Source organism: Eubalaena glacialis, chromosome 4, assembly GCF_028564815.1.
Source record: "Eubalaena glacialis isolate mEubGla1 chromosome 4, mEubGla1.1.hap2.+ XY, whole genome shotgun sequence".
NCBI lineage: Eukaryota > Metazoa > Chordata > Mammalia > Artiodactyla > Balaenidae > Eubalaena > Eubalaena glacialis.
Window position 1 is genome coordinate 33,520,880 of NC_083719.1, and position 144,179 is coordinate 33,665,058.

General features: G+C 38.9%; 1 pseudogene; it reads left to right on the top strand.

The window, feature by feature from the left end:
- Positions 1-26,176: 26,176 nt before the first annotated feature.
- LOC133090499 (uncharacterized) lies at positions 26,177-79,421 on the top strand (annotated as a pseudogene).
- The last annotated feature ends 64,758 nt before the right edge of the window (positions 79,422-144,179 follow it).

A 144,179-nucleotide genomic window follows, 5' to 3' on the forward strand; every position in this document is an offset into this window, starting at 1 on the left:
GTGACCATATGTGCGTGGGTTTATCTCTGGGCTTTCTATCCTGTTCCATTGATCTATATTTCTGTTTTTGTGCCAGTACCACACTGTCTTGATTACTGTAGCTTTGTAATATAGTCTGAAGTCAGAGAGCCTGATTCCTCCAGCTCCGTTTTTCTTTCTCAAGACTGCTTTGGCTATTCGGGGTCTTTTGTGTTTCCATACAAATTGTGAAATTTTTTGTTCTAGTTCTGTGAAAAATGCCAGTGGTAGTTTGAGAAGGATTGCATTGAATCTGTAGATTGCTTTGGGTAGTGTAGTCATTTTCACAATGTTGATTCTTCCAAACCAAGAACATGGTATATCTCTCCAGCTGTCTGTATCATCTTTAATTTCTTTCATCAGTGTCATATAGTTTTCTGCATACAGGTCTTTTGTCTCCTAGGTAGGTTTATTCCTAGGTGTTTTATTCTTCTTGTTGCAATGGTAAATTGGAGAGTTTCCTCAATTTCTCTTTCACATTTTTCATCATTAGTGTATAGGAATGCAAGAGATTTCTGTGCATTAATTTTGTATCCTGTTACTTTACCAAATTCATTGATTAGCCCTAGTAGTTTTCTGGTAGCATCTTTAGGATTCTCCATGTATAGTATCATGTCATCTGCAAACAATGACAGCTTTACTTCTTTTCTGATTAGGATTCCTTTTATTTCTTTTTCTTCTCTGATTGCTGTGGCTAAAACTGCCAAAACTATGTTGTTGGCAATAATAGTGGTGAGAGTGGACAACCTTGTCTAGCCGAGTCATTCTTGAAGAATAGGGTGAGTGGCTTGCTCTACCAGATGTCAATCTAATTGTAAAGCTACAGTTATTAAGACTGTGTGCTCTTGGCCAAAGCTTGATAGTAGTCTTAGGGAACAGAATACAATATGCAGAAATAGCAGTCACACATTTGTTGATACTTGAATTAAAATAAAGATGTTTTGCAGAGTACTGGGGAAAAGGCCATCTTTCCAACACCTGCTAGGTAAACTGGATATCCACAGGAAACAAATTAAATTTTTACCCCTTTCTCACACCATACACAAAAATCAGCTTCAGGTGGAATAGGGAAAGTTGTAAATGTGAATAAAGCTTCTAAAAATCATTATAAGAAAACATCTTTGTGACTTTGGAATAGACAAATATTCCTGAAATAGGACACAGACAGTACTGTTCTTAAGGGAGAATAATATAACTACACTAAATTTTAGAACTTCTGTTCCTGGAAAGACAGCATAAGAGACTAAAAAGGCAAACTACAGAGTGGGAAGTGATGTTTCAATTCAATAACCAACAAAGGTCTTGTATCTAGAATATATAAATTACTACTTCAATAAGAAAAACATAGTCATTAAGAAAAATGAGGAAGATATTTCAATGGGTCCTTCAAAAAAAAAAACAAATCCAAATGGGTAATAAATACATGAAAAGATACTCAAAGAAATGCAAATAATAACCACTTTCAGATACCAGTAAAAATCTTCCTAAATGGCTAAAAACAAAAAGACTATCAACGTCAAATTTTGGCAATGACACGGAGCAACAGGAATGTGCTTTTCTAGCAGGTGGAAGTGTAAACTGGCACAATTATTTTGAAAAACTGTAACTTTCAGCTATTAATTTAAAAATAAATAGGGGCTTCCCTGGTGGCGCAGTGGTTGAGAATCTGCCTGCTAATGCAGGGGACACGGGTTCGAGCCCTGGTCTGGGAAGATCCCACATGCCGCAGAGCAACTAGGCCCATGAGCCACAACTACTGAGCCTGCGCGTCTGGAGCCTGTGCTCCGCAACAAGAGAGGCCACGATAGTGAGAGGCCCGCGCACCGCGATGAAGAGTGGCCCCCACTTGCCGCAGCTAGAGAAAGCCCTCGCACAGAAACGAAGACCCAACACAGCCAAAAATAATTAATTAATTAATTAATTAATTTTAAAAATAAAAATATAAATAAATAAATAAATAAATACAGAAAATAGTATTTTGAAATAGTCATTCCCCCTTATCCACAGGGGATAGATCCACTACATTCCCCCTTATCCACAGGCACCCCCAAAGGTGCCTGAAACCATAGATAGTACCAAACCCTATATATACTATGTTTTCCTATACTATCTGGCGGGTAGTGTATACAGCATGGACAGGATGAACAAAGGGATGATTCACACCCAGGCAGGACAGGGCGGGACTGTGCAAGATTCCATCATGCTGCTCAGGATGGCATGCAGCTTAAAACTTATTGTTTATTTTTGGAATTTTCCATTTAATATTTACGGGCCACAGTTGACTGGGTAACTGAAACTGCAGAAAACAAAACCAAGGATAAGGAGGGACTACTGTAGTATATCTTGTAGGGGGAGAGATGTGTCATTTGTTTGTTTTTTTTTTAACATCTTTATTGGAGTATAATTGCTTTACAATGTTGTGTTAGTTTCTGCCATATAGCAAAGTGAATCAGCTATATGTATACATATATCCCCAAACCCCCTCCCTCTTGCATCTCCCTCCCACCCTCCCTATCCCACCCCTCTAGGTGGTCACAAAGCACCAAGCTGATCTCCCTGTGCTATGTGGCTGCTTCCCACTAGCTATCTATTTTACATTTGGTAGTGTATATATGTCAATGCCACTCTCTCACTTGGTCCCAGCTTACCTTCCCCCTCCCCGTGTCCTCAAGTCCATTCTCTACCTCTGCGTCTTTATTCCTGTCCTGCCCTTAGGTTCTTCATAACCTTTTATTTTTTAATATTTTAATTTTTTTAGATTCCATATATATGTGTTAGTATATGGTATTTGTTTTTCTCTTTCTGACTTAATTCACTCTGTATGACAGACTCTAGGTCCATCCACCTCACTACAAATAACTCAATTTCATTTCTTTTTATGGCTGAGTAATATTCCATTGTATATATGTGCCACATCTTCTTTATCCATTCATCTGTCGATGGACACTTAGGTTGCTTCCATGTCCTGGCTATTGTAAATACTGCTGCAATGAACATGTGGTACATGACTCTTTTTGAATTATGGTTTTCTCAGGGTATATGCCCAGTAGTGGGATTGCTGGGTCATATGGTAGTTCTATTTTTAGTTTTCTAAGGAATCTCCATACTGTTTTCCATAGTGGCTGTACAAATTTACATTCCCATCAACAATGCAAGAGGGTTCCCTTTTCTCCACACCCTCTCCCACATTTATTGTTTGTACACTCTTTGATGATGGCCATTCTGACTGGTGTGAGGTGATACCTATTGCAGTTTTGATTTGCATTTCTCTAATGATTAGTGATGTTGAGCATCCTTTCATGTGTTTGTTGGCAATCTGTATATCTTCTTTGGAGAAATGTCTATTTAGGTCTTCTGCCCATTTTTGGATTGGGTTGTTTGTTTTTTTGATATTGAGCTGCATGAGCTGCTTGTATATTTTGGAGATTAATCCTTTGTCAGTGGCTTCATTTGCAAATATTTTCTCCCATTCTGAGGCTTGTCTTTTTGTCTTGTTTATGGTTTCCTTTGCTATGCAAAAGCTTTTAAGTTTCATTAGGTCCCATTTGTTTATTTTTGTTTTTATTTCCATTTTTCTAGGAGGTGGGTGTGTCATTTGGTTTTGGTATTCAATATAAAGCTATATATGAGTGTCATTATATTAACACAAGTTGTGTGGTTACATTTTAACGGTACATTCTGTATGTTAGACCAGAAAGCTGAGATCCTGCCTTTTTCACATATTTGTTCAATTTCTATTTCTTGAGAACACTCAGAGCAAGCCTAATGTCTCTTTTACGTGACAATCCCTCAGAAATTAGAAATCTCCCCCGAGTGTTCTTTTCCCTGAGTGGTTCCTTCACCTATATTTTCCTTCACCAATCTGATCACCATCCTATGAATGTATTCCAATTTGGTTCATGACTTGAAGTGCTGGGGTCCAGAATTAAACGCATCATTGTATGTATGTTTTGACAAAGCAGATTCGAGTGGTACAAACATTTCTCTTTTATTAGATACTATATTTCCCGTTAACTTTTTGATAGTCACTTCAGACTTTTATACTTTTGAATATACACTGGTTCCTAAGAACTAAAGCTTTTAAGTCTTTTCTACACATATTATTACAAAGCCCTCTCTCTAGTGCATTTTAACACATTTGCAGACATTTATATTTATGAACTCTTAAATGCACTTTGTTAAACAGCACAATACTACAATCTCCCTTTGGGATTCTATTTTTGCCATAGAAAATATTCATCGACTGACAAAACATGACATGATCTCTGTGTGTTTGGGGGTGGGATGGAGGGAGGAGAGTGTGTTGTGTGTGTGTATACAGATGGATATAAATAAATAGAGATAGGCATAGACAAAGACATAGATATATAGTACCACAAAGATATATGGCAAGTTTTGATTAGAGTCATTTTGAGGGGGTAGGATTATGTGTGATTCATATTTTCTCATATTTGATTTTGATATTCTTTTGTCATAAGTATCTAGTAAGGTAGAATTCTCAAAATTAATGACACCTTCTACGCTTAGAGGTAGAGAAGGCAAGTCACATTGGGACAGGTTAGCCCCAGCTAGTATTTGTGTTACAAATACTTGAGATGAATCTTAAAAATGAATAGGTTGCTCCAGGTAAATAAATTACCATCAGCAAAGAATATAGATTTGTGGAGCGATTAAATAGAAAGTGTGTTGTGGCTTCATCATCAATGACTTTGACACCACATGAAAGAGTATTACATAGGTATTTTATGCTGGAGACACTGGGGAAAATTTAATGGTTTTCAAAAGGAAAGTAACATAATCTTACCTATACATTGGAGAGAGACCAATAGTGAAAAAGGCCAACGTTAGAGATAAGAGATTGGAGAGGACAGCTGTTAAACCTCCATTACAGGACTCTTGAGCAAGGTGATTGGATCTGAATAGAAAAATGTCAAGGAAATCAAGAGAGTGGATTCAAGCAGTATTTCCCAAACTACAGCGCTAGTATTGACTAATGAACATCTTCGAATATTCATTAGTAACAATGTTATTATTAGTATTTATATAATTGGTGAACTGGAGGAATTGTTTTTTGTCAAATAAACTTTAGAAATGTCACATGTTGCATTCCACTTTTGAACATTTGAAATGCACACAAATATATTAAAGATCTGAGAAGTCTTGCCATAAAGAAACATGTTAACTTTTCTTAATACATCATTTCCTAAACTCATCTGATCCCATGGAAATCCTATAAATACCTAACAATGTGCAAGTATTCCGTGCACTCAATTTGGGAAATACAGCATTAGAGAAACACTGAAAGGCAGAAACAACAAAACATAGTATTTGGTTACCTAAGGAGGAAGAGAGATGAGGAGAATTAAAAGATGTTGTTTGGTTTTTAGTTCCCGGACTAGGAAAACAGTGCTATATGGTTAACAGGTTTATGAGAGCCGGTTTGGTTGGGAATTATCAGTGCAAGTTTGCATTATTTAGGTGTCAGGTGTCAGCATACCAACATTTGAAGATATTCATGTAATAAATCTACATATCTGCAAAAGACATGTCAAAAGCAGCATTAGAAATTCTGATGAGCTATTCACAGAACTTTGCTACTAATCAAAATGCATTGCCTCACAGCGTTCCAGCACGACTGCTAAAGAAGTCAACAGTAAATGGTTCTCATAAATGTGGAAGCTGAAATGCATATATATGGAATCTAAAAAAGCGGTACTGATGAACCTAGTGGCAGGGCAAGAATAAAGACGCAGATGTAGAGAATGGACTTGAGGACACAGCGGGGGAAGGGGAAGCTGGGATGAAGTGAGAAAGTAGCATTGACATATATACACTACCAAATGTAAAATGGATGGCTAATGGGAAGCTGCTGCATAACACAGGGAGATCAGCTCGGTGCTTTGTGCTGACCTAGAGGGATGGGATAGGGAGGGTGGGAGGGAGGCTCAAGAGGGAGGGGATACGGGGATATACGTATACATATAGATGATTCAGTTTGTTGTACAGCAGAAACTAACACAACATTGTAAAGCAATTATACTCCAATAAAGATGTGAAAAAAAAAAAAGAAAATGATGACAAAAAAAAATGTGGAAGCTGAAATTATTTCCATGGGATATTCTTTTCCTAGATACTGTAACTAAGGGATTTGGAGCCTCTTGCCCACTGGCATGTGAGATTCTGGGAAATACTTTTAATCTGTATTGCCGTTTCCTGTTATTTAAGAGCTTAATTGGTGTGACTGTGCTAAAATAAACCCAAGAAAGTAAAACAAGATGTGAACTGCTGGGGGCTAAAATCACAGAGCACGGAGCAAATTCTCAGAAAGAATATTAACACTTAGTAGCCGTCAATATATTTCACACCTGGGAGAGGCAGGGAGATTTACCATCTTCTGGCCTGCCCAGTCAGACTGAGCTCTGAAAATGTGTAAGAAATCTACTTCCCTTCTAAAAGGAGAAAGTGAGAAGGCAAGGACAGCTTGTTCCCATTCCAGGTGTTTTGCTGATCTGCTTTGTGAGCTGAAGCAATTCCAGGAATTCATCTTCCTCAATCCCACATCTGCAGAAGGAAAAGAACAGCAATAGCAATGTGCCTTGGCTGTCCACTCCGCAGGTTTGCCAAAAATTACCAGACCACCAATAATTATGGTGGCTGGAAAAGGCTTCAGGGTTAGGAGAAGGTTTAAATCCCACAACTCCTTTACCAAATTTTAAAAAAAAAATGAAAAAAAGAATGAAATTCTGCCATTTGCAGCAACATGGATGGACTTGGAGGGCATTATGCTAAGTGAAATGTCAGACAGAGAAAGACAAATATTGTATGATATCACTTACATGTGGAATCTTAAAACTATAACAAACTAATAAATATAACAAAAAAGAAGCACACTCACAGATTTAGAGAACAAACTAGTGATTACCAGTGGGGAGAGGGAAGTGGGGGCCATATAGGGGTAGGGGAAAAAGGGGTTATTATGGGATTATATGAAATCACGTGTATAAACTTCTGAAAATTGTAAAGCACTATAGAATTTAAAGAATCTTTCATTCAATAAAAAAAAGTGACTTTGGGTAAATGTTAGCTTTTTGGTCCTCTACTTTTCTCATGTGTAAAATAAGAATAATAATTCTAAAATATGGGAAGCTGTAGAACTAAATAATATTTATACATATATTTTTTAAATCATCAAATTATAAAAAGCAAAACATAAAATCATAAAAATCAAACTATGTGCTGAATAAATTATTGTGGTGATTTTTCCTATTTATATTTTCTATTCTATACAAGTAATTGTAATGAAAATACACCTGAGGTTTCTCTGTTCCATAGTTTCCAATACTAAATGCTAAACCATTTAGCTCCAAGGTTGAATGCCTTTCCTCATGCTTAACTCAATGGTTTTCAAAAGTCCATTTCATAAGTAAAGTACTTGTCTATGCTTCCTTATCCCACATTCTCTGCTTCTAAGCGATATTTTATTCAACCTGACTTTAAGTCATTCATCCAAAGAAGAAATACTTTTTCCCTTAAGAAGGGTATTTCTTCAGCACTTTCTGTTAGATACAAAGTTGTTCCTAAAGAAAGAGCTCTTTCAAAGATCCCTTTGCCCCTCTTATAGATCTGATTAATAATCTTTACCAAGAACCCTCAGTGTGCAGACTTTTCTTGTTAATCAGATTTTCTAGTTAATAAGAGAATAAATCAGAAAACATTTTCTCTCATCCATTTATGTTTACATTAAGTTTTTCTCCCTCTCTTGTAAACATAATTGATTCAATCTTACTGCCTGAAGCTTTTACCTGAGTCAGGCCTATCATTTTAAATGATATTTTAAAATATTTTAAATATAAAATCTATTTAAATATATTTTTATTTAAAATATAAAATCTATTGACAGAGATTTTACCTCCCAGGAGTCAGGGAGCAACTGTAAACTCAGTACATTTTACAGCATTAACCATGTGGATGCAAATTCTTCAAAGTCATTGCAGTGAATATAGACAAGCCCCAAGATAAAGTGAGAAATTTGTATTTTTTTAATTGAGCAAATTTCTTAGTAGTTTATTTTGCTACTTTTTCTTACTCCTTTCTAAAAGTGACGTACCCAAAAAACTATGTTGATTAGTTAAGGTTTTGTGTTAAATTCAAGTCCCTTCTCAGACCCAAAATAGTTCACAAAAGGACTTTTATTCATCAAATTTTTATTCCCTACCCATAGTGAACAATGCACTTATGGGGGTCTAATTTCAAGTAAAAAGACCTTCCAAAGTGTCTATATCCTGTGGAAACATATGCCTCCTCCTCACCTCTAACCTTTCCTAAACGTTTACCCGGCACTATATGCCAACGAAAGTCCCCACAATAAATATTCCCATTTACTAAAAACAAAAAATGGTCAAGAGAAATGGAAGCTTGGGAAGTGCAATTTTAACCCTCTATCTAGAACCACTAATCAAAGCATCCTGCCCACAGATCGATTTCCCACTTGTGCCAGCTGAAGCCACCTACTTCCCTAATAACAAGCTGGAACAAACTAGCAGAAATTACTTCCATTCATACATATTTACAGTCCCTTGCCCCTCAAGTGAGCTTGTAACCAGCTGCAGCCTGGCAAAGACACCCTCTCCCTACACTAGTGCAGGGGGGACACCTGCTTTAATAAAATACAGAGGCACCATCCTTCCTGCTTTGGCACTACTTTTCGTTCTCCTAAAAAACAGGTTGGACTTCCTTGGTGGTGCAGTGGTTAAAAATCTGCCTGCCAATGCAGGGGACATGGGTCTGAGCCCTGGTCCGCGAAGATCCCACATGCCATGGAGCAACTAAGCCCATGCGCCACAACTACTGAGCCTGCGCTCTAGAGCCCACAAGCCACAACTACTGAAGCCCGCGTGCCTACAATACGTGCTCCACAAGAGAAGCCACCGCAACGAGAGGCCTATGCACCACAACGAAGAGTAGCCCCCGCTCACCGCAACTAGAGAAAGCCCGCACGTAGTAACAAAGACCCATCACAGCCAAAAACAAATAAATAAATAAATTTATTTAACAAAAAAGCAGGTTGACTTTTTAAACATATTTTCCTATGTACAGCATTGCCCAACATGCAAATAGATGATGATATTGGACAATACATTTCAGCTAACAGGAAAAAGGCAAATATTTATGTTCCAGGTTCAGTTTCCTGGAAAGCAGACTAAGATAAAGTTTTGCATGCAAGATATTTATTTAGGAGTACCCTTGGGATCAATATTTGGGGGAGAGAGGGAGTGGAAGCAAAAATGGATGAAACAGAAAGTCAAACTATAGTGACAGCCCAAAAAGAGACTTGGCCAATGCCATGGGGAACACTGGAAATAGAATGGACCTTCAGAGTTGTCCTGAATTCAACCAAGATAATTAGACTTTTATGCTCCATTAGACATTGTACATGGGTCCTCTTGGAAAGGGTATGATCTTGGGCAAGACAGCTGTCTATAACTGAGGTAATCTCTGGAGGGGTTGACACTGAAGGATGTCTGCTGACAGCACTCCTAACAAGTCCTTCATTAAAGAGGATCAGGGCTGTGCATGACAACGTCCCCTCCAAACTTGACAGTGCTTAAATTTGATATGAGATAGCCCTTTTCAAGTTCATCAGGTCATATTATGGGATCACTGCCAGCTCTGGCTATAGTGTCCACATGATAGAATTGAATGTGCTAAAGTTTCTGAAGTACCTATTTTGCGGACTATTCCATGAGGTCTATTGAGCTGGAAACAGCTATCATGCATCTGAAAGCATGTTTTAATGCATCCTTCATGGGTCCTGGTGCTTCCTTGAAGAAGACTGCAGGAGTACATTGAATTAAGCTGGACATATCAGACAATTCTCCATAATCCCATTATTAATGGGCCACACATAGGACTGGGCACCACCATTTATAACAGTGGTTGTAAAAATAGCAGACTCAGCTCAGAAATCTAAACTATGAAATGTTACTAATCTTGATCAAAATATAAAATTAGTCAAGAATAATTCTAATAAACTAAATAAAGTTAATGTTATTTCAGCAGTTTGCTTTGCTTCATAAACTTTCAAGAGCCAGGATGATACGGTGCAGCTGTTCCACGCCGTTTATAAAGAACAGGGTCTCCTTAGCTGCTGTGAACTATGTTCACATCCCAATTACGAAGAGACAAAGCACATAGTCACAAGAAGTATTAATCACATTATTTATGCGAACCCCTACTTAACCTTATAGCTGGAAACGTTTAATAATAAAGCCATTCTAGTCATTTTAAATCAGAGTCTGGCTGTGCTCCCTTAGATGTTTAAGAAGGGATAATCCCAGACCAGTGTAGCAAGGAGAGAATATTTCTGGGCTGAGAATTGGTACAAGTTCCTGATATGCCTCCAACTGAGTGACCTTGGGCAATTCAGCCTTATTTTCTTCATCTGTAAAGGGAGAGAATTAAAATTTTAGGTAGTCTCTAAGGGTTCTTCTGATATAAAAGTCTATAATCCTCTTCATCTTTCAGATTAGTTAGTAGTTGAGTAGAAGCAGATTTAGATTCAATAACACAAGAAGAAATTGTTGTAACTATGTATAGTGACGGATAGTAATCATTACTGTGATGATCATTTCACAATATGTACATGATGTATCACATCACTATGCTGTACACCTGGAACTAATATAATGTTATATGTCAATTATACCTCAATTTTAAAAGATGCAGTAAGAGTAACTTCAAGATTTCCCCTTAGAGAGATGAATTATAAAAATCCCGCATGTGAAATATTCAGGATATGGGCTGATATCATCCTTCTGATCATCCATCAGGAGTAAAAACATTTTCTTTCATTATCAAAGATGTTTAACAAGATAGTCCTAAATTGAGAGACTGTTCTGTGAGTTGAATATCATAATTTTGCATGATGACCAGCTCTAGTTTTTCATTAGAACTGAAAAAGATGGTTAATGAACCATCTTTTCTTTTTCCTATTACAATAATCTCATTTCAAAGTTTTAATATTGCTGTAATATATCTCTTACAAATGTTGACCCAGACAACAGAATCACCCAAGTCAATATTATTCATGTACTTCATATTTAAGAATATCTTTAAAAATGGCTTTTTTTTTTTGTTTACTAACTCATCAGTTTCAAAGTTAGATCTCACCAGAAATGTAAGGCTAATTTCCAAATGATAGATTCTAGGATCTGGATCCTGTAACCCACTTATAGACTTATAGCTGGGTTATGTTCCCACAGGTGCCTTATATGGCTTTTTAAAAATAACAGTACCAACACAATTTGGGAAACTACTCTCACATGTATGAATTCAGGCTTTGTTTCCGTCACATTGCTACTAATTTGGACCAATCCTATGAAGAGGGAAATCCCACGCTATGATTCCTCAGATCTGAGCTTCATGTCTACCCTTGTGCCAACACGCAGGCAGAACACTGGGATTATTACCAACTTTGGAACTATATGGGCTATTTGGGGTGTGGTCCCCACAGAGAGAAAGCTTTGCTGAGCAGGCAATACAACGGATTATCATCCACATGGTAAACAGTCTATTTCTCTTGAAACTCTCCCCTTCTATGGCTTCTGTAAGGCTGCCCTCCCCTGGTTTTCTCTTACCTCTCTAGTAACTTTTCCTCAACATTCTTCCAAGGTTCTCTTCTTCCACTTTGCTTTCAAAAGCGGATGTTACCCTGAGCTCCATCTTCAGCCCTCTCCTCAATCTGTACACATCTCTTGGATAAACTCAGATAAACTCATGGCTTCAACAGCCACTTTCGTTGCTAAATCTTATCACTAACCTAGACTTTTCTACAAGCTACAAACCCATACTCTCAATTGTCTGCTATCTATTCTATAAACACTTAAGATTCAACATATTTGAAACCTGAGTTTATCAATTTCCTCAAAAATCTGATCATCCCACTTTTAGTCAGTAGCACCATCATTTCCATCATAGGCCAAGTATGAAGAGGTAATGCTACAATCCTCTCTTCCCCTTCTGGTCTATATTTGAATAATATAGATAGAAAACAAGTCAAAGCAAGAGCACTCCTCAAGAGAGCACTGGCCTGAGGTCATGCCACAGACAGCCAGGGGATCATATGGATATGCCGGTAGCAGGGACCCCTGGGCAGGGTTTGGGTTGAGAAATGGCTATTACGGGATTAAGAAGAAAGAGAGAACTACAAGAAGGATGGACAGCCTCAAAGACAAATGTCTTTGACAAATGTCAAAAACAAATGGAGATATGAGAGAAGATATTAAAGATGTTGTGGTGAAATCAACAGACAATAGATAAGAAAAGCAGGAAAAGAATGAAGTTGAGATAATACCACGATTTCTAATTTGAATGGTAAGGTAGATTTGGGTGTTTTTTTTTTGTCTCTGTCTCCAAGACTACCACCCTTTCTAAACAAGAGCAATGAAAAATAATACTATCATCTCTCACTTAGAGCACTGAAATCTCCTCCTCATTGGTTTCCCTGAATCTATTCTTTCCCCCTCCGATTCAGTCTTCAAAAAGCAGCCAGAGTAATATTTCCAAGCATAAATTTTATTCTTTCACTACAGTGACTAAGCCCCTGTAATGGCTTTTCATTGGTCACAGGAAGAGAGGAGAATACTTAGTACATACTAGAAGGCCCTACATGGTCCTGTCCTTGTTTGCCTAGTCTACACCTGCAACTTTTACTACTCCTCCAGATATACCAATCTTCTTTGGCAAACCCTCTAATATGCTATGCTTTCCCCATCACCCCACCTCAGGGCCTTTGCAGATGTTGGAATTTCTTCCTGGAAGTCATTCTCTGTCTAGTTAACTACTACTCACTCTTCTGATCTCAGCTGAACGAGCAATCTGTCAGGGAAGCCTTTCTTGCCCCCCTTCTGCTTCTCAAAGAAGGCACCTTTCCTGTTAGATGCTCTCACAGCATTTTGCACCTGCCCCTCTTAGCACTTCTCCCAGCTTATAATTAATTCTCCATCTGCATAATAATGTGATTAATGAGTCTCCCCTTTTAACTTTTTTAAATTTCTTTCTTCCTTCCTTCTTTTCTTTCTTTTTGGCTGTATTGGGTCTTCGTTGCTGCGCATGGGCTTTCTCTAGTTGCGGCGAGCGGGGGCTACTCTTCGTTGTGGTGCGCGGGCTTCTCATTGTGGTGGCTTCTCTTGTTGCAGAGCATGGGCTCTAGGCATGCAGGCTTCAGTAGTTATGGCATGCAGGCTCAGTAGTTGTGGCTCGCAGGCTCAGTAGTTGTGGCGCATGGGCTTAGTTGCTCCACGGCATGTGGGATCTTCCTGGACCAGGGCTCGAACCCATGTCCCCTGCATTGGCAGGTGGATTCTTAACCACTGCGCCACCAGGGAAGTCCTGAGTCTCCCCTCTTTAAATAATAAACTCTGTAAATACAGGGAACACTATTGTTCAGTTCAACATTTTATCCTTTATGCATAGGCAGTGGTCTGGCTCTCAGTGATGCGTGATAAATTCCTTATTGGTTGAATGAATGCATGAGTTAATTGCCAAAAGGGAAGCAGATTTGTATACTGGCTTTGAGAGGCCTGTAGAAGATTCAAAGGAAGATGCTTAGCATGTGGTTGACAGGCAGGTCTCTGTGGTTGAAAAAGCACTCACTGTAGAATCAAACTGTCAGGGTTTAAAACCCAGCTTAGTCATTTACTATCTGTGCAACCATAAGCAAATTTTGTTATATGGCTAAACTTTAGTTTCCTCCTCTGTAAAATGAAGATGATAATAGCATCTACCTCACTGGTGGTGGTTGTAAGAGTTAATGAAATCATGAACATACACTAGTTAACCCAGTACCTTGCACATAGTAGGGACACATGAATATTGTCATTGTTGTTGTTATCATTCTGGATGTCTGAACTACAAGGAAATGTTGGAACTAACTACAGTTTTCAAATCATTCAGGATGGTTGAAGTGATGAAAGTGGTTGAGATTGCCTAGAGAGAGAATACAGAGAGGAAAAAAGGCCAAAAGAGAGAATATCAAAAGATTCAGAGGGAAAGAAAACAATCTACAAGGGGTTAATCAGAGAATCAGAAAAAAGGCAAGGAAAGTTTGGCATGAAAGAAGACAAGAGATCTGATTCTTTCCTATTTGTTATTACTTTAAAATAAATCTATGCTTTGGCAGCTAGACCTTAAAATGACTGGGAAGCAACATCACCATAAACAGTCAAAGTACTTATTGAGTTCTCTAGAAATTATGTACTTTGGCTTAAGAACATCCTTACCATTAGAAACCAGGAAGTCAATGTTCTTCCTCATTATTATACTGGAGAATATCTTCCTTGGTCCTTAGTTGATCTAAAAGACTGGGATGAAACAACACATTGACGGAAGAGGGAAATGGCTTAAGGAGTTTTCCAGCAAGCAGTGCACAGACCTACATCAACACCAGGGTCCTTTGTGTACCAAAGAATTTGCTGCAGGAAACCAAATGACTGAGTATATGTCATTTTTTAATGATTGAAAAAACAGCAGCCTGCTGACATGTTTCATATCCAATTCAATGCATTGGATTTTCACTCCTAACTACTATTACCTCTGACATTTCCAGAGTCAATGGAAAATCAGAAATTGCACACTTTGTTTATGGTATTGTCTACTTTTTCTTCAGGAAAATAAATGACTGTTCAAAAAGATTTTATGAGAAATTCATCTGCAAGGGCTGCTACTCTACCAAGTGACTATGCCCTGTTGTAACCACAGCATACAGGGGATGATCTGGCAATCAGGAGCACACACACACACACACACACACACACACACAAAATGACTCCTCACGGTGTTTGCTTCCAGATGGTAAACAAAATAATCAAGTCTCAGAATCAGAATACACTTTTAGCTAGATTTTAAAATGGTACTTGGGTTATGTTATGGCCTTTTCTACAAATAAATAAAAGCTCTTATAATTTTACAAATGTGGATATGACAAGAGCAAAACCAGAGTGGTTCCAATTCTCTTACCAGATTGAAAGTGCTGAATCAGAGTTCCAAAGTGTGCCCAGCCATCTATTCCCCGTGAATAATTCAGAGAACTATGGCTATATATTATTCTGATCCAACTCTGGTTCAAAATTTACAGTTGCTATGCAGGACTTCTATGGACTGTAGACTGTTCTCTTGACTAGCTATTTCCGGAATTTGTATCTTTGTATATGCAAATTCCAGAAAGAATGTAAGCAAAGAGATAACAGATTTGCCTCCATTCATGAAAACTTCCAGTTTCATTAAAGAGACCACATCAACAAATATAGTCTGTATGGGATAGGACACAAAGATCATGCTCTGTCAATATTCGCTGTACTAATTTAGAGAATTTATCACTGAAAGGAATATCTACACAATGTCATCAGTCTAATGATATTATATCCAGTGGAAAAGAATCTCCTTTTTGAGCTGCCTTGTATTTTATAGAGTTATTGCAAGAGTCACAGTCGCTCTAGAATATATTTTGAAGTCATAGTGACCAGAAGTACTGGCTTTGATTTGGAAGTTGCAAATATTATTTCTCTGGGTTCTCACGTACCTCAGTCAGAGGTAGTCTTACTACTGGAATCAGTTTTACCCATTAGAGTCGCACATAGAACCCAGAACAGGAATGGTGGGTAGGGAAAGAAAAACAGAATAATTATGAGTGTCAAATACCGTACTTGAGCAGTCAGCAAGCTTGTCAATTGTATTATGACCAATGGCTTTAAAACCATCATCATCATCCTCTGAATGATAGATGGCAAAGTAGAAATTTATCTCCAGTGTTACAACAGCCCATTTGGGCTTATCCAGTGCATATCACTTTCCACACAGGAAACACATTCTGGGAAGCAGTAAGTGAATTCAGAGAAGACAGAAAATGGGCAGGGGGGAAGCAGTTCATATTGGAATTTGCTTATCTTTATATAGTCAACAAATGTGAGAACCTGCTACAGACAAGGTGCTGAAGGCAGTACTGAGACCATGGTCTCTGCCTTCCAGAAGCCTAGAATCTAGGCTAGTTAAATTCATGGAGCTACACTCTCCTCATAAATCTACGTTCTGCATGATCTCTTATTTCACTAGCAGCAAGCTTTTGTCCCTGTGCGGTTTCCTGGAACTATAATTTGAGGACCAATTTATTCCTTTTTAGTAGATTTCTGTTCTCTTCCTTTGAATTCTCAGCAATAATAATCTGATTAGCAAGAAGGCCAGGACCAAATATTAATGAGATAATTATGATGTTTTCTTACACCAGGCAACCAGGGACTTCTGGCAAGGACGAGTAGGATGGAAAGCAAGAGGACAAGGATAAAATGCTGGTTTCCAGAAATGACTTAGGCTCTCTGATATCCTCACTGAAGAAGCAAAATCTAATAATAAACATCAAAAAGACAACAGCATACACCAGTGAGGGGGAAAACAGGGAGTAGAAGGCTCTGAGAAGAAAAAGTACTTGTTGAAAGTTCACCTGTAGCATGGGGACCTAGCTTATGGAACTTCTCTGCACATACTCTTGTAAATATATCTCCTAAAACTAAAGTATGTTTTCTAAAATATTTTTTTTTCTTACGGGCATGTAACAAAGTCACAAAATTTAAGTCATGCTAGCATTTAGATATACATAGAAAATTTAATTTCTTAATTTCTCTTTAGACAATGCCTTTCTCTTGAGCCCCATATATTGCCTAGCATAAAAAGAGACAAAATATCTGAGCTAATTTAATACTTAATTAAATCCAATAATTTACACATCTTTCCCTAAAATAGTGAGTGGATGCTGGTGAAAGAAGTGTGTGGCTTACACTTCTTCTGGTGTGAGTCCTCAGGGAATGTTCTGGCACCCATTGGTACCCAACAAAATACCACTTATTCTCTTAGTCAGTAGGCAGTGCTAAGGTCAGCACCTGGCTATTCAAGGTCTACTTTTTGCCTAGAGAAACTGCTCCCAAGGAGCATCTGCAGTTTCCTCTCTTTCTGACTCAACTCTAAGCTTTATAGACCCAAATAGATCCCTTCCTCATTCCTCATGGTCCTAAGACCTTGCAGGTCACCTCCAACTTTGGCTATGGGATCACCTCATCCCACTATCATCACCCTGTGTGTTTTATTAGTCCATCCTTTGACAAAGCTTTTACTGACAACTCCCCATACAGTTAGTCAAAAAAACTTTTTAAAAATACATATAACACAACAGACAGTATCTGTACACTAGACATCAATATAACAGGAGTCCCTTCTCATGACTGTGAAAACAAAGCAAAACCTAAAAACTTAGTTTGGTGGTGGACAGGACCTCTGGTTCCCCAACAAATGAAAATATCCCAGCAGAGAATTAAAACCAAGGTGTAAGGCAGGGAAGGGATGAGATTTTAAAATAACTGCTTTTGTGACACCCAAAAAAAATGGAATTGGAAAAGACAGGTTTGGGCTAGGCAGTGTCTCTGACTGTAACTATTACTCTATGTTCTTCCTCTAGTTTGCCCAATGTCCTTAGTGCTGATTGGAAGTACTGCTGTGAAAGGTTGCAGGGCAGGAATATATATAAGGCAGCATGTTTGTGCTTCATTTCCCCCTCCCCCATGGACCCACTCACTGGCAGGCTGATCACCCCTACAGCCTGCTTCTGTTTCAAGTAGGAGACCAGATTCCTGAGGTAGGCCTTGCTCCATCATGGGCATCTCCTCACCGCCAGGCCCACTGGGGTCACCTGGTAACTAGGAGCACCACATGGCCGTTGGAGTTCCCCTGCTTGATGTATTGCATGCCTTCGTCGAGTCTGAGTTGATCCAGTTGAAGGGACTGGACAATCTTCAGCTGGGTCAGCTTACTCTCATGAGTATGGTCTCTGAGGAAATCACTAATAACCTCCAATCTTCCTCTAGGATGTGCACTGATTTGAGAAGCAGCTTTTTTTTTTAACACAAGAAGCCCATTTCTACCCTATCATGGCACCTAGCTCTCAACTCAGTGTCCATGACATGCAGCAACTAAAGAAGGTTTAGGGGAGTTTTCTAGACCCAATGGCACTCCATTCTCCTCACTCTGCTAGAATGGTCTCCACCATGCATACAGTGGTCTGCTCCCAAAGCCCCAAGCTGGGGAAACTAACTCAACATGGGGAGCATTAAGAGAAGATCACCTGAGCTTAGTTTTAAAAGATAAGGATGAGTTAGGCAAAATCGGATGGCAATGGAGAAAACTGTACCAGGTGAAGATGGAGATAAGTAAAAGAGCAAGGAAGCACACATAAGACATTTTCAAGGGAGCTACAGATGGCTCAGTAGGAATAGATAACAGAAGTTGATATGAGAATGTCAAACTATAGCTGGGCATGTACGCAAAGCCTGGGTCATTGAGAGTACTGTCTGCCATGCTTCACATTTAAGACCTGAAGGAGGTATTGAAGGATTGTAAGCAGAAGACAAAAAATTGGCATTTTAGAAAGATCACTCTAGAACCATATGAAAACACAATTGGAGGTGATTTAGAAGACTGTTATAATAAAGTCATAAACAAATACAGTGGCAAAAAGATAGAATGGGGAGACAGATTTGAAAATTGTTAATGTGGCAGAATGGAGGTCTTGGTACCTAAAGGGTTATGTGCAATTAGTGGGGAGAAAAAATGGCTTGAGGGAGAATATACAAGAAGATGAGCAGTTTGGGGAGGAGAAGAGGATTATTATTCCCAATGTGTTATTAATTTATTAAATATGATCAGCATCTGAGTAAAACCAGCCTCAATGAGACAGAACTTTGATAGGAAGGAAAGGAAGAAGAGAGAAAACACATTGAAAGGGATCCAAAACACGATAATGTGTTTCAAGAAACCCTTGAATCCTCAATTTTACACTCTCATTTATTATGCATACCCACCAAATCCTATTGATCTCCCAATCAGAAGCTTAGAATGCTTTTTACTCCTCTACATTTCAACTGAGCATTTTATTCATATCAATTAATATTAGAAGGGAATAAGTCTTATCCTGTACCCAAAGAAGCCACATAACAGCAAAACATCTTGAGCATATCACTCAATCTCTACCCCAAGCCTCCATAAATGTCTTTACACAATCGACCTTTAAAGAGTTTGACTTTCACCAAGAGCCAATTTTAAAATGGAATACGTGTGAATTTTTAGTTAAAAAGAATGGTATTTAGTGCATAATTTCGTCTTTTAATATATTTAAAGACTTTATGTCAGCATATAGGTTGAGACTCATAATTTTGTTCAAAGCTTTCTGTATAAAGACCACATGATACTTTCACCTCAGATCAAAGTGACAGGAAAAAATTTCTTTTAATAAGCTAAAATATGGTATGTCCTATTGTCAGACAATGAGAACTACATCATCATCTGATTTCCCTCTTGCCTGGGCTACTAAGAACCTGAGTATAAAATTTGAGTATAAATAATACTATTCTCAATCTGAGATTTGTTTTATTTTTGCTTCTCTTCATGCCCCTGCTCCCCAAATTTACTATTTAAAATTTGACTTTTGTTCCATGTTACAGGTCTCATCCATCTGCCATATTCTTATGATGAGCAAACTTACACCCTTTTAAGAACTCCCAATCCTGTTCTACTAGGGATCCTATAATCCTGCTTATTACTGAGGGCTTCCTAGAGTTTTCAAGCTATATAAATATTTTGGTGCGATCCTTTTGTCCCTTCAAAAGCAACAACAAATCTCCAGCTGCTGGGAAATGGTGCTTTTCCCTATCACTGGAATCAATGAGTCAAGGCATACGTCCTTAATGGAGGTTTTGGCAAGCATGATATTAGAGTTATTATTAGATAGAAGTAAACCGAATAGTTTGTTTTCTGTGCTGCACATACAAATCGATGGTCTAAATCAAACACTGCAGTTTATAATGTGGTAGAAATATTTACATGGGAAAAAAGCACTAATCAATGTACAGCATTAAGAAAATGTAAGTTTTACAAATTCCAGAAGCCAAAGTATTTTACAGACCGCAAGAAAAGGAAGAACAAAGAAAACCCAAAGAAAGTATATAAACCCATGCTAGGAAATGGACTCTATCCTCAAAGAGTTTGGTTCAGTTAGTATCTTCTGGTTGCGAGGAAAAGGAGATTCACTTTAGTTATCCAGGAAACAAAGTGATGTTGGCGATAGTGAGGCAGTGCTGTATGAACATAAGTGCACAGGAATCTAGGAAAAGTCAGACAACTAGAGTGGGATCCATAGTAGAGCCCAGGCTGCAGAATCTCCACCTACAGCCTGGACACCAAGTCTGTAAAAATAACCAAATACATAATAAATGGTTTATTGGTATTCCATTTCAATGCATGATGAAATAATATTATCAGTTTTCAGACTTTATGCCTACCCTGAAGTAATATGTCACTAATATCTCTGCTTGTCCTTCTCTATCCCATCACCAATTTCTCGATTCTTTTTTTTTCACCTTCATACATTTTCTTATGTTTCTCCTTTAATAATGTATTTTCTTCTAACTCCAGCTTGACCTTGACTTATGATTTCAACCACATAGCTTAATTCTCTATATATGTCCTTTGATATGCCTTCCACTTCTCTCTGCATTTCCTAATTTGGTCCAAACAAGACAAAGTCAGATTGGCCTATATATGTTTTTACACCAGGCCACAAAATAGGTCATTGGCCAGTCTCTGAATTTGGGTAAGGAAGACTATGTGGTTACCTGGTACTCCTAGACCTGCCTTATTAGCGATGAGCAAAAAAGTTTCAGTTAAGAAGGACCAAGGGCATGGCACAAAGACTGGTGGATTGAATATGCAGCCCTATAATTCACTCATGTGATGAGAAAGTAACAGAATTCTACCACCTTGCTCCTTCCAAAAAAATTATTCTTTTCATCTTGAGTTTTTGGCAGATTTCCCTGGTACTAAACATGGACTTCCAGAATGTATACATGTAGCCTAATCAAAATAATCAATGAAAAAAATAATAATAATCAATGAATTAAGGCATGTGTCGCTAATGGAAACAAGCTGCTACCTTTTATTTTTAAAAGTGTCATATGCATTCCAAAGATAAATGCAAGTGAATTTCTGATTATTGGGTGTTGTTCTTTATCCTCATCACCCTCCCTTTGGATGCCATAGTTTCCTGCTGCAAGCGATCACCTCTATGGGCATTACTGCTCAAAACCTAATGCAGTCACTGCAACTAACCCAATCTGCATGTCTTGCATCTTGAAGGTTTCAAGTACTTTTGAAACAAAACAGTCTTGTTTCAAAATACAAAAGAAATTAAAGCTATATGTACTTAATAAATGTGGATTAATAGAATATATATAATTATAACTGGACTTAAAGCTCATTGAAATAAAGGACTATCTCTCTTGTTCATTTCTCTGCCCCAGACACTGGTACAATTTCTGACATGTAGTATGTGCTCAATATATTTTTCAAAATAAATAATCATTCAATAAATAAATGAACACCACACCTACTTGCCCACAACTTCCAAACAATGGAAGAACAGAGATTAGAATCTAGTGAGAGCCATTTTTTGAATAGTATCAATAAGTGTCTCTAGGTCCCATAGAATCACTGAGTAGACAATTAAACTAGAAATGAAACAGGTTTAGAATCAGGTCTCCTAATTTAAAATGAGTTTTTAGAGAAAGGCAGAAGTACAACAAAAATACTGCAGAGACTCTATCTAATAGGGAAAAAAAAGGTGCTTAATTATTCTTAGCCTAGATGGATGGATGGATGGATGGATGGATGGATGGATAGATAGATAGATAGATAGATAGATAGATCTATGTATATCTTTATTCCTGAAAGTAGCTTCCACTAGACGAAGTCTGATGTTTACTGTTTGGTGCTCTCAGATAAAGAGTCTCAGATAAAGAGACAGGATTCCTTGCCTCTTTCTGAGAAGGTTAAATTCTTAAAAACACCCATGAAACCCTTCATAACCCAGGGCACCACCCATCCTCCAGCAGAGGAGCTAGATTCCCTTTGCCATCTTGGAGCTGAGTTTGTATAGTCCTTGCTCTCGTCTCACTTGGCAACAGTCATTAGATTTCCAAATTCATCTTAATTCTCTAAACAGGAAGAACAAAGGGCAGAAATCCCAAAGAATGTTATGTGTGACTCATTTTCAACTTTGTGTGAATAATTTGGCAGCACTTGATAAGGACAAAGGCATGATTTTGCTATTAAGGAGGAATATTTACATTTGTTTTTCTCCCTTACAGTTAAGCACCCAAATGAGAGACTTATTGCTGTGAGCAACGCTGCCACCTTCCTCCCAGTGCTGGTTGTCATTAATTAAAATCATAGAAAGGGGCTAATTCACTGAAGGGAAGCACTCACGTGATGGCCAAATTTCTAGAAGCTTGTGCCCTGGGGGCAAGGAACTGGATTCTTTCTGCTTCTGATTTGGACAGCTCTGAAGCCAGCTCAGTTGGTAAGGGTTGCAGAAACTCTTTACTGTCTTTAAATTAAAAAGCAATATACCTATTGAAATTACTTGAACCATGGTTCTGAAGCTAACTGAGAAACAATAATGTAATAATAGCTCAGTGTTATGGAATTAAAGTTTGTATTCCTCTCCTCCCCACCCCCCACCCCAAAATTCATATGTTGAAGTCCTAACCCCTTTGGGAGGTAATTAGGTTTGGTGAGGTCATGAAAATGGTGCTCTCATGATGGGACTAGTGCCCTTATAAGAACAGGAAGAGACACTAGAGCTCTCTTTCCCTCAGTGCTAGGACACAGACGAGGGCATGTGAGCACACAGAGAAACGGTGGCCATCTGCAAGCCAGGAGGAGGACTCTCACCGAGAACTGAATCTTCCAGCACCTTGATCTTGGACTTCCCAGCACCCGTAATTGTGAGAAATAAATATTTATTGTTAAAGCCACCCAGTCTATCGTATTTTCTTATAGCAGCCCAAGCAGACTAAGACATGCAGGTAAGACAATTACGATTTGACTAGTTACAAAACTGACAAAAACAGCGTTCTAAATTTCAATTTACTTGAAAACTCCAGTCAAGATGCTGCATTAACTTCATAGTTTGATATACCCTTGTCCTTCAAAAAAATAATTGAAAAATCTAAAAGGAGAAAATCCAAAATATATAACCGGGCTTCAAAACGAAATAAATATTGTTATGGACTAGAATAGGAACAGAAATGCAAAGCAAAGAATATGGCTAAAGCCCAGAATCTGCAGGGTTTGTAGTCTAGAAACAGGCAGGGCAGTTAAGATTCCAGTGAGCGAGAGGAAGAACTTAAAATCCTACAGCAGATGTGGGATAGGATTCAGGCTCACTGCCTGAAGCCAGGCGCTGCCATGGAAGTACTGCCCTCTGCCCACCCTCCCCTCTTCACTGCTCATAGAAGGAAGCTGAGAAAACTGCTTTCATCCAGGCCCCAAGACTTTATAAACCATAGGCTCCGCGAGGCTGCTTGACAAAGCATAAGCCGAAGCTCAGGAACCGGCTCCCAGCCTGGATCTACACTGTACCAAACATCACAGCAAAGCAGGAGCCCCAACCTATCAAAACACCTGATTCTAGACTGGAGGCTCAGAGGGCTAGATGGAGAGGGCAGAGAAAACCACTGTTCAAGGAGGAGGTGAGCACAAAAGAGAAAAGAGAGAAGATAAAATCATGCCACTCAAAAAACTATCTTGCATGCCACAGGAAGTAACTTACTGCTAAGAAAGGCAGTCAACAAAATCTACAATGGGAAAACATCATTTAGGTAATGAATAATCAAAGAATGTTCCACCTAAGAATTTTAAAAAGTATTTTGAATGTTCATAGCAATAAAGAAAGGGAGAACATTTGTTTAAAGAGAATTATAAATTATCATAGAAAAACAGGAAAATAAAATAATAATAGATATACATTAAAAATAGGATATTTTTTAAATAATGAAAAATAACAACAACAAAAACCTAAATGAACTCAGGATTTTATAAAGAAGGAATTAATAAGTAAAAATGTTGTTCTAACGAATTTCTCATACGCAGCACAGAGGGACAAGGATAAAAATTTTGAAAGAGCAGCTAGGACACAAAGAGGATAGACCAAGAGACCCCAGCATATGCCTAAAAGGGCAGTGAGAATAATAACCAAGAGATATGCCATCTAAAATCCAGATGACATGTAGGCAGTCATTAAGGTCTGATGGGATGAGGACACGTTGATTTAAGAGGGAGGTGCCAGGCTTGACTTCACTGTTGGTTCACAGCAGAGATTGCAATGCCATCAGGCAGGCAGCAGCCCCTGGGCAGCTCAAGGGATTGGGGGTAGTTTTTAACAAGCACCAGTTTCCTAAAGATTTCTAGAAACCAAGAACAGCCTAACCTCCTTAGGGAGCTGTCAAGGGTCCTCTCAGGCAGAAGCAGGCAAAGGTTACGGCCACACCCAGTTGGTAAATAAAAGGAGATTATTGATAGACTGCCAGCTCGCTTCTCAGTAGTTTCAGGGCAGACGAAGCATGTCTAGGAATCTGGAGCAAACAGCTGGTACAGGTGCAGGAATTATTAATACACAGCAATGATTGGAAAGCTAGAAACAAAGCAGGGACTGACAAAAAAAAACTTTTATTTTTAAAAACATAAAAAATAGAAGAAATATAAACAGAAGAAAATCAAAAGAACAGTGAAGGAAAAGTAATGAATGCCACTCCTCCACTCACCACTTCACAACTTCCCATGTCACTCAGAATGAAATATCAAAGTCCTTAAAATGATGTTCAAAGCTCTACAAACTCCCCACCCAATCTCACCTGCCACCTTCCCAACCTCACCTCCTCCTGATTTTCTTTTTTATTTTCTGATTTTCATTTTGCTGTTTTCTAGCCACATTATCTTCGCTGCTCTTCTTTGGACTTCCCAGCCATGTTTCCAGCATCAGAACTTTTGCACTTGCTGTCCCCTCCATTGGGAGATCTCCTCCTCCAGAACACCACTTGGCCTTCTCCCTCACCTCCTTCGATTCTTTGCTCACATGTCGCCTTCCTCAGCAGGATCTTCCCTGACCACCCTGTTTAAGCTTGCCTCCACCCCCGCCCTCCCTGTCCTCCTTCCCTGCCTTAGAGTTCCCCTTGGTACCCAGCACTATCTCATATCCTACATGCTTTATGCATTTACTGTGTCTGTCTTCCCCTGCTAGGCTGTAACTTTTTGAGGACAGTGGTGTTTATGTCTTGTAATTCAGTGCTGGCCTGACACACTGTAGGCACTCAGTAATGATTTGTTAATAGAATCAATAAATGATCCCGGGCATATGGGAAGCACTCAATAAAGGCCAAGTATTGTATTTAAGCACAGCCATTCAACTACCAATAACTCGCTACTTAGTCTGCTAATCACTCTGCTCCAGGAGGGTCAGTCAGATCATCAACATAATAATGATAACTGTCTATGATGTGCAAAGTTCCCTTTTGACATTTTATATTTCTTATATCACTTTAACATTAATTCAAAAGGGGGGAAATTATTATTCCCATCTTATTGTGAGTATGAGACTGAGGTACAACAAAGTTAACTGATTTCCCCACATTAAAATAACTGGAGGGTGATAGAGCTGATTTGGAAACTGAGTCTGTCTTCCTCTTAAAATCATTCTGTCCTCTCCACTGATGGATTGCTGCTCTGACCCAGGACTCTCCATGACCACCCTCCCTCCTGCATCCACGATGCTGCTCTTTATTACAGTCATCTCCCATAGTGACTCTAGTGAGCACTGCTGTCCATTCCTCCTTGCTAAGCTTGATTTATCTGGATTCTCTCTCTTCTAAAAATAACTTTATGCATCTCCAACTCCAATGGTAAATCTTAATCAATCTAAGCCAATCAGAAATCTAAGGTGACATCACCAAAACTGGCAGAGTAGGGAAATTCAGGACTCTGTCTCTTCAAAAGCAACTAATAAACGGGCAAAAACTGTCAGAATCTAAGCCAGTCATGGCAATCCATTCTCCTTGTCAGTGACTGGCTTATGGATAGATATTTAGTATAATTTAATACAATTCCAACCAATAAGACATGAGGAGAGTGAGCTGGGGCACTTCTGGGAATAAACTCCTTACCCCTACGTGGAGACAAGGCCGGAGGAAATGGATTCTTCTCCCTCCATACATGTTCATATTTAAGTGGGATGCCTGAACTACTGCCACTATCTGTCACTCAACCAGAAGATGAAGCTAACATGGGAAAGAGAATGGAGCCAATAGAATCTCAGAGAAGTAAAGTTAGAGAACTTGTGTACCTAACGCTTACCTTACCCATGGAAGGGTAAGTTATGTGAAACTTTTTAAAAGGGCTTGTACGGTAGAAGCCAGGTTGAGTTAGTGTTTCATTACTTTAAGTGAAAGCATCCTGATACCACAGCACCCTCTTTCCACTTAAGAAGTAGCTCAACATCCAAAAATAACTAAAATGGACTTGTCTTCAGTTCTACTACTTGAACATGGACAATCATTTGGGTCTCATTATTTCTAAGATTGAGTTGGTTGCAGGGCTGTCACTAAAAGTAACTCAGAACTCTTTGGTTTCTTACTGAACAGTTAAAAGGAGGAGTGGGAGAGCTGAGGTCAAAGACCAGGCTCGGGCTTCCCTGCTGGCACAGTGGTTGAGAGTCTGCCTGCCAATGCAGGGGACACGGGTTTGAGCCCTGGTCTGGCAAGATCCCACATGCCGCGGAGCAACTAGGCCCGTGAGCCACAACTACTGAGCCTGCGCGGCTGGAGCCTGTGCTCCGCAACAAGAGAGGCCGCGACAGTGAGAGGCCCGCGCACCGCGATGAAGAGTGGCCCCCGCTCGCCGTAACTAAAGAAAGCCCTCGCACAAAAACAAACACCCAACACAGCCAAAAATAAATAAATAAATAAATAAATAAAAGACCAGGCTCTAAGAAAATTGTCGCGGGGGGAGGGGCAAGATGGCGGAAGAGTAAGACGCGGAGATCACCTTCCTCCCCACAGATACATGAGAAATACATCTACACGTGGAACTGCTCCTACAGAACACCCACTGAACGCTGGCAGAAGACGTCAGACCTCCCAAAAGGCAAGAAAATCCCCACGTACTTGGGTAGGGCAAAAGAAAAAAGAAATAACAGAGACAAAAGAATAGGGACGGGACCTGCACCAGTGGGAGGGAGCTGTGAAGGAGGAAAGGTTTCCACACACTAGGAAGCCGCTTCGTGGGCAGAGACTGCGGGTAGCAGAGGGGGGAAGCTTCGGAGCCACGGAGGAGAGCGCAGCCACAGTGGTGCGGAGGGCAAAGCGGAGATTCCCGCACAGAGGAGCGGTGCCGACCAGCACTCACCAGCCCGAGAGGCTTGTCTGCTCAGCCGCCGGGGCGGGCGGGGCCTGGGAGCTGGGGCTCGGGCTTCGGTGCTAGCCGGGAGGGAGTCCGGGAAAAAGACTGCAGCTGCCAAAGAGGCAAGAGACTTTTTCTTGCCTCTTTGTTTCGCGGCGCGCAAGGAGAGGGGATTCAGAGCGCCGCCTAAACGAGCTCCAGAGACGGGCGCGAGCCGCGGCTATCAGCGCGGATCCCACAGCAACAGGGACGCAGAGGGAAAAACGGAGAGATTCCCGCACAGAGGCTCGGCGCCGAGCAGCACTCACCAGCCCGAGAGGCTTGTCTGCTCACCCGCCGGGGCGGGCGGGGGCTGGGAGCTGAGGCGCGGGCTTCGGTCGGATCCCAGGGAGAGGACTGGGGTTGGCTGCGTGAACACAGCCTGAAGGGTCTAGCGCACCACAACTAGCCGGGAGGGTGCACGAGAAAAAGTCTGCAGCTGCCGAAGAGGCAGGAGACTTTTTCTTGCCTCTTTGTTTCGCGGTGTGCAAGGAGAGGGGATTCAGAGCGCCACTTAAACGAACTCCAGAGACGGGCACGAGCCGCGGCTATCAGCGCGGACCCCAGAGACGGGCATGAGACGCTAAGGCTGCTGCTGCCGCCACCAAACAGCCTGTGGGCGAGCACAGGTCATTCTCCACACCGCCCCTCCCGGGAGCCTGTGCAGCCCGCCACGGCCAGGCTCCCGTAATCCGGGGACAACTTCCCCGGGAAAGCGCACGGCGCGCCTCAGGCTGCTGCAACGTCACGCCGGCTTCTGCCGCCGCAGGCTCGCCCCGCCTCCTCCGTACCGCTCCCTCCCCCCGGCCTGACTGAGCCAGAGCCCCCGAATCAGCTGCTCCTTTAACCCCGTTCTGTCTGGGCGGGGAACACACGCCCTCAGGGGACCTACATGCAGAGGCGGGTCCAAATCCAAAGCTGAACCCCGGGAGCTGTACGAACAAAGAAGAGAAAGGGAAATCTCTCCCAGCAGCCTCAGAAGCAGCGGATTAAAGCTCCACAAACAACTTGATGTGCCTGCATCTGTTGAATACCTGAATAGACAACGAATCATCCCAAATTTAGGAGATGGACTTTGGGAGCAGGATATATTAACTTTTCCCCTTTTCCTTTTTTTTGTGAGTGTAGATGTGTATGCTTCTGGGTGAGATTTTGTCTGTATAGCTTTGCTCTCACCGTTAGTCCTAGGGTTAGGTCCGTCCGTTTTTTTTTTTTTTTTTGGCTTAAAAATTTTTTTTTTCCCTAATAAATGTTTTCTTAATAATTTTTTCCTTATTTTCTATTTTTAAAAAAATTTTTTAATAAGTTTTTTAATATTTTTTATTTTAAAAAATTAAAAAATTTTTTTTCTTAATAAATTTTTTCTAAATAATTTTTTTCTTATTTTTAGTATAAAACATTAATAAATCTATTTTTAAAAATTAAAAAAAATTTTTTTTCTTAATAAATTTACTCTTAATAATTTTTTTTCTTATTTTTTATTATAATTGCTTTATTTTATTTTATTTTATCCTCTTTTTTTCTTTCTTTCCATTTTTTCTCCCTTTTATTCTGAGCCGTGTGGATGAAAGGCTCTTGGTGCTCCAGCCAGGCATCAGGGCTGTGCCTCTGAGGTGGGAGAGCCAACTTCAGGACACTGGTCCACAAGAGACCTCCCAGCTCCACGTAATACCAAACGGCGAAAATCTCTCACAGATCTCCATCTCAACATCAAGACCCAGCTTCACTCAACGACCAGCAAGCTACAGTGCTGGACACCCTATGCCAAACAACTAGCAAGAGAGGAACACAGCCCCATCCATTAACAGAGAGGCTGCCTAAAATCATAATAAGGCCACAGACACCCCAAAACACACCACCAGACGTGGACGAACCCACCAGAAAGACAACATCCAGCCTCATCCACCAGAACACAGGCACTAGTTCCCTCCACCAGGAAACCTACACAACCCACTGAACCAACCTTAGCCACTGGGGACAGATACCAAAAACAACGGGAACTACGAACCTGCAGCCTGTGAAAAGGAGACCCCAAACACAGTAAGATAAGCAAAATGAGAAGACAGAAAAACACACAGCAGATGAAGGAGCAGGGTCAAAACACACCAGACCTAACAAATGAAGAGGAAATAGGTAGTCTACCTGAAAAAGAATTCAGAATAATGATAGTAAGGATGATCCAAAGTCTTGGAAATAGAATAGATAAAATGCAAGAAACATTTAACAAGGACGTAGAAGAACTAAAGAGGAACCAAGAAACGATGACAAGCACAATAAATGAAATTAAAAATACTCTAGATGGGATCAATAGCAGAATAACTGAGGCAGAAGAACGGATAAGTGACCTGGAAGATAAAATGGTGGAAATAACTACTGCAGAGCAGAATAAAGAAAAAAGAATGAAAAGAACTGAGGACAGTCTCAGAGACCTCTGGGACAACATTAAACGCACCAACATTCGAATTATAGGGGTCCCAGAAGAAGAAGAGAAAAAGAAAGGGACTGAGAAAATATTTGAAGAGATTATAGTTGAAAACTTCCCTAATATGGGAAAGGAAATAGTTAATCAAGTCCTGGAAGCACAGAGAGTCCCATACAGGATAAATCCAAGGAGAAACACACCAAGACACATATTAATCAAACTATCAAAAATTAAATATAAAGAAAACATATTAAAAGCAGCAAGGGAAAAACAACAGATAACACACAAGGGCATCCCCATAAGGTTAACAGCTGATCTTTCAGCAGAAACGCTGCAAGCCAGAAGGGAGTGGCAGGATATACTTAAAGTGATGAAGGAGAAAAACCTACAACCAAGATTACTCTACCCAGCAAGGATCTCATTCAGATTTGATGGAGAAATTAAAACCTTTACAGACAAGCAAAAGCTGAGAGAGTTCAGCACCACCAAACCAGCTTTACAACAAATGCTAAAGGAATTTCTCTAGGCAAGAAACACAAGAGAAGGAAAACACCTACAATAACAAACCCAAAACATTTAAGAAAATGGGAATAGGAACATACATATCGATAATTACCTTAAATGTAAATGGATTAAATGCTCCCACCAAAAGACACAGACTGGCTGAATGGATACAAAAACAAGACCCATATATATGCTGTCTACAAGAGACCCACTTCAGACCTAGAGACACATACAGACTGAAAGTGAGGGGATGGAAAAAGATATTCCATGCAAATGGAAATCAAAAGAAAGCTGGAGTAGCAATTCTCATATCAGACAAAATAGACTTTAAAATAAAGACAATTACAAGAGACAAAAACGGACACTATATAATGATCAAGGGATCGATCCAAGAGGAAGGTATAACAATTGTAAATATTTATGCACCCAACATAGGAGCATCTCAATACATAAGGCAAATACTAACAGCCATAAAAGGGGAAATCGACAGTAACACAATCATAGTAGGGGACTTTAACACCCCACTTTCACCAATGGACAGATCATCCAAAATGAAAATAAATAAGGAAACACAAGCTTTAAATGATACATTAAACAAGATGGACTTAATTGATATTTATAGGACATTCCACCCAAAAACAACAGAATACACATTTTTCTCAAGTGCTCATGGAACATTCTCCAGGATAGATCATATCTTGGGTCACAAATCAAGCCTTGGTAAATTTAAAAAAATTGAAATCGTATCAAGTATCTTTTCCGACCACAACGCTATGAGACTAGATATCAATTACAGGAAAAGATCTGTAAAAAATACAAACACATGGAGGCTACACAATACACTACTTAATAACGAAGTGATCACTGAAGAAATCAAAGGGGAAATCAAAAAATACCTAGAAACAAATGACAATGGAGACACGACGATCCAAAACCTATGGGATGCAGCAAAAGCAGTTCTAAGAGGGAAGTTTATAGCAATACAAGCCTACATCAAGAAACAGGAAACATCTCGAATAAACAACCTAACCTTGCACCTAAAGCAATTAGAGAAAGAAGAACAAAAAAACCCCAAAGCTAGCAGAAGGAAAGAAATCATAAAGATCAGATCAGAAATAAATGAAAAAGAAATGAAGGAAACAATAGCAAAAATCAATGAAACTAAAAGCTGGTTCTTTGAGAAGATAAACAAAATTGATAAACCATTAGCCAGACTCATCAAGAGAAAAAAGGAGAAGACTCAAATTAATAGAATTAGAAATGAAAAAGGAGAAGTAACCACTGACACTGCAGAAATACAAACGATCATAAGAGATTACTACAAGCAACTCTATGCTAATAAAATGGACAACCTGGAAGAAATGGACAGATTCTTAGAAATGCACAACCTGCCGAGACTGAACCAGGAAGAAATAGAAAATATGAACAGACCAATCACAAGCACTGAAATTGAAACTGTGATTAAAAATCTTCCAACACACAAAAGCCCAGGACCAGATGGCTTCACAGGCGAATTCTATCAAACATTTAGAGAAGAGCTAACACCTATCCTTCTCAAACTCTTCCAAAATATTGCAGAGGGAGGAACACTCCCCAACTCATTCTACGAGGCCACCATCACCCTGATACCAAAACCAGGCAAAGATGTCACAAAGAAAGAAAACTACAGGCCAATATCACTGATGAACATAGATGCAAAAATCCTCAACAAAATACTAGCAAACAGAATCCAACAGCACATTAAAAGGATCATACACCATGATCAAGTGGGGTTTATTCCAGGAATGCAAGGATTCTTCAATATACGCAAATCAATCAACGTGATACATCATATTAACAAATTGAAGGAGAAAAACCATATGATCATCTCAATAGATGCAGAGAAAGCTTTCGACAAAATTCAACACCCATTTATGATAAAAGTCCTGCAGAAAGTAGGCATAGAGGGAACTTTCCTCAACATAATAAAGGCCGTATATGACAAACCCACAGCCAACATTGTCCTCAATGGTGAAAAACTGAAACCATTTCCACTAAGATCAGGAACAAGACAAGGTTGCCCACTCTCACCACTATTATTCAACATAGTTTTGGAAGTGTTAGCCACAGCAATCAGAGACGAAAAAGAAATAAAAGGAATCCAAATCAGAAAAGAAGAAGTAAAGCTGTCACTGTTTGCAGATGACATGATACTATACATAGAGAATCCAAAAGATGCTACCAGAAAACTACTAGAGCTAATCAATGAATTTGGTAAAGTAGCAGGATACAAAATTAATGCACAGAAATCTCTTGCATTCCTGTATACTAATGATGAAAAATCTGAAAGTGAAATTAAGAAAACACTTCCGTTTACCATTGCAACAAAAAGAATAAAATACCTAGGAATAAACCTACCTAAGGAGACAAAAGACCTGTATGCAGAAAATTATAGGACACTGATGAAAGAAATTAAAGATGATACAAATAGATGGAGAGATATACCATGTTCTTGGATTGGAAGAATCAACATTGTGAAAATGACTCTGCTACCCAAAGCAATCTACAGATTCAATGCAATCCCTATCAAACTACCACTGGCATTTTTCACAGAACTAGAACAAAAAATTTCACAATTTGTATGGAAACACAAAAGACCCCGAATAGCCAAAGCAATCTTGAGAACGAAAAATGGAGCTGGAGGAATCAGGCTCCCTGACTTCAGACTATATTACAAAGCTACAGTAATCAAGACAGTTTGGTACTGGCACAAAAACAGAAATATAGATCAATGGAACAGGATAGAAAGCCCAGAGATAAGCCCACGCACATATGGTCACCTTATCTTTGATAAAGGAGGCAAGCATATACAGTGGAGAAAAGACAGCCTCTTCAATAAGTGGTGCTGGGAAAACTGGACAGGTACATGTAAAAGTATGAAATTAGAACACTCCCTAACACCATACACAAAAATAAACTCAAAATGGATTAAAGACCTAAGTGTAAGGCCAGACACTATCAAACTCTTAGAGGAAAACATAGGCAGAACACTGTATGACATAAGTCACAGCAAGATCCTTTTTGACCCAGGTCCTAGAGAAATGGAAATAAAAACACAAATAAACAAATGGGACCTAATGAAACTTAAAAGCTTTTGCACAGCAAAGGAAACCATAAACAAGACCAAAAGACAACCCTCAGAATGGGAGAAAATATTTGCAAATGAAGCAACGGACAAAGGATTAATCTCCAAGATTTACAAGCAGCTCATGCAGCTCAATAACAAAAAAACAAACAACCCAATCCAAAAATGGGCAGAAGACCTAAATAGACATTTCTCCAAAGAAGAGATACAGATTGCCAACAGACACATGAAAGAATGCTCAACATCATTAATCATTAGAGAAATGCAAATCAAAACTACAATGAGGTATCATCTCACACCGGTCAGAATGGCCATCATCAAAAAATCTAGAAACAATAAATGCTGGAGAGGGTGTGGAGAAAAGGGAACCCTCTTGCACTGTTGGTGGGAATGTAAATTGATACAGCCACTATGGAGAACAGTATGGAGGTTCCTTAAAAAACTAAAAATAGAACTACCATATGACCCAGCAATCCCACTACTGGGCATATACCCTGAGAAAACCATAATTCAGAAAGAGTCATGTACCAAAATATTCATTGCAGCTCTGTTTACAATAGCCAGGACATGGAAGCAACCTAGGTGTCCATCATCGGATGAATGGATAAAGAAGATGTGGCACATATATACAATGGAATATTACTCAGCCATAGAAAGAAATGAAATGGAGGTGTTTGTAATGAGGTGGATGGAGTTAGAGTCTGTCATACAGAGTGAAGTAAGTCAGAAAGAGAAAAACAAATACAGTATGCTAACACATATATATGGAATCTAAGGGAAAAAAAAAAAAAAAAAGAGGTCATGAAGAACCTAGTGGCAAGATGGGAATAAAGACACAGACCTACTAGAGAATGGACTTGAGGATATGGGGAGGGGGAGGGGTGAGATGTGACAGGGTGAGAGAGTGTCATGGACATATATACACTACCAAATGTAAAATAGATAGCTAGTGGGAAGCAGCCGCATAGCACAGGGAGATCAGCTCGGTGCTTTGTGACCACCTAGAGGGGTGGGATAGGGAGGGTGGGAGGGAGGGAGATGCAAGAGGGAAGAGATATGGCAACATATGTATATGTGTAACTGATTCACTTTGTTGTAAAGCAGAAGCTAGCACACCATTGTAAAGCAATTATACTTCAATAAAGATGATTAAAAAAAAAAAAAAAAAAAAAAGACCAGGCTCTAGTCTGATAATGGAGGGCTACACAGTGAGGAGCACATTAAGGTGCAAAGAACTTAAGTAATTTGGTCAAGCTCACCAGGTTAGCTGACAGGCAAGCTGAGACTACAAGCCAAGTTTCTCAACTTCTGTTAGAGGACATTATCCACACCCAGGTTAACCTAGCTATATTCATACTTGCATGTACATTATGTAGCTGATCTAAGGCAAAAAAAAAGGGGGGGGGGCTAAGATTTAATGTATTTCAATTATACCTAGGAAACGCAAACTTGAAATTTTGCTCACCCTGATTATTCCTCATAGTGAGGAAAGAAGCTATCATTGGAAAATATGATTCCAACAGAACTGTTGAAAGTTAGCTAAGCAAACAATTGGGGATAAACGTGCTACAGGCATGGAAATAAGGCTTCCTGTTTCTCTAGCCCCATAATAACTAAAAACAGCTCCCCTGATGGCCCACCCTCATCACTGAACACATTCGAAGTGTCTTAGATGCCTGTCATCGACCAGGTGGAGATGTGGTCCATTCCCCTTCCTCTGCCATGTGAACACATACCCTAGTAAGTTTCAATCAACTCTACTTCAGGTTCACAGTGGCAGAATTCAACTGTACTGAATTTCGGAAAGGGTTGAAATCAAGGACTTTTCACCTCTAGTCTATTTAATTCCTCCCAAAGCACTGTACACAAGCATGGAGATCACTACTCAGCCCTTCTAGGGATTCCCACATGGATGCTCCCTAGGTTAGCAGAGTCTATACATCCCCATCTTTCATTCTGCTACCCCCTTCACACAATGCCTCACTCCTTTTAGCATCTTCTCCTAGCCCAAAGTCCACCACACTTCCCTCCCTTCAAACAGAGCTGTGTTCATCAACCTACTGGTTAGCAAGCTCCAAGTTTTCCTGTTTCTTAGAAATTTTCCTAGCTTCCTGCACTAATTATATGAAACTTCAGATAACTATTCTTCTACAGCTATTCTTTCTCTCATTCTGGTGTGGGATAGAGGATGGGGAAGCTTCCCATTCTAAGAGTAGACAGGAGAAGACAGAGCATTGGGAGTCATTTTGTTTCTGATATTCTTGTCTTTGGTTGCCTGAAAATAATAGTAATAACAGCAGCAACAACAACAGCAATCAAAGACATCTTACACTAAGAAAGTTAATTTCCTTCTGAGAGTGCTTTCCAGTACTATGCATCCTTCTCGCCCCACCCCAACTCTAAGAGCATAGGTTTTAGGTCTTATTTTGCTAAAGAGAATGCTGTCTCCTTTCAAATCAAATTACAATATCTCCTCCTATTAATTTAACCCTAAAGTGTTTTCCCCAGTTCCTGGATATCTGCCACACTCCTTTTCCTCCATCCCCACAGCTGAATAAGCAAGAGATAGAAAAGTCTTAATAAATGAAAAAGTGTGTATATGAACAGTAGCAGTAGCAATTTTTTAATAGTAGAATTGTGGGTGACTTAGTGTTTATTCATTGGATTTTTTCTTTACTTTTTACCTAACAACATTTCTATATAATTTTGGCAATATCAGGAGAAACACTATGCTTTTAAATGAGTGTTCTTCAACCTCAAATGACACATAAGAAAAATGTAAGAACTTCTACTTATAGATCGTGGACACACACAATGTCTCATCTCCCTCAGCTCTGATCATCTTGGGTTTCTGAAAATTATAGAAAATCATCTTTTCCTTTTCAATTCATAACTACATTCAAAATCAAGAAAAGAAACCTCAGCGGACCAGAAATCATGGGGAATCTCTGGGAGAGGGATAAGAAAAAAGAAGCCATCATCAAGGCTAAGAAGTAAAGTCAGGCTAGTAGAAAAAATAATAAATATCATGGGAAAATGGTGTTGAAATTAAAATTCAAACCTTTAAATAAAATGAATAGTAGAAAAGACAGAGCTAAAGTTGAACCAGTAAGACAGAAGACTGAGCTGTTGAATTTCCATAACATATCATAAAGGGATAAAAATTGGAAGCTATGAAAGAACAGTCAAGAAATATGAAAGATAAATTCAGAACTTTTAACATCTACCTTCTAGGAATACCAAGAAGGAGAAACTAAAGAGATATGTAGAGAGGGGACATTCAAAGGAAAAAAAATGTGGTTCTGGTTATTCTTAAACTTTTTTTTTTTACTAATGACGGGACCATTTTTAGAATTCTTATTTCATTTGTAACTCACTCACCTAATATTTATTCAGATTCAACAATGTGCCAGGCACTGTGCAAGGTAATGGGAATCTAATAATAGTAATAAATCCTCTCCCTAGAAAATGTATATATGCACAGATCACAATTTTCCACATTATTTTAGAGGTTAAGAGTTCGCTGACCCATAATCTTTCATATTTTTATTGCAGTTCACCTGTTTTGACTGGAATGACTTGGCAAAAACCACACTATTTTTTCCCCTACTGAATTGCTGAATTGTTTAACAAAGAGTATCTTAGCAACTGATTGTTTGAAGGCATGAAATCATACAGAGACTCAGTCTATAATAAAACTGAAATTGGTAAACTCACAGTCTGAGGGTTATTTCACAATGGTTATGGAATGGTCATCTTTCATGAGGTAAACTGGAGTAGTTTTCAAATTTCAGATGAAGTAAACTGAACTCTTTGAAGAATTATGAACTACAGTGAGTAATAAAAATCACTAGTTTCCTACTCAGGGTTATAGTAGATTGTCTCACAGATCATCTCAGCCACAGAGAAAATCAGCAACCAAAAAAAGAGGACAATCTCCTTACAGGATATTTAGTGAAGAGAAATTTGTTGTCCACTAGGGAAATCAAAAACAAGGAGTTTGTCTGAGATAATCAGATGTAAATAAAGAGTTGTCTTTTGTATTAATTTCTAGAAAATTAAATGTATTTAGAATATCACAAACTCATTTTGGGATATTTGGTGAATTTTAAGTCAGATACTGACTGACACAGAGAAGGGCTAAAGAAAAACAGGAAAGAACCATTGGAAAACAGAAGAAAACAGGACTTTGATAGTAACTGAAGATGGAAGACGAGCTTTATAAGTAAGTAAACAAACTTGAGGACAAAAAGGTCAGTCAAAAGACTGGATTTGCAACTGATAGAAGGAAATCACATGTTACACAATGGAACATAAGTGTATGATATAAAAAAGAAGAAAAGCTGACTCTACTTATGTAAGATATGAATGCATATGTGAAGAATTTAAATAGCTGAGATGAAGTTGATGTCTGGCTATGTGTCTATCTTGCCCTGACTTCTATACCCAGTAGTCATGAACATTTTACCAGAGGTATTATTTTCACAATGTCCACTGACTGAATATGACATACCAGGTGAAAGGCATGGTGTTTTATCATCAGTTCCATAGTACTCCATGAAAGCAAAGATTATAATCTCTTAATTTTAGATATCAGGACAGGTGCTCTGAAGCAACACAAAGACAGAAGTGCCAATAGAATGCCATCAGATCTATATTTTTAGTTAACAACTCATACCTCCGCAAACTCTAGCAATTATTTTCATTCATTTAGCTTTCTCTTTTCTCAGCCTTCCCTGAGTGTTTATGGTTCTTTCTGAGCTGTTGATAAATTTTCACAACTTGTCGTATGTGGTCTGACCAAAACACTGCAGAGAGGTGCTGAACTGAATTAAATCTGTGTGAAAAGAGCTTACAAAGTTGGCCACCAAAGGTATTTTATGTATTTAAAATAGCATGTTCAGGTCTTCAGAGTTTGTCAGAGTTTCAGTTGGGCTTTTGTTTTTTCTTTTTTTTTGCGGACAATGACTAACTATACCTTTGTGCTCATTCTTTGCTTGGTTTCTTTGTTATATGCAACATTTGATAGCCATCTACCCTCTCTTGCATTGCTACCAAATTATTCATTCAGCATAAGCAGCTGACTGAGTGATTTTCCTGAAACATAAGAAACTTCATCACCTAGAAATTAACCATCATGTTGTAGAAGTTGTCAATTTTTTTAATCTGATAATGTTCAACACTATATTTTGCTCTGAAATAAATGTTAATTGTTAAAAGTTGGATTTTTAAGGACAACAAAGTGAATCTGATTTATCAGGAACAAATTTATGATGAAAAAAGTCCTTATCAGGAAAAGGATAATGGATCATGAGACCCAGTAACAACCTGGCAAACTCTGAATGCTATTATAGACCTCTTGTTCTTATGATCTACTAGTTTTGCAACAAAAGAATGTTGGGGGCCTTTTCTAAGTAACAGTAATACTAATTACAACTAAACAATCAAGTCCCTTACAAACCATGGGAAGGCCAGAACAAGCTCAGAATAAGCAGGAAGAGGATAGGGGGGCCAAGACGGCAAGGAGGAATAGTAGGAGGGAAAACAAAATGACCCCCTGCAGCTGTCTGGGCACATCTCTTGTAGGAGTGTTGCACTGGGTTCTGAGTTAATGGTTTTGGATAGGCCTGCCACGGGTGAAGGCAGGTCTTCAGAAAGAAAACCTGCACTAATAAAGCCACACTATAGGTAGGAGACACAGTGTGGTCAGTGAGCCCTGCACTGGCTATCAGAAGACCTGGGTTCAAGTCTTAGGTTTATAGGTTCTTGTTTGCCTCATCTTGGATACAGTATAACCTGGGTCACAATTTCTCATCTGTGTAGAATGTATCCTCATATGATTATCATGCGAATTAGTTGATCTATGTATTTAAATTATCAAGTTTCTCTCATATGAAAATTTCTTATTTTTAATAATAAAACAGAAATTATTACTAACACTAGTAGTAATACCTACTAGAACGCAGCTACTGTAATAAGGGCAAAAGTTAAAAGCAAGAAACAAAGAGGTTGACATAAGGTGGAAGCAGTATAATATAGAAGAGGCATATAGTAAAACTGTTAAGAGTTTAGACTTTGAACCCAGCCTACCTGGATTCAAATCCTGACTCTGGGACTGTGTGACTATGGCAAAGTCACTTACACTCTTTGTGCTTCAGTTGCCACGTCTATAAAATGTAGACAATGGTACCAACATCATGGGTTTGTTGTGAGGCTTAAGTGAGTATCTAGGTATTAGTGTCTAGCACAGTGTCAGGCACATAGGAGATATTAAACAAGTGTTTGCTAGTATTATAATGCTGAGCAAAGGTACTACGCCACTTAAATCCTTCCTCATTGGGAACTGAGCTGATCAAAAACTCTAGAATTAGGCTGTGTGACCCCAGACATATAGAATTACAGGGACCTTGAGCAGGCCTCTTAAGCAGGTCACTACATAAGCTATCAAAAAGCCACCCTCATTGACCACAGTTCAGATTTTAATTCACAAGTGAGAAGAGGACAGGAAAAGTTCACTTTTCCATCATATCACAACTTTTTGGCTGTCCATTTGCATGTTAAGAAAGCCAGTTAACTTGTTCAGGACACTAGTTGGGCCTTGGTCGTTATCTGTATTGACCAAGTAAGAAAAAGTATGGAGCTTCATTTAATCACCTCCACTACTCTTACTTTACTTAACCTCATGATTGTTAAGGGGCAAGGTATGTATTTTCCTTTATACAATATATACCAGTAGCATAAGACCCTTGACTTTCTTTTTTTTAATAGATCTTTATTGGAGTATAATTGCTTCAAAATACCATGTTAGTTTCTGTTGCACAACAAAGTGAATCAGCCATATGCATACACATGTCCCCATGTCCCCTCCCTCTTCAGCCTCCCTCACATCCTCCCTATCCCTCCCCTGAGGTCATCGCAAAGCACCAAGCCGATCTCCTTGTGCTATGCTGTTGCTTCGCACCAGCCAGCTATTTTACATTCAGTAGTGTATATATGTCCATGCTACTCTCACTTCACCCCAGCTTCGCGCTCCCACCCCATGTCATCAAGTCTATTCTCTATGTCTAACTCTTTATTCCTGCCCTGCAACTAGGTTCATCAGTACCATTTTTTTTTTTTAGATTCCATGTATATGCATTAGCATACAATATTTCTTTCTTTTTTTTTTTTTAACATCTTTACTGGAGTATAATTGCTTTACAATGGTGTGTTAGTTTCTGCTTTATAACAAAGTGAATCAGCTATACATATACATATATCCCCATATCTCCTCCCTCTTGTGTCTCCCTCCCACCCTCCCTATCCCACCCCTCTAGGTGGTCACAAAGCACCGAGCTGATCTCCCTGTGCTATGCAGCCGCTTCCAACTAGCTATCTATCTTACATTTGATAGTATATGTAAGTCCATGCCACTCTCTCACTTCGTCCCAGCTTACCCTTCCCCCTCCCCGTGTCCTCAAGTCCATTCTCTACGACTGTGTCTTTATTCCTGTCCTGCCCCTAGGTTCTTCAGAACCATTTTTTTTTTTTTTTTGGATTCTATATATATGTGTTAGCATATGGTAGTTGTTTTTCTCTTTCTGACTTACTTCACTCTGTATGGCAGACTCTAGGTCCATCCACCTCACTACAAACAACTCAATTTCATTTCTTTTTATGGCTGACTAATATTCCATTGTATATATGTGCCACATCTTCTTTATCCATTCCTCTGTTGATGGACACTTAGGTTGTTTCCATGTCCTGGCTATTGTAAATAGTGCTGCAATGAACACTGTGGCACATGACCCTTTTTGAATTATGGTTTTCTCAGGGTATATGCCCAGTAGTGGGATTGCTGGGTCGTATGGTAGCTCTATTTTTAGTTTTCTAAGGAACCTCCATAGTGTTCTCCATAGTGGCTGTATCAATTTACATTCCCACCAACAGTGCAAGAGGGTTCCCTTTTCTCCACACCCCCTCCAGCATTTATTGTTTGTAGACGTTTTGATGATGGCCATTCTGACCGGTGTGAGATGCTATCTCATTGTAGTTTTGATTTGCATTTCTCTAATGATTAATGATGTTGAGCATTCTTTCATGTGTTTGTTGGCAATCTGTATCTCTTCTTTGGAGAAATGTCTATTTAGGTCCTCTGCCCATTTTTGGATTGGGTTGTTTTTTTGATATTGAGCTGCATGAGTTGCTTGTAAGTTTTAGAGATTAATCCTCTGTCAGCTGCTTCATTTGCAAATATTTTCTCCCGTTCTGAGGGTTGTCTTTTCGTCTTGTTTATGGCTTCCTTTGCTGTGCAAAAGCTGTTAAGTTTCACTAGGGCCCATTTGTTTATTCTTGTTTTTATTTCCATTTCTCTAGGAGGTGGGTCAAAAAGGATCTTGCTGTGATTTATGTCACAGAGTGTTCTGCCTATGTTTTCCTCTAAGAGTTTGATAGTGTATGGCCTTACATTTAGGTCTTTAATCCATTTTGAGTTTATTTTTGTGTATGGTGTTAGGGAGTGTTCTAATTTCATTCTTTTACATGTAGCTGTCCAGTTTTCCCAGCACCACTTATTGAAGATGCTGTCTTTTCTCAATTGTATATTCTTGCCTCTTTTATCAAAAATAAGGTGACCATATATGCATGGGTTTATCTCTGGGCTTTCTAACCTGTTCCATTGATCTATTTCTGTTTTTGTGCCAGTACCATACTATCTTGGTTACTGTAGCTTTGTAGTATAGTCTGAAGTCAGGGAGCCTGATTCCTCCAGCTCCGTTTTTCTTCCTCAAGATTGCTTTGGCTATTCAGGGTCTTTTGTGTTTCCATACAAATTGTGAAATTTTTTGTTCTAGTTCTGTGGAAAATGCCAGTGGTAGTTTGATAGGGATTGCATTGAATCTGTAGATTGCTTTGGGTAGTATAGTCATTTTCACAATGTTGATTCTTCCAATCCAAGAACATGGTATATCTCTCCATCTGTTTGTATCATCTTTAATTGCTTTCATCAGTGTCTTATACTTTTCTGCATACAGGTCTCTTGTCTCCTTAGGTAGGTTTATTCCTAGGCACTTTATTCTTTTTGTTGCAGTGGTAAAGGGGAGTGTTTCCTTAATTTCTCTTTCAGATTCTTCATTATTAGTGTATAGGAATGCAAGAGATTTCTGTGCATTAATTTTTTATCCTGAACCAAATTGAACCAAATTCATTGATTAGCTCTAGTAGTTTTCTGGTAGCATCTTTAGGATTCTCTATGTGTAGTATGATGTCATCTGCAAACAGTGACAGCTTTACTTCTTCTTTTCCAATTTGGATTCCTTTTATTTCTTTTTCATCTCTGATTGCTGTGGCTAAAACTTCCAAAACTATGTTGAATAACAGTGGTGAGAGTGGGCAACCTTGTCTTGTTCCTGATCTTAGTGGAAATGGTTTCAGTTTTTCACCATTGAGAACGATGTTGGCTGTGGGTTTGTCCTGTATGGCCTTTACTATGTTGAGGTAAGTTCCCTCTATGCCTACTTTCTGGAGGGTTTTTATCATAAATGGGTGTTGAATTTTGTCAAAAGCTTTTTCTGCATCTACTGAGATGATCATATGGTTTTTATTCCTAAATTTGTTAATGTGGTGCATCACATTGATTGATTTGCGTATATTGAAGAATCCTTGCATCCCTGGGATAAATCCCACTTGATCATGGTGTATGATCCTTTTAATGTGATGTTGCATTCTGTTTGCTAGTATTCTGTTCAGGATTTTTGCATGTATGTTCATCTGTGATATTGGTCTATAATTTTCTTTTTTTGTGATATCTTTTTCTGGTTTTGGTATCAGGGTGATGGTGGCTTCATAGAATGAATTTGGGAGTGTTTCTCCCTCTGCAATTCTTTGGAAGAGTTTGAGAAGGACTGGTGTTAGCTCTTCTCTAAATGTTTGACAGAATTCGCCTGTGAACCCATCTGGTCCTGGACTTTTGTTTGTTAGAAGATTTTTAATTAAGGTTTCAATTTCATTACTCGTGATAGGTCTGTTTATATTTTCTAATTCTTCCTGGTTCAGTCTTGGAAAATTGTACCTTTCCAAGAATTTGTCCATTTCTTCGTGGTTGTCCATTTTATTGGCATATAGTTGTTTATAGTAGTCTCTTATAATCCTTTGTACTTCTGCAGTGTCAGTTGTGATTTCTCCTTTTTCATTTCTAATTTTATTGATGTGTGTCCTTTCCCTTTTTTTCTTAATGAGTCTGGCTAAGGGTTTATCAATTTTCTTTATCTTCTCAAAGAACCAGCTTTTAGTTTTATTGATCTTTCCTATTGTTTTTTTCATTTCTATTTCATTTATTTCTGCTCTGAGCTTTATGATTTCTTTCCTTCTACTGACTTTGGGTTTTCTTTGTTCTTCTTTCTCTAGTTGTTTTAAGTGTAGGGTTAGATTGTTTATTTGAGATTTTTCTTGTTTCTTGAGGTGAGACTGAATTGCGATAAACTTCCCTCTTAGAACTGCTTTTGCTGCATCCCATAGGTTTTGGGTCATCGTGTTTTCATTGTCATTTGTTTCTATGCTTTTTTTTATTTCTTCTTTGATTTCTTCAGTGATCTCTTGGTTATTTAGTAGTGCACTCTTTAGCCTCCATATATTTGTGGTTTTTACAGTTTTTTTCCTATAATTGATTTCCAATCTCATAGCACTGTGGTCAGAAAAGACGCTTGATACGATTTACACTTTCTTAAAATTTTCCAAGGCTTGATTTGTGACCGAAGATGTGATCTATCCTGGAGAATGTTCCATATGCACTTGAGAAGAAAGTGTATTCTGCCACTTTGGGGTGGAATGTTCTATAAATATCAATTAGATTTATCTGGTCTATTGTGTCATTTAAAGCTTGTGTTTCCTTATTTATTTTCTGTTTGGATGATCTGTCCATTGGTGTAAGTGGGGTGTTAAGAGTCCCCTACTATTATTGTGTTACTGTCAATTTCTCCTTTCATGGTTGTTAGCATTTGCCTTATGTATTTGGGTACTCTTATGTTGGGTACATAAACTTTTATAAATGTTATATCTTCATTTTGGATTGATCCTTTGACCATTATGTAGTGTCCCTCTTTATCTATTGTGATGGTCTTTATTTTAAAGCCTATTTTATCTGATACGAGTATTGCTACTCCGGCTTCTTTTGATTTCCATTTGCATGGAATATCTTTTTCCATCCTTTCACTTTCAGTCTGTATGTGTCCCTAGGTCTGAAGTGGGTCTTTTGTAGACAGAACATATATGGATCTTGTTTTTGTATCCATTCAGCCAGTCTGTGTCTTTTGGTTGGGGCATTTAATCCATTTACACTCAAGGTTATTATGAATATGTATGCTCCTATTACCATTTTCTTAATTGTTTTGGGTTTGTTTTTGTGGGTCTTTTTCTTCTCTTGTGTTTTCCACTTAGAGAAGTTTCTTTAGCATTTGTTGTAAAGCTGGTTTGGTGGTGCTGAATTCTCTTAGCTTTTGCTTGTCTGAAAAGCTTTTGACTTCTCCATCAAATCTGAATGAGATCCTTGCTGGGTAGAGTAATCTTGGTTGTAGGTTTTTCTCTTTCATCACTTTAAGTTTATACTGCCACTCCCTTCAGCTTGCAGAGTTTCTGCTGAAAGATCAGCTGTTAACTTTATGGGGATTCCCTTGTATGTTATCTGTTGCTTTTCCCTTGCTGCTTTTAATATTTTTTCTTTGAATTTAATTTTTGTTAGTTTGTTATGTGTCTTGGTGTGTTTTTCCTAGGGTTTATCCTGTATGGGACTCTCTGTGCTTCCTGGACTTGGGTGACCATTTCCTTTCCCATGTTAGGGAAGTTTTCCACTATAATCTCTTCAAATATTTTCTCAGTCCCTTTCTTTTTCTCTTCTTCTTCTGGGACCCCTGTAATCCAAATGTTGGTGCATTTAGTGTTGTCCTAGTGGTCTCTGAGATTGTCTTCAATTCTTTTCATTCTTTTTTCTTTATTCTGCTCCTCAGCAGTTATTTCCACCATTTTGTCTTCCAGCTCATGCATTGGTTCTTCTGCCTCAGTTTTTCTGTTATTGATTCCTTCTAGTGTATTTTTCATTTCAGTTATTGTGTTGTTCACCTCTGTTTGTTTGTTCTTTAGCTCTTCTAGATCTTTGTTAAACATTTCTTGTATTTTCTCAATCCGTGCTTCCATTATATTTCTGAGATTCTGGATCATCTCTACTATCATTACTCTGAATTCTTTTTCAGGTAGATTGCCTATTTCCTCTTCATTTATTTGGTCTTGTAGGTTTTTACCTTGCTACTTTATCTGTGACATATTTTTTTGCCATCTCATTTTCTTTTTTTTTTATGAGTGGAATTGTGTTCCTGTTTTACTGGTTGTTTGGCCTGAGGCTTCCAACACTGGAGTTTGTAAGCTATTGGGTAGAGCTGGGTCATGGTGCTGAGACGAGGAGACCTCTGTGAGACCTCACTCTGATGAATATTCCCTGGGGTCTGAGGTTCTCTGTTAGTCTAGTGGTTCAGACTCAGAGCTCCCACCACGGGAGCTTCCGCCCGACCCCAGGCTCGCGAACCAAGATCCACAAGCTGCGTGGGGTGGCAAAAAAAAAAAAGAGAATAACAAAGTAAAAGATAAAATTAGACTAGGAAACTAACAGATATGCTTGAAAGAATGTAAAAATAAAAATACAGATGAATCAACAACCGGAAGGTACATCAGTACCACAATAGTAAAAAAGAGGAGGAGGAAAAGAAACAAAAAAAGGGGGGTGGGGGAAGGCCTTGGCTGCGGAGAGTGGGTCCTAAGCAAGGGTGAGGTTTGGGTGGTGGGCGGGGCCAATGCTCAGGACGCACAGGGCTTGAAAAGGACCTGGGGGCTGTGGGGGGTGGGGCTTAGGCTCAAGGAGCAGAAGGGGCCCAGGCATGCCCCCCACTCCTGGTCTCAGAGGGCAGGGGACCTCACCTGGGAGCCCAGCAGGCTTCCTGGGCTCGAGTGGGCGGGGCAAACACCCTCCTCTCCTCTCCCCCTCCTCCTGAATGGCCCCTCCCACCTGCCACTCCAGATCTCCTGGCCTCCCACCTATGCCCCTAGGACCCACGTGGCCTGGATGGGGCTTTGGAGGGGGGTAACCGACTTGGGAGCTCAGCAGGCTCCCCAGGCCCGAGTGGGCCAGGTGATCACCCTCCGCTCCTCTCCTGCTCTTCCTGGAGAGTCCCTCCCACCTGCCTCTCCTGATCTCCCCAGCCTCAGGGGCGTCAATCTTGTCTGGCCTCCACTTCTCCTCCCCCCTCAGTCCCCCTACGTCCTACCAGTTCATTCTGGGGTCCCTCCCGTCTCCTTGGGCATCAGAGTCCCCCACCAGAGGCCAGCAGATGCCCTAGTTGTGGGGAGATGTTAACTCCGCATGTTCCCACACCGCCATCTTGACTCCTCCCTCCAGCTTTCTTTTTTTTAAGATCTACTCTCTTAACAACTTTTGAGTATGCAGTACAGTATTATTAAAAATAGACCTTGGTTCTCTTGTTTTGTTTTTACTGATTTCCATTTAGATAATAGATTTCCATAGTCTATTTTATAGTCATTTGTCCTCTATAACATCTAGAATCATGCAAATCACCACAAAATAAACAAGAAAAATTGGATCAATGGATAAATAAGATGGATGGATGAATGGCTTGAAAGATAAAAACAGAGATTTCTGGGCTTCCCTGGTGGCACAGTGGTTGAGAATCTGCCTGCCAATGCAGGGGACACGGGTTCGAGCCCTGGTCTGGGAAGATCCCACGTGCCGCGGAGCAGCTGGGCCCGTGAGCCACAATTACTGAGCCTGCGCGTCTGGAGCCTGTGCTCTGCAACAAGAGAGGCTGCGATAGTGAGAGGCCCGTGCATCACGATGAGGAGTGGCCCCCGCTTGCCACAACTAGAGAAAGCCCTCACACAGAAACGAAGACCCAACACAGCCATAAATAAATACATAAATAAATAAATAAAATTTAAAAAAAAAGAACTGCCTGAGTTATAAACACACATCTCTGATGCTCACCCTCAAGTACACAAGCATTCATGGCAACGATTTCCTCTAAAAAAAAAAAAAAAACAGATTTTTTTCTTTCTTTCTTTCTTTCTTTGGTGCTTTTTAGCAAGAAAAGAAAGGCTCAGAAATTGCCTAACTAGAATTATATCAACCCCCTCAGTTTTTAAAAAAATTATTAATAGTGGAAAAATTAGAAAGAATCAGAAGTAGGATAGCTGGTATGCAGATTAATTCATTTGTTAAATATCTGCTTAGAAAAAGTTAGAATTTATCAAAATACAAAATAAACTCATCCTTATTTTGTCCCTTTTAGTAGAACAGGTAAATAATAATACATAGTGAGTAACAGTAGTAAAAAAATATATATATAGATGGAGTCAACAAAATATAAAACCTTTGTCACATATAACAATTGAAATTACATATGCAGCAGCAGCTTTGCCTTTAAATGTGAGTGTAACTCTAAAATAATAAAAATTTTTTTGTGTGGTTTGTAAAGTAGACTTATTGTTGAATGAGAGAAATATAATGTTCAATCCATTTTGAGGAAAATAAAATGTAAGGTATCTTATATAAAAATCTTTCCAAGGAAGCTGTTCAACATTTAATGATAACAGCCACTAGTGATAGAATATGACATTTTTCATATAATTCACAGGAAAGTAACAAGATCTTCAGTCAGAATTTTCTAATTTCTAACACAACCCAGAAACAATGTATGTCAAAAATCACAAGTGAAGACAAAATGGGTTCAGTTTTGGAATATGAATGGTACTGGTCATATGAAATTAATTTCACAAAATAAAATATCCAATGGAACTATTCATTTTGGTTGGCATTCTTAACAATAAATCTCTAGGTCTCAGTTTCTTTTTAAAAAATAAGCTGGTTATTCATACAAAGACAACATAAAGGAAGGCACACTATAAAAGAGCTATAAAGCAAAGCACAAATGGAAGTTCTAAATGTAAAACACTGCACAGCCATTGCACATATTAAATGTTCAATAAATACCTGAGTTAATGATTGAGGCATTGCAGGTAGTGAAGAGTGAGGCACTTGGCCTGAACACTTGGCCTGAACTGTCACACAAGGACTATTTTTTTCACTATGACAATGGTTTGGTTGACAATATATTTTTTGTGTGAATGTTTTCAATCTAAACAGTATTACCTATTATGACAATCTATCTTATTCACCATTATTTAGTATTATTTCCAGTATTCAAATTCATTTTCAATAGATACTCATCATAATCAAACCTATTCAATGAAAAAAAAAACACAAGCTCCAGTACAAATCCAAGATAAGAGTATACACCAGTATTGAGAAAGAGACATCATAAAAAATAGTACATAATATGTGAAAGTGATTACACTGAAGATATCAGTAGTCATAGAATGAAGAATTCTGGGCATCTACTTCATTCATCTTTCTACCACCTATAGCAGATACTGTGAGAGATAGGTATGGCAGAATAACTGTCTCAAAAACCTTTTAACCCTTTTAGATGTACCCTCCTATAATGCAAAAACGGGAAACTAAAATGACGCTTCTCAGACTCCCCTGCAGCTAAATTTCCAAATGTAATTTAGACCCAGATGTAATTTAGACTTGGATAGCAGAATGAGATAGAGACCACTCTTCCACTGCTTCAAGTGTTTTGGCTGGCAAGCCTGGTGGTAGAGGTATTTGGATTTCTACTACAACAGTAACAGAAGTTGTAGTGATTGATTGGTCCCTCATTTCCTGGCTATTAAGAGAGTGAATCCACTCTGTTGGCATGGATGACAGAGGGTGTGATTTTAGAACCAACAATTGTGGTGGTGGCTTTCTGATCCTTGGACTGCTGCTGAGGCTGTGTGTACTGGCGACAACTGTTAGGCTGATTCCCAAGCTGAAGGAGACGTCCCCCACGTGCCGGTCATGGCACAGGATGCAACCCCCTTGACAAGCCAGCTCTATGGTCTTTGTCAGAGACTCATTCCTGGAAGCTTGGCCCAAAGCCTGTATTCCAGCTCTTCTAATAAAATGGAAAGCATCCAGTTTCCTGTGTTAAATCTTGTTCTATTTAAACTAACTCAGATGGTTTCTGGTTTTTGCAACTGAAACTTGACCAATACAGCGGTCATGGTCCATGTATATGCAGACAGAATTGCTCTGACTTTATGAAGAATTACAGGCACATTGCCTGAACATACCAAACTTATATTTGTGGTTTGGTGGAAATGCATTCTCTGCCAAGCCTGATCTACCTTCCTCAAGCCGATTTTGCACTTTCTGGTCTTTCCTCCCCCAGCACACGTTCATACCTTCACTATAATAATTATTATACTGTATTCCGTTTCTGTCTGCATGTCTGCTTCCCAAATAGACTTTTAAAAGGCATGGCGTCTTTAAATCTCTGTATTCCCTATGGCTGGCTTATTTAGAGTAGGTACTCAATAGCATTGGTGGAAAAAAGAGAGGAAAAGAAGGATCGTAAATCAAAAAACTGGATTGAATTCATTATTTTAAAAATCCTCTCAGGATGAAAGCAACCTCAGTGATCATCAACTGATGAATGGATAAAGATGTGTGTGTGTGTGTGTATGTATATATATATACATACACACACACACACACACACATACACATATATATATATAATGGACTATTACTCAGCCATAAAAAGAATGAAATCTTGCCATTTGTGACAACATGGATGGACCTAGAGGGTATTAAGCTAAGTTAAATAAGTCAGACTGAGAAAGACAAATGCATATGATTTTACTTATATGTGAAATCTAAAAAGGAAAACAAACAAACAAGCAAAACAAAACAGAAACAGACTCATAGTTACAGAGAACAAACCAGTGGTCATCCATGGGGAGGGAAGTGGGGGGATAAGTGAAATAGGTGAGGGACATTAAGAGGTATAAAATTCCAGCTATAAAATAAATAAGTCACAAGGATGTAATGTACAGCATAGAGAATACAGTCAATAATATTGCAATAACTCTGTATGGTGACAGATGGTAACTAGAATTATGGTGATCATTTCATAATGTATAAAAATATAGAATCACTATGTTGCACACCTGAAACTAGTAGAATACTGTATGTCAATTATAATTCAATAAAAAAGTAAAAATAAAGAAAAAATTATCTCAGGGACAACCAGAAACTAACAAATCATAACCATCACATTTCAGTCTATCCACTGTCCAAAAAACTGTGGCAAAGTTTCACCTTTTATTTTTTCTTCAATTTGTTTTCATAGAGAAGGGATCCCAAAGAGACCTCTCTCTGGGCTACTGGAAAATAGAATTCCAGTATTTTTTTTTTAATTTATTTTATTTATTTACTTTTGGCTGCATTGGGTCTTCGTTGCTGTGCGTGGGCTTTCTCTAGTTGCGGCGAGCGGGGGCCACTCTTCGTTGTGGTGCTCAGGCTTCTCATTGCAGTGGCTTCTCTCGTTGCGGAGCATGGGATCTAGGCATGCAGGCTTCAGTAGCTGTGGCACGTGGGCTCAGTAGTTGTGGCTTGCAGGCTCCAGAGAGCAGGCTCAGTAGCTGTGGTGCACGGGCTTAGTTGCTCCGCAGCATGTGGAATCTTCCTGGACCAGGGCTCAAACCTGGGCCCCCTGCATTGGCAGGCGGATTCTTAACCACTGTGCCACCAGGGAAGCCCTAGAATTCCAGTATTTCTTCTAATCATTTCTCAAGGCTAACTTTTAGGAATCTTACTTATATTTCCAATATATCACACCACAAAAAAAGTCTTCTGTATTGGATGTAAAATTGACTTCTACATCTAATAATGACTTACTAAAGTTTACATTTTAAGTCCATAAATTTTATAGATACAAACAGAGCAGAATTTGAGTAAGTTTTGGTGGATAATTTATTACACAATAGGCTTGAAAAAATCTTAAGTATAAGCTATTTTTTTAAACCTCATGGAAATTTTAGAAGAAAAATATACAACCAGAATAAAAACTCACTGGATGAACTTAATAGAGAATGACAATGATAGAGGAACAAAATTAGTAAACTGAAAGATGGATCAACTAAAATTATCTTATCTGAAGAACAGAGAATTTAAAAGATTTTTCTTTTAGTGAACAGACTCTCAAGGACCTATGGCACAATATAAACAAAAAAGCTAACAGTCATGTCATCAGAGTCCCAGAAAGAAAAGGAGAGTTTGGTGCAGAAAAATATTTGAAGAGATAATGAATGAAACATTCCCAAATTGGGCAAAAGACATAAACATACAAATTCAAGGTAATCTGTAAGTTAAATAAATGGGAATAATTAATTAAATTATTGCACATTGATTTGATGAAATGGAATAAAACCATCATAAAATAGTGTGCAATTATGCATGTAAATATGGAATAGATTTTTTAATGTAAACATGAAATTTGTTTTATTAGAATAGTGAGATCATAGGTATTATTTGGGAGGCAATCTTTCTTCAATTTTGTGACATTATTTTTACAATAAAAAAAAAACGAAGGAATATGCCAGTACATTGGCATTTATTTATTGAGGTATCACATCAAAGTATTCTGTTTCCCACACTACAGAGAAAAAATAAAACATCAGTTAATTACTGAAGGGACATAGCTTCTACACTCAACTGTACATCCGTATGGATGATATCATTGGCCCAATGACACCCAGATTGCAGTGAAGACAGAAGCTTATAACACCCAGACATTATAGGGTTGGTTATGACAAAATACCACTTAGAGTTCCCAAAATAGTTTCAGGAGTATTGACAGCTTTACTGGAAAATATGTTTCCTAAAGATGGATAGTCATGAAGCTAACCAACTCCAGATTACTACCGTTTGTTATTAAACATCTGCTTTCTCTTTATCTATGGCTTTCTCTCTACTTTCATGGAAAAGGGAAAATAATATGCTTAGACTTTGCCTAAAAGTGTTGATTATTGTATTAATAACTAGAAACATTTCAATACATAAAATTATTCAAGTTTCATATCATATCCTTTTTCATTAACCATATTCCCAATATGCTTATGTAATTAAAAGTAGTGTGAAGCCAAGCCGTAATGTCTACAAACTCATGGAACAACTGTCCAAATTTCTTCCTCTTAAAGTTTTATTTTCTGAGTTGGAAAATAGGACTTACCGAGCCAACCTTTCATTAAATACTAAATTCTTCTCAGCCAACTCCCGGGGGGAGGTAATTTTATTGCAGTATATCAATAGCAATACACATGGAATTTGCAGAAATTTGTGGGCAAGCCGCACAACTATCTCATAGTTCACTGTACCAATTTTTTATCTCACCAGTCAAATTTACATATCCCTCCACATCCAGGCTAGAGTTTCCCTCCAGAGGCTGACAGGAAAAAAGGAAGAAATATTGTATAGCACACCTAAACCTAAAAACTCAAAGCATGTTAAAACATCTTATTTTTCACAGCGATTTACTTTGAGTAGATCAGAAACTAAATACCATGCCTCCAATTTTCAAAATTCAATCACAAGAATAATACACTCCTATCAGAGCAATTTGATAACTCATCTATATACCTAACATTCATACTTGTTTACTAATTCATCCATTCAACCACTGTTTTTTGAGTGCTATGAGTAAAGCACCTTCCTAGGCAATGGAGATATATTGCTGAATCAAAAGAAGATGGTCCCTATCCTTGTAGAGGTGAATAGGAACATTAAACACTCAATTACACAATTAGGTATATCAATACATGTTGCGAAGACTATGGAGAAGTCTACTTCTATGAAAAAGACTAACACTACGGAGTGTTAATAGCATACAACAGAGGGAGTTTTGAAGGACAAATAAACATTAGCAAAGCCAAATGGGAATGAGGAGATAGAGAAAGGAGAACAAAGGACATTACAGACAAGGGAACAGCATGTGCAAAGGATCTGAGACAGAGAGTGTAATCCGAAAGATGGTCAGGGTTGCCAGAGAGGACAGGACGTGAAAGGAGGCTTAAGAACGGGTTCAGCAGAAACTAGCACGGCATTGTAAAGCAATTATACTCCAATAAAAAATATATATATAAAAAAAAAAGAATGGATAGAGGCAGACTGAGTCATGCCTTACAAGTCACATCAGGATTTGGCTTTTATTCGAAGAACAATGCAACAACACTGACGTTCTGGGAGCAGAGGAATGACGTAAACAGATTTATGGGTTATCAGGTTTTTTAAATCACTGTAGCAATAGATGAAAAATGATTCAAAGGAATCACATACGGACACTAGGAAATCAGTTAGCCTATAACAGATCAAGGAAGAAATGATGGTGGCCTAGACAAAGCAGTGGTTCTCAAATGAGGACAATTTTACACCACAATCCCTCTCCCTCTCAAGAGTACATGCTGCAATGTCTGGAGACATTTTTGGTTGTCATAAGTAGGGATAGTGGTACCACTGGCATATAGTGGGTAGAGGCCAGGGATACGTTCAACACCCTACAGTGCACAGGACAGCCCCACACAACAAAGAATTACCCAGTTCCCTAACGTCAACAGTGCCAAATTTGAGAACCTTGGACTAGAGTGATGGCAACAGAAATGAAGAGAAATAAACACATATTTAGAAATTAGAAATGACAAGTCTACAGTGATTGAACACAGGGTGAGTGTGATAAAAGGAATAAAAAATGATAAGAATAAACCACAGGTTTCTGACTTGTGCAACTGAGTGAATTTGAGCCATTCACTGAAGACCCTTTAAGTTTGGAGGAAGATGATCAAGAATTTGGGTTTAGATGAACTGAGTTTGAGATGCACGCCTTAAAGGCATCAAGTAAGCAGTCATACATACTGATTAGAATTTCAAAGTAGCAAGCACAGAATGTGCTGACAAGTCAAATAAAATGGGAGTCATGTCATTTGACAAAGTGGTTTGTTGGAAGTGAGGTCAAAAGAAGACTGGTAAGTGTAGCTGTGACTAAGAATTAAGAAAAATGGAAACAGTGAATACAATGACTTCTGGAAATTTGACTATGAGGTGAGGCAATGGCTAAGAGAAATATGATGTGAAAGAGTTCTTTTTTTAGGGTGTTTGTGTTTGTAAACTGGGAAAGTCTTGGGAATGTTTAAAAAGCTGATAAGGAAAGATCCAAAAGAAAGTGAGTGGAGGACACAAGTAGAAGAAGGAATAACAAAAATGACAAGATTTTTTCCTCTCTAAAATCCAAATTCTTCTTGACATCTGCATTCAGATGTCTCAAAAACATTTCAAATGTAATATATTAAAAACTGAGTTTTTCTCTCTCCCCTGAAGTGGTTTCCTTCTCAAAAGACATCACCATCCAGCCATTCAGACAATCCAGTAACAGAGGAGTCAGGCTTGACACCTCTCTCTCAGCCGCCCCTACACTCAATCCATCATAAGAATCTCTCGAATTATTTCATTTCTCTCCACAACCCCACGAGACTCTAGTCAAGGCAATCACTCGTTCATCTAGACTACACAGCAGCTTCCTGTTATCTTGCCCTTTATGAGCTGTTCTCCCACTCTGTAGCCACAAAATCCAATTTCGTCACCTCACAGCTTAAAACCCTTCAGTGACTTTTCATTGTTTGCAGATTAAAAGCCAAATCATTAATATTGCCTACAAAGCCCTTTTTCTGTTTCAAGCCTCAGCTGACAGCAAGTTGTTCCTCACTCTTTCTGCTCTAGCCTCATATATCCGATTGGCCTTTGTACCTGCTGTTCCTTCTACTGGGACCTCTCTTCATTCCTTACTCCCTATTCATCCTTTAAACTGAAGCTCATAACCGTTTCTTCAATGAAGCCTTAGCAAACTTGACAAGTCAATCCAGCTCCAGAACCATATTTTTCTCCCTTGTGGAAACTCCTTTAGAAGTGATTCTACATGTATTCTTGTGTGTATCTGAGTGTGTGCCTATCTGTCTCTCAAGCTCTAGGAGAGCACAGATCCAGCCTGACTTTGTTCACTGCCATGTGGAAAATGTCCATCGACACTTAGGAAGCACTCAATAACCACCTGCTAAATAAATAAATGTATTTTTATAATAACCTATGGAATGTGTTCAGTTGGTATTTTGCTGTTACTACTGTGTTTTTGTTTCTTACTGATGATAAATCTAAGGCTTAAGGCTTAAGGCTTTAAGTTACTTGCACAAGGACAGCAGTCCTCACTGGTGGACCAGTATTTGGATCCATCTCTCCTTAGTTCCTGAACTAATGCCTTTTCCACTCTGCCACAATGCCTCGTAAATTCAGTAAATTTCCAATCGAATGTACAGCTCAGTGACTCTTTAGACTAATTCAAAGTTTGGGTGTACCTCCCTCATGGTTCCACCTGCATTTTGTTTTATATCACCAACTTCAACTCATGATCTACCCCTGAGAACTGTGGTTTTTCTGTCAGAGCTTTCCAATAGCACTTACAGTGAAACATTTCACTATAGCTTGATAATTTGTGTTCCCTTAAAATCCTAATTATCAAGAGTGCAGTATCAATTTGTAAAAGATTCAGAAATAACTTGTTTTGAGAATTAATGAGTCTAAATTAGAGATTATCTTTAATAAAACTGCTACTTCACATTAACTGTGTCACACTCAGTCCGTTAAATTCTACATGTACCAAAGATAAATCAGTCTTAGCCAGAAATTTCTGAGAAAGCAATTTAGAATATGCTTAAATTGAAATAAATAAACTATGTCATTTGTCCACTTTAACAACACAAAGCACTCAGAGCACACTGAAATGCCAAGTATTCTGGAACCATAAGATTTGGCATATTCATCATTACCATTTTTCAAAGATGTAAAGTGCTATAAAATACACTGAATATTGAAGCTATAATAAATACCCTTCCTCCCAACATCAGCTCCACCAAACTGCCAGATCATGTCTCATTATAAACTGACTATGGCATCCAAGGACCTCTACTTCATTAGGGTCTCCTCTGCTTTTATTTTCTGCACCAGACATTAGACACTTAAGCAATTTCTACCGTGTCTTATTCATGACTGTATGTCATTCTGTTGAAATTTCCAACATTGTCTTGGACTCAGAGTCAAGGGAAAATGGAAACCTCATTACTGAGTTCAGTTGTGAGCACTGTGTAGGAACTCTAAATATATCGTTTTATTTAATCCTCACAGAAGCCCATGAGATCAATATCTCCATATTATGGAAGAGAGAGGGTCAGGAATGATCCCTGATCAACAAGAGTCCAAATGTACTTATTTCTAGTAAATTGAGAGTTTGGGGACTTTTCCAGCAAGAGTGAAGAAGTGTTCAAACTCTGCATATATGACTAGTTTGGCTTCTTCCAGACCAAATAAGTCCAGTTCTTAATCAGTGCCATCTGATGAAAAGAGCAGTTTGACCTTCTTTATCAGTTTTATATTGCTTCTTACAAAGTCTCACTTGCTGGGGGATATAAGAAAGACAGACAAATATTAATACTATGATTTCTTTAGGAAAATGGTATCACAAGACAAATTTTAGTTCAGCAAAAAGTGTCTAGTGTCTATTTTTCATAGTAAAATCATCAACAAATGTCTATTTGCAAGGAAAAACATCCAGTGGCTATCTGACTTTCAAACATTCTTCAGGAAGATTATTTTAAAACATACGCTAGGAGACCTGCAAGATGGGGGAGGAGTAAGATGTAGAGATCACCTTCCTCCCCACAAATGCATCCGAAATACATCTACATGTGGAACAACTCCTACAGAACACCTACTGAATGCTGGCAGAAGACCTCAGACTTCCCAAAAGGCAAGAAACTCCCCACGTACCTGGGTAGGGCAAAAAAAAACAGAGACAAAAGAATAGGGACAGGACCTGCACCACTGGGAGGGAGCTGTCAAGGAGGAAAGGTTTAAACACACTAGGAAGCTCCTTCACTGGTGGAGACGGGGGCTGGGCGGGAGGGGGAAGCTTCAGAGCCACGGAGGAGAGCGCAGCAACAGGGGTGCAGAGGGCAAAGTGGAGAGATTCCCGCACAGAGGATCGGTGCCGACCAGCACTCACCAGCCCGAGAGGCTTGTCGGCTCACCCGCCGGGGCGGGCGGGGGCTGGGAGCCGAGGCTAGGGCTTCGGTCGGATCCCAGGGAGAGGACTGGGGTTGGCTGCGTGAACACAGCCTGAACGGGGCTAGTGCACCACAGCTAACCGGGAGGGAGTCCGGGAGAAAGTCTGGACCTGCCTAAGAGGCAAGAGACCATTGTTCCAGGGTGCATGAGGAGAGGGGATTCAGAGCACCGCCTAAACGAGCTCCAGAGATGGGCGCGAGCTGCGGCTATCAGCGTGGACACGAGAGACGGTCATGAGATGCTAAGGTTGCTGCTGCAGCCACCAAGAAGCCTGTGTGCAAGCACAGGTCACTATCCACACCTCCCCTCCCAGGAGCCTGTGCAGCCCGCCACTGCCAGGGTCCCGTGATCCACGGACAACTTCCCCACGAGAACACATGGCGCGCCTCAGGCTGTTGCAACATCACACTGGCCTCTGTCGCCGAGGCTCACCCCGCATTCTGCACCCCTCCTTCCCCCCGGCCTGAGTGAGCCAGAGCCCCCTAATCAGCTGATCCTTGAACCCCGTCCTGTCTGGGCAGGAATAGATGCCCTCAGGCGACCTACATGCAGAGGCAGGGCCAAATCCAAAGCTGAACCCCAGGAGCTGTGCGAAGAAAGAAGAGAAAGGGAAATTTCTCCCAGCAGCCTCAGAAGCAGCAGACTAAATCTCCGCAGTCAACTCAATGTACGCTGCATCTGTGGAATACCTGAATAGACAACGAATCACCCCAAAATTGAGGTGGTGGACTTTGGGAACAACTGAAGATTTGGGGTGTGCTTTCTGCATCTCATTTGTTCCTGGCTTTATGTTTACCTTAGTTTAGTATTTAAAGTTTATTATCATTGGTAGATTTTTTTACTGATTTGGTTGCTCTCTTCCTCCTTTTTTTGTTTTATATATAGATATATTTTTTTTTCCTTTTTCTTTTCTTATGAGTGTGTACGTGTATGCTTCTCTGTATGATTTTGTCTCTATAGCTTTGCTTGTACCATTTGTCCTGGGTTCTGTCTGTCTGTATTTGTTTTTGTTTTTTTGGTATAGTTTTTACCACTTATTATCATTGGTGGATTTGATTTTTGGTTTGGTTGCTCTCTTCTTTCTTTCCTTCTTTTTTATTCTACTTCTCATTACTTTTCAATTTTTTTTAATAATTATTTTTTATTTTATGACTTTAGTTTACCTTATTTTATTTTTCTTTCTTTCTTTCTTTTTTCTCCCTTTTCTTCTGAGCCGTGTGAATGACAGGGTCTTCGTGCTCTGACGGGGTGCCAGGCCTGTGCCTCTGAGGTGGGAGAGCTGAGTTCAGGACATTGGTCCACCAGAGAACTCACGGCTCCACATAATATTAAACAGCGAAAGCTCTCCCATAGATCTCCAACTCAACACTAAGACCCAGCTCCACTCAAAGACCAGCAAGCTACAGTGCTGGAGACCCTATCCCAAACAACTAGAAATACAGGAACACAACCCCACCCATTAGCAGACCAGCTGCCTAAAATCGTAAGGTCACAGACACACGAAAATACACCACCAGATGTGGTCCTGCCCACCAGAAAGACAAGATACAGCCTCATCCACCAGAACACAGGCACCAGTCCCCTCCACCACAAAGCCTACACAACCCAATGAACAAACCTTAGCCACTGGAGGCAGATACCAAAAACAACGGGAACTACGAACCTGCATCCTGCGAAAAGCAGACCCCAAATACAGTAAGTGAGGCAAAATGAGAAGACAGAGAAACACACAGCAGATGAAGGAGCAAGGTAAAAACCCACCAGACCAAACGAAGAGGAAATAGGCAGTCTACCCAAAAAAGAATTCAGAGTAATGTCAGTAAAGATAATCCAAAATCTTGGAAATAGAATGGAGAAAATACAAGAAATGTTTAACAATTACATAGAAGACCTAAAGAGTAAACAAACAATGTTGAACAGTACAATAAATCAAATTAAAATTCTCTAGAAGGAATCAATAGGAGAAAAACTGAGGCAGAAAAACAGACAAGTGACCTGGAAGATAAACTGGTGTAAATAACTACTGCAGAGCAGAATAAAGAAAAACAATGAAAAGAATTCAGGACAGTGTTAGAGACATCTGGGACAACATTAAACGAACCAACATTTGAATTATAGGGGCCCCAGAAAAAGAAGAGAAACAGAAAGGGACTGAGAAAATATCTGAAGAGACTATAGTTGAAAACTTCACTAATATGGGAAAGGAAATAGTCAATCAAGTCCAGGAAGCACAGAGAGTCCCATACAGGATAAATCCAAGGAGAAACACACCAAGACATATATTAATCAAACTATCAAAAATTAAATACAGAGAAAAAATATTAAAAGCAGCAAGGGAAAAGCAACAAATAACATACAAGGGAATCCCCATAAGGTTAACAGCTGATCTTTCAGTAGAAACCCTGCAAGCCAGAAAGGAGTGGCAAGACATATTTAAAGTGATGAAAGGGAAAAACCTACAACCAAGATTACTCTACGCAACAAGGATCCCGTTCAGATTTGCCGGAGAAATTAAAACATTTACAGATAAGCAAAAGCTAAGAGAATTCAGCACCACCAAACCAGCTATACAACAAATGCTAAAGAAACTTCTCTAGGCTGGAAACACAAGAGAAGGAAAAGACCTACAATAACAAACCCAAAACAATGAAGAAAATGGGAATAGGAACATAATATCGATAACTACCTTAAATGTAAATGGATTAAATGCTCCAACCAAAAGACACAGACTGGCTGAATGGATACAAAAACAAGACCCTTATATAGGCTGTCTACAAGAGACCCACTTCAGACCTATGGACACATATAGAATGAAAGTGAGGGGATGGAAAAAGATATTCCATGCAAATGGAAATCAACAGAAAGCTGGAGCAGCAATTTTTATATCAGACAAAATCGTCTTTAAAATAAACACTATTACAAGAGACAAAGAAGGACACTACATAATGATCAAGGGATCAATCCAAGAAGAAGATAAAACAATTGTAAATATTTATGCACCCAACATAGGAGCACCTCAATACATAAGGCAAATGCTAACAGCCATGAAAGGCGAAATCAACAGTAACACAATCGTAGTAGGGGACTTTAACACACCACTTTCACCAATGGACAGATCAACCAAAATGAAAATAAATAAGGAAACACAAGCTTTAAATGACACATTAAACAAGATGGACTTAATTGATATTTATAGGACATTCCATCCAAAAACAACAGAATACACTTTCTTCTCAAGTGCTCAAGGAACATTCTCCAGGATACATCACATCTTGGGTCACAAATCAAGCCTTGGTAAATTTAAGAAAACTGAAATCATATCAAGGATCTTTTCTGACCACAGTGCTTTGAGACTAGTTATCAATTACAGGAAAAAGTGTGTAAAAAATACAAACACATGGAGGCTAAACAATACACTACTTAATAACCAAGAGATCACTGAAGAAATCAAAGAGGAAATCAAAACATACCTAAAAACAAATGACAATGGAAACACAATGACCCAAAACCTATGGGATGCAGCAAAAGCAGTTCTAAGAGGGAAGTTTATAGCAATACAATCCTACCTCAAGAAACAAGAAATATCTCAAATAAACAACCTAACCTTACACCTAGAGCAATAAGAGAAAGAAGAACAAAAAACCCCCAAAGTTAGCTGAAGGAATGAAACCATAAAGATCAGATCAGAAATAAATGAAAAAGAAATGAAGGAAACAATAGCAAAGATCAATAAAACTAAAAGCTGGTTCTTTGAGAAGATAAACAAAATTGATAAACCATTAGCCAGACTCATCAAGAAAAAAAGGGAGAAGACTCAAATCATAGAATTCGAAATGAAAAAGGAGAAGTAACAACTGACACTGCAGAAATACAATGGATCATGAGAGATTACTACAAGCAACTGTATGACAATAAAATGGACAACCTGGAAGAAATGGACAAATTCTTAGAAAAGCAAAACCTTCTGAGACTGTACCAGGAAGAAATTGAAAATATAAGCAGACCAATCACAAACACTGAATTGAAAATGTGATTAAAAATCTTCCAGCAAACAAAAGCCCAGGACCAGATGGCGTCACAGGTGAATTCTATCAAACATTTAGAGAAGAGCTAACACCTATCCTTCTCAAACTCTTCCAAAATATAGCAGAGGGAGGAACACTCCCAAACTCATTCTACAAGGCCACCATCCCCCTTATAACAAAACCAGACAAAGATGTCACAAAAAAAGAAAACTACAGGCCAATATCACTGATGAACATAGATGCAAAAGTCCTCAACAAAATACTAGCAAACAGAATCCAACAGCACATTAAAAGGATCATACACCATGATCAAGTGCAGTTTATCCCAGGAATGCAAGGATTCTTCAATACATGCAAATCAATCAATGTGATAAATCATATTAACAAATTGAAGGAGTAAACCATATGATCATCTCAATAGATGCAGAAAAAGTTTTGACAAAATTCAACACCCATTTATGATAAAAACTATCCAGAAAGTAGGCATAGAGGAAACTTACCTCAACATAATAAAGGCCATATATGACAAACCCACAGCCAACATCGTTCTCAATGGTGATAAACTGAAACCATTTCCTCTAAGATCAGGAGCAAGACAAGTTTGCCTACTCTCACCACTATTATTCAACATAGTTTTGGAATTTTTAGCCACAGCAATCAGAGATGAAAAAGAAATAAAAGGAATCCAAATCGGAAAAGAAGTAAAGCTGCCACTGTTTGCAGATGACATGATACTATACATAGAGAATCCTAAAGATGCTACCAGAAAACTATGGGAGCTAATCAATGAATTTGGTAAAGTAGCAGGATACAAAATTAATGCACAGAAATCTCTTGTATTCCTATACACTAATGATGAAAAATCTGAAACAGAAATTAAGGAAACACTCCCCTTTACCACTGCAACAAAAAGAATAAAGTGCCTAGGAATAAACCTACTTAAGGAGAAAAAAGACCTGTATGCAAATAACTATGAGATACTGATGAAAGAAATTAAAGATGATACAAACAGATGGAGAGATATACCATATTCTTGGATTGGAAGAATCAACATTGTGAAAATGACTATACTACCCAAAGCAATCTACAGATTCAATGCAATCCCTATCAAAGTACCAATGGCATTTTCCACAGAACTACAACAAAAAATTTCACAATTTGTATGGAAACACAAAAGACCCCAAATAGCCAAAGCAATCTTGAGAAAGACAAACGGAGCCGGAGGAATCAGGCTCCCTGACTTCAGACTATACTACAAAGCTACAGTAACCAAGATAGTATGGTACTGGCACAAAAACAGAAATAGATCAATGGAACAGGTTAGAAAGCCCAGAGATAAACCCATGTACATATGGTCACCTTATTTTTGATAAAAGAGGCAAGAATATACAATTGAGAAAAGACAGCATCTTCAATAAGTGGTGCTGGGAAAACTGGACAGCTACATGTAAAAGAATGAAATTAGAACACTCCCTATCACCATACACAAAAATAAACTCAAAATGGATTAAAGACCTAAATGTAAGGCCATACACTATCAAACTCTTAGAGGAAAACATAGGCAGAACACTCTATGACATAAATCACAGCAAGATCCTTTTTGACTCACCTCCTAGAGAAACGGAAATAAAAACAAAAATAAACAAATGGGCCCTAGTGAAACTTAACAGCTTTTGCACAGCAAAGGAAACCATAAACAAGACGAAAAGACAACCCTCAGAATGGGAGAAAATATTTGCAAATGAAGCAACTGACTAAGGATTAATCTCTAAAACATACAAGCAGCTCATGCAGCTCAATATCCAAAAAACAAACAACCCAACTCAAAAATGGGCAGAAGACCTAAATACACATTTCTCCAAAGAAGAGATACAGATTGCCAACAAACACATGAAAGAATGCTCAACATCACTAATCATTAGAGAAATACAAATCAAAACTACAAGGTATCACCTCACACCAGTCAGAATGGCCATCATCAAAAAATCTACAAACAATAAATGCTGGAGAGGGTGTGGAGAAAAGGGAACCCTCTTGCACTGTTGGTGGGAATGTAAACTGATACAGCCACTGTGGAGAACAGTATGGAGGTTCCTTAAAAAACTAAAAATAGAACTACTATACGACCCAGCAATCCCACTACTGAGCATATAACCTGAGAAAACCATAATTCAAAAAGAGTCATGTACCACAGTGTTTATTGCAGCACTGTTTACAATAGCAAGGACATGGAAGCACCCTAAGTGTCCATCGACAGATGAATGGATAAAGATGTCGCACATATATACAATGGAATATTACTCAGCCATAAAAAGAAACGAAATTGAGTATTTGTAGCGAGGTGGATGGACCTAGAGTCTGCCATACAGAGTGAAGTAAGTCATAAAGAGAAAAAAAAATACCATATGCTAACACATATACATGGAATCTAAAAAAAAAAAAAAAATAGTTAGGAAGAACCTAGGGGCGGGACAGGAATAAAGACACAGACGTAGAGAATGGACTTGAGAACACGGGGAGGGGGAAGGGTAAGCTGGGACGAAGTGAGAGAGTGGCATGGACTTATAAATAATACCAAATATAAAATAGATAGCTAGTGGGAAGCAGCCACATAGCACAGGGAGACCAGCTCAGTGCTTTGTGACCACCTAGAGGGGTAGGATAGGGAGGGTGGGAGGGAGACACAAGAGGGAGGAGATATGGAGATAAATGTATATGTATAGCTGATTCACTTTGTTATAAAGCCGAAACTAACACACCATTGTAAAGCAATTATACTCCAATAAAGATGTTAAAAAAGAAAAATAAGCTAAGCTGACAGAACAGCACTTGCCTGTTATTGTTAACCTTTACGTATTAAAATCAACTAGTATTATTAACCCAACCCTTGCAGGATGTGTTCAAGATTTAAGATATGAACATGTCCTTAGACCAGTTTATCTTGCAAAATCATCAATTCTATTTGTAATGCAAATCCTCTGGCTATATTTGTTTGTGTGTTTGTTGGCTTGTTTGCTTTAAATCTATGATTCATTTTATAATGACAACCTAAGAATGTTCTTTAGCTTAGGTTTATAGTGAATTAATAGATTAAATTCACATAGTGCCATGGTGTCTGGAATTAGGAAATGATTTGCCTTTGCTATTCTTGAAAGGGAGGAAGTTTTGTTTTCACATGCAAGTGCCGTGTTTTCTCAAAAACAACAAGCTGAAACTGATGTTTAACCTGGAGAGGCTTCTGTGAATTTATATGAATTTTCATTGGGATTTAAGAAAGATTGTATTTCCTGATTTAATCATACATATGATTGAGATAGGAAGGGCAATATTTTAATATTACTCTGAATTGGAATCTAACACAAAATTCTGAAGAAGGAAGGAAGGAAGGTAGGCACACTACGTGACTCAAACTTATTATAATACTGTGTGGATTTAAAGTTACTGATTTTGAAGTAGGTAACAGAAAGATGCACACTACCTAGGCCCTTATTTTTAGTCTGACACCAATGATGCAGTAATAATCATAGTTACTATCATTTATTGAGCTCTAGCCAGGGGCTGGGCATTGTGGTAGGTACAATTCATCATTATGTCATCTGGTCCTCATCACACTCCAAGAAGTGGGTATGATTATCACACACATTTTATAGATGAGGCACCTGCAGCTTAACAAGAGTTATGGAACTTGACGAAGGTGGCAAAACTAGAACTATAAAGCAAGAAGCCCTGCCACATCTGACTCCAGAGTTCATGTCCATTACATGCTTGTCCATTCGTTTTACTTTTTTCATTCTTCATTTTGTTTTTCTATTTTAGACAGAGGTACACATAAAGTACTTCTAAGAAGAAAATCATCCTTTGTTTTAAGCCCTAAGCATCCAGAGACGACATAATCAGTGACTACAAGATCCATTCAGATCTGTTTAAAACACACACACACACACACACACACATACACAGAGCATTTCTTCCTGCACATCCTCACAAATCAGATCAAACACTGTAAGAGAAGAGTCATGCTACAATTATAAGACTCTGGATTTCATTTGTGCATTATTTGCCCATGTCTCTCAGAATGCTGTGACATCTTAGGAAGTAAAGGAATAGATCATAGATCATAGGAGGGAATGTAAATTGACTATCATCTAAGATATAGTCTTTTTACTCTTAAGTTTTACTATACTCTTTACATTAAATTATATTTGGTAAAACATCTTTTTATTGTCCTAAAAATGTTACTAATAAAATGAAATGTAAAGTTCAAGGAGATAATTTTTGCAAAAAAAAAAAAAAATCCCAGTTTGCAATTTCATAAGACTAGCACCTAATTTCAAATCAATCAGTCTTTACGCTGAACTGCAGAGAATGAACATATTACCTAAAAGCCAAATCACTATATTCCACAGTGCTTTCTAGGACTATCTAGCATGTAATTTCTGAAAGGATCCAAATTATTTCTTTTCTCCATCCATGTCATCGTTTTACACACAGTGAAATTGATCATGTTTTGCTTGTTTAGGTGATCCACACTAGACCTAGGTCTACACCATGACAGAATATACTGAAGGGGACACACTTCCCCTTAAAAGCGCATAAAAATGAGGAAACCACCACCCTGTTCTACTTTTTTTAAATAAAAAAGAAAGGAAATGCCCAAGTCCCAGCAAAGAGGGAAATAAAGCTCTCCCCCATGCCAGGGCAGCGTTGTGAGGGAGGAGTGCAGGGTAGATACGGGCTAAGGCTGCGGTTTTTCCTTGGGCAGGGGCTGAGAAAAGATGCAACAAGCACTGGCAATGCTCCCCACCCACATTTCTTTGGATTCTTTACTACGTTGTGCCCCAGCTGCCCTGTGCACTTTCACTCCAACAGTCAGCACTTGTAATTTTTGGCAGGGAGTTGCTTCACGCTGCTAGAAACCCTTTGAGAGCTCAAGTAAAGCAGAAACCTCCCAGGAATTTACATCCCTCTGGGGGAAGCCTTTAACAATGACTGGCATATAAATACTCTAGCTCCATCCCATCTGATGAGGAGGGCTCTAAGATGTAAACTTCAAATCTGCCCTTCAAACCTGAGAACATGTTTCCTGGGTGGGACTTTGCTTGATACCATGCCCTTGCTAGACAGAATTCCCTTTCCAGTCCTATTTCTCCAAACCCCTATCTTTTCTGGGAACACTTACTAATAAATTACTTCAACATGGATCCTCACCTTAGAGCCTGATTCTAGGAAAGTCAATCTAAGACACAAGATGTTGAGTCCTTACAAAGTAGGGACTGGAACTGGCTACCCCGCATAAAGCCAGGAGCCTGGAAGAACAGCCCTCTCGGCACAAGAAGCACCACCAGCCTCGTCAAACCGTAAGGAAGCTCTCTGGATGCAAATAAGCAAAAGAAAAATCTACCATGAGAAAGTAAGAGCCTCCAAAACACACACATGAGGAATCCGAATTTACATGATTTATGAAATGCAAGAAGCCTCAAGCTAAGAAATTAACAAACTAGTCTGGAGCAGGTGAGATGCAGATGGAAATGCAAAATTATTCTGCAGCAACATTTCTGCCATGAATAAGACAGGCAACTCCCACAGGAATGCGGGTGGGGAGGAGGTGTGTTGGATGATGAGAAAGGCTCACAGTCTAAAAAATTACAAACCGGGCTTCCCTGGTGGCGCGGTGGTTAAGAATCCACCTGCCAATGCAGGGTACATGGGTTCAAGCCCTGGTCCAGGAAGATCCCACATGCCGCGGACCAACTAGGCCCGTGAGCCACAATTACTGAGCCTGCGCTCTAGAGCCCGTGCTCTGCAACAAGAGAAGCCACCGCAATGAGAAGCCCGCGGCACGGCAACAAAGAGTAGCCCCCACTCACCACAACTAGAAAAAGCCCACGTGCAGCAACGAAGACCCAACGCAGCCAAAAATAAAATAAAAATTAATTAATTTTTTTTAAAAATTATAAACCACATTGGAAAATAGTTTCGCCTTGATAAAGTCTCACTTCAGCAATTGGAGGATTTCTACAATGTGAAAAAATTAGAAAATCAGCATGTTTGAAATGATTAAAGAAAATAATAAGGAATGGAAACCATGATGAAATCATTACAAAAATAGACTTGAAGAAGAACATAAAGCATCTATATAAAGGTTATGCTGGCAGATCGAACACATGCATATAATTTTACTCACTCCTGCCAAATATAGGGAAAAAATGTTTAATCCATAAAGATGAAGAGAGCAGCAGGGGAGACAACAGTGACAGAATTTTGAAAGCTGGAAAGCAGGACCAGTGTAAATGACTTAGGAGATCCGAGAAAGATGAATACAAAATTGGCAGTCAGAAAAGCTGATAATCAAGTCCATTCCATCACAGAATCCTAAGAGATTCTGGAACCAGCAATACTTAGTAACTCTGGAACTATGAGTGAAGGAGAAGTGATTCAATCAAGAAATTGCAAAAAGCTATTTCAGAAACAGCTCGATTTCTATTAAGACTAGATTCCCTCTCCTTTACCTTTCTAGTCCACTCTTTGGAACAATGATCTCTGCCCCAGAAGTTTGGAGGTTTCTTCTCTGACAGGGTAAAGAAAGACTGTGTAGACAAGTATATGCCAGTTAGAGTTGAGGGTCTGTATTCGATGTGTACCAAGAAGACCACAGTTAAGTGACCATGTGAATACTTCAAGCTGAATGGCTTGGCTCCCAAAACACAGTCAGACCTTTACCACCCAGTAGGATAACAGAACAGACTTCTCCTGAGTAGCTAACCCACTCTTGAGGTAAAACCTAGAGAGCCTGATCGCCCTTCAGTGATGTTCAAAGCCTCCCTCATGCACTCAGATCTTCCAATAAGCTTTTAAATCCCAGGCTCTTAACCATGAATTGTCAATCAACAGAGACTAAAAGAGCCACACACAAAACAATCATTTTGGAAGAAACCAACACTATAAAGGGAGAAGAAAACTTTAGAAATGAATGAATAAATAAAACCATCATTACATTAATATCCCCAGAGAGAGAATAATATTTGGGAATCCATGTAAAAGAATAGATGCTATAAAAATAAAATAGACATTTAAATAACAAAAAAGAGAGCTTTTGTCTTTTTCTCTATTTTTTTATTGAAGTACAGTTGATTTACAATATCAGTTTCAGGTATACAACATAGTGATTCAATATTTTTATAGATTATACTTCATTTAAAGTTATTACAAAATAATGGCTATATTTCTCTGTGCTCTGTAATACATCCTTGTAGCTTATTTAATTTATACATGGTAGTGTGTACCTCTTAATCTCTTATCCCTATCTTGCCCCTTCCCTCTTCCCTCTGCCCACTGGTAACCACTGGTTTATTCTCCATATCTGAGTCTGTTTTTGTTTTGTTATATACACTCATTTATTTTTTTAGATCCCATATATAAGTGATAACATACAGTATTTGTCTTTGTCTGTCTGACTTATTTCACTAAGCATAATATCCTCCAGGTCCATCCATGCTGTTGTAAATGGCAGAACATTCATTCTTTTTTATGACTTAGTAATATTCCTTTGTACATATACACCACATCTTTTTTATTGAAGTATAGTTGATTTACAATATCGTGTTAGCTTCAGGTATGCAGCACAGCGATTCAGTTATACATATATTCTTCTTCAGATTCTCTTCCTTATAGGCTATTACAAAATATTGAGTATAGTTCCCTGTGCTACACAGTAGGTCCTTGTTGGGTATCTATATAGGAGTGTGTATATCTTAATCCCAAACTCCCAATTTATCCCTCCCCTCCACCTCTCTTTCCCCTTTGATAACCATAAATTTTTTTTCTAGGTCTGTGAGTCTCTTTCTGTTTTAGAAATAAGTTCATTTGTATCTATTTTTTTTAGATTCCACATATAAGTGATATCATATGCTATTTGTCTTTCTCTTTCTGACTTACTTCACTTAGTATGATAATCTCTAGTTTCATCCATGTTGCTGCAAATGGCATTATTTCATTATTTTTTATGGCTGAGTAATATTCCATTGTATATATACACATTGTATATATACACATTGTATATATACCACATTTGCTTTAAACATTTGTCTATTGATGGACACTTAGATTACTTCCATATTTTGGCTATTGTAAATAATGATGAACTATGAACACTGGTATGCATGTATCTTTTCAAATTAGTGTTTTCATTTTCTTCAGATATATACCCAGTAGTGGAATTGCTGGATCATATGGTAGTTCCATTTTTAGTTTTTTGAGGGACCCCCATACTGTTTTCCATAATGGTTGCACCAATTTACATTTCCACCAACAGTGTACACAGGTTCCCTTTTCTCCACATCCTTGCCAACATTTGTTACTTGTAGTCTTTTTGATGATAGCCATTCTGACAGGTATGAAGTGATTATCTCATTGTGGTTTTGACTTGCATTTCTTTTATGATTATCATTGTTGAGCATCTTTTCATGTGCCAAGAAGAGAGCGTTTGGAAATTTTTTTTTAATTAGAGTGAAAATGAAACTCAATGATATAGTTGGAAGATAAAGTTAAGGAAATCTTCCAGAAGTAGAATGAAAAGAGATGAAAAAAGAGAAAAGATAAGAAAATTAGAAAATCATCCCATATGTCTAAGATCAAGGAATAGAAAATACAGAAAGAGAGAAAACATGAAAATTGAAGAAATGAAATCTTTAATGAACTATTGCAAAAAATATTCCTCCAAAATGAATGATATAAGTTTCCAGATTGAAAGGGGCCAAAGAGTCTCACCAACATACATCACTGCAACAATTTTGAACACAGGAGACAAACAAAGAAATAAAAAGGTTCTACAAACATCTAAATATAAAAAAATAGGTCACATATAATGTGAGTAAAGTGACCATATAATCAATCTATCATACTATCAAGGACACTTTAAAATTAGATAATTTTTATAAATTTCTTTACTGACAAGTTGGTTTTCATTGACAGTTCTATTCAAAAACTGGCTTCAAAAATAAAATTGCTTCTAAGAAAAGTAACGTGTTTATTAAATTTAAAGCAAATTAACTTCTTTACATCGATTTTCTGAAAATTAAATAATAAGCAGAATGATTATTTTTGGTACATATTCATTTACATTAGCCATTTTCTTAGCCATCTCTGTCTCTAATAGTGTATCATTTGTATTTCTATAAACAATGGGGTTTTTTTTGTTATGGTCATGTAGTTTTGTTTTCATAAAATTGACCTCATTACTCTACATTTAAGGGTTAATAAATTGGAAAATGGTGACACCTTTTGTTGATTTTTCTCTGTAGGCCATATTTTTAATTGAAAAACTACTTTCCCTACAGATGCTGAAGTACCTGCTAACTTCAGAGTAATATTAATTTTTCCCTATTGCATCATATGATTATTTCAGACCAAATATTTTCATTCAGAGCACCTTACTTGGCAAATATTTTTACAAAATAAAATTCATCATCTAAATTCTCTCCATAACTGATTGAAATTTAAATGCTAGAAAATTGAAATCCTTCTCAATATATCCCATTCTGGTAAAAAAATAAATAAATTATCAAATTAACTAGGAACTCCATCAAAAGAGCCTTCCTATAAATCAAGACGATCCAAATCAAAACTATAGATTTAAAAAATTAAAACAGCATTTGAGCTCTCATCATTTACTTTGTTCAATAGCTCACTTGGTTTTATAGAATAAAGGCCCCTGCCTTGCAATCGACTAAACAATTTCAAACCAAGTTTTTGTGCTTCATTCATTGAATACCTTGATTAAAAATTTCCAACAGGCTTTAAATGAATGCAAGCTCAAGTTAAAGGACTTGTTTCCCCAAACAAATCATACTATTGCAGGAAACTCAGGATGATTTATAAATTAATACCTTAAATGCTCAACCTCTTCTGAAATGGAATTGAAGAGTGATAAGAAAAGAGACTGCTGGCATACTAATGTATTTCCTGAGCTATGTTTTCTATTCTAACATTCTACATACAAAGGCACAATCAAGTATGAGGGTAGAATAAAAATTGTAGGGTCTCAAATAATTTTTCCCATGCATTCACTCTCTGAAGCTATTAGAAGATGTATCCAACAAAAAGAGAAACAGAAAGAGAGAGGGAGAGAGAGAGAGAATGAAGAAAAAAGAAGACATCGTGTGGTAGGATGAAAAAATGCCCCTCCTCACAAAAGAATATTCACTTCCTAACCCCTGGAACCTAAAAATATTACCTATTTGGGAAAAAACATTTTTGCAGATGTGATTAACAATCTTGATATGCTTTATCCTGGGTTACCCAGGTGAACCCCAAATACAATCATATGTATCCTTATAAGAGGGAGGGAGATGGTAATTTGACACAGAGGAAAAGGAAATGCAGAGACACACGGAGGAGAAGACCATTGAGTTGGGAGATTTGAAGATTTGAATATTGGACTGATGTGGCCACAAGCCAAGGAAGGCTGGCAGCCACCAGAAGCTGGAAAAGCAAGGAACAGATTCTCCCCTGGAGCCTCTACAGAGAACATGGTCCTGTCAACATCTTGACTTCAGTTCAGTGAAACTAACTCAGGGCTCTGGCCTCCAGAACTGTAAGAGAATACATTTCTTTTGTTTTAAGCTACCAAGGCTATGGTGATTGTTGCAGCTGCCACAGGAAACTAATACTAATGGCACACAAGGAGTAGGAACAGGAAATCCAAAAAAGGAGTGATGAGGAGCCAAAGAAGAACAGAACTTGATGACCTGACAATGAAAGCTGAACAAAAAATAGGTAAATGCACCAGTTTGTACTGGAACAGAAGGATTCAAGAGGCAGATACCTATTGCCATCATACTATCTTTTTAACCTGAAGGAGGATGCTTGGGTGAGCTTGGCTTCATTTCTTAATTCTATTTGACTTGTCTTAACGATATTCTAATAAAGTGCCTTCTCTCCTCTCCATGCCAGGTGTTGGGTCAGCTGGGGATAGCCATTTTATCTCTCAAAATTACTCTTTTTATTTACTGTTGAGCAGTCAAGGTAAGCAATGGTGGATTTAGAAGCAGAAATTCAAAACATCCTACTCCCTCTGATAATATCCCTATTAAAAGTTTAGTACCTGGGCCACAGTATAGCCCTGCCAGGTGCTCTATGCTTCCTAAGATCCAACCAGGACTTGAGCCAGTTTACAGACTCGGACCCCTTCAGTGAAGCAGGGGCTGGGTCCCTTTGAGGAAGGATCCTGGTACACTTCCAAAAATTTATACTGTTAATCTTTCTCCCAACTTTTCCTAAAGGGACCTATGGCCTTTTACCAGAGTGACTGTGCACTGGGGAAAAGCAAATAATAAGACCTTTTGGGGACTACTAGACACTGTCTCTGAACTACACTAATTCCAGGAGACCCAAAACATCACTGTGGTCTACTTGTCAGAGTACGGGCTTATGAAGAGCAGGTGATCAATGGAGTTTTAGCTTAAGTCCATCTCACAGTGGACCCAGTGGGTCCCCAAACCCATCCTCTGGTTATTTGCCCAGTTCTGGAATGCATAATTAGAATAAACATACTTGGCAACTGGAAAAATTCCTACATCCTGTAGAGTGAGAGCTATCCTGGTGGGAAAGGCCAAGTGCAAGCCACTAGAACTGCCTCTACCTGGAAAGGAAGTAAACCAAAAGCAATACCATGCTCCTGGAGGGATGTAACGATTAGCGTCACCATCAGAAAGTTGAAAGATCCAGGGGTGGTGATTCTCACCACATCTCCATTTCACTCACCTTTGTGGCCTGTGCAGATGAGATGGATCTTGGAGAATGACAGTAGATAACTGTAAGCCTAACAGGATGGTAACTCCAGTTTCAGTCATTGTACCAGGAGTGGTTTCATCGCTTGGGGAAATTAGCACATCCCTTGGTGCCTCTTAGGCAGCTAATAAAATGGCAAATGCTTCTTTCTCAATTTCTGTTAATAAAGACCACCAGGAGCAGTTTGCTTTCAGCTGGAAAGGCCAACGATTTACCTTCACTGCCCTACCTCAGGGGTATATCAACTTTTCAGCCCTATGTCATAACTTTGTTCAAAGAGATCCTGATTGTCTTTCCTTTCCACAAGTCTCACACTGATCATTACATTGATGACATTATGCTGATTGGACCTAGTGAGCAAGAAGCAGCAACTACTCTAGACTTATTGGTAAGAAATTCGCATGTCAGAGGGTAAGAAATGTGATAAAAATTCAAGGGCCTTCTAGCTCAGTGAAATTTCTAGGGGCCAATGGTATAGTGCATGTTGAGATAACCCTTCTAAGGTGAAGGGTAAGTTGTTTCATCTGACCCTTCTTATAACAAGAGAGAGAGATACAATGGCTAGTACGTCTCTGGATTTTGGAGGCAATACATTCCTCATTTGGGTGTGCAACTCTGGCCCACTTACTAAGTGACTCATAAGTTGCTAGTTTTGAGCAGGGTCCAGAAAAACAGAAGGCTCTACAACAGATCCATATTGCTATGCAAGCTGCTTTGCCACTTGGACCATATGATCCAGAAAATCCAATGGTGATTGAAGTGTCATTGGCAGATAAGGATATTGGTTGGAGCCTGTGGCAGGCCTCTAACAGGTGAATCTCATAACAGATCCTTAGGATTTTGGAGCAAAGCCCTGCCATCCTCTGGGATAACCACTCTCCTTTTAAGAAACAGCTCTTGGCCTGCTACTAGGGTTCAGTAGAGACTGAACACTTAACCATGGGCCAAGAAGTTACCATGTGACCTGAGCTGTCTATCACATTCTAGGTATTATCTGACTCACCAAGCCATAAAGTTGGGCGTGCACAGCAGCACTCCATCATCAAATGGAAGTGGTATATATGAGGTCAAGCCCAAGCAGGCCCTGGAGGCACAAGTAAATTACATGAAGTGGCCCAAATGCCATGGTCCCTACTCCTTGTGTCACCAGGCTGCACGTACTTCCTCACTGGGAGTTCGCTACAATCAACTGACAGAGGAAAAGAAAATTTGGACCTGTTTTACAGATTACTCTCTCCAATATGCAGGCACCACTGAAAAACGGACAGCTGAAGCACTACATCCTTTCTCTAGGACATCCCTGAGGGACAGTGGTGAAGGGAAATCCTCCCAGCAGGCAGTGTTCCTGGTCATTCATTTTGCTTGGAAGGAGAAATGGCAAGATGTGTGCTTATATACCAGTTCATGAGCTGTGGCCAATGATTTGGCTGGATAGTCAGGGACTTGGATGGAACCTGACTGGAAAATTGATGCCAAGGAAATCTGAGAAAGAGATCTGAAGATAAGCCTCTATGAATGGGCAAAAAAGAAACTAAAGATATTTGTGTCCCATGTTAATACTCACCAAAAGGTGACCTTAGCAGAAGAGTATTTTAATAGTCAAGTGGATAGGATGGTCTGTTCTGTAGATACCAATCAGCCTCTTTAGCAACCACTATCATCACCAATGGGCTCATGGATGTACTGTCCATGGTGGCAGAAATGGACGTTATGCATGGACTCAGCAACGTGGACTTATGCTTTCCAAAGGAGGCCTGACCACAGCTACTGCTGAGTACTCAATCAGCCAGCAGCAGAAATCAACACTAAGTCCCTGGTATGGCACCATCCCCTGGGGTTATCAGCAAGCTACCTGGCGGTGGATTAATTACAATGAGCCACTTCCATTATGGAAGAGACAGCATTTTGTTCTTAGTAAAATAGACACTCTGGATGTGGACTTAACTTCCCTGTACGTAATGTTTTTGCCAAAACTACCATCCATGGACTTAAAGAATGCCTTATCCACTGTCATGGTATTCCACACAGCAATTCTTCTGAGAACTCACTTTACAGCAAATGAAATGCAGCAATGGGCCTATCCTCATGGAATTCACTAGACTTACCATTTTCCCCACCATCATTCATCAGCTGGTTTGACAGAATAGAGGAGTGGCCTTTTTTTTTAATTGAATGAAAGATTCTTTAAATTCTATAGTGCTTCGCAATTTTCAATAGTTTCACACACATGATCTCATATAATCCCATAACAACCCTTTTTTTCCCCTACCTCTATATTTCCCCCTCTCTACTACCCTCTCCCCACTGGTAACAACTAGTTTGTTCCCTATATCTGTGAGTCACTAGTTTGTTGTATTTTTTAGATTCCACATATAAGTGATATCATACAGTATTTGTCCTTCTGTCTGATTTATTTCACTAAGCGTAATGCCCTCCAAGTCCATCCATGTTACTGTAAGCAGCAAAATTTCATTCTTTTTTAAGGCTGAGTAGTATCCCATTGTTATGTATATATGTATATACATACCACGTCTTCCTTATCCATTCATCTGTTGGACGGACACTTAGGTTGCTTCCATGTCTTGGCAATTTTAAATAATGCTGCTTTGAACACTGGGGTGCATGTATCTTTTCGAATTAGTGTTTTTGGTGTTTCTGGATATATGCCCAGGAATGCAACTGCTGGGTCATATGGTAGTTCTATTTTTAGTTTTTTGAGAAACCTCCATATTGTTTTCCACAGTGGCTGAACCAATTTACGTTCCCACCATCAGTATTCCCTTTTCTCCTCATCCTCACCAACTTTTGTTATTTGTATTCTCTTTGATGATAGCCATTCTGACAGATGTGAGGTGATATCTCATTGTAGTTTTGACTTGCATTTCCCTGATGTTTAGTGATGTTGAGCATCTTTTCATGTGCCTGTTGGCCATGTGCAGTTCATCTTTGGAAAAATGTCTATTCAGTTCTTCTGCCCATTTTTTAATCAGGTTGTTTGTTATTTTGATGTTGAGTTACATGAGCTGTTTATATATGTTGGGTATTAACCCCTTATCAGTCATACCACTTGCAAATATCTTCTCTCATTCATTAGGTTGCCTTTTCATTTTGTCAATGGTTTCCTTTGCTGTACAAAAGCTTTCAAGTTTAATTAGGTCCCATTTATTTATTTTTGCTTTTATTTTCTTTGCTTTAGGAGGCAGATCCAAAAAAACATTGCTGCAATTTATGTCAAAGTGTGTTCTGCCTATGTTTTCCTCTAGGAGTTTTATAGTATGCAGTCTTACATTTAGGTCTTTAATCCATTTTGAGTTTATTTTTGTATATGGTGTTAGAGAATGTTCTAATTTCATTCTTTTACATGTAGCTGTCCAGTTTTCGTAGCACCACTTATTGAAGAGACTGTCTTTCCTCCATTGTATATTTTTACCTCCTTTGTCATAGATTAATTGACCAGACATGTGTGGATTCATTTCTGGGCTCTCTATTCTGTTCCATTGATCTATGTGTCCGTTTTTGTGCCAGTAATATACTGTTTTAATTACTGTAGTTTTGTAGTATAGTCTGAAGTCAGGGAGCATGACTACTCCAGCTCTGTTCTTTCTCAAGATTGTTTTGGCTATTCAGGGTCTTTTGTCAATCAAATTTTAAAATTATTTGTACTGTGAAAAATGCCATTGGTATTTTGATAAGGATTGCATTGAATCTGTAGATTGCCTTGGGTGGTATGATAATTTTAACAATATTAATTCTTCCAATGCAAACACACCATATATTTTTCCATCTGTTTGTGTCATTTTCAATTTCTTTCATCAGTGTCTTATAGTTTTCCAGGTGTAGGTCTTTTACCACCTTAGGTAGGTTTATTCTTAGCAATTTTATTCTTTTTTATGTGATGATAAATGGGACTGTTTCCTTAATTTCTCTTTCTGATAGTTCATTGTTAGTGTATAGAAATGCAACAGATTTCTGTATATTAATTTTGTATCCTACAACTTTACCAAATTCATTGATGAGCTCTAGTAGTTTTCTGTTGGCGTCTTTAGGATTTTCTGTGTATAGTATCATGTCATCTGCAAACAGCAAAATTTTACTTCTTCCTTTCCAATTTGGATTCCTTTTATTTCTTTTTCTTCTCTGATTGCTATGTAGGACTGCAACAGCCTTTTGAAGACTTAGTTACAGTGACAGCTAGGTGAGAGTTCCTTTCGGAGCTGTGGCAAGGTTCTCCAGGAAATCATATATGTTCTGCATCAGCATCCAATATATGGTTCTGTTTCTCCCATAGTAAGAATTCCTTTTCCGGCGGCGGGTGGGGAGGGAGGGCGGGTGGTGTGCTGGGTTCGTGCGGCCTCGGGGCCGGAGCCCGGATCCCCGCCCGCCCCAGCGCCCGCCGCCGGCCGAGCCCCGCCCCGCACGTCTCCATCGTGGGTCGCAGTGGTCGGATGTGCGTCCGGGTCTGCGGGACAGGCGGGCGCAGAGGTCCCTTGTATTGGCGTGGGTGGGTGCGGCGAGGTTCTGGCGCCTCCGCGGAGCATCGTGGGTCTGGGGCTGTGGGCGCCGCGGATTGCTATTCTCTCCGCACTTTCCCGGCTCTGAAGCCTCGAGAACACGGCTAGGCAGCAGTAGTTTAATGGGGAGTTTGACTGCTGGGAACTAGGGGCCTGCTGGGGTCTCAGTTCTTGGCTGGCCCCGGAACACGAGGTTGCCAGGTGTGTGACGGCAGCAGGTAGGAGTGACCCGCTGGTGCAGTGATGAGCAAGAAAGGAAGGACAGCGGCTGTTGGCCTGTGAACCTAGGCAAGAATGACCAGCCGACACAGTCCAGACCAAGGTCCGTGGGCCCAGCTCGGTCCTGTGCGTCTGGTCAGTGGAATAGACCTGCAGGTGTGGCTCTTGTCACTCTAGGACTGGCTTCAGGACAGATCCTGCTGATGCGCCCAGGGCACCGCCCTCAGTTCTCCAGGAGAGTGCGCCGGAGGGGAGCCAGGGGGTGTGCCCGACTCAGCACGGTGGCCACGCACATCCAGTCTGCTGGCAAGGGCAGTGGGCAGCCGGAGGAAGTCATGGCCTTGGGAGTGTCCTGTGATGAAAAAGAACCTGCAGGCTTATCAAATAACTTTGGTGTGGAACGTTGGTGTGCTGAAACGCAGTTCTGTGTGCTTTTCCCCCCTGGTGTGAATTAACAGTGCTGAGGCAGCAAGCGGGATACAGAAGTGTGAGCAGAGACCGTCTGGAAGCCCCAGACTCCAGGGAAACTAAAGGTGACAGCCAGCCTAGTGAAGAGGACGGGAGTTAGGGGCGGGGGCGGCAGCCCAGCAGGGGCCCCTCGTCTCAGGGCTCTAATCCTGGCTCCAGCCGGCTGGTCAGGGAGCTGCAAGGTCTAATGGGCGAGCAGAGTCCACAGTCCTGAGCTGTTCTTCTCTGTGTTTGGGTCATCTCCTGCCATCCAAGGGGAGAAATCTAGATGAGGTTTAAGCATCAGTGCTTTAAGACTGTGGATCTCGGAGTTGAAACCTCGGAAGACATGTTTTCAGCACAGGGTGTTAAAGTGAACGGAAGGATTCAACCCCTTTTCAAGGAGGGTGTCTCCATGTGGGCAGAACTAGAGAATAAATGGGTCTTGAATAAACAAAAAAAAAAAAAAAAAAAAGAATTCATGGGTCCAGGAATCAAGGGGTGGAAATGGGAGGGGTATCACTCACTAATACCTCTGGTGACCCAATGACAAAGTTTTTGCTACCTGTCCCCCACAACTTTATGTTCTGCTGGCCTAGAGATCTTACTTCTAAAGGGAAGAATGCTCCCACCAGGAAAACACAATGATTCCATTAAACTGGAAGTTAAGACTCCCAAGCAGCCACTTTGGATTCCTCATTCCTAAATCAACAGGCAAAGAAAAGAATTACTGTGCTGGCTGGAATGGTTAATCCTGATTACCACGGAAAACTTGGATTGATACTGTACAGTGCAGATAAGGAAGAGTATGTCTGGAATACAGGAGATCCTGTGATTAAAGTCAATGGAAAAATATGACATCCTAATCCAGGCAGACCCTTCAGGAATGAAGGTTGAGGTCATCCCACCAGGTTAAGATTCATGACCAACTGAGGTGTTTACTGAGGGGAATGGGAATATGGATTGGGTAGTGAAAGAAGGTAGTTCTAAATACCAGCTACTTCCTTATTTTGTTATAAATATGTTTGTATCTGTGTGTATATGTCTCAAATATCTTTGTTTTCCTCTATCTTTTATTCCTTTACCATGTAACATAAAATATATTGACTTTGTATTATGTCATTTAGTATTGTTAACTTTACATCATAGTATTTAAGTTACAGGGTGTGGAGGAAAAGGGTAAATATCACACAGGAATTTTGTATCCTCTTATGGGGAAAGTGTTAGTGCATTTTCAGTTGTATACAAAATGGTTGTATCATGTTAGGTGTAACTATAAACTTGTTATTGTCTTTATTTGGAGATTAAGTATAGTTTAAGGAGATGTGTATGGATGCCAAGTTGACAAGGGGTAGATGTGTGATGCTTAGTTTTATGTGTCAACTTCATTGGGCCACAGTGCCCAGATATTTAATCAAACATTATTCTGAATGTTTCCATGAGAATATTTTTGGATGAGATTAACTTTTAAATCAGACTTTAAAGGAGACTTTGAATGAAGCAGAATACCCTCAATAATGTGGTTAAGCCTCATTTAATCTGTTGAAAGCCGAAATAAAACAAAAGACTGACCTCTGCTGAGCAAGAAGGAATTCTGCTAGCAGACTCACTTTGGACTTAAACAGCAACTCTTCCTTGGGTTTCCAATCTGACAGCATTCAGACTTGAACTGCAACATAGGTTATTCTTTGGGTCTCTGGCCTGCTGGTCTATGCTACAGATTTTGGACTTGTCGGCCTCCATAGTCACATAAGCCAATTCTTCTATATATATTTACACATACACATTCTATTAATTCTGCTTCTCTGGAACCAATACAAATACTTAACAAAAAGTCAGAACAATGGTTACCTGGTGGTTGGTAGATGACTGGCAAGGGACACACATGAATCTAAGGAATTAGTAATATTCTGTTACCTAAGTAGAGAGTGCATGCATTTTATATTATTGCTATATATGGTTGACACACTTTTCTGTGTGAATAATGTGTATCACACACACACAAAAGTTTAACTTAGGACAGGTAAAATAGCAGACTTCCAGCTGAAGATAGAAATAGCAAACTAGAAGATTCGTGTAAGAAAATTATCAAAAATATAGCAGAAGAAGGTAACGAGATGTAAAACATGAGAGATTAAGAAACAGGAACAAGAGAAAGAGAAACTCAAGCTCAAGTTTCATAAGGAAGCATATAGATAATGGTGAAGGAAAAATATTCAAAGAGATCATGGCTGATACATTTTCATATAAAAGAAACAGGATTAATAAAATAAGTATAAATAAATATGTGTAAAATATCAAATACTAAAAGAAACTATAGTAAAGGAAATCTTAAAGGAAACAAAAAGAAGAGAGAAACAACATTTAGATGTACAAGAGATTTCACATCAACAAGAGGTCAAAGAGATAACTACTAAAGCGTGCTAAGAGAAAAATAACTGGCAATCTCAAACTCTATTCCCAGCTAAACAATCATTCAAAAGTTGAAAAACAGAAACATCTGATACAAGGGGGAAAAACTAGCCTACTCATTCAGACTCTGGCTAAAAGAATTAGTGGAAGAACACTTCTGCAAAAAAGGAAATTGAACTTCTAATAAAGAAATAATTTACAAGAAGCAACAATGAGGAAATAAAATTAGAATTTGAAAAACAAAATTAGTAAGTCTTAATAAAAACTGATGGTAAAAATTATTAATTTGTAAGAAGAGGGTTAAAAAAAACAAGTTGGAAATAAAGTACTAGATAAGTATGACATAGACTATAGGAGAGTAGATGGAGTTTATCATTCTAACATCTTTGTATTATTTTGGAAAAGGGTAAAGATACTAATTAACTTCAAACTTTGCTTAACTATATATACTAAAAATTTAAGAGAATCATGAAGTAGTAGACTGTGCAAGTTCCCAAAATGTGAAGGATAAAACAGAAACAAAAAAGTAAAAAGGGATAAAGCAACAAAAAAAGGATGATCATAATGGAAAATAATGATGGTAGGAATATATCCAAGTATATCAGTAACACAGTACATAGTAAATGCAAACAGTCGTAACTGACAAACCACAAACCTACTGGTATATTTTAGCATTAGAAGCTCTAACTCTTAGAAACTGAATAGACCAAGCACTCAGAAAGTTAACACTGCATGAGATTGCACACCACAATTTAGAAATTTGATAGAATGGACATATATGGTTCATTTTATGAGTGCATAGAATATCTGCAACCAACGATTAGAGATTAAGCATCTTTTTCAAGCACACAAAGAACACAAAAATCTTGGTCATCTACACTGATAATTTTTGAAAAGTAAAGGAGACACTGTCTCTTGTCTGCCCAATACAATGACTAGTCCACTTCCCTATTAACAGAACCTGCTTTTGTGTTCAGGTAGTAAAAAGAATTCCCTTGATCTGCAGTAAGGGTTGCTTCGCTACAGCTCCATGAAGTGAAAATGATCAACTCAAACCAGTTATTTTATAAGTGCACATTGTTGGTATACAGTCATGGAAATGATTTTCTCGTATCAATCCAGCAATTACATTTTTAAAGATACTCTTGAGTTTTTTATGTGGACAATCATATGTTATGCAAATTACTGTTTTGTTTCTTTTCAATCCTTATGCATCTTATTTCTTTTCCTTCCTTGGGCACAAGCTAAGACCTATGCTATATAGATGAAATCATATATTATTGTCAAACACTGTTAGCTTATTCCTAATTTTCAGGGGAATGCTTCTAATGTGTCACCAGGAATAATAATGTTTGTAGTAGATTTTTAATAGGTTCCCTTTAATGGATAAGTCTTATCCCTTTCATGGATAAGACTTCTCCTTTTAGTCTGCTATGAGTTTTCTTTTCTCATAAATGGTTATTGAAAGATAACACTTTTTTCTCCTGCATGTATTGAATTGATCATAAGCTTCTTTTTCCCTTTGATCTACTATTGTGTTAATTATATTAAATCATTTTAGTACTTGGGGATAAATCTAACTTGGTCAAGATGCATTTGTTTAAGTATATATTTATTATTTTATATTTATATATATGTATCTGTTAATACATATATACATGTACATAATATATAACATACACATTCCTATATTTGATTTACTAATATTTTGTTCAGGATTTTTAAATCTATGTTCATGAATGTGACTGATCTATAAATTTTCCTCTCTCATACTTTCTTTGTCTGTTTTTTTGTATCTAAGGCTTAGTATATTGTATTATTTATAAAAATCAGATGTTCCAAATCTTAAAATGTTCTCTAAATTTCATTACATGGCGTATCAGATCTGTGAGACATTTCTGAAAATCTTGTCTTCTTTTCCTTGCAATTTTGTTGATTTTTGTTTTATATATTTTAATTCTATGTTATTGGATGCCTACCAGTTTAGAATTGTTATATTTTTCTGCTGAAATATATATTTCATCATTATGAAGTAACCACTTTAATCCCTAACAATACTTTTGCCTTAGAGTTATTTTGTCTGAAAATATTATAGATTTATAACTGACACTTGTTTTATTTAATCCTTGCCTGACATATATATATATATATATTACATTCTTTAATTCTCAATGTTTCTTTGTCCTTGTGTCATAGGTATGTTTGTTTTATTTACATATACTTTTTACAATAAAGCCTGACTATCTTTGTTTATTAACTGTTGGATTTAGAACATTTGTATTTATTATGATTATTGATGTGATTTAAATTAATTCTACCATCTTATTCTGTATTTTAATTCTTTCAACTTTTTGTAAGTTTTTGCCTCTCCTTTTCAAATATTGCATCTCCTCCATTCCCTCTTATACTTTCCTGATATAAGTATGTTAGATCTTTCAATTCTTTCCTCCATGTTTCTTAACTTGTCTTTCAGGAGAGACTGAAGGAGGCACAATATCGTTAAACTCCTTGTTTTATATGGGTATGTTTTTTCATAATTTCTTCAGATTCTATCTTCTTATAAGTTCAGCCATACATTTTATTTCTTTTTTTAATTTATTTATTTATTTATTTATTTATTTATTTATTTTTGGCTGCATTGGGTCTTCGTTGCTGCACGCGGGGTTTCTCTAGTTGCGTTGAGCAGGGGCTACTCTTTGTTGCGGTGCGCAGGCTTATTGTGGTGGCTTCTCTTGTTGCAGAGCATGGGCTCTAGGTGCATGGGCTTCAGTAGTTGTGGCACGCAGGCTCAGTAATTGTGGCTCGCGGGCTCTAGAGCACAGGCTCAGTAGTTGTGGCGCACGGGCTTAGTTGCTCCGCGGCATGTGGGATCTTCCCGGACGAGGGCTTAAACCCGAGTCGCCTGCATTGGCAGGCAGATTCTTAACCACTGAGCCATCAGGGAAGCCCCAGACATGCATTTTAATGAGTGATTATTGTATTATAGCCAGCATTTCTGGGTGTTTCAAGTGAAGATGATCGTATGACTTTGATTCATTTTCAACTGATAGATTACTCTGTCATACTGAATGTCTTTTTTTCTGTTTAGGTTCTACTAAATGCTAAAAATATTTACCCACCCTCTTTTAGGGTCTAGAGTTGAGTACATATCTGGGGAGTCAGGAAACAGGCTGTTCCTAAAGCTGTGCCAAATTATGTGAATTTCACCTAGTCGCTTAAAGATTGTTTACCTGTACTTCCTTCCCACGGTTCTGGAAGTTATTGCTTTAAAAAATAAAGCATATAAATAGCACTGGACTAAAACACAGGGACCTAGTCTGCTTGTGAATAGGAAGTGAGGACCTTAAAAGAAAGAATAGGAAGAAAACAGGTGTCCCTTGTCTTCCTACTGCTGTTGGTGACCCCTTCTTTCAATTCTTATCGAATTTTAGTTAAAAGTGAAAGGAAGAGAAAAAACAGTATTTTAGCTCTATCACTGACCTTGAGTACAGAAAAAATAATCAGAAGTTTAATGGTGCAAGCAGCAATTTCAGCAATCTGTGGACAGTGCCCAATATCACTGATGCAGCAGGCTCTGCTAGAATCAATTTGAAAACTGGCTCACTGCAACAGAATCAGGAAGGTTGAGATAGAAGCAGAATGGGCAAGGAGCAATCCTTTCACTTTTTCTCAGCAGATCTTTGCCACATTGGTTTCAGAACCATCCCATTCTAAGTGAGGTCTCTAACATCTGTTCACTCCCCCCCAGCCCCTGCTCTCCAGTAGTTCCTCTCCACATTTAAACAGTGATGAGGCCTCAGCTGGAGTCTAGTTTCAGCCCGATCCCACAGCAAGTGCTGGAGGCAAAGTGGTTCACAGAGTTATTCCACCTTTGGGCAAGGGAACTGGCTTAATGAATCCCTGTGTCAGTCCATCATTGGCTAAGGACTGCTCCTTAGTACTGGGCCCATAACCTCCCATGACATGTCTCTTATTTGACTGAGGGCACTTCTCCAGAAAACCAGGTAACAGCAAGCCTTAGCTGAAGCACTTAAAGTACCTAGGGTGGGAGTGGGGAGTGCGCCAGCTGGCAATGGGGTCTAGATGGGGCACCTATAGAATTCACTACAGTTTCCAACACTTCATATTCCTATAGCATAGTCTGCTTGCAGGGTGATTGTGGCCCTGTGAGTAGTGTATTAAAAGGAACAATTAGGCTTTCCCACTCTCCTAAGACTTTTTTTTTGGAAGTCCTGGATAGAGTTTGCCATTCACTTCTCAATAATCAATACCTCTTTATAGTTTGGAAATATTATATTTAGTCTGGAAAGAGTGAATAAAGAAGAAGGATGTCCCTAAAAACATTTTCTTCAGAACTACAATTCCACCATGGTATTTTGCTGCCTTATTTCAGGGACCACTTTTTGAAACTCATTAAAAAAACAGAGCTAATTTCAGACTTCCTATGTCTTGCAAAGGGCAGAATATTCTTTGTAAGGAAAATATATTTGCGTCAGGGTGCACATGTACCAGTCAATTTAATTAAGCACAGAAAGTTCTTTGTCATCTGGGCCTAACCATATTGAACTGCCATAGAAATTCAATATACAACAAGGTAATGTTTGGCACAAATACTAGAGCCATAAAATATGTCTCACAGTGCTGCAGCCTAGATGTAAGATAAATTTTAGATATGATCTTAGAAAAATTACAATAAACATACATGTATCAAAGTGACAGGACCTCAGGTCCTTATAGAAAACAATAATAATTCTTTGTATCAGTATAGATGGGAAATTTAGATTTAAAAACACTTTTTAAAGCAATTGGGGAAAAAATGCCTTTTTGCTTTTGCTTGCAGATGCATCAATTTTCTCTAGTAGAGTATTCAAGAAACTGGTAACATTGGTTACCTGTGGGAGGGAAATTTTCTGGCTGAAAAAGGTGAGTGATACGAAGGCTTTCAGCCACTTCATATAAAAAAATGAGCATCTGAAAATTTTGGTGCTTGGTATTGGAAACCAATCCCCTGTGCATATCAAGGAATGACTGTATGTTTAAAATGATTTTATATCAATACAGGTAGAGGTGGGGATAAACTTTCATTGAGGAATAAGTATAATGATGTTATAATTCATCAATTGCTTATTATATGCTAGCTATTTTGCTAAGGTATTTATATATGTTCTTATTAATTTTTATCACAAAATTTGGGGTAGGTGATGTTACTTTCCCCATTGTATAAATGAGGGGAGTAAGAGTTATGATGAATAAGTAGCTTCTTTGAGATCTCATAGCTAGTAAGTTAGCAGTCTAACTATAGGGCTTTCTGGTTAAAAACAAGTTAGTAGACATTTCCCAATCAGAGTTCTTTTTTGTTTTTAATTCTTTGATAGACTCTAGTTAATAGTTTTGTAATCATTCATTCCCCTTCAAGTTAGCATTAGGAAAATTAGTGTCTGTGACTGTGGTCCTGCTGGGATTTCTCTAAATCAGACCTGGAAGATGTAGGCCTCCAGGAGGTACTTCCCAAGTTAACCTTCCAAGCCAGAGGATGGCCTAACCTTGAGAAGATCACTTTCTCTCCAGTCTCATGTTTTACCTGAAGTTAGTTATGGACCTCAAAGCCACCTAACGAATGGGCATTTAACTTTCTAATAGGCGGTTGGGGCTGGGGAGACAAAGAGTGCAAAACAATCATCACCTGATCCATTTCATCTCATTATTGTACATTTTTCAGAAACTTGCCTAATTCGTGACCTTACTTTCATAATTGTATGGACATATTGTCAGCGTTAACCCATGGCAAGCAGAAGGGGAAGAAGAGACTTCCTAGATTGCGCTGACCTGTGTCCTTCTTTGTTCTAACTCTGGAATTGGAAATTACTCCAGCAGACCCACCCACTGCTGAAAACATTCTGGTCTCTTGCCTTGTCCACCCCAGGTGAGAAGGATCTGCTCACCGCTACCTGTGGATTCAGACACAGGCCCTAGCCACAGACTTAATTCTGGAGGAAAATGTGTAGAGTCTGTTTGTGTTGTTTCCTCATGAAATCAGTTAGAAATACCAAAAAGGAAACCTTTGGAATAATCCAGGCAAAATACAAGAGAACCTAATGTAAGACAGTGGCCATAAAGATGGAGAAAGAAGGAGATGAACTGTGGGTGTTCATGGGGGTGAAATCTATTGGCCCTGAATAGTCATAAAATGTAAAGGCTGAGGGAAAAAAAGAGTCAAAAAAGACTGCCAGATTTCTTAGCTGAATAACTTAGTAGGTGATCGATGCCATCCATGGAGACTCTCAGGGAGAAGCTGAAGTTTGGGCAGTCATTTCTGTCTTTCATTTAGTTTCATTTATGCTTGTTTGCTTTTGATTTTGGTGAGTTAGAGTAAAATGATTGATTTCATTTCAACTATGACAAGCCCTAAATAACTCGCTTCTTGTTTCCCTTTCTTTGGTTTCTATCCAAGTCTTCGTGGTTTTTAAAGGAACACAAAAGGACCCAAAATACCCAGAAGACAGATGTCAGATTCCCACATGAAACTACCAATTGGAGCTGACCCTTCAAAAGAGGCATTTGCTCTTCAGGACATCACTGTCTACTCCACCCCAGTTTCAGTGTGTACCTCACCTGCTGGCTTCCCTAGGCAATTCATTGTCAATCTCCTGCCTTAGGCCAAAAGCCTTGACTAGCTTTGATACTCCTTCCCCACTCTAAATGTTACACCCCACCCCCACCCCAAATTTGTGATAACTGCCCCTCAGGACCAACCAAAGTACAGGGAGAAAAATTTTCTTCTTAATTACAGATTGGACATTATTCTACCTCTATCCACTGGATTCTGTGTAGGTACCGAAACTGTTTTGCACTATTATGGTAACCCTAATCCCAAACCCTCTCTCCACTGTTAGCCACTATTAGGTCTATAGTTAACCCCAAAAGAGACGTGGTTGAGAGAGAAAGATGTAGAACAAGTACTGCCCAGGTGTTAAGTGCCTGGAGCCCTGGATTTGGACCAGTCCTCATTTTGATAAGATCTTTTATTACCACTCTTTCTACCCTATGCTGATTTCCTAATCTAACCTTCCAGGTTAGATATCTGAATCTACCCACCCATTTAAAACACTTGATTTTAAAGTCAGGATGTATTCTTGGTACCTATTATCTCTCAATGCCCTCCTGCCCCACTCAAAACACCAGACATTGATCCTACCATTTGTCTCAGTGAGTCTAAAAATAAAAATGGGGTGTGGGTTATAGCAGAATTATATAGTTGAGGGAGAAGTCCCAATGAAAATCTGTTAGAGTTAGCCATTTTTACAGCTGGAAATATGTCTAATCTCTTGGGTGTGTTGGGACAGAAAAAAGTATTCAGAATCCCTGGCACACATGGTCCCCTTAGGTGACTCTGCCCTCTCTCTTTGACCATTCACATGTTAGAGACTAAATCCTTCCCTCATGAATTTTCCATCATGCCACTACCATCTGGCTCCTATGTCCAACATCCACTTCTTCCTCAACTATAGCCCTAGAAAGCTGGTTAATACCCTGTCTTCTATTCATTCTGACTTTGGATGTGTGAGAACACATAAGTCAGATGAAATCTAAGAAATCTACATGTAGATCTGAACAACTAATTTTGCCACAGGCAAGTTTGTTTATTCACTCACTCAACATGAATTAAACATTCAATAAGTGCCAAGTGATAGGAGTGCAGAAATGAGTAAGATCTGATGACTAACCTGGAAGAATAGGCAAAAATTAATTATGCAATTCAATGTGGTAAGTGCTTTAATAGGGCCATCATCATAGTTTTATGCCATATTAGGAGGCACAGATGAGGAGCACCTAACTTCTAGAACAGTGTTTCTGAAACTTTATTGTGCTTCCAACGCACCAGGAATCTTGTTAAAATGAAGACTCTGGGTCAGTAAGTCTTGAGTGGGACTTAGAATCTGCTCCTCTAACAAGCTCCCCAGTGATGCTGATGATGCTGGTACATGGACCAGACTCTGAGTAGCAAAGTCCTACAGGACCAGAAAATACTTCAAAACAGAGATGGTGCTTGAATTGACGTTTTAAGGAATAAATAGGACTTACCCAGTAGCACAGGATAAACGTGGTCCAAGCAAAAAACGGCATATTTTGAAAATTATAAAAGGCTTTTCTAGTGACTTGAAAATTTGCAAGAAGAATATTAGAACTGGACACCCTCATTGGTAAAATTAATAGCATTCAAGACATGTAGATTGGCTAAAATATTTTAGAGATACTTTCCACCTTTGCCTTAATAGGGTGTAAGAATCCATTGGGGCCTTTACCGTAAGTTCCTTAGGGACAGCAGCAATAGTTTCGGAGGGCACAAAACCCAACGTCTGAATCTTGATGTATGTGCCTCAAGTGTCTCTTTCTTATGAAGTGTGGTTAAAGAGCCTCAAAAGACAGTGCCAGATAGTGGTACTGAAGCTTCATCAGACTTTCAGACCCATTTTGTGCCTAATTCTCTAACAAATGTCTAGCAAGTGCTCATGTATGTTGAAGACAATCATCACTTTCATTACATTTTGGCCTTGTGGTTATGCGGAAGCAGTTAACCAGCCCTCATCACCCCAAAATCTTTTTGTTGTTGTTGTTCTCTATCTTTTTGGGGGGCATGCCGTGGCTTGAGGGATCTTAGTTCCCTGACCAGAAGTCAAACCCGTGTCCCCTGAAGTGGAAGCACAGAGTCCTAACCACTGGACTGCCAGGGAGTTCCTACTCCAAAATCTTTAATTGCTGCTGCTGTCAACCAAAACTTTAAGAATTGTTGGCTTCGTTAAGTTGACAGCATCATATCTGTGAAATGAAGGTAGCAATTCTTGCCCTACCAACCTTACAGACCAAACTAAGATAGATGTACTTGAAAAAATTACAGTGATGTATGTCAATTATTTCTCAATGAAACTGAAAAAAAGGGAGGAAAAAATAAAGTAAAAAAAATTAAAATATGATGAAAATGTTGGCTGTAATTAAAGAGAGCCTATGAGCTTCTTACAGTATCCATCAAGGTAGAAGTTCCCAAACTTACACAATCAGAAGAATAATCTAAGGTTCTTATTTAAAAAACACATATCCCCAGGTCCTACCGTTGGAAATTCCAATTCTATTGTCTGTGGGGAAGCTCACGTATGTAATAAGTACCCCAAAGATACTTACAATCATGTCAGTTTAGGATACTCCATGCTATGCAATGGAATTTGGGACACATAAGAGAGAATATGCAAACTCTACTCCCATCACCAATATTATCATACAGAAGAGCACATCTATATCATTACTGTAACTACAAATGACTCATGGCGAGTATTTCCCAGTCATGTAACTCCCTTCCCTTCCTCCTAACAGTTTGTGTAAAACATGAGACTGAGTTGATGCTATGTGCAGTACAATCTATAAAAATGTTTGAGACGCAAACGCTTGAGACGTCCAATACAGTGAAGTATTTTTCCTAATAACCTTACAATCAGCAAATTGCTCCTACTTGAAGAAACTTCTTTAAACTTTATCCTCAAAAGTGAGCAAACTAATGAGTCACTTAAAGACATAATCTGGTAACTATTTCCTTCTGGAGCTGTGCTATATTAGGCTCCTAGAAGGTGTGGGAAGGTGTGTAAATGTTGCCAAGAGAAGAACATTTACTTAATGACAACTAGGTATTTGGTATTATGCTTGTTATGTTTATGTAACGTGTCCATGACTAAAACAACATCTATGTACCTATTTATAACTGCCATATAAAGACTCACAGGTGGAGAGCACAAGTACACATACACACATGGCATTACCTCAGAACATTTCTTACCTGGGAGTCACAACCAGCTGGATGGGTCCTCTTCTATCTCCCTCACAGAACCAGACCCATAAGCTCTGTAACCAGGTTAGATTCGGACTGAATTGCTTAGAGAATCCAATCAAATAAAACTGTCAGTTCAATTGTAAAATACTGCTTTAGTCAGAAGGAGGTAAACGTCCAGATCTTATTATCCCTAGAGGTGCTGAAAACATCAGGCTGAAAACATCAGTTGACTTAAGATAAATCTTTTGATAGATTGTGAATGGAGAAATTAAGGACCTTTGGGAACCAGCCTTTACCTTGAAGGCTGACTGAAGGAGGATGACCAGATGCCTGCAGGATGACCTGGGGTGAATGTTACAGGCAGACTGGGCAGACTGGGCAGACTGTATATCTGAGCCAATCAGCAGTTGCTAAAGGTTTGTTGCTATTTGTTCTTAATCTCACTTTTCCAATGTGGTCAAAACTCTATAGGTTTAGCCCTATAAGCATCTCCCCAACTATTAATAACCAGAGCAAAAAATACGTGTGTAACACAACACGCTATCCAGAGAGCAAACCGTTTTACAGAAGCTTCAAAAACATTAATTTCTTTTAGCAAAGACACATCCTTCAAACACATGAATGTAATATTGTCCACTTTGCTCTCAGCCTGATTACAGATTAATTTCATCTCTAACAGATTTGATCTCTTCCCCAAATTATCACTTACAGAATATTTTGAAAACTGAAGAAAAAGTAATGGTAACTGATTTATTAATAAAAGAAATATATTTTAAGTCACTATGATTGCCGGACACCAGAGAATTAAAAAGATGTCAATAGGTACAGAAGACAAATTCACAAAGCAGTTAAACTGCAGAGTACTTGCATGAAGCAATCAGGCCTGTTTCACTTCGCAATGAAAACTGTGTACTGATGATTTTAGATAAAAGGCAGCTAAGACCTAAACCAGGAAGTCAGTCTATTGTCCTGTTTTGAAAGGGCAGGGAGAGACGGACAAATGTTACACATCACAACTGTCCTCCTAGACCGAGTGTTTTCTTGGGAATGTTTGTGAGATGCTCATAAATGCTGACAACTACTCATAACCATCACACACTAGAAGAGATCCCTGAGAAGCTTTCAAAGAAAATTCAGAATCAAAGTTCTAGTTCTTGCTTATCCCTAGCCCTAAGTGAGCCTGAGCTTCCTCACCTACTTAATGGGAAGAATGTCTGTGCTCTGTGTCTTGAAGGATTACTATGGTGATGAATGAGTTCATGTATAAAGGTAGCACAATCTCAAATAATGTTGACTTTACCATAATTTTTCTGCTAAACACTATCAGCTTCTGAGTTTTTAGCCCGTGTTTCAATTTAGTCTTTATTCTCCTCTCCTAATGCCCCTTGTAACTAGTGTGCTGATCTTCCTGGTTTGTAATTCCATAAGGTTCCCTTTATTTTCATTTTTTATTTCCCCTGCATAACCTCCAGCCCTTGCTCCAGTACAGTACTCCATTCTTGAAGCTATACCATCACTGGCCAACAGGACTTTTATGCTCACTGATTAGCCAGTAGAACATAGCCTGGTCAGGAGGTTTTCACACTTACCCAAAGGACCAGAGCAAAGGTGTTTCCCCAGATGAGTGGCTAAACTATGGTTGCCAGAGCAAAAAGCACTGGAGCAGAATTATTTATCTTCTAATAGTTAGAGCTGCATCAAGCAATTTTTATCAGAAGCTTCACAGCAAAGGTATTCCCATTAAACCATGAAGGAGTCTGGAGTAATGGCCTATTTCCAAAGCTGCCAAGTTCATTGAGTGAATTGGAGCAAATCTCACCTACACTTTCTCACTTCCTGATATATTTTTCAGAGATTAAGTAGTTATTTTCATCATAATCATAGACAAGTCTTGCCTATGAAGCATTCACTCACTATGTGTTTGTGATTACATGGTACAAATCTCCCCCCATCAACCCCTTTTAGACTTAACAGAAAAGTAGCTTGAAATCGAAAACAAACAAACAACAAATTACACGCTCTTAAAAGTTTGCACCCTTCAACTACAAAACATTGCAGTACATCTTTAGGACAGTGCGGTTAACAAAGAAAGGATGTCATTTCAGTCAGCTGTCACTCCACACTGCTTCCACCCTTAGGCAACAATTGACTTACTACAATCAAGCTCATTAATTTGGTCAATACCATTGAAATCCTTCCAATAAAACACAGAATATACACTTGACTCTCCCATAGTCTCAACTTTTTGAAAGTCTGGCATGAGGAAAAGGGAACTGAGTGAGAAAACGGCCAATGAAGTAGATTGCAAAGAATATTATGAAATTGTTCATTTCTGCTTTTTTATTATTTTTGCCCTCCTCTGAAAGTAACCACTGAATTACTTCATCTTTCTGTCTGTCTACATACAGGCTGTTTGTGCACATGGAGATACACAGTTAAAGCCAATGGTTAATTCACACAACACTAAATCTCAACAGAGGAGGGAAAACAGGTTTACTGTCTTTACCCAAAACAAATATGGAGAAACCATTTTCCATTACTAAAAGCATAGTAAAAAATGAAACCGATCCAAGAGTGAAGAGAGTATTTTTTTATGTGAAATATATATGTATTTTAGCCAGGCATTGTAACATCAGTAAATCTCTTTGGAAACCAAATTTCCATTCTGTAACTGGGCCTCTGGTGATTTAGAACTGAGTCAATTCAAACGTGATGCCTTTGGAATGCCAACAGGCAGCAGAGTGCAAGGAAGCCTGCATAGTCACTGACACTTCTGAGGCACTTGCAGTCCTGAAGGAAGGACATCCCAGGAACACCTCCTAGGTGCTGTGTGAAGTCACAAACAGGTAGAGCATTTCCACTCCTCTAAAGGAAAAAGAATGTAGCCCGACCTTGCCAGGAGGAAGAATCTGACAAGCTTCCCAATAAGGCAATTCTCTCAACGTGAGTTGCCCACACTCCTTGGGCACAGGTGAAGTTTACAGGAAGGACCATTCCACCTTCGAGGCAGCAGGAACCATGTAATCAGGTTCTGAATCCCAGTATTCAACTCATCTCCAAACATATTTTTATTCAAATTTCTAAAGCCAAAGAATAATATACCTAATCACTGCCCCCAGCCTTCTCTCCTTTTATAGGATTGCTCATTCCATAAATATTTAAGTGCCTATTGTGTGCAAGACATTGTATTTGCTCCTAGATAGAGAATGATTAACAGAAGGGAAAAAAAAAAAATGCCCTGCATTCTTGAGCCAAGAGGGAAAAAAAAGAAAAAGAACTGAGACAAGTTCTAAGAAGGAAACAGGCCAATTTAATAGAGATTCACAGGGAGGCGTTACTTGGGGCAGTCTCCTGTTCTGCCTTTAATGTACATTCCTGGTCAAGGCGGGGACGAGGGATTATGCATCTCTTACAGGCTCCAAGGTCTGCAGCTGCTCCACAAACCATATTTCTGAATAACAGAGGCATGATGGTTTCTCTGTACTGGTGCTTCTCAAAGTGTGGTCACTGGACCAGCAGCACCAGAATCACCTAGAAACGTGTGGGAAATGCAAATTCTCAGGCCCCACGCCAAACTTACTGAGTCAGAAGCTCTGGGGGCGGGCTAGCAGCTGACATTTTAACCAACCCTCAAGTTGATTCTGATGCCCACTAAACCCCAAGACAGTAGTCACTGGCCACATTTGGAGGCTACTGAGTACTCAAAATGTGGCTAGTCTGAATTGAAATATGCTTAGGTGTAAATCACACACCAGATTTCAAGGACTTGAAAAGAATGTAAAAATATCTTATTAATAATTTTTATATTGAATGCATGTTGAAATACTATTTTGAATATACTGGGTTAAATTAACTAAATTATTAACATTAATTTCACCTGTTTTCTTTAGTTTATTTTCATGGGGCTACTAAATTTTTTAATTGAGCTATAGTTGATTATTTACAATATTGCATTAGTTTAAGATGTACAGCATTGTGATTCAAAATTTTTATAGATTATACTCCATTTAAAGTTATCATAGAGGGAGACCTTCAAGATGGTGGAGGAGTAAGACATGGAGATCACCTTCCTCCCCACAAATACATCAGAAATACATCTACATGTGGAACAACTCCTACAGAACACCTGCTGAACGCTGGCAGAAGACCTCAGACTTCCCAAAAGGCAAGAAACTCCCCACGTACCTGGGTAAAACAAAAGAATAAAGAAAAAACAGAGACAAAAGAATAGGGTTCTCTGCACCTCGGGGAGGGAGCTGTGAAGGAGGAAAAGTTTCCACACACTAGGAAGCCCCTTCACTGGTGGAGACGAGGGGTGGCGGGGAGAAGCTTCAGAGCCACGGAGGAGAGCACAGCAACAGGGGTGCGGAGGGCAAAGCGGAGAGATTCCCGCACAGAGGATCCGTGTCGACCAGCACTCACCAGCCGGAGAGGCTTGTCTGCTCACCCGCCGGGGTGGGCAGGGGCTGGGAGCCGAGGCTTGGGCTTCGGTCGGATCGCAGGGAGAGGACTGGGGTTGGTGGCGTGAACACAGCCTGAAGGGGGCTAGTGCGCCACAGCTAGCTGGGAGGGAGTCCAGGAAAAAGTCTGGAGCTACCGAAGAGGCAAGAGACTTTTTCTTGCCTCTTTGTTTCCTGGTGCGCGAGGAGAGGGAATTCAGAGCGCCGCCTAAACAAGCTCCAGACACGGGCGCAAGCTGCGGCTATCAGCGCGGACCCCAGAGACAGGCATGAGACGCTAAGTCTGCTGCTGCCGCTACCAAGAAGCCTGTGTGCAAGCACAGGTCACTATCCACACCTCCCCTCCCGGGAGCCTGTGCAGCCCGCCACTGCCAGGGTCCCGTGATCCAGGGACAGCTTCCCGGGAGAACACACAGCACGCCTCAGGCTGTTGCAACGTCATGCCGGCCTCTGCCGCTGCAGGCTCGCCCCGCATTCCGTACCACTCCCTCCCCTCGGCCTGAGTGAGCCAGAGCCCCCGAATCAGCTGCTACTTTAACCCCGTCCTGTCTGAGTGGGAACAGACGCCCTCAGGCAACCTACACGCAGAGGCGGGGGCATACCCAAAGTTGAACCCCAGGAGCTGTGCGAACAAAGAAGAGAAAGGGAAATCTCTCCCAGCAGACTCAGGAGCAGCAGATTAAATCTCCACAATCAACTTGATGTACGCTGCATCTGTGGAATACCTGAATAGACAATGAATCGTCCCAAAATTGAGGTGGTGGACTTTGGGAGCAACTGTAGACTTGGGGTTTGCTGTCTGCATCTAATTTGTTTCTGGTTTTATATTTACCTTAGTTTAGTATTTAGAGTTTATTACCATTGGTAGATTTGATTATTGATTTGGTTGCCCTCTTCCTTTTTTTTTATATATAGATATATATTTTTTCCCCCTTTTTCTCGTTTTGTGAGTATGTATGTGTACGCTTCTTTGTGTGATTCTGTCTGTACAGCTTTGCTTTTACCATTTGTCCTAGGGTTCTGTCGGTCCTTTTTTTTTTTGTATAATTTTTAGCACTTGTTATCATTGGTGGATTTTTTTTTTTGTCATTAACCTTATTTATTTCAGGCACCAGCTGAAGTTCACCAAAATCCCCAAGATATTTTCCTACTTGACAGTGAAGTCTAGAGGTGCCAGTTAAAATGTTAAAATACAGCGTGCCCAGTTAAATTTTAATTTTTCAGATAAACAATGAATATTGGCAACCATTGGTAGATTTTCTTTTTGGTTTGGTTGCTCTCTTCTTTCTTTCTTTTTTATTATTAATTTTTAATTTTTTTATTTTTAATAATGTTTTTTAATTTTAATAACTTTATTTTACTTTTTTTTCTTTCTTTCTTTCTTTCTCCCTTTTCTTCTGAGCCTTGTGGCTGACAGGGTCCTGGTGCTCTGGCCAGGTGTCAGGCCTGTGCCTCTGAGGTGGGAGAGCAGAGTTCAGGACATTGGTCCACCAGAGACATCCCAGCTCCATGTAATATCAAACGAAGAAAGCTCTCCCAGACATGTCCATCTCAACGCTAAGACCCAGCTCCACACAAAGATCAGCAAGCTACAGTGCTGGAAACCCTATGCCAAACAACTAGCAAGACAGGAACACAACCCCACCTATTAGCAGAGAGGCTGCCTAAAATCATAATAAGGTCACAGACACCCCAAAACAAACCACCGGACGTGGTCCTGCCCACCAGAAAGACAAGATCCAGCCTCATCCACCAGAACACAGGCAACAGTCCCCTCCACCAGGAAGACTACACAAGCCACTGAACCAACCGTAGCCACTGGGAGCAGACACCAAAAACAACAGGAACTACGAACCTGCAGCCTGCGAAAAGGAGACCCCAAACACAGTAATTTGAGCAAACTGAGAAGACAGAGAAACACAGAGCAGATGAAAGAGCAAGGCAAAAACCCACCGGCCCAAATAAATGAAGAGGAAATAGGCAGTCTACCTGAAAAAGAATTCAGAGTAATGATAGTAAAGATGATCCAAAATCTTAGAAAAAGAATGGAGAAAATACAAGAAACGTTTAACAAGGACCTAGAAGAACTAAAGAGCAAACAAACAATGATGAACAACACAATGAATGAAATTAAAAATTCTCTAGATGGAATCAATAGCAGAATAACTGAGGCAGAAGAACGGATAAGTTACCTGGAAAATAAAATAGTGGAAATAACTACGGCAGAGCAGAATAAAGAAAAAAGAATGAAAAGACTTGAGGACAGTCTCAGAGACATCCGGGACAACATTAAATGCACCAACATTTGAATTATAGGGGTCCCAGAAGAAGAAGAGGAAAAGAAAGGGTCTGAGAAAATATTTGAAGAGATTATAGTTGAAAACTTCCCTAATATGGGAAAGGAAATAGTTAATCAAGTCCAGGAAGCACAGAGAGTCCCATACAGGATAAATCCAAGGAGAAACACGCCAAAACACATATTAATCAAACTATCAAAAATTAAATACAAAGAAAAAGTATTAAAAGCAGCAAGGAAAAAACAACAAATAACATACAAGGGAATCCCCATAAGGTTAACAGCTGATCTTTCAGCAGAAACTCTGCAAGCCAGAAGGGAGTGGCAGGATGTATTTAAAGTGATGAAAGGGAAAAACCTACAACCAAGATTACTCTACCCAGCAAAGGATCTCATTTAAATTCAACAGAGAAATTAAAACCTTTACAGACAAGCAAAAGCTAAGAGAATTGAGCACCACCAAACCAGCTTTACAACAAGTGCTAAAGGAACTTCTCTAGGCAGGAAACACAAGAGAAGGAAAAGACCTACAAAAACAAACCCAAAACAATTAAGAAATGGTAATAGGAACATATATATCGATAACTACCTTAAATGTAAATGGATTAAACACTCCAAACAAAAGACACGGACTGGCTGAATGGATACAAAAACAAGACCCGTATATATGCTGTCTACAAGAGACCCACTTCAGACCTAGGGACACATACAGACTGAAAGTGAGGGCATGGAAAAAGATATTCCATGCAAATGGAAATCAAAAGAAAGCTGGAGTAGCAATTCTCATATCAGACAAAATAGAGTTTAAAACAAAGACTATTACAAGAGACAAAGAAGGACACTACATAATGATCAAGGGATCAATCCAAGAAGAAGATAAAACAATTGTAAATATTTATGCACCCAACATAGGAGCACCTCAACACATAAGGCAAATACTAACAGCTATAAAAGGGGAAATCGACAGTAACACAATCATATTAGGGGACTTTAACATCCCACTTCCACCAATGGACAGATCCTCCAAAATGAAAATAAATAAGGAAACACAGCTTTAAATGATACATTAAACAAGATGGACTTAATTGATATTTATAGGACATTCCATCCAAAAACAAAAGAATACACTTTCTTCTCAAGTGCTCATGGAACATTCTCCAGGATAGATCATATGTTGGGTCACAAATCAAGCCTTGGTAAATTTAAGAAAATTGAAATCGTATCAAGTATCTTTTTCGACCACAACGCTATGAGACTAGATATCAATTACAGGAGAAAAACTGTAAAAAATATAAACACATGGAGAGTAAACAATACGCTACTAAATAACCAAGAGATCACTGAAGAAATCAAAGAGGAAATTAAAAAACACCTAGAAATAAATGACAATGAAAACGTGATGACCCAAAACAGTGCAAGAGGGAAAGGGAACCCTCTTGCACTGTTGGTGGGAATGTAAATTGATACAGCTACTATGCAGAACAGTATGGAGGTTCCTTAAAAAACTAAAAATAGAACTACCATACGACCCAGCAATCCCACTACTGGGCATATACCCTGAGAAAACCATAATTCAAAGAGTCACGTACCACAGTGTTCATTGCAGCTCTATTTACAATAGCCAGTACATGGAAGCAACCTAAGTGTCCATCGACAGATGAATGGATAAAGAAGATGTGGCTCATATATACAATGGAATATTACTCAGCCATAAAAGGAAATGAAATTGAGTTATTTGTAGTGAGGTGGATGGACCTAGAGTCTGTCATACAGAGTGAAGTAAGTCAGAAAGAGAAAAACAAATACCGCATGCTAACACATATATATGGAATCCAAAAAAAAGAAAAAGTGGTTCTGAATAACCTAAGGGCAGGACAGGAATAAAGACGCAGACATAGAGAATGGACTTGCGGACACGCGGAGAGCGAAGGGTAAGCTGGGACAAAATGAGAGAGTGGCATGGACATATATACACTACCAAATGTAAAATAGATAGCTAGTGGGAATCAGCCACATAGCACAGGGAGATCAGCTAGGTGCTTTGTGTCCACCTAGAGGGGTGGGATAGGGAGGGAGGGAGGAGATATGGGGATATATGTATAGCTGATACACTTTGTTATACAGCATAAACTAACACACTATTGTAATGCCATTATACTCCAATAAAGATGTTTAAAAAAATAAGATTAAAAAAAATATATATTGTGTTTATGTAAGAGAATGTCTATATTTTTAGGAATTACCCACAAATTATTTGGTAAAAGGAAATATAATAAACAAAATTACTAAAAGAAAATATTCAAGCAAAGCATTCTGATTTTGGCATAGGAAAGGATCTCTTATGCAAGTGACAGTAAGTGTTACCATAAAAGAAAGTACTGATAAATTTACCTACATTAAAATGAAGAACTTTTATCTGGGTTACTTTTTTAAAAATAAAAATCATATATATTTAAGGTGTAAAACATAAAAAAATAAAGAACTTTTATTCATTAAAGACACTATATAGAAAATATAAGTCACCATCTGTGACAAGATTTCTACATTCATGCAACGGATCAAGTAATTAATACCTAAAATACCCTGCAAATATTCTTCAGAGATCAAGAACCTAATAGAAATATGGGCAAAAGATATGAACTGACATTTCGAAGAATCTAACATATGAATTGTCTATAAACAAAAGAGAACCTGTTAAATTTAATTATTAATCAGAAAAATGAAAATTAAGACCCCATGAGGTAACATATTTTACTTATTAGATTGGCAAAAATAAAGAACCCTGGTAATACCAAGTGCTGGAAAGGACATAGAGTAAGAGGAATTCTATGTATGGGTTTGTAGACATGTCCAACTAATTTGAAAAAGAATATGACATCATCTAGTGAAATCCTCATCTCTCCAGCAATTCCGCTCCTAGATTAATATCCTACAGAAAACTTTGCATATGTGCACCTGGAGGTGTGTACAAGAATATTCATGGCAGCATGTTTATTGGACCAAGATTTTGAAAACAACCTGAACATCCATTAATAACAGAACAGAAAAGGAAATAGTGTGAAATAGGAAATAGTGTGAAATAGTGTGAAATGAATTACAGCCCCATATAAGAATGTGGAAGAATCTTAGAAACAAAACACCAAAAAGAAAAAGCAAGTTGTATAAGACTAGATACAGAGTCTATAACTTGCATTTATGTTATTTATATATATATGTAAATACATATAATATATAATTTATATATTTATATATTATAGTCAAATATAGTATATTAGATTAAGGAAATATTACTTGAACACATTTACATTTTAAACTGTACATTTTAATCCCACTACTGGCATATACCCTGAGAAAACCATAATTCAAAAAGAGTCATGTACCACAATGTTCATTGCAGCTCTATTTACAATAGCCAGGACATGCAAGTGTCCATCGACAGATGAATGGATAAAGAAGATGTGGCACATATATACAATGGAATATTACTCAGCCATAAAAAGAAACAAAATTGAGTTATTTGTAGTGACCTGGATGGACCTAGAGTCTGTCATACAGAGTGAAGTAAGTCAGAAAGAGGAAAACAAATATCGTATGCTAACACATATACATGGAATCTAAAAAAAGAAAAAAAAATGGTTCTGAAGAACCTAGGGGCAGGACAGGAATAAAGATGCAGACGTAGAGAATGGACTTGAGGACACAGGGATGGAGAAGGGTAAGCTGGGACGAAGTGAGAGAGTGGCATGGACATATATACACTACCAAATGTAAAGTAGATAGCTAGTGGGAAGCAGCCACATAGCACAGGGAGACCAGCTCGGTGCTTTGTGACCACCTAGAGGGAGGGTGGGAGGGAGATGCAGGAGGGAGGAAATATGGGGATATATGTATATGTATAGCTGATTCACTTTGTTATAAAGCAGAAACTAACACACCATTGTAAAGCAGTTATACTCCAATAAAGATGTTTAAAAAAAAAACAACTCACCATCGTAGAGCAAAGTATTGTCAAGCCTGGAGCAGCAATGTTAGGGGTCATTACGACTAGAGATGATTCCTTCAGGAGTTCCCTCACATGGAGATAATCAGATAAGGGATAGCTCCTAAGTAATGTATTGCTTTATTCCCTCAAGTAGAATGGCAAGAGACTACCCTCTTCTATGTATCTCTGAGGTGGTCAAATAACAATATTAAGTCACTGTTACAAATGTAAAAAAAAAAATTAAAAAATAAAGTTATCATAAAACATTGGATATATTCCCTGTGCTGTACAATATATTCTTGTAACTTATTTATTTTATACATAGTAGTTTGTACCTCTTAATCGCCTACCCCTATCTTGCCCCTTCCCTCATCTCTCTCTCCACTGGTAACCACTAGTTTGTTCGCTATATCTGTGAGTCTGTTTCTGTTTTATCATACTCATTCATCTGTTTTATTTTTTAGATTCTACATATAAGTGATAACATACAATATTTGTCTTTCTCTGTCTGACTTATTTCACTAAGCATAATACCCTCCAGATCCATCCATGTTGTTGCAAATGTCAAAATGCCATTCTTTTTTGTGGCTGAGTAGTATTCCATTGTATACATATACCACATCTTCTTTATCCATTTATCTGCTGAAGGACACTTAGGTTGCTTTCATATCTTGGCTATCGTAAATAATACTGCTATGAACATTGGGGTGAATGTATCTTTTCAAATTAGTATTTTCATTTTCTTTGGTATATACCAAAGTGTGGACTTGCTGGTCATATGGTAATTCTATTTTTAGTTTTTTGAGAAACCTTCGTATTGTTTTCCATAGTAGCTGTACCAATTTACATTCCCACCAATAGTATACAAGGGTTCCCTTTCTCCACATCCGTGCCAACATTTATTTGCAATCTCTTTGATGACAGCCATTCTGACAGGTGTGAGGTTTTATTTTGCTTATTTTCATGTGGCTACTAAAAATTTTTTAATTACACAAGACTAGTATTATAATTCTACTGGGCAGTTCTGCACTAAACTTTGAGAATTATTCCTGTGGAGCAACAGTCCACAACTAGGACAATTTTGCTCCCCTGGGAACATCTGGAGATATCTGGAGACGTTTTTGGTTGTCACAGATTGGAGCAGGGGTTTGATGGACATCTCACAGATAAAGGCCAGGGATGCAGCTAAACATCCTGTAATTCACAAAACAGTACCCCACAACAAAGAATTACCCAGTTCAAAATGTCAGTAGTGCTTAAGTGGAGAAATATGTTTTACCACAGTGATTCTGCACATTAGCATCACTCAGGGAGACTTAAAATATACAGTGGCCCTTGCCCTTGGCCTATCCCTAGACTAATTAAATTGGAATCTCTGGTACAGAGGCCATGCCATGGTTGTTCATTTTGTTTTGCTTTTTTAAATTCCTCAGGGATTCTAATGTATAGCCAGGGTTGAGAACCTCTGTTCCAGAGGGAAGGATAGAGGCCTCACTCATTTATAAATACTGTGTGCCGCCAGCACCCACCACCCTCTATCCCCAGACCTGAGAATTTACATTTCTTTCAAGTTTCCAGGTGATGCTTAAGCTGCTGGTTCAGTGTCCTATGGAGCATTTATGTACCATTCAACATAGCACCAGGCACTTCTACTCTCCGGATGGCCCATCACACAGAGAAAGCAGAGATCCTCATCAGACTAGGACAGTCATTTCCTGCATAGGAGAGGACAACCCCACTACCAAACATCTCCCTGACTGGAATCTGAGGCTCTATCAAAGTGACTTCTCCATTTTGCTGAGACAGATGCAGCTCTTTTAGAGAGGGGAAGTGGGTAAAGATGTTAAATATTTACTTAAATCTTGTCTGCCCTGCATTGCAAGCAGGAAACAAAAGTATCAGTGACTGGGTCATCTTAGTGAAACCCCTTTCGCTTTGCTCTTCAATTCCTGCCAGTACACAATTGAAATCACTTTACGTTTTTACAGATTATGAAATTGTAAAGATTAAAACACCTTCTTCCTAACATTCCTAAGAAAGCAGGAGCCAGGGAAAACAAGCTTTAAACAGTTAATGGTTCTGTACTCAATAACTTTTGAAAAATAGATATATAAATCTAAAATAGATGGCCTCACACACACACACACACACACACACACACACACACACACACACACACCCCTCTTTACCTGCTGAACACTTTGCCCACTTGCTCTGCTCCAGTCACCCTGGGCTGGCATCCTGCCTGTGCCTCCCACATGCCAGGCACAAAGACCCTTCCCCCAACATCGTCTGAATGGGGATAACTTCCCACATCCTCCTGGTCTTTGCTCAAATGTCACCTTCTCTCTTCCATCTGGACCCCTCTTTCTCAACCCCTTTTTCCCTGTTCTACTGTTTTTTCCATAGCACATATTACATATAACCAGCACTACGTGATTTACTTACTCTGTTTATTGTTTATTGTCTGTCTTTCATGAAGGAATCTAAGCTCTGTGAGGGTAGAAATCTTTGTTTTGTTCATTGACAGGACTCAAATGCCTAAAATAATGCCTGGCACATGGTAGGTCTGCAATAAATATTTGTTGACCGAATAGCTGTCTTTTAAAATCCAAAAATATTTCATTTTTCCCACAACTTTATTGCTTTTACTAAATTATTTCCAAAATTCTTTTTAGAGTATGTATCTTTACTGCATCCCAAGCAAACGATGAGAAAGTCTACTTGACAGGCCATTACCAATTAAACTAAGAATTCAAGGACCTTCTGGAACTGAAATGCTGTCACTGTGACCGTACCACAGTGGATGAGGGGAAATGATCAAAGTCAAGGTCAAAGAAGCCAGGATATTAAGGGTCTCATGAAGCAGGGTAAAGAGTTTGAATTATGTTTTCAGGTCATTAGGAAGCCACCAAAGGTTTGAGGCAGTGGGTTAAGCAAAGATACTGAGTATCATAACAGGTGATGGATAAGGCCCCCCGGACTGCTCTAAGAGTGGCATTGACCATGTTTTTATTCAACGATCTATCTGTCCTGATCATCTGATGCATAATTTAGCAGGCATGGCTGTTCTTAGTAGGACTGTATCGGCTAGAAGTGCAGAGTCAACCCACCTTCAGAGGAACTGATTTAACCCCTAGATCCTTGCGACCCAATGTGTGGTCTATGGATAAACAGCAGCAGCATCGCCTGGGAGCTGGGAAGAAATACAGAATCCTAGGTCCCACTCCGGACCGAAGAGACTGAAATCTGCATTTTAACATGATCTCCAGGTGACTTGGATGCACATTAGAGTTGAAGAAATACTGCCCTAGGGTATAGACTAGATTGATCCCTTCACTTCTAGCTCTGTGGGGACCGTAGTGGAAAGGGGTGGATAAGAGAACTTTCTCCCCATTCTCTAGATTATAGGCTCATCAGCTAGCTGTCTGTGGCAGTCTTACATCCTTAACTAAAGAGCCCAAAGGGACAACAAAACCTCCCTGCCTCGTGGTCCTTTCTGACTGCCACTGAAACAGAAGCATTAGAAAGTTCTCTAAGTTTAAGGTTTCCTCATGCAACATCATTATTTCCAAACTGTTTTCACAGACATTTGCTCTTCATCTTATTAACGCTTCAGAGTGTGGTCAGGGGACTCCGGTGGTCCCCAAGACCTCTTCAGGGGTCTCAAAGTCAAAACTATTTTCACAGTAATACTATGACATCACATGATGAGTATACAAAGTATAAAAAGCTCACTGAAGGGGCTTCATATTCCACACTGCAATTAACCCTTCAGAAATAGTACCACTTGCCCATTTTGCAGTGTCAAGGAAGACTATCCTCAGTTATCTGAAAGGTTAATACAATACTTCTCACTCTTCCAACTATATATCTGGGTGAGGCCGGATTTTCTTCATATGCTGCAACCCAAACAACATACTGCAACAGATTAAACACAGAAGCAGGTGTGAGAATCCAGCTGTCTTCTATCAAGCCAACCATTAAGGAGATTTGCAAAAATGTAAAATAATGCCACTATTCTCACTATTTTGGGGGGTTTTGGAAACAGTAACTTTTCATGAAAATATGTTATTTATATTAACATGCAACAGGTTTATCATTTTTAAAAAATTAATCAATATTTTTTAAATTTCTGTTTTAATTTCTAATACATTATATGTCAATAAACATAGTCCATGTAAACAACAGCTCTGAGTCCTCAACAATTTTTAAGAGTGTAAAAGTGTCTGGAGGGCTTCCCTGGTGGCGCAGTGGTTGAGAATCTGCCTGCCACTGCAGGGGACACAGGTTCGAGCCCTGGTCTGGGAAGATCCCACATGCCGTGGAGCAGCTGGGCCCGTGAGCCACAATTACTGAGCCTGCGCGTCTGGAGCCTGTGCTCCACAACAAGAGAGGCCGCGATAGTGAGAGGCCCGCGCACCGCGATGAAGAGTGGCCCCCGCTTGCCTCGACTAGAGAAAGCCCTCGCACAGAAACGAAGACCCAACACAGCCATAAATACATAAACAAAGACTTAAAAAAAAAAAAAAGCCTTAAAAAAAAAAAAAGTGTCTGGAGATCAGAAAGTTCTGAGAACTGCTACATTAGAGCGAAGTAAAATAAAGACTGAAAAGCCTCTTGTGGGAAACAAACTTTTCAAGTAGACTTCTGGGTAAGCAGGGTGGAACATACTGATAAGAAAGAAAGAAGTCAACCTGCTTATAAGATGAATAAATAACCATGAGCAGGAATGGAAGTGTCTAAATTAGGTTCTCAATGTTCTCTTTATTGTGGTTATTTCCTCTGTCATAAATAACCGAACTGCTAAAACCAGGCGCATTCCCCACTGAGGATCCTGCTGTTCTCTCTACCCAGAATGCTCTGCTAACAGCTATTTATATAACTAATTTCCTCACCCCCCCCCTCAGGTTCTTGATCAAAAATTATCATCCCAGTGATGCCCACCCTGAACTCCCAACCCAAAATTGCAACCCACCCCATTCCATTCACACACACTTCCAACTCCCTTCACCCAGCTTTGCTTTTTCTTTTTCACAGACTTACCACCTGCTAAAATACCAAATAACATGTTTGTTTATTACATCTGCTGATACTATCCTCTCTTGCTAGAATGTAAGCTGCATAAAGGAAACTTTTTTTCTGTTTTGTAATCTATCCCCATCATCTCTTCTAGAGCAGTGCCTGGTACCTGGTAACTTACAGTAAGTATTTGTTAAGTATAAGGAGAGTGAGTTTTGCAGATAGAGGTGGTAGAGCTTAGAAGATCAAGACTGGCTGTTAGACCCAAGCAAAACTTGGATTTGAATCCTGATTCAGACAATTACCAGACTCAAGCTCTTCAGCAAGTTATTAAACACTCTAGCCCTCAATTTTCTCACATGTAAAATCTACGTCACAGGATTGTGGTGAGAATAAATAAGATAATATCTGAAAACAACATATTGCCTGGAACTTAGTAATTGATCATTAATCACACTGTTATAGTTATTGCACCATTATTAGCTACTTTATCTTTTATGCTCCCAGTAACCAGTGTTGAGGGTTTACTGATTGGATTAAAGGCAATGGACAGCCCCAGGTTCACTTTTGCTACATAAAGAGTAGCTCAATTTTCCATTGCTCAAGAAGATACCTTTCCAGACTCAGGGATATAAGTAAAATAGATTTAACTCATTGCATGTCCGTGCTAGAAGCATCATGAGAGGTCATTTAGTTCAACCTTTATTTTATCTTAACAGGTAAGTAAATGGAGGCCTGAGGTGAAAAGGTGTTCTAAGATCACATAGCTTGTTAGTACAGAAAAGAACCTAAAAATCCAGATTTCTGGATTCCCAGGACAATATTCTTTCTAATCCAACTGTCATGGAAACTGTTTATTGGAATACTTAAAAAATTCTCAACTTTTCATCCTGTGCAAGATTAACAAAGAGAACTAGAAGATAATTGAGATTATGTCTGCATGGACCGAGGATGCCTCTCTAGCACTCAGTAGCCACTGATAAGACATGCCCATTTTCTTTACAACTCATAATTAATGGTTTGCACAGGAATAAACATTGAACAAATAAATCCTACTATACACTGAAAGAACACTAACTTCATTCATATAACCATCCAGAAGATTCTAATCCAGGAAAGATAAATCAGTGAAGTTATTCCTTCAGAGTTTTTTTCAACCTTAGTATGTTAATTTTAGCTCTTTCAGGCTGCATCTATAAACTGCACATTTGGACTAAAATTCATTAGTCAATTTAGTCAACTATTTTGGCTAACATTTTTCCCTGAATATTTCTAAAAAGTGTCAGAAATATTAAAATCCATGGAATTTAGTTCTACTCTTATTAGTAGCACCTCCAAAATATATGTTCAAAATTGGCCCACATACTTATATACAGGTAATTATAAAGTTGGCTCTTCCACTTGCACAGGCAAATGACCAAATGATATGCACAAAAAGAGAAGTTGTATAAAAATTCAAATATCCAAGATGTGACAGTCTAGTCTCTGATCAAGCCTCAAAAAAAAAAAAAAAGATATTAAAAATAAACCAAGGAAGCAAACAAAAGAGTTGTTATGAAAACATATTTGAATCACTGAAAGCAAATTAAAGAGCCCTCCTATTTGCCAAATATAACCACTTAGATTCTACTGCACAATACAGCTGTGCAAATCAACATCATAAAACAATATATGGAAGGCAGCACCATGATAGACCTCCAAGGTAGTGCAAAACACTGAACAATAGGAAAAGTCCCCACTGGTAGTTGATTATGAAGTGCTTTACCTGAAGAATCTAATCTTTAATCCAGCTTGAATTCATTCATTTAACAAATATTTATTAAGCACCTGCCAAGGAGGGTTTGGAACATCTGGAGTTCAAAGATGCATGACATTTTGATATATTACCCAGCTTAGAATTTAGGAAAGAAAGTCCAGACCAAATCTGTTCTGAAAGCAATGGGTAGATAAGGAAATGAAAATAAAAACATCCAAGTTTAGCTGGGGTAGATGTCACACAACCCTCTCCACTGGGCAAAGGCTAAATATATAATTATACAGAGTTGATTTAAGAAAAAAAACAAACAGGAAATGTAAACATTGTTCTAACAGATTAAATCTAAATTTCAGGGGTTGAATAGGAGGTGCAAGCAGTAATTTCATCATGGCTAAACAGGAAACACATGATCAAGGAAAGGCAAACCAATGATAAGTACGTAGAATGAGAAGGGATGAATAAATGCTGTGTGAGTCTAAAGGATATTTAAGCATCCACTGAGGAAACCAATCATGATATAGTCACAGATGATGTTCTCCTACATGGGCAGTAGGACATCTCAGTAATAAAGTACATTTATTCCTACTCCATTTCTTACCCAACAAGATAATACTCAGACAGGGCCAACACAAAATACATAACAGATTAGGGGGTAATTGGCAAAATACCAAGTACTATGGAATAACAAAACATCTTGGGCCTTTCTAGTCTTCTGGAAATCAAATGAATAAATGTCGCCTATTCACTGAGCTCTGGAAAGTTAAGGAATGGGCAGCATTTGGCAATGCAACTTACTTTCCCCAGCTGCATATAAAAGATTCTGGAAAGGAGGGTTCTTTAGCTTTTAGGGCCCTAAACTTCTACCAGCTCCGAAATCATGGCAGTCAACCAGTTTCTCAAATAATCCTACGAAAACAATTCAGAACTATTCATTCACATTTATCTGCTTACATGTTTCTCCAGTTCTCCTTCCTGAGGAGATAACATACACTGTGGGTAGGGGCATAAACTCTAAAGTTGGACAGCCTGGATCAGAATCAGGCCCACCCCTGCTGGTTGTGTGATCTAAGAAGAGTTAATATTGCCAAGCTTCAACTTCCTCATCTGTAAAAGGGAAAAGATAGGAGGAAACTACCACTAGGGATTGTTGTGAGGCTTAAAAATGGCTATCACATGGTAGGAGTTCAATAATCTTGGCCATGATTAGCAAATGGTATTCTTAGCAAAGATGAATGTCGTGCCAATGACTATCACTAGCCTGAAAAGAGAGTGCAGTCAGCATGGCTTTTTAATATTTTATTGTCCTTCTTACTAGGCTCCTGTTAAATGAATTCAAATATAATTATGTATGCACTGTTTAGTTCATCTGTGCTATATGGCCCTGTAGAGGTTTTGTGGGATCTTTCTGAACGTCCCCTTTCACCTGTGCTGATGCTCACATCTAGAAGGATTATGCTTCCATGTCCCTCATGAGTAAGGTTCTGAGAAGGTCAGTTCTCATTCTAGCACTTCTTTTGATGTCCAAGGCAGGCAGATTACACAGCTTAGCCCTCACCTCCAAATTCATCCAGTAGGGGCATGGACAGTGTGTATCTTCAGGGCACTACCCTGTGCAGCCTGGCTCAGGGGCAAAGTGAAGCAAGAAGTGGGGAAAATGACTCTGAGAATGGTTTCAAGGACAGTGAAGCCTTCTAGAACCAAGGGCCCTGCTGGCCTTGGTTGGCTTGGTTTCCTTCTATCCTCACCAGTGCCTGGACCACAAATTATCATTGAATCCATGGAGGAGAATTATTATAAGGCACTTTAATGAGTCCATGCATGCTCAGAATGTACAAATTACGTTCAATGTACAATAAGTAGTTAGATCTTCAAATTATCAAACCAAAGGTAACTATCAAAGTAGAAAAAAACCAAGAAAAAAAAGTCTTTTAAGCTGGGGGAAAAAAACAGTAACAGGAAGCAGAGTCAACTTTCCTGACCTCTTGGGTATCTTTTACCAGGTTATTTATTTAATTAACTTTTTAACCTTTTTATTGGAGTATAATTGCTTTACAATGTTGTCATAGTTTCTGCTGTATAACAAAGTGAATCAGCTATATGTATACATATATCCCCATATCCCTTCCCTGTTGCATCTCCCTCCCACCATCCTTATCCCTCTCCTCTAGGTGGTCACAAAGCACCGAGCTGATCTCCCTGTGCTATGCAGCTGCTTCCCACTAGCTATCTATTTTATATTTGGTAGACTATATATGTCAATGCTACTCTCTCAGTTCGTCCCAGCTTACCCTTCCCAATCCCTGTGTCCTCAAGTCCATTCTCTACGGCTGCGTCTTTATTCCTGTCCTGCCCCTAGGTTCTTCAGAACCATTCTTTTCTTTTTTTTTTAGATTCCATATATATGTGTTAGCATACGGTATTTTTCTCTTTCTGACTTAATTCACTCTGTATGACAGACTCTAGGTCCATCCACCTCACTACAAATAACTCAATTTCGTTTCTTTTTATGGCTGAGTAATATTCCATTGTATATATGTGCCAATCTTCTTTATCCATTCATCTGTCGATGGACACCTAGGTTGCTTCCATGTCCTGGCTATTGTAAACAGTGCTGCAATGAACATTGTGCTACATGACTCTTTTTTTTTTTTAAAACATCTTTATTGAAGTATAATTGCTTTACAATGGTGTGTTAGTTTCTGCTTTATAACAAAGTGAATCAGTTATACATATACATATGTTCCCATATCTCTTCCCTCTTACATCTCCCTCCCTCCCACCCTTCCTATCCCACCCCTCTAGGTGGTCACAAAGCACCGAGCTGATCTCCCTGTGCTATGCGGCTGCTTCCCACTAGCTAGCTATTTTACATTTGGTAGTGTATATATGTCCATGACACTCTCTCACCCTGTCACATCTCACCCCTCCCCCTCCCCATATCCTCAAGTCCATTCTCTAGTAAGTCTGTGTCTTTATTCCCGTCTTGCCACTAGGTTCTTCATGACCTTTTTTTTTTTTTTCCTTAGATTCCATATATATGTGTTAGCATACTGTATTTGTTTTTCTCTTTCTGACTTCACTCTGTATGACAGACTCTAGGTCCATCCACCTCATTACAAATACCTCCATTTCATTTCTTTTTATGGCTGAGTAACATTCCATTGTATATATGTGCCACATCTTCTTTATCCATTCATCCGATGATGGACACTTAGGTTGCTTCCATGTCCTGGCTATTGTAAATAGAGCTGCAATAAACACTGTGGAACATGACTCTTTTTGAATTATGGTTTTCTCAGGGTATATGCCCAGTAGTGGGATTGCTGGGTCGTATGGTAGTTCTATTTTTAGTTTTTTAAGGAACCTCCATACTGTTCTCCATAGTAGCTGTATCAATTTACACTCCCACCAACAGTGCAGGAGGGTTCCCTTTCCTCCACACCCTCTCGAGCATTTATTGTTTGTAGATGTTTTGATGACGGCCATTCTGACGGGTGTGAGGTGATACCTCATTGTAGTTTTGATTTGCATTTCTCTAATGATTAGTGATGTTGAGCACCCTTTCATGTGTTTGTTGGCAATCCGTATATCTTCTTTGGAGAAATGTCTATTTAGATCTTCTGCCCATTTTTGGATTGGGTTGTTTGTTTCTTTGATATTGAGCTGCATGAGCTGCTTCTATATTTTGCAGATTAATTCTTTGTCAGTTGCTTCGTTTCCAAATATTTTCTCCCGTTCTGAGGGTTGTCTTTTCGTCTTGTTTATGGTTTCCTTTGCTGTGCAAAAGCTTTTAAGTTTCATTAGGTCCCATTTGTTTATTTTTGTTTTTATTTCTATTTCTCTAAGAGGTGGTCCAAAAAGGATCTCTCTGTGATTTATGTCAGAGTGTTCTGCCTACATTTTCCTCTATGTGGTTTATAGTGTCTGGCCTTATATTTAGGTCTTTTATCCATTTTGAGTTTATTTTTGTGTATGGTGTCAGGATGTGTTCTAATTTCATTCTTTTATACATAGCTGTCCAGTTTTCCCAGCACCACTTATTGAAGAGGCGATCTTTTCTCCATTGTATATTCTTGCCTCCTTTATCAAAGTTAAGGTGACCATATGTGCATGGGTTTATCTCTGGGCTTTCTATCCTGTTCCATTGATCTACATTTCTGTTTTTGTGCCAGTACCATACTGTCTTGATTACTGTAGCTTTGTAGTATAGTCTGAAGTCCAGAAGCCTGATTCCTCCACCTCCGTTTTTCTTTCTCAAGATTTCTTGGGCTATTCAGGGTCTTTTGTGCTTCCATACAAATTGTGAAATGTTTTGTTCTAGATCTGTGAAAAATGCTGTTGGTAGTTTGATAAGGATTGCTTTGAATCTGTAGATTGCTTTGGGTTGTATAGTCATTTTCACAATGTTGATTCTTCCAATCCAAGAACGTGGTATACCTCTCCATCTGTTTGTATCATCTTTAATTTCTTTCATCAGTGTCTTATAGTTTTCTGCATACAGGTCTTTTTTCTCCTTAGGTAGGTTTATTCCTAGATATTTTATTCTTTTTGTTGCAATGGTAAATGGGAGTGTTTCCTTAAATTCTGTTTCAGATTTTTCATCATTAGTGTATAGGAATGCAAGAGATTTCTGTGCATTAATTTTGTATCCTGCTACTTTACCAAATTCATTGATTAGCTCTAGTAGTTTTCTGGTAGCATCTTTAGGATTCTCTATGTATAGTATCATGTCATCTGCAAACAGCAACAGTTTTATTTCTTCTTTTCCAATTTGGGTTCCTTTTATTTCTTTTTCTTCTCTGATTATTCTATTGCTGTGGCTAAAACTTCCAAAACTATGTTGGATAATAGTGGTGAGAGTGGGCATCCTTGTCTTGTTCCTGATTTTAGAGGAAATGGTTTCAGTTTTTTACCATTGAGAATGATGTTGGCTGTGGGTTTGTTATATATGGCTTTATTATGTTGAGGTAAGTTCCCTCTATGTCTACTTTCAGAAGAGTTTCTAACATAAATGGGTGTTGAATTTTGTAAAAAACTTTTTGTGCCTCTGTTGAGATTATTATATGGTTTTATCCTTCATTTTGTTAATATAGTGTATCACATTGATTGATCTGTATATACTGAAGAATCCTTGCATTCCTGAGATAAACCCCACTTGATCACGGTGTATGATCCTTTTAACGTGCTGTTGGATTCTGTTTGCTAGTATTTTGTTGAGGATTTTTGCATGTATGTTCATCAGTGATAATGGCCTGTAGTTTTCTTTTTTTGTGACATCTTTCTCTGGTTTTGGTGTCAGGGTGATGCTGGCCTCGTAGAATGAGTTTGGGAGTGCTCCTCCCTCTGCTACATTTTGGAAGAGTTTGAGAAGGACAGGTGTAAACTCTTCTCTAAATGTTTGATAGAATTCACCTGTGAAGCCATCTGGTCCTGGGCTTTGGTTTGTTGGAAGATTTTTAATCACAGTTTCAATTTCAGTGCTTGTGATTGATCTGTTCATATTTTCTATTTCTTTCTGGGTCAGTCTCAGAAGGTTGTGCTTTTCTAAGAATTTGTCCATTTCTTCCAGGCTGTCCATTTTATTGTCATATAGTTGCTTGCAGTAATCCCTCATGATTCTTTGTATTTCTGCAGGGTCAGTTGTTACTTCTCCTTTTTCATTTCTAATTCTGTTGATTTGAGTCTTATCCCTTTTTTTCTTGATGAATCTAGCTAGTGGTTTATCAGTTTTGTTTATCTTCTCAAAGAACCAGCTTTTAGTTTTATTGATCCTTGAGGATGCTTGAGAAGACCCAAGAATTTGCATTTAAAACAAGCATTCTAGGAATATGATACATATATAATTAAAGGGTTGGAAATAGGGCCTGCAGGTAAGAGCCAAGAATGTGACTTATTCAGAAAAATAGAGACAGGATTTCATTTTTTTCAAGTACTGTATATATATATTATAGATTATAAAGGAACAATTCTCTATTTCCACCACACTGAACAACTTCGAATTGCAACAGGAGACATTTAGTGCAATATAGACTGAAATATACCTGTTTCTGAAATGCCCTAATTAGCAGCATTTCAGAGTCTCTTCTTCTGTCCTGTTGTTTAGACATGGCAATACACTAGCAAGGATAGGTAAGCTTTCAGCAGCAGTCATGAGTAGGGCACACAAGACCAGGAAAATCATTGCAGATCATAACCCACCATAGGAATTCCAAAGAGAGAGAAAACTGGTATAGAGCCAGCGTGTACCCAGTGAGTACCCATAACTCATCGACAACCAACAGTGGCCACAGAAAGGGACCAGAGTCATGGCTATGCCACTACCTGCCCTTTGCTCAGGCTGATCCTCTTCTGTACCCAGACCTGAATGTACATAAAGATGTGATGTTAGCAGTGTTTGCTTTGGTTACCACCTTGGTAACCTGGTGTCCTCAAGTCATGGGTTTTCGAGTCACACTAACAGAAGTTCAGAGTTTAGTTTACTAGCTTTTGTGATCTTCCAACAAATTGCTTAACCTCTGCAAGTCTCAGTTCCCTCATCTGTAAGGTTAGAAAAATATAGTCAACCCCACAGGGTGTCATGAGGGGGAATTAAAGTATGTAAAACCCCACCGGGTGTCATGAGGGGGAATAAAAGTATGTAAAACAGAGGCCCAACATACACTCAACAAATTATAATTTTGTCATTTCTGTTGTTGCTGTTGCACTATTGAAATCATTGATATTACTATTGTTATTATTATCAACATCACTATTCCAATGGATCCTGAAATTCTTAGACTCCAATGAGTTCAGGAATTCCAGGCCAGGGACCACTGCTTCAGCCCACTGGCACTTTTTCTCTTTCATATCTAAGAAATCCCTAAAATCTTCTAACTTAACTCCAATAAGTGAATTCATCGTAAAGTGTTATCCTCTTTGTCACCGACCCAATTGTCTTCACCAATTTTATGAATATCTTTAAAAGAGTGACTTCTATGTCTTAAATTGAAACCATAATCCTAATGATGGAAATTTCAGTCATTGCAACAGATTTGAGGTCAGAATTTGGGGGTTAGGAGGATGTATCAGTTACTCTTCACTCACAGCAGTTTGTAAGAGACCACGTAAGAATAAGCAGAATCAGTTCTTCCAGTATCTCCAACTTTATTTAGTGCTGGGATAAGAGAGGGTGAAGGTTGAGACTGGCACAGAGAGTTCGGCTACTGATAACGTCTGATTGTGATCTTCCAGTTTTTAACACCCCTTTTATCCTTCCACCCGTGTCTACTTTCCAGAAAAAACTGCATACTTCTCACAGCCTGGAAAAGCCACGTCCCTCTTCCCTCCTAGAGAAATCTCAATCATTCTTCAAAGATCAGCTCAGAAGTCCCCCTCTTTTAAAACTTCCCTGATAACACAAAGTTGAAGGTAATCACTCATAGAACTAAAAAGTTGGAAGAAAGCTTCTCTAATTTTATGGCTTGAATAAATTCCATGTTTTAAAGATGTAGTCAAGATGTAGGGCTTTTAGTAGGAAAAAACTGTCTGATTTCAACTCTCAGCATTCTACTTAGAATTATGAATTGTTTTTTTCAATGTTTCAGCTGTTTTTTTCATCTGCACATACTTGCCTGGGGACCTGCTTTCACAGGAAACCAAGAAAAGCCAGTTCATAATATTCATGCTTTTGAGGGTGTAAGGAAATGATCAGACTCATACTGTGTGGTAAGAACACACATTCTTACAGACCTTTTTAGGGTAATGAAATAGACTATCAGTATTTTTAAAATGCATACCCTGTGAACAAGGCATTCTTCTAAGACTCTCTCTTATAGTAATCCACATAGGAGCACAAAGAAAGAACTATGATGATGCTCTCTGTAGAATACTATGTAATAGAGAAATGTTGGAAATATCTGTCAATATATCTGTCAAAATATCTGTAAATAGGAGAATGATTAAGTAAATTACAGTATAAGCATTCTATGAAACACTGTGAAGCTATTTAAAAAGCATGAGTTTGATCTATATTTACTGGTAAGGAAAGATGTTTATGATATACCAATAAGCAAAAAAAATTAAATTAAAAAAGCATGGGTATTGTGTTCTATATCTGTTATTTTCCTCTCTCTTTCTGGAAACACACACACACATACACACACACACACACACACACACATATCAAACTATTAGCATGGTTACCACTGGGGAGGCAGATGGCTTAGGGGTAGAAGTGTTAGAGATGGTACAGAAGGGGTTATAAAGGGGAATGCCTCTCTATTTTTTTTTATAAGTGCATATTACCTTTAAAATTGAAAAAGAAAATAAAGGTAATGCATTTGGAAATTAACATCTGAAACATTCTTCACCATTTTAATTTTTCTTAAACTTCACAATCAACATTGGCAGCAAAAAAACTCAGGGGATTTTAGCTGTACATTCTCTTTCTGTCTCACATATATCAGTGTAAAAATGTGTTGTAACCAAATTTAAGCATATAAGTAACCTAAAAAGTAATTAATAAGGGAAATTATCTGTTGACACCATTGTCTTGTATACAATTGCTCGCTCTTTTAAGATGAGAAAATCCACACAAACAAAATATATTTCAAACACTACTATATTTTTCATAAGCAAAATAAGGAAAACCACAATTACAAGGGCAAACAGGAAATTAAAACCAACTATAAATGTACACTTAAACCTCCTGCATTTTTTTGTTTCTTTATTCAGGAAATTAAATGATACCGAATGACAAAGATCTGCAATCTCTCAAGTGTTTAAGAGGAAGTACAGCATTCACTTAGGAGAAAACTACAGCAAACGATGCTATTGTCAGGAGGATTTAATAGATTTGAAAAAAAAATGCTGTGAAAGACTACCCCCAAAAGCCAACCCATCGTGGCCCATGTGTTTTTGTCTCCAGAATTTGCTTTCCATAGAATTCTATGAGTGCAGGTGAGTTTCAGAGAGAACCTACTGGCTAGTTACAGTGAATCCCATAATGCAATGAGAAAGGCATGGGGTGGTGGTGAGAAACATGGCCCCTGCTTGGCTGTGTGATTATGAGCAAAGAATACTAAGCCTTGACTTTCTGTAAACTAGGAATAAATATATAAAATGACAAGGTCGCTCTGAGGATTAACAGAAAAAATGTCCACCAAAGCACTTAATCTAGCTAACGCTACTCAGGTATTGATTTTTGTCATTATTCCATTTCTATTTTTTAAAACTCCTGTGTTGGGATGAATAATAGTAAGATGATCAAAAGATGTAAAAGATTTCAGTAATACATCATTTCTGTAAAACTACTCCTACTGACCTACAGCTTGATCAATGTGACTGGCAGATATCTATGGAAACTTAAGAGGAATATATAGGCTGATATTGACAAGCAGCAGTAAATAATGTCTATTAAAACTGCTTGGTTAATGATACAGGGTCCATTCATTTGGCTAATGTTTACTGAATATGAACTATGCTTCACACACTGTGTTAGATGCTGTGGACAGATAGTATTGTGTAAAACAGGGCTCCTACCCTAACAACTTAGAATCTACTGCAGATGAAAGGTATTGAAAAAAATACATAATTCCAAGTATGCAGTAGTTTATTTAGGAGATGATTCCAGAAATCACTGTGAGAAAATGGGGAAGTGAGACAGGGAAGGGAGAAAAACCAATAAAGAGTACACTGACTAGCCAGTTACCTCTATGGTAGAAAGGTCAACTATCCCAGTTTACCAGGATTGAGGGGCTTCCCAGGACACAGGACTTTCTATGCTAAAACTGGGACAGTTCCAAGAAATCTGGGATCAGTTGATCACCCTACTCTATGAACAGCTGGGTCTCAATCATTCTGGAAGCCTTCTGAGAGGCAGCATGGAACACAACTTAGAATTATCTCAATGAAAGGCAAGGAAGTAGAGTATTTATCCACCGACCCTCAATGGTTGAGGATCACTCCAAGGCATTATTTTTCAGTTACTCCCGATCTGACCTGTGCAGGGGCAGGGCATGCTCCTGTGCCCAGAGAATGCCCCCTGAAAGAAAGACACAGGAAGATGTTGGCATGTTTATGAAGTGTCTGCAGGCAAACTCTGGGGTCAGCCAAGGGGACATGGGCAGGGCATCAACACTATCTGATACATGATTATTTTTTCCCAATCTGATGGGCAAAAGAATGAGCTCAATGTTGTTTTCATTGGGATTCCCTATTTAGTGGGGAGTTTAGAACTAACTTCATATTTGCATCCCTTTTTGAGCATTTAAAGACAGTTTAAGGGTAGTTTATTTTCTCAGCCTCAGACAACTGCCCCTGTAATAGAAAACACTAAAAAAATTTCACTGAATTTATCTAGAATATGTGTGTATCGGGGTGGGGATAGAGGTGGGGAGCAGGGCAAACTCTTTCATGTGAACTGAAGGTGAGAACTGACAACTTAGTCATAGTGTTCCCAGTGCCATGATCCTTGCTACACTTCCCTTTACCTTTAAAGGAGAATTGAGATCCTTGAGTTTTATATATCACATTTTTTAGGTTCCCAATGAGTTGATTGATAGTCATGATTCATACTTGGTCCTCTTCCAAGGCTCTTCTCCCATACTCATTTCCTCCCAGGTATATTTTCAGATCACTCCTAATTCCCTGTAAGCCTGAAACCTGTAAGCCTGGGTGTGCACTGCTTCCTTTCACTTCTGCTGTGACCATAGCAGTTCATTTCTATTTTCTTCAAGCCTCACTCACTGCAGCCTATTTTGAATTATATTCTAGCTGACTACTAGGGAAATCGGGGATGTTTAATGGAGCTCTCGGAACAGTCATTACCGAAACCCAACATACTCAAATCTCTTGTGTAATTCAAAACCCATGATATGCTTAGTCTAAAAGCTACAGTCGGGGGGACTCACTGTATCATAGTAAGAACATGAGCTTTGCATACTCAGAAGATAACTAAATCATAAATTTAAACTGTAGATTCTGTCACTTCACTGATTAAGCTCTCAAACATTTCCCCAACTACCTAAGACCTGTCATTATTAATCCTACCTGGTTTTATGCATTCCGTCTCACATTTCTCAGCACATATGTTATGGCCTTTTACCAAGCTTATCCTCCAATCATGATTATAGACAGTATTTTAGAATGATGATCTTTTGATGGTTTTATTACCAAGCAGAAAGCAATCTGTATAATTCCTGTCCCATAAACTAATTGCCTAGACTTTTCTTGCTAACCTTTCATTTCAAAACTTGTCCCTTGGTTTCAAAGAATAAACCAGCCCTTATCTTACAAATACAGCAACTGAGATTCCAAGATGTTAAGTGACTTACCTGAGGTCACCCAACTCGCAGCCAAGGCCAGAAGTCCTCTTCCTAGGCTATCATCCATCTTCTCTTCTTGCTTCTCTGGAAAGAAGAGAACATCTCAGGCAGTCATCTTGCCATCCATGTGCCCGGCTTAGACCTCGGTGCTTTAAGACTCCGTCACCACCATTACCCACCCTTCAGTCATTCCATTTCAGAGAAGTTAATACTAGCTTCTTTGCAAGTGCCCCGCAGGGCATGGGCCTCCATATGTGTAACATGAATGCCAGTAGCACTTACAGTCTCTTCCAGACATTTGGTACTTGCTGTGTCCTATGTGGATAGCTATTCACCTCTTTATAAATAATGCAACTGTCTGCACAACTCAAATTCAAGGTCCCTGAGGGCACAAATCATATTTATATATTTCTTTTCATTTTCCATCATGCCTAAATACCTGTCACTATGCATATGGAGATGTTTCACAAATATTTAATAAGGATGATAATGATAACTTCACGGGCAGAATCAGTTTTCTTAAATGATGTTCTGGGGCCCAAAATTATACATATATATGCATAATTCATATGTATATATTATAAATAATAATATATATGCATTGTACACATAATAGCTTTAATTTTTTTATTCTTGAGATTAAAATTAATTATATTTAATATTGAAAAACTAATAAGAGATATTGGCTTCCAATACAGTGCTGCCTGTGCAGAAACCAGAGCAGATCCCACACAAGTGGTCTACTATAATAAGGCAATGGAGTTGTTCTTTTTGTTATGTTTTTGTCTTTGTGTTTGTTACAAGCAATCACATTACAGAACTGAAGAGATAAATTTGCATTTACAGAGCTGACAATTTTAGTAGACTCCTGATGTGAAATGCTTTATTCGATTTACTTCCCCAGAGGTGACAAAGACCCTGAAGCTGAAGTCGCATTCTACAACATTTAGGAAACTGATGAAACCCAAAGGCAATTTGTTCTAGAGTTAAAGGTCAAAGGAATACTAGACACAGAAGGACTCTTCTATGGGTCAGTGAACAACAGAGCCAGAGAAAAGCAACTCACATGTTTAATCTTGCCACTGCTTTGGCAAGGTGGTAGGAATTTGAAATTCTGCCTGCATTTCTTCTGTAAGGTACATGTGGAGACCTTTAAAGTGAGTGGTGAAGAAAAGGTTAAGATATAAGACTTAAAGTAGAAGATGTAAAGAAAAGGAAAAAAGAATGGGAGGCTTTAGCTAAACAAAGATCAGAGGTGGTTTTGATCTTCAGGTATTTAAAGGTAAGCCGTGGTTTTACATTTTTACCAAAGTAAGACAAGTGTGAATAGCCACAGGGAAATTAGGCATTTTGTAGGCAAAGGAGAAAGCATGTAATTATGAGAAGAAAATGTATTGCTAAATTCACAATGTACTTTAAATGCTCCAAACTGGGATTTATGCAAAGCAAGGAGTTTGAGCTGCCATGTGGTAGCCTGGTGCAATGAGAATAGAAGTTGGCATGCCTGGGTATGCACAAAATTGTCAAAGTGACTATCTTAGCTTGGATTTTTGACCCAAGTCTTCTACTTCCCTAAAGGAAGGTTAATAGTAAGAGCCCAGTGTTTCAGAGGCCGTGGAGTGGGTGGTATCTGGGGAAAACAGCTGCTGGCATGACACTGGGGGTAACTTACTCAGCATGCCTGAAGCCATCAAAGTGTCTGTCAATCAAAGTCTAGACATTTGGGGCTTTCAGGACTTAAAATTATCATTTTGAAAGTAGCCGACAAAAATTAATGAATTTAATAAACTATGCCCAACTACAAAACATATGACACCACAGAAGGATATGGACACTAACACTGATACCCATTCCATCAGATAACCATTCCATCTGTTCAGAAGCAGAGCTAGAAAGAATGAGGACCAGAAACTGTCACAGAAACCACTGATCTACATGGTTCTGTGGTGCTGGAGAGAAAGCAAAATAGAGACGTTCACATTTGTGAAGACTGGAAACACATGTACATACACATACAGTTAATGAGGTAGTGTAAAGTGAGGAAATCTGGCTTTCCTACTTGGATAGAGTTGACGCGGTTTGGCATAATCCCATGGAAGAAGAAAGTGTCAAACTTTTCCTTATGTAAGGTGGTTTTAGAAAAAGACATTGTCTGGGGTATAATCTGCCTTTCTCTACAAGGAAGACCTCAGGACACCAAGGTCAACATGAGACTTTGCATGGAAAATACTTTGGTATTCTGCTTCAAATTCTTTTTGGAAGTGGGTAGAGTATAAAGCATAATTTATTTTTTTAATAATATGGAACTTAAAGGTTAAGCATGGTACAATGGCAAGGAAATGTATTTAATTCTGTCTTCACACCTGGACTTGAAAAAGAACAGTAACCATTCCGAACATTTGTCCTTCTCAGAACTAGACATCAAGTTCTAAAGGCCAAAAAGCTGTCACTGATGTTAGACCCCAAAAAGAACCTAGTAGGCTGGACTTCAGCAAGCTAAACTATGTTTACATTCTTAGATCAAGTTTATTCTGAGTTAACTCCCGCATTTTATAATAAGTTATCAAATGCATTTTATCACGAGTTATCCCATGTGGCTACCGGTCAGACCAGGGACAGCACTGCGATAAGAAAAACTTTCTCTTTTTCACCTTTCTGTGATTCAAGGAAATGCAATCCTAAAATATGACAGGACAGTATACTGAGAAAGGGTCAACTTTTGAACCTCGTGCTTTGGGTATTCAGAATTCACTGATTAGAACACAAACGCCCTTGTCACATCTATCACCTTAGGCCTTATCAGCAGACAACAAAGCTGCCTTGTATCTGTACACAGACAGCCTTTTAATCAAGCCTTCAGTATAACTCATATACATTTTTATAATTTCCTTGCTGGAAAAGTTATCTGAAAAATTTGAAAATAACTGGGGTATTACATAGAAGACTTGTTTAACCTTATAAAGTTGAATCATTATAATCATTGAATTTTAGGAAGAATTAATGATCAAGCATATATAAAATACTAAATTTAAGTAAACTTCATATTGGCCAACACCAGGATGTAGTGTATGAAAGTAATGTTTAATGTTCCCAAATGTTTTAAGTGTTTGATATAATTTGTAAAAAAACAAAAGTTTATTTTCAATGTTTTCTTTAAATTTAAAATAAAGCTTATATTCTTGGCCACCAGCAGACAGCAAAACTCTTGTGGGACTTGGGGTCCAAGTTTAGTACAGAGGTGGTGGTTTGGGACAGTGGGAAGTGGAGACCAAAAGAAGCCAAAAAGACAATCAAGGGCAATATTTGCCCCTTAACACTCAACCTAACTCAAAGTTAAGACCTTGCAAGTATAAATTCCAAAGAAAATGAACAATCAGAAATACAATCAGACTACCTGGAGAAAGACAGGTACTGAAGTCAGGATCCTGGAAAAAGCAGGGAGTGAGATATTCATAAACAAAGGAAATCTGGCCCAGGAAAGAGCAGAGGAGACACCAAGAGGCAAAGTGACCAATAGAAACAAGGGAAAATCACTGATTTAGGTGGTAGGGCAGGGGATGTTTTTAGTGAGCAGGCTGCAAGTGGCCATGTCTCTTCTATGCCTTGACACAAGCTTACTGTTAATTGCTCAGCCAGCCTCATTCTCCACTGGGTTTCAACAATCTCAGTGACATCCTGGGTTCTTCTCTCCTTGGTACCAGTATAGCCAGAATAAAGTACCTAATTCTTGCCTGTCATCTAGCATGTGCTCAAAAACTATTAATTGGTTTCCTTCCTCCTCTTAACCACAAAATAAGAACCCAGGTTCAGATGCATTTTCCAATTAAGAAGTAGAATGAACATATACATACTAAAATCCCCAAAATATTTTTGAACAGTGGAGAGGGTAGGGCTATATCTGAAAAGTTTTACAGACACCTTTGAGGGCTGAGCTCTTAAAACCACCTTGTCAATGAATCTTGAAGAACCAGAAGTTTGGATAAAACTCCCTTGTGATGCTAACATGCTTCTGATTAGTCTCCAAACCACTGACACCCCAGAGAAGGAATTTGAGCTCTCCAGAGCCTTCTTCCCACAACCAAAGAACTTTAATTGTTCGTCTTTGAGGCGACTTGTGGCCACCGTTCAACTAGAAAGCTTCTTTTCAAATCTATGCAGCGTGTTACTGTGTCAAATTCTGAAATGCTGCATGTGCTAAAATAAGTCAGAGATGGTTGGCCAGATTAGGAAAATATACTGTGGGCAGGCAACCAGAAAAGATGTTGGCAAGAAAGGATGTCAGAGGGGATTTCCAAAGTCTCCACACTGAAGAATAGTGATACTGATTACAAATAATTCAACAGTGAGTGAGGAGAATCCACTAGTGGCAGAAACCATATTATTTTTGAAGGAAAAGGAACTTAAGGACTGTAAAGAACAAATATCAAGAAATTTCCCTATAATTATCAATTCTGCCATGAAGAAACAAGGGGAAAAAAAGCTGCTTCATGACAAACAATAAAACTCCTCTCCAGTCAAGGTCCTACCACAGATGTTTTTCGGGTCTCTGAAGAAGAGTTTCCAGTAGTTTCGATCTCCACTATACTAGAAGGCATTCTTCCAAGGTTTGTACTATCTCTGTTTATAATATCTGATAATCATGGAACAGACTTCATTTTCAGACAATGGAAGGACTCTTCACAAGGATATGAATTTGTTTGATCCCAGACAAGCTACCAAAAGTACAGGCTCAAATGAATGTTCAAAGTTCTCCAAACACACACACACACACACCCCAACAACAATATAGACAGGAACCAAAGATCAGTTTCCTCAGTTTTGAGTTGTTGCTTCATCATGAAGAGTTCCCCCCACCATGTATCTCTGCATCATAGAGAAAAGGAAAAGATGTGTATGAGATCCTAGTTTTACCACTACATCAGGTCCTTTCTTTGTGTGAAAACGTCAAGAGTTTCTCATTGCCCGCAGAAAATTTACTACCAAGCCCACAACCCTATGTGGCTTTTTAAAGAACAAGGAAGTGCTGGTGCCTTCCCGCGTGCTCCCACCACAGGCCGCACGCTCAGGCTGCCCCACGTGGGCCACGGCACCTTCTGGGTGCTAACGATCCTGACCACCAGAGGAAATGTGCAGAGAGGCTCCCAGCCCCTAGCCATCGAAAAACAAATACCCCCAAAGGGCACGCAGAGAAAGCAACTGCTCTGGCAGGATGTGGTCTAGGGTGGCAAGAAAAGGAAATACAGTTACCAAACCAGACCCAGGGCAGCAGAAGGGCCTGGAATTGTCCTTCAGCTGGTGAACCCGTGTAGGGCTATCACCTTGCTGACCTCATAACTCAACAAAATATAGCAGATGAATTGTCCTAGTAGATGGGGAAATGCAACTCTTTGAAAGGCCTTCCATCTCCATAAAGTTTTGGTGTATTTAAATAATACTTATATCCTGTATGTTTATCACACGTGTTTTGTGTATTGTAAACAACTGCATTTTCTCTCAAAAACTCTGTAACACAAGCCAAGAAAATCGTCCAAAAGTTATTTCCATTGGAAAAATTACTAAGATTGTTCTCTCTCCTATACAGTCACATGTAGAAGGCAGCCTTTTGGATGGTTACAGCTCTCTGATTTCTAATCTCCAGGTCAGAAAATTAGCCTAAACAAAGGCATCTTCAGAAAACTTGACCTTATTTCTTTAGAGCAAATCACAACAGCATGCTAACAATACTCCCAAGAATAGAAGATGGCAGACAGGAGGAAAACCAGGCCCTGAGCTGACATTATCTTGGCTTGTGTATTCTTTAGCTACCTGTCTCTATCCAGTGAGGGGAAGCGCTGATTTTTCTTTCCGATGAATGAAGAAACTGGTGTATCTTCCAAACTGTATGACGTAAGATGTCATTAAGTATTATGGGAATGTACTTTAGGACTTCCCTCCCTGACAGCTGGAGTCAGAGTGAGCCTGCAGACCTCCTAGCTCCTATCTGAGGTATTGTAGGAGGCAGACAGGCTGCTTTGGGGCTGAATCACTTTCTTAAGAAGGTACTCAGTGTACTTCAGCCAATCCCTCATAGCTCTGCCTGGTCTGAGTGGGTCTTCTCCTTTTCTAGACACCTGACGATTCCAGAGCTCAGAGATGAGACCATGAAAAACAGCTGAAAAAAGATCATGTGTTAGGAACACTGGGAGGAAGCTATTGAGTTAGTTAGAATTAATAAAGTTAAAAATCAAACTAGAAGCAGCCCATAGCAGATTAAAGATGGCCAGAAATTCTTTAACATTCTTCTCTTTGAGGGGTGGGGTCTCTTTTCCTTCCTCTTGAATCTGGGTTGGCTGGTAATCACTATCAGAGGAAGACAGTGTGGCAGGAATGACACTCTGCCAGCTCTGGACCGGAACTCTCAGGTAATGGGCAGTTTCCACCTTAGTCTCTACGAGTGCTAAGCTGCATGTTAGCAGTCTGACTATCCTGCTGGAGAGATCCTGAGACTACATGCATTAGGACGGCGGCCCAGCTGAACCTTACCTTCCAGCCATCCCCTCCAAGGTAGCAGGCATGTGACCCAATAGAGCAGCCTGGACACCAGCTGAATACCACTAACTCCAATGGATGCTGTGTGGAGCAGAGGAATCACCCAGCTAAGCCCTGCCTGAATTCCTAGCCACCAAAACAGTGCAATATAACAAAATGGTTGTTATTTTAAATCACCAGGTTTTAGGGTAGTTTGCATTCAGCAGTAGAAAACACATACACAGCCTCTGGGAAGAGTTCATAATTTTAAAAACAAAATCTCCAATTATGGAAAACTTGATATAGTCTAAATTTTAGCCACCAGTTAAAAAGTAGATTACAACTAAGTGTATATGCTTCAAAATATGTAAGGAAGAGGAAAGCTAGAGAGAAAAGATAGGCACCTCTTGCCCATTGGCAAGGCTTCCCAAAACAAATGCCATATAATAGGTATGTTTCTGAAAGTTGTAAGTAAACTGTATTATTGTAAATATTTGCAACAAATATCCATAGAGTAACTACTACATGTCAGTCACTGTGTTAACCACCAAGGTCATAATAATGATCAAAATAATGATCAGAATCTTGTTTTCTGGTAGGCAACTTAATATGTAAATGTAAAGATTGGCTTAAAACAGGAGTTGGCAAACTTTTTCTGTAAAGGCCCAGACAGCAAATGTTTCAGGTTTTGCAGGCCAACTTTGCCAAAATAGTGCAAAAGCAGCTTTAGACAATATATAAAAAAATGAGAGCAACTGAGTTCCAATAAAACCTTTTTTGTGGGGGGGGGACACTAAAATTTGAATGTCATATAACTTTCATGTGCCTCAAAGTATCATTCTTCTTTCGATTTTTTTTCAACCATTTGAAAATGTAAAAATAATTCTTAGCTCCCAAGCTGTACAATAGGCAGTGGGCTGGATTTGACATTCATACCGTAGCCTGCCAACCTTTGGTTTTTCAATTTGATCAGATGGACCTAAAGCAGGTAGAACTTGCAAAACAAATAAACGAAAGGTTAGTACCATCAGATGAATTTACTGTTTTGGATTGCCATGGATACAAATATCTCCTTTCTATTTCTGATTTCTCCCATGAATAAGGGCATAAACCATCTGGAAGAGCAGGCTCAGATGATTTACCAGGGAGGAGCTCTGGGAAACATCAAAAACCCAGACGAGAGGAGATGCTGGCCAAGGAGGGCAGGAACCATAGAGACTGAGAGGGAGGGAGCATCAGCAAAGGCAGCCCGGGGCTGTGTTAGCTTCAAGCAAGAAGCACACAAAGAGCAAAAGTGGGATTTGGACAGAGTGTGATATGTATGAAAAATCTCCCTGCTTTGCAAAATGCCCAGTGCCCGTAAGTATAGCTCCTCTTGGAACAAACTTTAGACGCCTAAAACCATATAAATTGGAAGCACAGAATTAAATAAAGAAGAGAATTTAAGAAGAAGACATGCTTCTTATTGAGTGGCTATTTCTGGGGTTTTTTCACCAGGTTGCCACCCACCTTTCCTTTAAACTTTGCCATTCCACTTTATGCTGAAATAAGCTTGCTTTGGCAAGAGACTTGCTAAAAGTTTGATGCTCTGCATATTACAATTTTGTTTTTGCTTTGTTTTTATACAAAGAGCCTTAAAAGTTATTGTAAAAATTGAAAAATCTATAGAGTAGCTCTCCACAGGAAGCCTGTTGCCCACCCCACCTCCCCCAGCTAGCCCACCCTCTCTGTCCTCCAAGTATGACTGCACGAAAGAGCTATCCCTCCTGGGAGAGAGAATCTAACACACACACACATCTACCCTTTGTAGTTGAGAATGATGTGTATCCTAGCATATATCCTTCCTGCCTCCTTCCCAAGCTTTCAGTGGCATGAAAGTGTGTTCCCTATGCCCTGGCTAGCAGCTGTGACCTACATTTTCACATTCTGATGTTCTTTGCGGCTTCCTCTTCCCCTCATGGGCCCTATGATGCCTTCGTTCAAAAGACTCTTTCCAATAGCTGGTGGCTTCGTGTCAGGCAAGTCCCCAACTGCCTCCACCATTCTGTGTAGGCAGACACCCAAACAACAAAAATTAGGTAAGCACGTAAAACAAAACCAACCTAAAAGAGGTCTGAAATGCTTTGGAGAAAAAAAAAATGAACCTTTTAACGATATTCAGGCAGCATTCTGCATGATTTATATAATAGCAACTAGATGACTAATGTCTTGTAGGTTCCTTTTCACTCAGAAGGTCACATGATTCTTCTCTTGGGTACAAATAAACCACTTCCACTTTGCTTAACTTATGAAAACAAAGGCCTCCAACAGTCAACAGTATCATTTTTTAAGTAGATTCTGTAACACCTCTCTCACCCTGAAAATCATGCTCTTTTTTCACTTAATGCTTTAGCTCTTATTGGCAGAACATAATAAAAATTTTAAAATGAGAATGTGGATAAAGTTTTGCTCTTATGTTAGTGTTTTATGTTAGAATAAGCCTAACTTCGACCCTATGGACACATAACCTATTAGATAAGAGCAGTGCTTATGTAATCATAGTTTCCCCAAACACATAGACAGCACTAATTTGAAAGCTAGAAGGAAGAAAAGAAGGAAGGGAGGGAGGGAGGGAGGAGGGAGGGAACATGAGCCAAATATATCAATCAAAGACATATTTGGCTCATATTTCCACCTTTTTTAATTGGGATTCCAACTCTATAAATGTTCTTCCCCACCCATCCCTTTATGCCTGACTTGGTGAGCAGCTTGGCTTTTCCCCTTATTAAGAGAAAAACTCTTCGTACCTTCCTTCTCTACAAACATTAGAAACACCACCATGAAGTCAGGGCATAGAAGGGAGTCCTCAGCCAACAAGGACCCTTCAGCCCTTCTGACTATGACACCGCCTCTGCCCTCCTCGCTCTGCCAACCAGCTCACCATCTTTCCACCATCACTGCTCTTCCAGCATCTGCAGCTGTCAACAGCAGGAGCAAGAGGCTTTCCTTTCAAGTCAAACAACAGCCTTGGATGATCAAGCCCTACGTCCTGGAACATGACCCTTTTCCCCACTCATCTTACTCTACGGAGCTGTGGTAGGCAGAGAGAGCTTTCCCCAAAATATCCATGTCCACCTCCTACTGCCTGGAACCTGTGAATACATTGGGTTACACAGCAGAGAGGAATTTAAGGCTGCAGACAGAATAAAAGTTGTTAATAAACTGACCTTAGAAAGATCATCCTCCATTATCTGAGTGGGCCCAACATAAGCATAAGTGTTCTTAACAGTGGAACAGGAAATCAGAGGGATGCAATGTGAAAACAACTGAACCTGCCAGGGCTGGCTTTGAAGATGGAGAGAGAGGGGCCATGAGCCAAGGAATGTGGGCAGCTTCTAAAAGCAGGAAAGGGCAAAGAAGAGGATTCTCTCCTAGAGCCTCCAAAAAGGAAGACAGCTCTGCTGACACTTTAACTTTAGACCAGTGAGATCTGCATCATATTTCTGACCTACAGAGCTGAAGATTATAAATGTGTGCTGTTTCAAGCCACTAAGTTTGTGGTTATTTGTTACAGCAGCAATAGAAAACAAATACTGAAACCATTGGTACAAAGCATGTTAATGCTGCTTGGGTAGCCATCCTCCACTCATCCTAGACCCTCCCTCAGGTTGAGGCCCAGGCACACAACTCATCCCACCTGGGCATGTGGTCCCAGTCTTGCCACTGCCCCCTTCCTGGAGGTTGACATTGGACCACATCTGCATGGCCTAATCCCTCTAGATTTGCTTGCTTCTAAAGCAACTTGCTTCTAAAGTTCCCTTCACAATTCTAAGGATGTTTATGCAAATTACTGTACTGACTGGCCTGCAGAACATCCCTGCAGATGTGCAGAATCCACCCAATTCTTCATTCATTCATTGAAGAAACTCTTATTGTTGAGCTGAATGATCCCTAAAGACTCTAAAAGAAGTTAAGCACTCATATCAGTGCAAAGATTATAATTATTACTTCTGAGAGGGAATGTTCAAGAAAATAACTGCTTAAGGAAATGCCTTTGCTATTACTTTCATTTTCTCTCATGTTGATCTCTAGAAATCCTAAAAACTATAGATCAAAAAGCTCTAACTGGCATGCAGTTCATGGCTTTGCATTCGTAAGAATTCGTCTTAATATAAAAAGCCCTATGTTAGAGTCGAAACATAAATGAGCTTCCCAGAGAACCAGTCCTTTACTGGTGGCCCAGGGCACTGGTGGAGGCCCAGATACTGTGTTAGACTGCTCAGGTTCACATCTATCCTGGATCTGTTTCTCAAAAGCTATGAAGGGACCAAGTTACTGAACTTCTTACTGCCTCGATTTCCCCGTTTGTAAAATGACCAAAACAATAACATCTACTTTATAGGATAGTTGTAAGGTTAAATAAGTTAATACATATAAGAAGCTTAGCACACTGCCTGGCATACAGTAAATGTCACTGACCACTGTCGTACTTTGTCACTCCTTCGGTTCTCTCATCATCATGGTTTTGGATATCCCGATAACTTGTGGTCTCACCAAAGGCCAGCATTTTTCCAAAACATGGCTGTCCAAAAGGAAACACGATGATGTACTTATTCCCAGTGGCCAACCAAATGCAAAATCTATGCTTGGAAAACTGTAAGGTTCCTTTTGTACTGCTAAACTCTTCTTAATTAAGGTTCCAAATAAGTTCCTCCAATGGTTTTAAAGCATAGGTCACTTGAAATTAACTCCCTTAAGCTGTTTTATAAAATTCCTTAGAGTAATTCTTTGAAGTATGGAAGTCGGGCCATCAGCATCAAAAGTACCTGGGTGTTTGTTAAAATTGAATTCCTAGGCCTCACTTAAGATTTAATGAATTGAAATGGAGGTCCATAAATCCGAATATTAATGAACATGTTATATAGCATGTAATTCTTACGCATACAGGGTTTAAGAAGCATTGCCTTAGCACATTTTTAATTAAGAACCTACACTCACTTTATTATGTTCAATAATTCAGCAGGTAAAAACAACTATGAAGAAAGGCCAGCCTTAGCTGACTTGTACATCATTCTCTTACAAGATTCTCTTAAAATAAATCACTCATCTGCTTTCTCAAGAAAGAGAAATACAAAAGCCTGACATACTGAAGAAAGTGACTCTAACAGAGAAAAGCATTGTTACTTCATAGCTCAGACACCCCTGAGATGAATGAATCTTAAAATTCAGTCTAGCAACACAATTACATGTGGTTTTCACAGTAAATATTCCATTATCAGAATCTAGATTCTAATATTAGAGTGTTTGAAACATACTCACATATAATAATAATATTGAAAATTCTAGCTATAGCTGAATGCATTCCTTATTAATTTTCCTTCAACATGTGATATAATTAACTAGCAATCCTCAGCTCTAAAAATAAAAAGAACATTGCCTCAGCATGTTTATTGTGAAATAAAGGGTTACGTGTCAAAAATGTTCTAGGAATACAAGGACTGACATCATCTACAGCTTGGTGATAGGTTTTTCTTACATATCTCCAAAGAAGGAAAAGAAAAACCATGTTTTGGTAAGCAATGCCAAATATTTCTTAATTTTTTTTTCATTTTTATTGGGTTTGTTTTGTTTTATTTTGTTTTTATTGTGGTAGATTAATGTTCAACCCCAAATACTTAAGGTAAATAGTTTTGGGCACATATGTCTTCATGTGGCTGTCTCTAATTTTTCAAAGTATGAACAGTAGCCCAGCTGCATCAGAATCTTCTGTTTTCCTTCTGTCAAATGTAGATGTCCAAACCATACCTCTAGTCTCGGAGGTTAGGGCCAAGAAACCTGCATTTGTAATAAGCTTCCCAGGTGATTCCTACACCCATTACATTTTCAGAACCACTTCTTTGAGAATATATAACAAAATTTAAACTTAATGATGTATCTTTTTTCCTTATTTTTGAAGTACTTTAAAATTATCTTAACGGTGAACTCAGTAAACAGAAATCCAGAAAATTCACTCATGACATATCCCATTTCACAAGAAATCAAGTCTAAGACTGTAATAAGAATCAATAAATGTTTTCCAAACAAATGAGTAAAATTAATTATTAATACATGAGGAAATAAAATTGAGACAATCACCTTATGAATTTTTGACTTCACCAGTATCAGAACGATGAGTCATTAAAGCTACATCATCTCTATTAAACCTGTACTCACAGGCCAAAGTAACATATAATAACATTTAAACCTATGTATCCCACTGATAGTCTTCATTTTTTTTCACTTATCAAGAGGGAAAATAAAAGCCTATTATGTGTTGACCAGAAACATGAATAAAATGTAAACCAAACCACAAAGTTTTGCAATGTGTTATTGTTGTTGTGGTGGTTTTTTTTAGTAGAGAGAATATATGTTTTTAATATTATGAAATTATAAGAAACAATCTATTTATTAAACTATCAAATCTTGTAAAATGTGACCAACAAAAAGCAATACTTAGGAACTAAAGTTTAATATATCTTTTTTTTTTTTTAACATCTTTCTGGGAGTATAATTGCTTTACAATGGTGTGTTAGCTTCTGCTGTATCACAAAGTGAATCAGCTATATGTATACATATATCCCCAAATCCCCTCCCTCTTGCGTCTCCCTCCCACCCTCCCTATCCCAACCCTCTCGGCGGTCACAAAGTACCAAGCTGATCTCACTGTGCTACGCGGCTGCTTCCCACTAGCTATCTATTTTACATTTGGTAGTGTATATATGTCCATGCCACTCGCTCACTTCGTCCCAGCTTACCCTCCCCCCTTCCCGTGTCCTCAAGTCCATTCTCTACGACTGCGTCTTTATTCCTGTCCTGCCCCTAGGTTCTTCAGAACCATTTTATTTCTTATATTCCATATATATGTGTTAGCATACAGTATTTGTTTTTCTCTTTCTGACTTAATTCACTCTGTATGACAGACTCTAGGTCCACCCACCTCACTACAAATAACTCAGTTTCGTTTCTTTTTATGGCTGAGTAATATTCCATTGTATATATGTGCCACTTCTTCTTTATCCATTCATCTGTCGATGGACACTTAGGTTGCTTCCATATCCTGGCTACTGTAAATAGTGCTGCAATGAACATTGTGCTACATGACTCTTTTTGAATTATGGTTTTCTCCGGGTAATATGCCCAGTAGTGGGATTGCTGGGTCATATGGTAGTTCTCTTTTTCGTTTTTTAAGGAACCTCCATACCGTTCTCCATAGTGGATGCATCAATTTACATTCCCAACAACAGTGCAAGAGGGTTCCCTTTTCTCCACACCCTCTCCAGCATTTATTGTTTGTAGATTTTTTGATGATGGCCATTCTGACCGGTAGGAGGTGATACCTCATTGTAGTTTTGATTTGCATTTCTCTAATGATAAGTGATGTTCAGCATCCTTTCATGTGTTTGTTGGCAATCTTTATATCTTCTTTGGAGAAAGGTCTATTTAGGTCTTCTTCCCATTTTTGGAATGGTTTGGTTTTTTTGATATTGAGATGCATGAGCTGCTTATATATTTTGGAGACTCATCCTTTGTCAATTGCTCCATTTGCAAATATTTTCTCCCATTCTGAGGGTTGTCTTTTCATCTTGTTTATGGTTACCTTTGCTGTGCAAAAGCTTTTAAGTTTCATTAGGTCCCAGTTGTTTATATTTGTTTTTATTTCCCCTTTCTCTAGGAGATGGGTCAAACAGGATGTTGCTGTGATTTATGCCATAGAGTGTTCTGTTTTCATCTAAGAGTTTTACAGTGTCTGGTCTTACATTTAGGTCTTCAATCCATTTTGAGTTTGTTTTTGTGTATGGTGTTAGGGAGTGTTCTAATTTCATTCTTCTACATGTAGCTGTCCAGTTTTCCCAGCACCACTTATTGAAGAGGCTGTCTTTTCTCCATTGTATATTCTTGCCTCCTTTCTCAAAGATAAGGTGACCATATGTGCATGGGTTTATCTCTGGGCTTTCTATCCTGTTCCATTGATCCATATTTCTGTTATTGTGCAAGTACTATACTGTCTTGATTACTGTAGCTTTGTAGTATAGACTGAAGTCAGGGAGCCTGATTCCTCCAGCTCCGTTTTTCTTTCTCAAGATTGCTTTGGCTATTCGGGGTCGTCTGTGTTTCCATACAAATTGTGAAATGTTTTGTTCTAGTTCTGTGAAAAATACCATTGCTAGTTTGATAGGGATTGCACTGAAACTGTTGATTGCTTTGGGTAGTATAGTCATTTTTACAATGTTGATTCTTGCAATCCAAGAACATGGTATATCTCTCCAGCTGTTTGTATCATCTTTAATTGTTTTCACCAGTGTCTTATAGTTTTCTGCATAAAGGTCTTTTTTCTCCTTAGGTAGGTTTATTCCTAGGTATTTTATTTTTTTTGTTGAAATGGTAAATGGGAGTGTTTCCTTAAATTCTGTTTCAGATTTTTCATCATTAGTGTATAGGAATGCAAGAGATTTCTGTGCATTAATTTTGTATCCTGCTACTTTACCAAATTCATTGATTAGCTCTAGTAGTTTTCTGATAGCATCTTTAGGATTCTCTATGTATAGTGTCATGTCACCTGCAAACAGTAACAGTTTTACTACTTCTTTTCCGATTTGGACCAGTTTATCTCTTTTTCTTCTCTGATTGCCATGGCGGAAACTTCCAAAACTATGTTGAATAATAGTGGTGAGAGTGGACAGCCTTGTTTTGTTCCTGATCTTAGTGGAAATGGTTTCAGTTTTTCACCATTGAGAACGATGCTGCCTGTGGGTTTGTCATATATGGCCTTTACTATGTTGAGGTAAGTTCCCTCTATGCCTACTTTCTGGAGGGTTTTTATCATAAATGGGTGTTGAATTTTGTCAAAAGCTTTTTCTGCATCTATTGAGATGATCATAAGGTTTTTATTCTTCAATTTGTTAATATGGTGTATCACACTGATTGATTTGCGTATATTGAAGAATCCTTGCAATTCCTGACATAAACCCCACTTGACCATGGTATATGATGCTTTTAATGCGCTGTTGGATTCTGTTTGCTAGTATTTTGTTGAGGATTTTTGCATATATGTTCATCAGTGATACTGGCCTGTATTTCTCTTTCTTTGTGACATCTTTGTCTGGTTTTGGTATCAGGGTGATGGTGGCCTCGTAGAATGAGTTTGGGAGTGTTCCTCCCTTTGCTATATTTTGGAAGAGTTTGAGAAGGATACGTGTTAGTTCTTCTGTAAATGTTTGATAGAATTCGCCTGTGAAGCCATCTGGTCCTGGGCTTTTGTTTGTTGGAAGATTTTTAATCACAGTTTCAACTTCAGTGCTTGTGACTGGTCTGTTTATATTTTCTATTTTTCCTGGGTCAATCTCAGAAAGTTGTGCTTTTCTAAGAATTTGTCCATTTCTTCCAAGTTGTCCATTTTATTGGCATATAGTTGCTTGTAGTAATCCCTCATGATTCTTTGTATTTCTGCTGGGTCAATTGTTACTTCCCCTTTGTCATTTCTCATTCTGTTGATTTGAGTCTTCTCCCTTTTTTTCTTGATGAATCTAGCTAGTGGTTTATCAGTTTTGTTTATCTTCTCAAAGAACCACCTTTTAGTTTTATTGATCTTTGCTATCATTTCCTTCATTTCTTTCTCATTTATTTCTGATCAGATTTTTACGATTTCTTTTCTTCTGCTAACTTTGGGGTTTTTTTGTTCTTCCTTCTCTAATTGCTTTAGTTGTAAGGTTTGGTTTTTTATTTGAGATGTTTCTTGTTTCTTGAGGTAGGATTGTATTGCTATAAACTTCCCTCTTAGAACTGCTTCTGCTGCATCCCATAGGTTTTGGGTCATCATGTTTTCATTGTCATTTGTTTCTAGGTACTTTTTGATTTTCTCTTTGATTTCTTCAGTGATCTCTTGCTTATTTAGTAGCGTATTGTTTAGCCTCAATGTGTTTGTATTTTTTACATTTTTTTCCTGTAACTGATATTTAGTCTTAGAGCATTGTGGTCCAAAAAGATACTTGATATGATTTCAATTTTTTTAAATTTACCAAGGCTTGATTTGTGACCCAACTTATGATCTATCCTGGAGAATGTTCCATGAGCACTTGAGAAGAAAGTGTATTCTTTTGTTTTTGGATGGAATGTCCTATAAATATCAATTTAGTCCATCTTGTTTAATGCATCATTTAAAGCTTGTGTTTCCTTATATATTTTCATTTTAGATGATCTGTCCATTGGTGAAAGTGGGGTGTTAAAGTCCCCTACTATTATTGTGTTACCGACAATTTCCCCTTTCATGGCTGTTAGCATTTGCCTTATGTATTGAGGTGCTCCTAAGTTAGGTGAATAAATATTTACAATTGTTATACCTTCTTCTTTGATTGATCCCTTGATCATTATGTAGTGTCCTTCCTTGTCTCTTTTAACATTCTTTATTTTAAAGTCCATTTTACCTAAGATGAGTATGGCTACTCCAGCTTTCTTTTGATTTCCATTTGCATGGAATATCTTTTTCCATCCCCTCACTTTCAGTCTGTATGTATCCCTAGGTCTGAAGTGGGTCTCTTGTAGGCAGCATATATACGGTCTTGTTTTTGTATCCAATCAGCCAGTCTATGTCTTTTGGTTGGAGCATTTAATCCATTTACATTTATGGTAGTTATAGATATGTATGTTCCTATTACCATTTTCTTAATTGTTTTCGGTTTGTTATTGTAGTCTTTTCTACTCTTGTGTTTCCTGCCTAGAGAAGTTCCTTTAGCATTTGTTGTAAAGCTGGTTTAGTGGTGCTCAATTCTCTTAGCTTTTGCTTGTTTGTAAAGGTTTTAATTTCTCCATCGAACCTGAATGAGATCCTTGCTGGGTAGAGTAATCTTGGTCGTAGGTTTTTCCCTTTCATCACTTTAAATATGTCCTGCTACACCCTTATGGCTTGCAGAGTTTCTGCTGAAAGATCAGCTGTTAACCTTATGGGGATTCCTTTGTATGTTATCTGTTGCTTTTCCCTTGCTGCTTTTAATATTTTTTCTTTGTATTTAATTTTTGATAGTTTGATTAATATGTGTCTTGGCGTGTTTCTCCTTGGATTTATCCTGTATCTGTGCTTCGTGGACTTGATTGACTATTTCCTTTCCCATATTAGGGAAGTTTTCAACTATAATCTCTTCAAATATTTTCTCAGTCCCTTTCTTTTTCTCTTCTTCTTCTGGGACCCCTATAATTCGAATGTTGGTGCGTTTAATGGTGTCCCAGAGGTCTCTGACACTGCCTCAAGTCTTTTCATTCTTTTTTCTTTATTCTGCTCTATGGTAGTTATTTCCACTATTTTATCTCCCAGGTCACTTATCCATTCTTCTGCCTCAGTTATTCTGCTATTATTTCCTTCTAGAGAATTTTTAATTTCATTTATTGTGTTGTTCATCATTGTTTGTTTGCACTTTAGTTCTTCTAGGTCCTTGTTAAACGTTTCTTGTATTTTCTCCATTCTGTTTCCAAGATTTTGAATCATCTTTACTATCATTACTCTGAATTCTTTTTCAGGTAGACTGCCTATTTCCTCTTCATTTGTTTGGTCTGGCGGGTTTTTACCTTGCTCCTTCATCTGCTGTGTATTTCTGTGTCGTCTCACTTTGTTTAACTTACTGTGTTTGGGGTCTCCTTTTCACAGGCTGCAGGTTCGTAGTTCCCGTTGTTTTTGGTGCCTGCCCCCAGTGGCTAAGGTTGGTCAATGGGTTGTGTAGGCTTCCTGGCGGAGGGGACTGGTTGCCTGTGTTTTGATGCATGAGGCTGTATCTTGTCTTTCTGGTGGGCAGGACCGCGTCCGGTGGTGTGTTTTGGGGTGTCTGTGAACTTATTATGATTTTAGGCAGCCTCTCTGCTAATGGGTGGGGTTGTGTTCCTGTCTTGCTAGTTGTTTGGCATAGGGTGTCCAGAACTGGAGCTTGCTGCTCGTTGAGTGGAGCGGCATCTTAACGTTGAGATGGAGACCTCTGGGAGAGCTCTCACCGATTGATATTATGAGGGGCTGGGAGGTCTCTGGTGGACCAATGTCCTGAGTTTGGCTCTCCTACCTCAGAGTCTCAGGGCTGACATCTGGCCAGATCACCAAGACCCTGTCAGCCACACAGCTCAGAAGAAAAGGGAGAAAAGAAAAAAAAAGAAAGAAAGAAAAAAATAAATAAAGTTATTAAAATAAAAAATATATATATTATTAAAATAAAAATATTAAAAAGTAATTTAAAAAAAAGAGAGAGCTACCAAACCAATAAACAAATCCACCAACAATAACCAGCGCTAAAAACTATACTAAAAAAAAATGGACAGACAGAACCCTTGGAGAAATGGTAAAAGCAAACCTATACAGACAAAAATCACACAAAGAAGCATACACATACACACTGACAGAAAGAGAAAAAGAAAAAATATATATGTACATATATATATAAAAAAAGGAAGAGAGCAACCAAATCAATAAACAAATCTACCAATGATAATAAGCTCTAAATACTAAACTAAGATAAACATATAAATCAGAAACTAGTCAGTCGCATACAGCAAACCCCAAGTCTACAGTTGCTCCCAAAGTCCACCGCCTCAATTTTGGGATAATTCGTTGTCTATTCAGGTATTCCAGAGATGCAGAGTACATCAAGTTGATTGTGGAGATTTAATCTGCTGCTCCTGAGGCTACCTGGAGAGATTTCCCTTTCTCTTCTTTGTTCGCACAGCTCCTGGGGTTCAGCTTTGGATCTGCCCCCGCCTCTGCATGTAGGTCGCCTGAGGGCGTCTGTTCCCGCTCAGACAGGACGGGGTTAAAGTAGCAGCTGATTAGGGGGCTCTGGCTCACTCAGGCCGGGGTGAGGGAGGGGTACAGAATGCAGGGTAAGCCTGCGGCGGCAAGGCCAACATGACGTTGCAACAGCCTGAGGCGTGCTGTGTCTTCTCCCGGGAAGTTGTCCCTGGATCACGGGACCCTGGCAGTGGGGGCTCCCAGGAGGGGAGGTGTGGATAGTGACCTGTGCTTGCACACAGGCTTCTTGGTGGCGGCAGCAGCAGCCTTAGCATCTCATGCCCGTCTCTGGTGTCTGCGCTGATAGCCATGGCTCACGCCCATCTCTGGAGCTCGTTTAGGTGGTGCTCTGAATCCCCTCTCCTCGCGCACCCCGAAACAATGGTCTCTTGCATCTTAGTCAGGTCCAGACTTTTTCCTGGACTCCCTCCCGGCTAGCTGTGGTGCACTAGCCCCCTTCAGGCTGTGTTCACACAGCCAACCCCAGTCCTCTCGCTGGGATCTGACCTCCGAAGCCCGAGCCTCAGCTCCCAGCTGCCACCCGTCCCAGCGGGTGAGCCAACAAGTCTCTCAGGCTGGTGAGTGCTGGTCGGCACTGATCCTCTGTGCGGGAATCTCTCTGCTTTGCCCTCTGCACCCCTGTTGCTGCGCTCTCCTCCATGGCTCTGAAGCTTCCCCTACGCCACCCACCCCACCCACCCCCGTCTCCGCCAGTGAAGGGGCTTCCTAGTGTGTGGAAAGTTTTCCACCTTCACAGCTCCCTTCCAGAGGTTCAGGTCCCGGCCTTATTCTTTGTCTCTGTTTTTTCTTTTTTCTTTTGCCCTACCCAGGTACGTGGGGAGTTTTTGCCTTTTGGGAGGTCTGAGGTCTTCTGCCAGCATTCAGTAGGTGTTCTGTAGGAGTTGTTCCACTTGTAGATGTATTTTTGATGTATTTGTGTGGAGCAAGGTGATCTCCACGTCTTAGTCCTCCGCCATCTTGAAGGTCCTCTCTGTTGTGTTACCTTTGTTTTAACTTTTTAGATTTCTCTTGATGCAGGTAGTGTTACCATCCATCCAAGAATCAATACCCATCCAAATGGATTCTTCTTCATGGAGAAGAGTATCTATCTATGGTCAGGTGTTAGTCACTGGCCCCATAACTCATGAGTCCATTTCACTGGCAATGTATAATAAGTAGTAATCACCTGACTGATTACTCTTCCCATGATACTGGTTTGTCCTAGTCTGTTTGAGAAGTGACACTTGCCTCCAACTTGCCTCCACCTAATGCCACAAGCATCACAGGCCCTATCCAGCCCCCAACAGATGAGCTAAGATATGTACAGCACCTCTCACCCAACTCTATCGATTACCTCGTTATATTAGTGGCTTCCTCATTTAAATTACAAAAAAAATTTGTTAATTATAGGAAAGTTACAATAGAAAAAAATTTAGATCATTTTGACATTACACCATTATGCTTATTACAACTGCATATGAATGCAATTATTAATCTCCTTTTCACTTAATATATCATAGATATCTATTATTATATCTACATTTATTTTGATAATTTTATCATCTTTCTTCAAAAGGGCAAACCATGGTTTACCTAAACTTTTAATACCTCTACTCTTAGGCATTTATGTTGTTTCCAATGTTTTCCTATTATAAATCATGTTTTAATGAGTATTTGTGGTGTTTTCTGTAGTTCAAATTATTACTTTAGAACAGATTCCCAGTTCTGAGATGTATAAAGCAAAGGTATAATATTTTTATTGACTTTTGGAAAAGATTATGCCAGTTTACTGAGCTCCAACAAAGATACTATTTACTTGTTCACAGTATCCTTGTCAGAATTGAATATATTTCTTTGTTTTTGCTAATTAAATAAGGAAAAAACAGTCTCTTTGCTGATACTGTATTCTGTAGTACTTTGTTGGTTTTTTCTCCAAGTATTTGAATAGTAAAGCTTTTTGAAAATGAGAACTGGGAAAGCTGCAAACAAACAGAATCTGAATGGAAGGGATAACGCACAATTACAACCAGACAGTGAAGAAGGCTGGGAACATATGAGAATAACTGCAACAAGAAGAAGATGCTGACTGAGTAAAAACAAAATGAGTTCAGGATCTGGAGGAGTTCCAAGTGGCCAAGAGAGGATACCATGGGGCTGGGGGTTGGAAAGGAAAGGAAAGAAAGGAAGGAAGAGAATATTTGTTGAGCACCTACTATGTGCCAGCAACCATGCTCTATTATTTACAGATAATATATTATTTATTCCTTGCAATAGTCCTGTACCCTGGTGTACTGGGTTAAACAGTATCCCTCCAAAACTTCACGTCCACCCAGAACTTGACCTTGTTTGGAAACAGTCTTCGCAGATGTAATTAGTTAAGATGAGGTCATACTGGATCAAAGTGGACCCTAAATCCAATGACTAATGTCCTTACAGAAAAATCATGTGAAGACACAGACACCAACACACCCTGGGGAAAAGACCATGTGACGACAGAGGCAGAAACTGGAGGGATACAGCTATATGCCAAGGAACCCCAAGGATTGCTGACAATCACCCCAAGAAACTTGGAAGAGATAAGGAAGCATCCTTCCTAGAGACTTCAGAGGGAGCAGGGCTCTGCTGACACCTTAATTTTGGACTTCTGGCCTCTAGAACTGTGAGACAATAATTTTTGTTGTTTTAAGGCACCAAGTTTGTGGTAATTAATTATAGCAGCATGAGGAAACTAATAAAAATCAGGTATTTTATTCTGGTTTTACAGATGAAAATGAAGTTCAGAGAGATTCAACATCCTCCAAGGACCTATGGCAGAACCAGGTTTCAAACAAAAGCAGCCTGACTCCAAACTGTGTTCTTTCTTCCACATTTTGCTGCTTCATAGGAACCTTTGGTTCTAAGCCTAGTAATGCCACCAATTAGCTATGTGAAACTAATTAAGAAGTTCACATAATCTCTTTTGGTCTTACTACCATATGTGTAAAACAAAGTTACTGGGTTGGGTGATTTTTGACAGCATGCTACCAATCAGCTGCCCAGCTACAGCTGCAATCCTAGGAACACCAACTAGAGAGGGAGGCTCGAGGACCCAAGGAATCCTTGACCATGGCTCCACTAAAGACATTTTCTATGCCCTATCTCCAACCCCCCAATCCAGGTCCACAACAGCTCTATAGATAGGGATCTACAAGGAAGAAAGGACACTTGAGATCCTTAACATGATGGAGTTTGAGTCACAGACCTGCTGGTATCAGAGAGCAAATTGTATCTTATTAGAGAAACAGCTTGAGAATAAAGTCACCACTCTCAGAGCAGAACACTGTAACCAACTGTATTTTTCTCTATTCCTGACTTCAGTGACAGCTTTTGCCAAAACAACACCATTCCTACGTTAGGATTTACAGTCCATTCCCGTGCTCTGGGAGTTGTAAACACCTTGTATTAGACTTACTACCTGTCTCCAAACTGTAAGTAAATACCATCATGAATAATTTCAAATCCTCTGAACCAGAATATTTAGTATCTCTCTCTCTTTTCAATGAGAAATAAAGTAACAATAACAGCTTCGATGGCAATGAATGAGTACTACATAGCTAGCATCTCATTCAACTCTCAGAACTCTGGATGCTATAGTTGCTGTCACTGTTTTCATTTTCTCTAGGAAGGTTCTGAAGACCAAGAAGTTCAAGGCCATTTATTCACTTAACATGCATTAATTAAACCAGGCACTAGGGATAAAAGACATGGTCATGAAATAACAACAATTTTGATTAACTATATACACACACAAAGGGAAAAATCTGGAAAGATGTGTCACAAAATGTTAAGGGCTATAATATTTGGCTAAAGGAGGATTTTTATTTCCTACTTTGTTCTTCCATTTTCTACCATGAATACTGATTATATTTGTAATCATAAAAACGTTTTTTAAACGACAAAATCTCTGCCTTCCAGGGACATATAGTGAGAGAAGCAGGCATATCAACAGCCTGCTCAGCCTCACTGCAGCTCATAAGTCATGAGCGCAGATTCCAACTTCGGGCTGCCAGAATTCCAAATCCCACTTTGTCTTCCCTACCTTATACTGCCTCTGGAGATATGTTCATTTGCCTGGAGGGTTGCTCATATTTATTTTGCTTCATTGAAATTAAGTTACAGACTTGTGAGGGCAGTGCCAACAACGCAATCTCAAAGATCTGCCGTTTGTGGCCTCACCCAAGGTTGCCAGGTGAGCACCCTCCTTTCCTTCTCCACCCACAGATCTTTGTACCAAAGGAAATGCGGAGGTGGTGACTGTGAGCATTTTATCTGACATCCCAGCCCCCTAGAGAGGTGTTTCAGACACAATTAAATACTTCTAAAATATTCATCACACAAATTATATTTTGCCTGTCCTATCACTTAAATCTGAACTACACTACATATTCCTTAACAATAACTATGTCATCCTAATATCACTGCTGATAAAAGAAAGTTCAAAAGGAAACTCCAAGCTCTTTCTCTTTATCTACTTTCTTCATCTACAAAAGAAATATTCAGTGAGAGCCTAAGATCTCAAAATCTGTCCTTCTCAAAGACCCACTAAGTCACAGGATTTGAGTCTTGATACATGTTCATCTATGACTGATTTACTTTCCAGTCCTACAGCAAGAGTCTCATGGGAATAATTAAAATTATTTTGATTTTTCTAACTTTATAAACATTTTTAGTCTCTGTCCTTATAATTAGGTTAGGGATCATGGCCAATATGGCCACATTGCTGACAGTCGTTGTAGTACTGAGCACAGAATGAGTAACGGATAAACACTGACCAGTGGATGAATTTATTGTCACAATTAGGCTCAGGGGATCTTTTTTTAAATCTCAAAAATGATATAGAATAATTATTTTCCTATTATAAACCATACAATGATTAACTCTTAATCTTACAGTTATTCAGCAGCAAAGTCTCCCAAATTCCCTGCTTTACCTGCTAATATTTTTTCCTATGCTCCATCTCCTTCATCCACTTGATCCAGAATGGAATTCTTCACCGCTAAGTGGAAGAAGCAATCAAAGCATAAACATGATTCGGAGTCCATGTTGGACCAGTTTGTTTCCCTGTCCTCCCATAACCCTATCTTCCTTTATTCAGTTCAGTTTCTGTATAAAATATTGCTTGTCATTGAAAGTCTGCGTCAGTTAGGGTCACTCTCCTCAAAAATAAGCATCAACGTGGGAGTATAATGAGCACATGTTATTTAGAACATGTATCACAGAGGGACTTGAGCTCACGTCTCATGCCACAGCCTGGCTCGTTCTGTACAGTAAGGACCTGCTCATTATTTTTTCCTTTCTTAATCAC